At 42.3% G+C, this 144179-nt stretch overlaps 3 protein-coding genes across 10 annotated transcripts; 1 reads left to right on the forward strand and 2 right to left on the reverse strand.

Annotated features, from left to right (window-relative positions):
- Nucleotides 1-638: 638 nt before the first annotated feature.
- LOC118770849 (junctional protein associated with coronary artery disease-like) lies at nucleotides 639-44196 on the reverse strand. 2 transcript variants are annotated; one of them, XM_036518582.1, is made up of 4 exons: nucleotides 44127-44196; nucleotides 13891-14301; nucleotides 2481-6460; nucleotides 639-882 (listed from the first exon to the last, which is right to left on the reverse strand). In XM_036518582.1, exons 2-4 carry the CDS (start codon nucleotides 14211-14213, stop codon nucleotides 848-850), a joined length of 4338 nt encoding a protein of 1445 aa, XP_036374475.1. In that variant the 5' UTR covers nucleotides 14214-14301; nucleotides 44127-44196; the 3' UTR covers nucleotides 639-847. The 2 variants fall into 2 exon arrangements, with proteins under 2 accessions (XP_036374475.1, XP_036374474.1); XM_036518581.1 differs by lacking the exon at nucleotides 44127-44196 and adding an exon at nucleotides 30732-30818.
- A 15013-nt stretch (nucleotides 44197-59209) lies between these two features.
- On the forward strand, nucleotides 59210-86217 carry LOC118770905 (ATP-dependent 6-phosphofructokinase, platelet type-like). 7 transcript variants are annotated; one of them, XM_036518667.1, is made up of 24 exons: nucleotides 59210-59435; nucleotides 64275-64348; nucleotides 64988-65065; nucleotides 65981-66170; nucleotides 66491-66656; nucleotides 66762-66806; nucleotides 67403-67511; nucleotides 68597-68692; nucleotides 70486-70578; nucleotides 70690-70815; nucleotides 71524-71588; nucleotides 72134-72203; nucleotides 72447-72464; nucleotides 73898-74044; nucleotides 76015-76085; nucleotides 76422-76509; nucleotides 77502-77654; nucleotides 80668-80832; nucleotides 82485-82546; nucleotides 83046-83157; nucleotides 83403-83502; nucleotides 84049-84054; nucleotides 85333-85438; nucleotides 85940-86217. In XM_036518667.1, exons 1-24 carry the CDS (start codon nucleotides 59345-59347, stop codon nucleotides 86088-86090), a joined length of 2382 nt encoding a protein of 793 aa, XP_036374560.1. In that variant the 5' UTR covers nucleotides 59210-59344; the 3' UTR covers nucleotides 86091-86217. The 7 variants fall into 7 exon arrangements, with proteins under 7 accessions (XP_036374560.1, XP_036374561.1, XP_036374562.1 ...); XM_036518668.1 differs by lacking the exon at nucleotides 77502-77654 and adding an exon at nucleotides 79189-79341; XM_036518669.1 differs by lacking the exon at nucleotides 84049-84054.
- Nucleotides 86218-86866: 649 nt separating this feature from the next.
- Nucleotides 86867-99755, reverse strand: pitrm1 (pitrilysin metallopeptidase 1). Its single transcript, XM_036519324.1, has 27 exons — nucleotides 99569-99755; nucleotides 99041-99143; nucleotides 98662-98768; nucleotides 98408-98559; nucleotides 97619-97733; nucleotides 97371-97467; nucleotides 96873-97033; nucleotides 96486-96612; nucleotides 96067-96155; nucleotides 94795-94923; nucleotides 94567-94680; nucleotides 94250-94346; nucleotides 93743-93877; nucleotides 93507-93645; nucleotides 93010-93126; nucleotides 92549-92678; nucleotides 91910-92030; nucleotides 91420-91496; nucleotides 90692-90857; nucleotides 89922-90022; nucleotides 89679-89799; nucleotides 89400-89456; nucleotides 89167-89279; nucleotides 88809-88934; nucleotides 88330-88475; nucleotides 88025-88127; nucleotides 86867-87891 (listed from the first exon to the last, which is right to left on the reverse strand). Exons 1-27 carry the CDS (start codon nucleotides 99613-99615, stop codon nucleotides 87798-87800), a joined length of 3084 nt encoding a protein of 1027 aa, XP_036375217.1. The 5' UTR covers nucleotides 99616-99755; the 3' UTR covers nucleotides 86867-87797.
- Between the last annotated feature and the right edge of the window lie 44424 nt (nucleotides 99756-144179).

Below are 144179 nucleotides of genomic sequence, written 5' to 3' on the forward strand. Positions count from 1 at the left end.
ACAGATTTACGGACTGCATACACCAGCTTTTACAGTAAACAAACCAGGTTGCTCTATGCTTATTCCAGCCTGACCATGTACATTCTCAGCACTGGAAAGGCCAATCCCCACACATGGAAAACTTATAGCTTCACTGAAAATGTCGATTGGTTGGCGATGCTTAACAGAATCACTCCTGGAGGTGACGTTCGATCACGTCTCCATCTCACAGCTTAAAAAAAAAAAGTAAAATAAAATAAAACAGTTCTGGAGCCAAGGACTTTGATGTCCAATTCAAAGAACGTCTTCGCCTCTGTCTAGCTGCTGTATGTACATTTGGTGTCGTTTTAACACTGATTGTAACAGAATCGTTTGTATTATTACTTTTTCTGTTGTATCTTGTTTGTTTGGAAAATGCAAGCACTTACATTCATATCTTACCAGCTGTTCCGTTAGCTGCAGGTAATAAGTCTGCCCTTTACACTGAATGGGCGTAATAAGGTTATATGCACATGACAGAATTGCATAATGTCGACCAATGAAAAGCAGCACGGAGAATTGAAAGGACAAGCTGATATGAGTTAGGCCCCAAGCTGAGGGCCCGGTTCAGGTTTTTGGGGGTTGGGGATGGGAGTAGAGAGAGGATGGGGGGTGGGGGGCGGGGGGAGGGTTAGCTGCCCCCTGGGGGGTCACTTCCCTTTGGCAGTGGGACAGCTCTTTCCGCGCAACACCGGATGACCGTGTAAACAATGCTTGTGTCGAAGAGGAAGGCCATTTCTGTGGGGGTCGGGATGAGATGAAGGCATTGCGGAGGGCAGCCAGGTCACAGTGTTGGAGCGGAGTCTCAGATGGAGGCTACAATCAGAGTCTACACTCTTTCCACACGGCTGGGGTCATAGTGATCTGAAAGGGAAAGGAGACATCACCGCATGTCATTACATTACATTCCATTCACTTAGCAAGTGCTCTTATCCAGAGCGACTTCCAGCTCTTCCAGAAAAGAACAGAAATGTACCCATTGAAGTTGAATGAGCAACAAAGTCAGACCAGGCTAACAACACTCCCAGACCAGTGAGCATGGGCACAACACTATTCAAACCCTACCACAAGTTAACTTCTGCAACCTCATAGACAACCTAGTACATACAACTAAGTACACACACTACCATACATCAGTCACAGAATCCACAAAATCAAAAATATCACATGTGAGATAGAAAAATTCTGGAACTTTTGGGCACAGATTGGGGGAGTCTGGGGGTGTCTGGGTCAGTCTCGGTGCAGACAAGGTATTCCATTTTATAACATCTCCGCTTTATAATCTCCTCAATATTCTCGATACATTTCTCTTTTCTGACAAGGTCAGCTCCATCCTCGCGTTTCTCTCCCATACTGCTGAATTTTATGCTTACTGTATTTTGTCTTTTCACCCAGAATCACCCAGCTGAAGGCGTGTACACACACAAGGGCTTGGCTTTGTTCAGCATCAAAAAAATTACAGAAAAGCAGAAAAATTATTTTTTACTGTTGTTATACATTTCCAATCTCTTCAATCCAAAAGTTGTGGGGCAGTGAAGAAATGGCTTGCCAGAATTTTTCATCAAATGTAACACACACACACACACACACACACAACACATATATATTCTGATGGTTGCACAGATGAATCTGAAATGTTTAGCAAGAAAAAAGGGAAACAAAAAAAACTTGTAGCTGAATGTTTTGGGTGCTGAAAATGGAGAGCACATGGAAAGCTGCTCATGCAATGGACATAGGCTCCCTCTTGTGGCCACTGTGTAGTTAAATACTTCTACTCTCTGTTTAACACCTGAGGTTAATTTTCTGTACAGCAGAGGACAACAGGAATTCCACCACTCTCTCCTATTTCTATTTCTAAATTATTCATTTTCCAGTTACAAAAAGTAGCAACCAATCAGTTTTAGTAGCTCATTATAGCCTGCTGAGTCCTCCTCATTGATTTGTTTTGCCCATGTTCAATTTAAATGAGATGTATTAATAGAAATACATAGCCAAAATACAGTTTTAGACAAATTGGTTAGACAAATTGGCAAAATACAGTTTTTTTACAGCTTCCTAGTAGAATATTGCAGTAGTAGGTCTATAATAGAAATGTTATGGTATAAAACTTCATTTGAATCAGTGAGCAAAATATTTATGTACTCTATCTTCAGAGGGAAGATAGAGTACATAAATTCATAATTCTTTTTCCTGTTTTATGCCCAAATGACCTGGTAAGACCTCCAAAGGTGGTAGCCTAAAATAATTTCTGAAAGGTTGGTGCAAGAAAACAGACCACCAACTGAAGAAGCCACAGCAATTATGGTGGCCTTGTCAGTGACATTAGCAATGTAAGAAGGCACACATTTTCATGACAAGGCCATATATTTGTCCTTGATTCTATAATGTAACTGAAGCTGCCCCCCTTCAACACACACAGACAGGCTGAATTCTCCAGGAGAGCGATCTCAACAGCTACCCACCTGAGAGGGACACTGCTTCCTCATCATGGGGCAGCGTCCTGTTGGAGGGGACACAGAAGCCGAGGGGCAGAGTGATCTCCCTCTTGGTGACGGTGCTGTTCCGAAGCTCACGGTGAACTAGGGGGGGCCCCTCCGGCTCGACCGGCAGGCCCTGCACCCCTCCGTCCTCGCCCTCCTCCCCTGAGTCCGAGCTCCTGGTGCTGAGGCGTCTCATGCGGGACACGGAGTCCACCTCCTTCATCCGGACGAGGCGCTCCACCACCGCCCGGCAGGGCGGCGTGGCCAGCTTGTCCTGCAGGGCCTCGATGGCCCGGGATGGGCCCCGCCCCCTCCTGTCCCCGCCGCTCGCTGTCAGGTCCAGAGTCCCGTTGGTGTTGAAGGCCACCGACAGCTTGAGCCTCTCCGCAGGAAACTCTGTGAAACCCAAATGGTTTGCCATGCTGTTCCTCTCCAGCGCCCCACAGAGGCTGCTGTCCCCTCTGGGCTCGGTCACCTTCTCTGTTTCCTGTCGCTCCTGTCCTTCAGAGACTGATGAGTCCACATGCAGTTCTTCACGCTGCCTTGACACATGCAATATCCTTTCATTGGCACTACTTTTCGGAGCTCCTCCAGTCACAAAAGATTCGCTTTCTGACACTTCCTTCTTCCCTGCCACATTTCTACCTACCTTCTGCTCCACCACACCTAAAGATTCTGCAGGCACATCTATTCCTAAAATCCTGGCTGCCCTCTCTTGTAGGGACTCATTCTCCGGTATGCCCTTGGCACATTTCACCTCGTAGAGATTGCTCAGGTCCTCTGCTAGCGAGCTGTTGGCCTTCTCGTTGATCAGCAGGGCTTCCAGATGCTTCTCGGCAGACAAGAGCTGCTTCCTCCAATCAAAATGATCATCCGAGTCGTCGTCTGAGGCCGCCTCCGCTCCGTTTGTGTCTTTGTCCCTCGTTGGGTTGTCCCTGACGATGCAACGGGGAACGCCTCGGCTGTGGAACCTATCGCTTTGGCTTTTCACCATCACAACATTTACGCTCTTCTCTCCTCTGAATCTGGGCACCGAGTTCTCTTTCTTTGCCGGTCTCACGGTCTCACCTTTAGAGGAGCCCTCCTGTTTGGATCCTTCGGTGAACCCGACGATCTTAAACGAAGACTGAGGAGGGGCCGCGCTGGCGCTTCCAAATTTGGCCGTCACCCCTCTGTTGGCCGTTTCCCTTGACTGCTGTAAGGCTTGGTACAAGTCTTCGTAATCAGGGGGGCTGGTCAGAGTGGAGGCGTCCTGCATTGGCTGTCTCAAGGCCCAGGGCACCTCAGCAGGGGTGTGCGTCGGTGGGCCCGCATCTTGGTGTTGAGACTCGTTTGGGACGAAGATGTCTTGGTTTGTTGCCCTGGCGTCACCCGCCGGTTTCTCTGAGATGACAGATGACACAACGCTGTACTCTCTGAAGCCCGGCTCTGAAAGCGCCACCTCTTCCTCCCTCAGCTGCTTGGGGAAACTCGCCGCCTTCCCCGCCGGTCTCGAGAACGCGCTCTTCACCTCCCTGTATGCAGGGTCAGCCGCTGGGGTCCAGCTCTCGAACGCATGCCTGACTTTCATCGTCCTGCAGAGGGGGTTGTCCGACAGGGTCGCGCTCGCCTCCTGGAGGTCAAGGATCTGTGCGTTTTCAATGTTATTGCTGACCGTGCCCAGCTCCAGGATGTCTTTGTAGGCCTCGTCCAGATCCTCGATGCACTGGTCCACGCTGGCCCCTTTGCCAATCTGCTGCTGCAGCTCCTTGTTGAAGGACTCCAGCTCCTCGATCACGTCCCACGGCCGCCGGCTGACGGGCTTCAGCAGGAATTGGCCGAAGGCCTCCTGACCGTAGCTGGTGGGGGGTTTGCTCTTGCCACTCTGGGCCGAAAGGTAGTCCATCTCCTCCTGGTTTCCTGAGGGTTGTGGTGACTGAGCTGTGCTCTTGTGAAGCTGGCTGGAGAAGGTGGCCGTCCTGGAGAAAGCGCTGTTGCTGGACGGGTTCAGGTTCTTCTGCCCCTTCATGGGATACCCGTACCTGTTGCTGCAGTCCGTGCCGACGCCGCTGTCCGTGGTGGTGTCCGAGGCCGAGCGGGCGTGGTCTTGTGCTTGCTGGTCTGTGGGGCCCTGAGGAGCGCCCCCGGAGGCTTCAGGGGAGCTGGTCTGCGTCTCCTGGTCCCTGTACTGATCGCCAGGCCAGGACCCGGAATACAGTTCTTTCTTCGGCCCAAGGGACCGTACGTCCGATGCCTCTTTCCTCGCGAGGGGATTTTTGGGGCCTTTGCTATTTGTCATATCGCCTGTGAGTGCTTGCAGCTCTAGATCTGTGGATGATGTGCTTAGGAGACTTTGGTTTTGCAAGTAACCTGCCTTGTTCTCAGTGGAGCTCTCTGCTGGGTCTTCTGTGGGCGGCTTCTCGTGGTTGACCTGATTCGAGCTCTCTCCATTCGACTGCAAATGGATGGGAACAGACACCAAGCAGAATATAGTCTCATTCAGTTTTTTCTTTATGTTTTTACTTTTCTCTACTTCAGTGCCCGGCTCAATTTTCTTTACTTGAGTTATGGTTTCGGAAAAGCCCTGGTCTGGATTTCGATTCTGCCGAGTTGATCTGACCTGAAAAGCTGTTGGATACTCGCCACTTATTTTATCAGATACTACGGAGTTCTCACTCCCTTTGTGCAAACCACTGTGCCACCTATTGCCACTGTCCTGCTCACTGAGAGACATTTTGCTAGTGTCCGTATTGAGAAATAGCTCCTGTGGGGGGAGAAAGGCACTGTCATGTGTAGATTGTCCTAAAACTTTAGCGCTGGGAACCTCTTTGTTGATGTTCCTGATTTTGTCTGAATCGGTCAGAGAGTTTCCACACGGCCCTCCTGAGATGTGTCTCACGCGCGGGTCATCAAAGGGAAGGTACTGAACAGACCCAAAACGGTCCTCCGAGCGTCCAGGAAACACCTGTTTCCTGCACGGAACGCTTCTGTCCCGCTGGCGTTCCAGCCAAGAGCCCTCCGTCTGTCTGGGATACCACTTCCCAGCCTCCACACTCCACGGCAGCTGCTCAGCCTCCCTCTTGAACTTGTAGCTGGACACTTCGTCGCTGCTCTTTTGGCCTCCTCTGTGGAGCAGGGGTCTCTTGTAGGATGGAGGAGGTATGTAGACCGGAGGCTCCACGCTGGACCCCATGAACTCGTGTGCAAAAAAGTCCGGTCCCGCGCTCATGCTGGGACAGGCTGCTCTGTCTTTAGGATTGGGTACCTGATCTCCTGCCAGCATCTCGAAGCTGCCCCGTGTCTGCTGGTGAGCCTCATAGGAGGGAGGCTTGAGGGGCCTGCTAAACCTGGGCTTTGGTAAAAGTGCAACGTGAAGACCCGGCCTGCCATTCTCCAGCCACGGCTCTCTGCTGCCCGCAATGTTGCTGTGGTGGAATTTACCGTGAGGTAACTGGGAGACGGAGCCATTGACCCGCTGGCCGCTGAGCCCGTCCGAGCGGGAGGCGGGCACGTCGATGTACTGAAGACTCTCCGGAGACAGCACTCTGGGAAGGGACTGGGATTTCCCTTTGGTTTTGGGGTGGACGGCGCCCTCTGTGGCCCTCAGGCGCCCCTGTTCCTGAGTCCACCTCTCACCCTCGCTGTCGGAGAGGTGCCGCCCCAGCCCTACCGCCGGTCTCCACTCCTCCGTGCCCAGACTCTGGCACTTCCTGTCCCCCGCCGCCCGCCACTGCTCCTGCGCCGCGTCCCGCACCCTCAGCCACGCACTCTCGTCCCAGCGCTGCCTCTCGGCCCTGAGCTCCTCCACGGGAGGCCCCTGAGCCCGCCGCGGCCCCTCTCCCTTCCCGAATCCACTTCCTCTCGGCTCCCTGCCCTCCGCGTAATCCAGCAAGAGGCTGAAGTCCTGGCCCCTCCTCCTCCAGTAGGACACATCCTTCTCACCCCTCTGCTGAGAATACAGCTCTCTGGTACCGTTATAGAACCTACAACACAAGGAGACAAAACAGTTACGCTGGACTGTTTCAGTGGGCAGAAACAAACATTTATAAATGTATTTATTTATATTCATATTCAAATTCACTCGCACAACACCCAAAGTGTGCTCAGTTTGGTCTGCTTTATAGAAGATGTAGCCAAATACTTTACACTGAGCAACAATGGAAACATGCTGTACCACTCTGTGTATTTATGAATTTTTTGAAAACATTTCAGTGTATTTCTTCTGAAATTTTATAAATGTATGCATTGCTAAGTACCCATTGTGCCGAAGGAATCTACACTGAAGAGCCCATATCTTTATTGAGCATTATGTGCAGCTAATTTTTAATTGTTTTTCAGTTCCGTACCCACTCCAAGGCAATAAATTACAAACCCCAGCATGCATTTTGCCACCTTTCACTCTCTGGAACAAGCAACTTTGCAGTGCATGTTGGGGACTGGAGGCAGAGAGGAGCAATGATGAAGGGATCATTACCTGTTACAAAATAAAATAATAATATCCCCATGATTATGTAAATGGCTAAACTGGTCCAGGACAATGACCAAAAGATTTTGAGATTTTGTTACCTTGGGGTATGTGCAAGTGTATGGATTTTCACTACTTATGTGTGTTTACTTTGATTCCCTTAGCAACTGGCACTGTGAAGGGCACCATGCCAAACAAGTGGCTACACAGTTGATTTATTATTTGAGGTAAACGTGACACTGCTGCTAGTGGGAACCTTGAATGACGAGCTACAGTGAGTGGCTGCCCTGACGTCACTGTCTTGATGAGTTGGGAAATTGCTTACTTTCCTTTCCCTTTCCTTTTCAACTGGCTTAACACTCAACAGGTCAAAACACTGCGCTGAGCCGCTGAACCACCAATCAGAGATGCAGTGCTTACGCAACAGCCAGCCACTCGAGCAAATCATGGTCTGCCATGAATGGTCAACCAAACACAGATGAACCCTGTCAACGTCCCCGCTGCGGCACAGACAAAATTGGCCACGTTCACCCAGCTGTCCTTTCATTGACCCGGGCCTCCATCCAGTCAAAACACCACCGAAATATTATGTCTGCTCCCCCTGAAAACAGGATCAAAAGCAAAGCCTGAAACGCTTTCCATCTGAAGCGCGTCCCTGCACGACAACGGCGCCCCGCACCTTTTTTTTCCCCAACTTCGGCAGCATAACACCGACTTGCTATGCGGAGTGCGATGGAGATGGTGATAATTGTGACATTTAAAATCTGCTGTGGCTGGGGAACCTCCAGCTGGGTTTGGCCACAGAGAGTGCAGGCAGCACCAGCGTTAGCCAGCCTTGCCTTCCTAGCCACCCCAAAGGGGAGGGGAACCAGCGCACATCTGAGAGAAACGCTTGAGTCAGCGCTCCCACTCTCTCTTGAAGGTACCGTGAAATCGGGGCGGGTGCTGCAGTACGATCTGCATATAAAACTACCCTGACCTTAATTCGTGGGAAATGGGTAATGCGCACTCCCGTCTCCAGTCTGAGAAATCAAGATTTAATTCTCAGTTATGAATTCCGTTCGCCTCGAATGAACTGTATCCCTCGTGCAGTATTTATATAGATTTACTGTCTCGCCTCGGCTCTTTGTAAATGGCAAAGCTGCACTGCACTTCACAACCCCCTCCCCACACAACTCCCTTCCCCAATCAGCAGCTCCTTGCTCAGCACTACAGTGAAATTCACAGGATGCCAAACACTCTCGTTTCCTGTGGTGGAATAACATGCTAGGAACATTTTTGAATAGAAAAATCTTCATGGGAAAAAACAACAAAAAAAAAAACAAGGTGTACTCGATGGCCATTGGTGCGATATATGTTATAATAGCAGTATATTTCCTTGAGCGGGCCTATCAAACAATCCAACATCCATCTGTATCCAATTTGAAAATATAAACTGACAACCAATGCCGTATCCTCAATGGTTTATAGTCCTTCTGGAGCAACATTAAGATTCAAATTCATGGTCATCCATAGTTATTTTTCGCTTTGACTGCAACCTCTTGTATGGCATTATACAGAATAAGCCATAATGGAAGAAGGTATAGTCTAACCATCCTGAATATGAGATAGCAATTGAAAATGAAGGACCATAGAGGGCCGTGTAATCAAAATTATCATTTTAAATGGTGGATGGTACACTGTCTCAAGCTCATTTCGTTGTTTTAAGTATAAAATAAAAGACAATATTCGCTGTGTTCTGTGCAGGCCAAGACAGTCCTGGCACAAGGGTTGTACCAGTTCATTAGTTCATTCTGGGCCAGGACATGTTTGCATGGTAAAATTTTCTTAACCCTCAAATGAATTGTTGCTTGAAGGTTTCTTGCAACTTTCAGGATGTAGCTGCTTGCCTTGTACCTAGCAATACAGTAATGAGTTATATTATAACATAGAAAGGCCTCTCATGCCTTATTGCTTAAGCAAACAATGACTTTTCATAATACAAATGCTCTGGAGAGCCAAATAATGGATAAGAAACTTGCATAACTGTTTAACGAGATAGCTTCACACAGTACACACAGATGCATTTCCCTTACTAGCTAACTCACTATATTTGCGTCTGTGCCCATGATGAACTGAGAAAGATGTTTAGTATGGCATGCAACACAGCCTGTATTCTACATCTACTAATCTTACCAATAATGTCAGTAGTCACGGTCAAGAATGGTAATGCTAAGTGGCAAAAGGCAGACCCACTAGCTGAAGCAATGCTAGTGGATTGTGTGCATTTAGTGCTTGCGTGGTGTGTAGGTAGCGCAGTGATAGGAACATGGAGAGGCCTACCCGCCGTGACCTTGTTGAAAGAACTGAGTCAAAAAAAACCAAAGCCAGCTTCCAAGTGATTGAGCAAGAAAGCTCATCATCACAGTTTTGAGGTTGTGGTAGCTAATGAAGCAGAGGCATCCAATAGCTGTCATGCTGCTAAAAAATACGGTGTCGAGGAAAATAATTTGTGATAATGAGGCAACGTGCGGCCGTTGAGAAACTTCGCGGCCCAACCCTTAAGGAAAACTCTATTTTTGCTCTTGGGCAAACAAGCAAAAAGTTTTTTTTTTTTTTTTCCCCAGGACATACTGCAATGTTATTGGATAACAAAGACACGCTCTGTCAGACTGATCACACTGCTTATGGTCTGTAAAATACATAAAAAAACATTCCCTATAGATTCCTATTTTTCTGAAAAAGTATAGTTCTGTACATTTTTTTAAATTCTCTGAAAAGTACCTGTACTCAGGACTGTCTTATATTCAGGCCATGTGGAATTGTTTCCCTAAGATCAATGACACATCTTTAGCATCCTGGATAAACAACAGCAATCCTAATCTGTTAATGATGAGTACTTGCCCCAATTCACTCCATTTTAACAGATGATTCTGCCATTGCATATCTGTCATGTTGCATTCATTTTAATTCTTAATTTTCCAAACACATTAATATGGCATACAGTACAGTGTCTTTGAGTTGTAGTATGTTTTCACTCTTATTCTTTTTCCAGTGTGGTGTTTTAACATGTGCTGAAATGGTACTGTCATTGTAACAAAAAAGTTTTAAAAAATTCTGATTTTCATAAATTCATAGAAGTTCATAGAGAATGTGATATTGCTACTGCACCATGGTAGATTTCCTACACACACGTTGAAAAACAAATATCACATGCTTAGGGGTGAAAGACTACCATGGTTTTCCCCATATGTTGTCAGAGGTCAGCATGCTATCAGGTCACAGTACATTTGTCGGGGGTGTCTGCTCACTTTGCATTGGATTTCACACCTTAAAAATAAATCAGGATTATATTCACTTCAGGACTGTGCTGTTAAAATAGTGGCAAAGGCTTGTGAAAATATACACAGGATTTACTAACCAGTCACAACGAGTCAAACTCCAAATTAAGTACAATTTATCACAGAGTTCTGGAAGTAGCGTCATGGTGTGCTTTTGCCCAGAATAACATTATTATTCATCTACATACTTGGATGAATTTTGTGAAACTGGGAGAGGGCTTTGTATACGGGATCCCATTAGGGTTACTAATGAAGCCAATTTTAAGCACAGGCCTCATACGTGCAGAAATTTTACAGCCTCTTAAAAGCCCGCTATTATTAATGTGTGCTTTTTAAACTCAGCACACTATATCCTTATATAAACTCTGCACCACAAAAACTTCAGAGTACAGAAGTCAGATGCTGCTGTTGTGAACTTCCTTTTAACCTTGCAAACTATAAAACCGTAACTAAAAAGATATGCGCTAAAGTTCATTACACGTTATAGAAAAGTATGCACATGCATATAATAGTACGGAATGTATCAATAAAATTAATAAAAATAAAGATGTTTTAATATCTTTTTTACTAATTTCCCCCCTTAATCCTTATTACAAAGGTAAGGTAATACACTGTCCATTGTGTTTGGAATGTGTGCCTCCAACTGTGGCAGTAGCTTGTTTCTTTAGGGTGACTGAGGAATTGCCTTCTGTACATAACTCGGAGCATGATCAAATCCCCACATTTCTCTTTCATATGAAAATCTCATATTTAGGTCACCATATGCACAAAACACGTTCTTGCTGTGCATGTTATGGCTGCAGAATTAAAGACAGGTGTATCTTAGTCTAGGGTCAGAAGTGGCCACGTGTGTGAGAGGAGCAGCCTGCTGTTTAAAGCTGTGCCGCACATTTAAACTCCCGAATCTTCACCCTATCAAGTCTTAACACGTTGTCACCAAAATAAATGTGAACAAAGTGAATAAAATGTGAAAAATGAATGATGAAAAAAATTGTAACATAATTATCATGGTCAGGTTGGTGCCCTGGGAGTGCAACATGGTTTTCCCAGTAGAGGTAATGGCTGTTTGGCACCCAGTTATATTTAATCTGGTCTGTCCTCTTACCTCTTGCTAGAGTATAGTCAGGTGACAAACTGGCAGGCAATGACTCTAACATGAAACACGCTCCTAAGAAGCACCCTAAACAAGCATGGATTCAGTGAATTACACTGATTGCTTTATTTGTTAATCTTGACATATATTGTAAGATTTGCATCCATTTACTTGATGTAACATAAATAAGATGAAGAAAAAAAACTCCAGCTAAAAGTAAATTAAATCCATCGATAAACTGCCTACACGCAGCTATAGAGACAATACTATTATTATCAGTTTAAAGACATGAAGAGCGCAAAACTATGCAAAGAAAAGTTAGCTTTGTGTTAGCTTTAGCTTTAGAAGTTAGCTTTGTGTCGTCTCCTTAAATGTCGACAATGTACTGTAGTTACTGTGCTTAACTTCCTCTTACACTTCTAGTGGGCTGCCTACTGGTGGACAAATAAAGTTCATTAATCATTTCTTTGAATGCAACACAGAAGTATTATGGTCATATGTAGGTATTTTTACACATAATGATTTGTTGAGCTGCACTGCATATCACAAACATTGTGCTTTAAAATGGGAATAGAACTCTGTGTGCTTTGATGTGTCTACTGTACCGCTAGCTATATTAATTTAGTAATCATTCATCTTGTCAGTAGCCTACAACTGACTGCATCATGAATGATGCTTTTGTTAACTACATTTGAACACTGAGTTCTATATAATGTGATTGCAACAAACATTTATCTTTATTTGAGATGCATGATATTTGTTGGTTATCATCGTTTCTTTAGTGGTGATGATAAGTTTTTACCGTTTTTTACTTTGTTGTGAACTTAGAACATTTTTACAGTAAATGATGTTTGGAACAAGCAGTTATTCAAGCACAGTGCTGTGTGACTGGTTGTCCCCAACAGTGACTACGATTGTCCAATATACACTTATTAAAAGATCCTATTAAAATTCACAACTGCTGTTGCAGTAAATAGTTATGCCTATGACCTATCGAATTGTCCAAACCAAAGCATAAGGTCATGATGGACAGTGAGATAAATATAGAGTAGGAAGTTATGTCACATTTCTGTCAAGGGTTACTTTTTACTTGCTGGTGTGGATTACAGGGTACAAGGTCAGCTACCTGTGCACATATAGACGTTATACCCTGAGTATTTTATTTCACGTTACATGTACCGTATGTGGGTACACTGTTATAGCTGTGTACAAAGTCAAAACACAGTAGTACAGTGTACTTATGTATAAAATACCTTTGTACACTGAGATTTCATTTAATTCTGTGCTTAGTAAAATTTCTAAAAACTCTAACTGACTACATGGAGCATATTACTTCACTCTAACTGACCACACATTTAACATTTTTAGCGTTGTATTCAAACTCAAATTGTACATTACTCAAGTAAACGTGGCTATATGTATTTTTGGGGTATGCCACCACATAACAATTAATTTATTTGGTCCTCTTTCAACATAAATACTGTCCCAACACTATTCTGAAGAAAAATGACCAAGGTTCTAGGTAGGGGACACAAAGCATACCTTGGATACTTTTATGTAATCTTGTAAATCTTAGTCTTCACAGTGTTAAAATCACAGTGTCCAAACAATTCAGAAACAAAATTACCTGAAACAAAACAACCAACATCGCTACATATTTATTATATTTTTGTAACACAAAAATATACCCAAAACTGAATAAGGACGGATGCTATCGATGCTACCTGCTTTGTGGGAGGGAGGCTGCCTAAGCCTGCTTGCACATGTGTAAATGAAGAACAGTAGGGTAGTGTCACAGAATCCCTGTTTCATACAGGAGAGTGAAAAGGCACTACCAATGCCGGCGGGTCCTCTACAACCCATACATTAATACTGAGTCTTCCAGGACAGCGGTTCAGTTATATAACTCGGGCTATATATAGCCACATCTCTATACTACAGGCCAGGAATGGGAGCACTGCTTTGATTTTAAAAAAAATGTATATTATGAATTCATCATCTAATATTAATGTTACGTAAGGGCATTATTTTAACGCAGATTGTGTATTGATCAGAGTGCTGCATGCTCGCGCAGACAGCCCTGTCCTGGGAGTCTGCACATGGTGCACAGGTCTGTTTACAACGCATGGTCCCATGTGCAGATTAAGCTCTGCCGCACGCATTATCTAAATTCCACATCTCTCTGCTTTATTGGGGGTGTGGGCGGGGATAGACGGGTGGTGGCGGGGGGGTATACAACACAAATATCAATTCGCACTGTTATGCAAACCGCCCCGCGGTGCGGGAAGGCAGGATCCGTCTCCCTGCAATTCTCCACATTGCATCTGGCAGTGGTGCAGCCCCGGCATTCTGCAGCTGTGAAACACCACCCCCCCCCCACCCCCCCCCACCCCCCCCCCCCCCCCCGACCACCCCCTCCCTCCCTCCCTCCCTCCCGCCACCCCACCCCACCCCCCCTGCGCATTGCAGAAGTGCTGGGTCGTGTTTGCATGCAGCACCGAGGGCCCCGGCGAACGGCGGCGGCTGAGGACTCACCCGCTATCCGCGCTAAGGAAATCACCCGAGGGCTGCGTGTCACCTTGGTTACCGCTGCCAGCCCCGGCTCTCCTCTGGTTTCTCTCCCTGCATTCGCCGTCGCCGGGGTAGCCCTTCGTCGCCGGCGCTGCCGCCGCCGGCTGCCTGCTGCAGACGTAGGTCCCCGCGTCAGCCTCGCGCCCGTTCGCTGTTCCGTGACCAGACCTGTCCTCGGCCATTTCACGGTGGCAATCGCCGTAGCGCGCCTGGCAGGACGAGGGGGCGTCGTTGTTTTTGGGCAGTTTGTATCCATGAGAAATCAGGAGATCCTCCACACTGTACATGTTGTGTTTCTTCTCAGCGGGGTGAGGCGTTTTGTTTCCTACGCGCGGCGCTCGGAGCAGGAGCAAAACTGTTCAGCAGAGGCCATCACTGGGAAATAAAGGAAAGGAGACAAGAGAAAGGTGCCATTTAGATGCTTATCCCCCCGATAGCCTTTTCTGGAGAGGGCCGGCCACGTCCGGAAGGAGACGCGAGAACAACAAGTCTCCATTTGCAAGCCCTGCGACGATTTTGCACGGTCTACCCGCCTCCCCTTCTCTCCTCTCGCCCCCAAGACGATACACTTTTGAGTCCGACTGATGTATTTACGATGTTGAATTGTTCGCGAAAAGCTTAGAAGAAAAACAAAACAAAGCACGTAAAAAAAAAAAAAAAATCCCGAAATATTTTTTTTCTCTCAAACTTTTTCTCTCAGATGCCGACTCCCAGCCCCTCCAGCCCAGAGGCAGCTGTGAGTAGCGTTTGGCATCAGCAGTTGGGATTTGGAGGGTAGAAGCTTTCAGATGTTAAAGAGAAAAGTCTGAGCGCTGCCTCGCGTTCATTCCTAATGTTTTTTTTTTTTTTACCCCCCTTTTCTTCCTCCTCCTCTTGTAAATCCTAATCTACAACAAAGGATACAGAACTATAAAAACTGTAGGCTGTTCCATAAAACACTGTACCTGTAACTGTTGCATGAATGACTCCCTCTCTGTGTTGTCATGAACCCCATAAGAAACGTTTATGACACAGTCTGTCTGACAGATATACAAGTACACTGCGGTGCTTGCAATCCAAAACTACGTATAATATATTCCACAGAGTTTCTTTTTTTTAACTTGGAACCAAATCTATTTCATGTCATTTAAACACAAACTATTTACCACTTTTCTGATTATGCATGCCAAGTGTCAAGAGTCCTGGTTGACAAATGCAGTGTTCTAGAAACGGTACACAGGACGTGTTGCTACCTAGAACCAATCTGGAGAGCCTCTTCAAAACATAACACAAGATATGTCATAACAAAGCAGGTTTTGGCATAGAATCATCCCTGTACACTCAAGCCTCTGTTGTATTTAACTGCAGCAGACCCCTTTACTTTGATTGTCAGATTTAGGCACACGCGAGTTCTTAAACAACACAGACCTTTTGTGAAATAAATAAAAATGCCTAAACACGTTACCATTAAAAAGTAAACTTATTAGACATATTAAGGACAGAGCACTTTGAAATTTTAGAGGAAAAAAAAGGAGCAGGATCAAATCAGATTCTTAAAACTAACTTCCTGACTGCTTTCCACCTGACCAGCTGAACTCTGTGATACAGAAGTGATTAGCCAGCTCTTAGGCTGTGGAATGTGGCTCTCTTTGTATGGCAAGGCCTCTAATAAGATTATCTTTCCCCTTAAAACTTTAAACCAGTTAGGTTTGGGGCACTGACTCTTGGCTTTGATTCAGTGCTCCCTTTTTCACGGTGAACTGTTGCTGAATGCTGTTCCCAGTATTTGGCCTCTTTTTGGGAGTCTTTTCCCATTAGTGCAGGTGAAGGTGTTTACAATACTGTTTTTTCACATTGTCGTTGACATTTGGTTGGTTTGGCTGATCCACAAGCCCCCTGAAATACTCAAGAAGCAGCAGTGAATTCCAAGGGAAACAGAGTTGCGCTGTACTATCGAAATGCTGGATTCAGCAGTCATACAGACCTACAAGATCATTTAAAAATATACCACTAACATACACAAGGAACATAAAGTATGAAACTCTATTTCAGGCATCAGCCACATAGGCTCGACAGCAGTTTAAAAGCTGGTTCTTCCTACAGAGCTAACAGCCTCAATGGAGCCCTTACGTAAGACATGGTGAAACAAACACAACACATTTCATCTTTATGTGACGCGTCCAATTCCAGCTGCAGATACGCCACATCCATCCGTTTGCCATTTCGCCTATCCCGTTTCTTGGACGCGGCGTAAAAGCAACGCTCCGGCTTTTGCAGTGGAAAATACTGCGTCGCTGCAACAATGAATGAGACATTTGTCACCGATGACATGACAGTGCCCTGATGAGACCACATGGGGGACAAGATTCTGGGCCTGCGGGTGATACGTTCAAATGCTGTTCAGGACTCCTCCTTACGCGGAGCATGTAACCCCAAGCTCTCCCGTGAGATCTCAGTCACATAAACGGACCTACAAAAATAAATAAGATAAATTACAAGCACGTCAACTGTCATCCTTTATGACTCAAAAAAACAAAAAAGATATCACCATGTGAACACATTAATCCATCTTTTCTGATGGGATAATGTGATAAGCCATGCGTAAGTTCTGTAGCTCAAGGGTCTTGTCCATATGCTGCAGAGTCTTGTTACAGTAGTTTTGGCCATCATCACTGGACAGGGCTTATCTTCACCATCGGCAATACAGATGCAGCGCTCCCACTGCTTGCAACCCCCTGGCTAATAGACCTATATCCTACAAGCCCCACTTAAATACCAATAAACCCCTTACGCAATGGAAAAAAAAACTCTGCCTGTAGCAAATGCAAATAACAATGGCAGACTTTTATACACAGCCACAAATGAGGGCTTGTGCATTGTTTGCGCTATCCTTATAGTAAAATGTTGTAATTGGGAAGAAGCTGACGCACTTACTCAAAAATGGCAGCTTCTGGTGCTTTTAAACGATTCAGTTTCACTTTCTTTTCTGGAATTAATTAAGCTTGTTCATGACTCTGTTGTACAGGTTACACAGAGTCAAATGCAAACAAAAAGGCCACCAACAGCACGGTATACATTGCATATGAAAACACTGTTTTGTGTTACAACACATTTCGTTCCTAATAATTTAGCTTTTTATTATTAGCACTTAAATAAACAGTCATGCACGACCTCATTTTCAGCATGAAATAATGTAGGATCAGCAAAACTGTCATTCTTCAATAATCTGGGATCAAAAAAATCTGGTCAAAAAGGACTAATTTTAAGGTTTTATATATTTTGTGACACATATCCGGTAATCACCTGTGTGACTACACATTTTTAACCATGTGCTGTAAGTCTAAAATTTGATCTTTTTCCTCTGATCAACGCAAGCCACCCTCGCTACAGACACAGTTTCCCGTTAGAGGGAATGGAGAAGTACAAAACCCTGCCCAAAATAAGACACTCTCTTGAAAGATGACTGCTTAGTCATGGAAACTGACTCACTGAAATATGATTCGCTGCATGCTTGTTATGTATGGCACCATGGTCAAAGTTTATCTCATAGATACCGCTCTAGCTTTGATGACAGCCCAACAACCTCGCTTACATGCTGTAGAAGGTTTGGAGGCATTTCTGAAACAGGGCGTCCCATGCGGTATTTGCAGCAGTCCAAAGCTCCCAGCTGATTCCCAGGGTTCAGCTCACACGCTTTGGTTGCAGTTTAGATCCAAAGGTTCTCAATGGGATTTAAGTGGAGGGATTTAAGTTAATTCTCTCCTCCTCGAACCACGCCTTCATGCAGCCAGCACAGTGACAAGCGGCGTTATCGTGTTATTCTGTGCCTCCGAAATTTTATTAGTAACCTCAGGAAATGGATGAGGGACTCCTTCTGTTCCCCACTTGAGGGCAGACTTTTGACTCAGCATTGAACAGCTGTCCTTCCTAGAAGTGCTCCACAGCACTGCAATACTGCAGCTGTGCTACTGAGCATTTCCTGTGTCAATGAGGTCTCCTTGGTTAAAGATTCAGAAATCATTATTTTTTCCCACTGATCACATTATGTTGAATTTGCTTAAAGCCCTTCAACCTGAGGTCTTGAGAAATTGATGTAAATACTCATTTTATGGATAATATTAATTACTATTGATGCAATAACAATCCCATGGATTTGTGTATTATTCTGGAATGAAAGCAGACATTACCCAGGTGTAAGGGTAGCAGATCACTGCATACTTTGTCACATGCTGTGGACTTTCTCTCACTGACAGCTAAGCCATAGAGGGACACTAAACCTAAAATATATCTTATTTAAGCAGCCATTTTTTAATTCTTGCATCAACAGTGTTTAGTCGTTACTGAAAACATTTCTGTGAAAGAATAGAAAAATATGCTGCTTACTTAAATTGTTTAAGTGCATTCATTTCCTTTTTTGATTAACGTTTCAATGCAGTTTTTGCGGGAGAGCATATTTTTAAATACTGTACACATTTGAATCTGAGCAAATGACTGAATGTATTGGCAATGGAATGTATATATTTACTTTGTATTCTGTATCTTTTCACAGACTTCAGGGTCAAGGCGGAGTCATATTAATAAACTATCTAGCATCTGAATTAGACAAGTTAGGTGTTACAAATTACTTTTAAACAACAATTTAAACAATTTTCATGTAACATTGTACTATATTTTGAAAAAGGCTCAACTGAAATTATTATTGTAAGTTTGTGATCAGATGTAATTAAAACTCTGATTAATCCTGATAAAAGAGTCTGATCACTCTTACACATTCCAGACATCTCTTTATATAAACTGCATGTAAAAAAAAAATCACCAGTAAATAAACGTGACGATAAACATATATTATGTTTCACCTAAACATTGTGTTCTATGTCATAACAGCATGGCATTGGAAACCCCAGGAGAATGTTAAAATAAAATCAAAGGAAGCTTTGTTCAAAATGAATCAAAAGTATTCAGAATCCAAAAACAAATTAGTCAGAGACCAACAGTTATCAATTAACAGCAGCCCTGGATGATTCATGCCGAACGCTTCATTCAAAGCTTTCAAACCATAATTCTGAATACAAAAATAGTCAAATGCATATTCTCGGTGCGCTATTTTGGAGCTGCGCGTTATTTTCGGTGTTGAGTTGGGGCTGGGACAGTCCAGGCCGTGTGCTCCCCTTTCTGTGCGTCACACGCCCGGGGCACTGTGGGCACAGCTGAGAGACGGGATTGCCTGGAAGAGCGCCACTTAGTCAAAGACGTCACCCGACATGCTCTCTCTTCCTCAGGACGTGCACTGCAGCCATCCGGGGGACCGGATGACGCGTTTCCAATCAAGGGGCGATCATTCATGTCGTTCCCCTCCGAGATCCACGCCCAGGGCTGGAGGGAGAGCCGAGGCAAACAACCGCTCCATTAAAGGGGCGTATTTCACCCCTGTCAGCCCCGCAAACAGAGTGAGGCAGTAAGTCAAAACCTCCCAGCACGAGAGCGTGACAGGGCCTAACCCCAGCCAACCCACTGTGCCCTGCGCTTGCTTCCCAAACCAGATGAAGCTCCTGCCGTTTGACCCTCCTTCAAAATCATTCACCGGCCAATCCTTCAGTTTTAGGACATCACCTCAGAGTTTTTGCCGACCAGTTATATACCCAAACACAGCAATTCATTTGATTCATTAATATTATTAATACTCAGCAAAGGAAAAAAATTATGTAGCAAATGTAGAGAGGGCTGTAAAGATGAGATATCCATTGACATGCATCTCTTGTTGCTATCTTCTGTAATAGAGGCAGGCAGACTCAAGGTAGTCTCTAAAGGTTTGGGCCCATTTATCCAGCAGCTGTTTAATTGCTTGTTAAGTGTCGCATGGAAGAAGTGCAGTGCCCCAAAAACCTTCATTACTGAGAGCTGATGGAAGAAGAGATACCAGGATGCTGCCCACTTTGTCCACAAAGATACCTCTGCAAAGGGGCCTGAAGTTTGGCCATACTCTGTCCCTCTCTGTGGCCTGAAGAATTATGTAGAGAGAGAAATACAGTACACAGAAATGCAATGAACATGAAGATATCGAAAAGAGTAACAGGCAAAGGGAAGTACAAAGCAAGAGATTCCTTCACAGGAGGGTATTTCTAAACTTCCACTTACCTTTGAAATGCTGTCACTTTCTCATAGTAAAACACAAATGTTGCAATGCAGAAAGGATCCAGTGAAATTATTTGAAATTCAACAAACTGTTAGCATGGTGCTATGGGTAAGGAATTGGGGCAGTGTGCTTTAGAGTGTAGAGCAACAAAGTCGGAATTCACATAGGCAGGTGTGTATGTACATAACATCAACCTGTCTGGTCTAAAACACAGCTGTGGAAATCAAAATAGATTTCATCGCTCTCTCTAAGCTGAGGCTGTGTAGGTTGCAGTTGACTGCCCCGGAAGAGGACCCCAATATTGGACAATATCTTGTTACTTTACATGGAAAAACCATAGGTTGTCGATAAAGGAAGCCCAAGTCTGAGCAGAGATGGGATGTCCATGGTGTTTTGAAACTACGTACAAATATACTGATGGAACAATCAGTGAGGTGTGGGTGTCAATATAACCAGCTGACAGTTAATGCTGTCACCAGACACCACACGATATTAAAAAGTTAAAACTGTCTCTGACCATCTGAGAACTTGTTGCCTATTTTACTTTGATTACCGATTTTGGAATTGCATACCAACGCATTCCTACAGAACCAGTTATGGTCTATTAACTTGTTTTTGCCTCATTTGGAAAGTGAAATGGGTAAAACCCTTTGCCAGAGTAGAAGACACAGACAAAAAGCCAAATCTGTAACTTTTAGCTGCGGTTTAAAAAAAAAAAAAAAAACGAGGGTACAAGAATTCTTCCAAGCTAGTTAGTGTTAGCATAGGTTAAATTACATGTTCAGAAGTTCATAAAAGGCATAGCGGCAAATACTACTTCCCAGATGATTCCAGAGCAGTGCTGTCTCTGTCTCTTCAAACCATCTTGCTCTGTCTGATAATAATTCACACCCGTCACAGACCTGGGCTGCCGTGAGATGACAGTGGCGTGGTTTATAAAGACATGATCAAAGAGTCAGCACACATTAGCATGCTGCTAATCAAGCTTGGACTTGAGTGGCTGGCCACTCAGGCATCTCAGGAGAGAGAGAGGGAGAGGAAAAAACAGAACATGACACATTTAAACAAACACCTCACCTCCGTGACAGATAACAGGGAAAACTTAAGACAGGATTGTCTTGACTAGAACTATTTGCAGTCTTTTAGTTTTAGTTGCTTTGTTTCTCCAACTTTGAAAGCTTGGCATTTGAAGCAGCAAAATAAATGCAGACATTGCACAATTTAAGTTCTTTTAAACACTCCACCACTAGGCCAACGAAGTATTTACAACTAAAGGTAGACGTCACATAAAGTGAAAGAGCACATGGAATCGTACAGGTGGAGAGATGTTCATATATATTCACCTCAGAGAGTAATGTCTACATGTTAGTTTCATTAACTGCCTGTCTGTTTCTTATGTTATTATTCTTGTGTTTGGTGAGCCGAAGACAAATTTCCACCCTGGTAGACAATAAAGATATATTCTATTCTGTTATATTCTATATATTCTGTATAGGACTGCCCTCTGAGCCACCGTCCAATCACAATAGCTAAATGTTCTCATGTTTGATCTTTCCCAGGCCTAACCTAGAGGCGTGTGTGACTGACAGGAAAGTAACCAATCAGACACTTCGCAGTGAATACAAGCACAGTGTGAGGAAGACTAAATCAATTTGCAAGATTCTTCACAGACAGAGGTGTCTTCACATTGGACATCAGCGAGGCAGGCCATGTCTATACTGCAACAGAATGATGATCAGGCTTAAACCAGCCAAAGAAAGAAATAGTGTTCATGTTATCTTCTTTACATTTGTAGCCAAAACTGTACCATTTACGCAAATGGATTAAGAAAAGGAACCTGCAACAGCACATTGATTATTCATCAGCTGTATGGGTGATTTAGCATGCTGAAATTGATGTAATGTTTGTTTGCCTGAGACACTCTGACTACAAGCAATTTCACACCAATCTTACTGCTAAAGCACAATCATTGCAGAGAAATCCCTTGATCTATTAACTAGGAGAAAATGTCCCGGTCATCTGACATGTTTACCGACCCACCAGATTTATCTTTGGGTTTTCATAACGGATGTCCCACTGTGATGTTATGGGAGACTATGAAAAGGACGTTGAGATGCTAATGTGTCACAGAATTAGGACCGTAACTTCCAACTCAAACCAGCATGCCGCTTTCCCCAAGACACAAAACAGAGTCCTGCTCTCTATGCGACACAGCATAAGGGGAGCAAGGCGTCACAATCTCACCATCAGCATTTCACGTGAGAGATGTTTGTCTAAACCTTGATTCAACTGTCAACTATTGTCACTGTCAAGCACCAATAAACCACAAACCTTCAACGTCCCAATAAGTAACATTCCTTAAGACATAAAAATAGGGCTACATGAAATAACACATAAATACATAAATAAGCACGGTGAATAGTGAAACCTAACATGACTCTGCTCTGATTGATTGTGGTTCTTAATTCAACGGCCCTGCAGGGAAGGACCACAATGGTCGGCTTGCAGCTCTGGAGGCTTCTCATTTTGTGTGGACACTATAGCGGCACTTAGACAATGGAACTGCAGCTGCCAAGCTGGAAAGCATCTTACCATCGTCATTTTTCACTAGACATGGAAACACTCATCGTAAAGAGGTCTTCTGTTCAAAATCTTGCCTTTGATATGATATGATTCCACAACATGATTGTCTGTGAATGATATGGTTTTTCTCTGTTCAATGATATTAAAATTACAATATAATGTAAAAAAAAAAAAAACAAGCAAATGCTTAGTAATATTTAAGTACCTTTTTTTCTGCTGTGCATGCTTCTGTGGTCATTTAGTTAAGGGTATGAATAATTATTGAGTACGTTGTACTGTAAAAGTTTCAGAGAACCATTGTTTTCCTATACTGGGTCTCTGATTGCATAAAAAAACACCAATCAGGTTCACGAGTGTACAGACATCAGAGTGTACAGATTGTCCAGGGTAAATATATCTTTCCAGGTATAGCGTTATTTCCTTTTCCTGTAACACAACTAAGAACAAAGATGCATTACGCACATTTCTGGACACAGACTGTACAGAACATTCCCACTATTTACATCTTCTGTGCAGACGCATATCTTTCCAGGATTGGCTGGAAAGCTAGGCTAACTATGTACTATTACAAAAGTACTGGTATGTTCTCAGTGGCTAGACTGTGTATATATGAGAGCAAAAAAATTTCCAAACAAGTGAAAAACCTTGGTTAGCCATTCCATAATTTTATTAAATCAGATGACATTACCAAACTAATATTAATATGGAGAGTCATAGTACCACTAGCCAGTTACACTTAATCACGCAAATAACCAACAACGAAAATGCTAGTAATAACCTAAATTTATAAAAAATATTTAATATATATTTTTTAATTTTATAAAAATGCATTAGCAATGAGTATGTAGCTATCTTAAAAAAATGCATGTTTGCAGCCAAAACAGCTACAGTATATACTATAGCTAATATTTTTCAGAACTCTGCTCACATTTTTAAGGTTGAGGCTGGCAGTATGTGGTATTTATGTGGAATTACATGGTATTGTGCATCAATATGAACACTCAGGTTCCTTTACCTTTGTATAACTGGTCTTGCTGTTTCCTTTGTGTGTGTAAGTATTTATGTGTGTATGAGTGTGAATCACAATAAACCCAATCTTATACACGGCAAATGGGACATATTCTATGTTTGTGGTGACTATAAAAATGTTGTAAGTCTACAATACATATCTTACTTTTGGGTGCTAGGGATGGATGACGGCCAAAGTTATTATTGTGGTGCAAGACCAATTCAAACCCTCTGTGCACTCTATCAGAGTTTTTACAGGAAACAAAACATAGTTTCCTGAACATAACACAGATAAGTGAGTCTTTCTGGCAAAACCTACTTCCTTTTCTCTCTTGCATTTTTTTCAAAGCCAAACATTATGTATATTCTCAACAACAGCGATGAACAAATTGTCATAAACTAGAAAATACTAATTCTGACAAGTCTACAGAGAGCCCACAGCTGTGTAACTTAACTTGATCGCTAACACATTTACCACATGAAAAGCCTGTTGAACATCAACAAAATCTAAAAGGTCTGTATGTTTATGTTTTTGTTGCTTTTTTCATGTCCGGGATTCACACTATTCAGGGCATTGATGGACTATGGCTTTCACTAAAGTACAACAGAATCACTCATGACAAGTGCTGGGATTTTTGCACAGGAATAACATGAGCAGAATGTGAACGATAAGTCATGAAATTCATCGCTACACATTTAATTAAGTTATTGCCCAAACCCACACAAATGTGTACACCTAATGCTATTTGACTGGCATCATTAATGCAAATGTTTTTATATTAGCCAGGTCTTGTACCTAAGTATCTAAGTATTTCATGAGTATCTAAGTCACTACAGAAGACAATGTCCATTTTATGCATTTCAAGTACTTGATGGTTAAAAACAATGAAAGATTGTATTAATATCTTAGGAAATTGACTCAGAGTGAAATGTGAAAGGACAGGTAGAACAGCCAAGACACAAATGAGTGTTCTTCAACTCTAGCTCACAAAAACGGGGGATCTTCCTTTTCAGATTGTTTTTAAACCACATTCCTTGTTTCTTTTTCTGTCTCTCGTTCTTACCTCCCAGCCTCTCTCATCATGAATCTGTGTATTTTTTATTATGAAATGATTAATGGAAGCATTTTAATAAGTGTCATTAATGGCAATCACAGCACCAGATCAATGTGACACAGGGCATGGCTGCATACTTTTAAAGTGTATGTAAAATATTTTTAGATTTTGGATAAAACTAACAGTGAACCCTTAAACATTACTGTTCTCTTTCTAAAGTCCCCACTGGGCATAGAGAGGCATTTTGAGCATCTTCTCTGTCTTCAAATGTGAAATGCATTCAGGGGGTTTGTCTGAGACTTTGATTTCCATAGAGCTGGTCATGAAACCCCAAAAGAATTTCAGATTAGCTCACCCTATTATTTAATAAAAAAGGCGGCTCTTCAATGCACATTCCAGCCATAGAAAGGTGAGAAAATGCACAGGCCTACATTTTAGGCCTACATCAAATTCTGCTTGCCTTATATTTACATTTAAAATGAAATTAACTCGCATATGCAAGAAATTAACCTTGCATATGAAGAGTATTCCAGAAATGTAGACTGCATGTAAGGCAAAAAAGTGTTATTGCCTTGTTTGTCTTTACTAAGACCTACATAGAATATCTTTGAGCACACACACACACAAAACTTTTTGCAAAAAAGTCATTTGTTGTCCTGAGTAAACAACACAATTTCATCAATATCATCACAGATCTGGCTCTAAGGCGAGTGTGTCTCTCCTCTGAATCCTGGCTACAGACACCATATGTCTTCCCAATGACACATAACAACAGAAATGCAGAGGATATGCCAGGTCACTGTGGGCAACATGAAAATCAAACCTGAGGAGACATCGCTACTGTATATGACTGTCAGGACTTGCTTGCTTGGGTGCTGAGGCAGGCCTGATGCTCATGTAATCAGCCACTTCAGCATCCAAAGACCTTGGCCCACCAAGGGCATCACCTGGGCTGTCCTCCTGGTCTCAGAACTGACTAAAAGATGCATGCATCTGAGAGGCTAACATCATAATGCATGTTCACAATCACTTGTTTGGCAGCTTGCATTAATGTATCATGACTTTCCTCCAGAATCTTCAGCAGCTATAGTTTTGACATCAGAAAAGTTGCAATCCAATAAATCACATTAGAAGGCCTTTCTATTGCATTAATTGAACATCCGTCCCTCCATGGCAGATGTGCAGCGTTATGCCATTTCAGACAACACAGGTTCCAGCGAAGCCCCACAGTGGGAGGAATTGTCAGGTTCCAGGTCATTTGCTGTACCTTTGGATGATTTACTGCAAGCGAGTTTTTATTTTTTTGACTTAACCAGCGATTGGTTGTTTTCAGGCACTAGTGCTAGAAACTGTGGCACTGTTGGACATTGAAAGGTAACATATCAAATGTCAGAGTTCCGTCTTCTCTTCATGGCTTATTTCAGCGGCTTTTTCCCACTTTCCTGCAGGTCACAATGCCAGAAATATCTGACCAATTTTTTTCACACGTCGTCCAGCACTCCTGGGTCGAAGCCACTTGAAAGTGTCACATTCGAAATGTAGGCACTGCAATTAAGTCTGGTACATCCTTGCCTGTCTGCAACAATATTGGCTCCCATACAATCCCGCTGCTCAACAGTGAGGCGTCAATTCCTAAAGTGCCTAGTTTTTGGAAACAGGAGTATGTGTGTAATTTTGCCAGTTTGGGAGCCATCAGGTTGAAATGGGAGGCCCCCTTTATCAATATCGGCCTATAAGACACCAGAAATGGTCTAATAGCGGCACCCCTCACAAGAATTAACAACTAAGCGATCTATAGTCTACGTTTTACACAATAAACAAAATATGCATAATTATCCCTCCGCATGTAGGATTATGACCGGTATCCACAAAACTAGAAAGCAATGTTAAAAACAAAATACCTTTTTGGAAAACAGTTAGCCATAATCAATGCTCTGTTACACACACTGAACTAAATTATGTGACACAGATAGCCGATTGTTAAAAATGATTATTAGCACAAGTCACTTTGGTTCATTGGAATTATGAAAATGGATAGAGTATGATTTCATTTTCAGCCCACTGTACATGAGGGATAGAAAGCACTTGCCCGCAACACATGCACTGATGCTCATATACTGATTTTACATTATTTTGGCAAGACTCAAGTCAGTTTAGCCACAATATTAGCTATAGGTAAGGTAGCAACTGTATTATTTGATTATGTATTTGTACACATGCTCCTTGTAGCCTGTTTGTTATCATCAAAACACAAACTACACCAAATGTTTGTTACAGCTAGTTATATCACTTTACCGGCACTAAATGTAGGCGAGGAGACAAATGATGTAACCAAACCACCTTCATTGGTGCATACAATGAGGGCACTACTAGAATACCTGTACGTTTGTATCTTTTTTGGCACTAATTCAGTTGTTAAACACATAAAAGATATTTGTTAATAAGTAAGCATCATTCTAGCACAGGCTGTATAAGATACCAGTTTTTTTAAAAGTCAACATCTAAACACAAAAAACACTGGGTCAGTTGCCCTCCTTTTTAAATTTCCACCAAAATGTATTTAGTTGGAAAGATGCAAGCTCAGATGTACAATTGACTAAGTAAAATATGACGCTGGGTTTTTATTTAGTAAAGGTAATAGACCATCAGTGCCTCATCAACTTGAGGTATTGGTGATGATCATTCACCACCTGATACAGGAATTGTCCCTGTTATTAAACAACAGTCAGTTGTTTAGTATTGTCAGGTATTTGCCAAGTATTTGTTCAGCATTTAATGCAATGCCATGTCAATATCAACAATCAATGATGCAAAGAAACTGGACTCGGTGTATCTCTCACTGACATCATCTTAGCGACTTATAGACATATGAAGGCAAGACTCGACAAAATTCTTTTCAAAAAATGTGTCACCTTATTATCAGAACTACTTTATATTCTGTTCTCTCATGGACATCTACATATTTCAAGAAATCTGCGTATTTCAAGCAAATTTTTTAACTTAAGACAAGACCAAAATAGGCAGTTAAATAGAGTAGTAGCTAAGTATCTTAAATAGAGTAATAACATACCAATCATAGCCATGAATAATGGTCTAACATATTTGTGGTATAAGTGTAACCTTGACACAAATAATATTGTATTTGTTAATAAAAGGCTGATTGCTCTAATCTAATTAGTCATACATCTGACTGTCCAATTCACTCCAGAAACCAACAGGAAAAGGCCCATGCTCTGATGTTAGCTCTGACTCTATCTGGCTACCTAACCTAGCATGATGTGGACAGGCAATAGTCAACAAGACACATACCTAGAAAAATACACTATATGGACAAAAGTATTTGGCCACACCTGTTTTTCAGGGTTTGGGCTAGGCCCCTTATCTCCAGTGAAGGGCAATCTTAATGCTTCAGCATACCAAGACATTTTGGACAATGCTATGCTTCCAACTTTGTGTCAACAATTTGGGGAAGGCCCTTTTCTATTCCAACATGACTGTGCCCCAGTGCGCAAAGCAAGGACTACAAAGACATGGTTTGATGAGTTCGGTGTGGAAGAACTTGTCTGGCCCGCACAGAGCCCTGACCTCAACCCCATCAAGCACCTTTGGGATGAACTGGAACGGAGATTGTGAGCCAGGCCTTCTCGTCCAACATCAGTGCCTGACCTCATAAATGCTCTGCAGAATGAACGGGCACAAATTCCCACAGAAACACTTCAAAATCTTGTGGAAAGCCTTCCAAGAAGAGTGGAAGCTGTTATGGCTGCAAAAGGGGGACCGACTCCATGTTAAAGTATATGTATTTGAATACAATGTCATTACAATGTAATGGTCAGGTGTCTGAATACTTTTGTCCATATAGTGTATCTTTCAGGAGAATGTCTGTTGTGTTTAATTAGTCTCAAGTCATCCACTTACTTAGCTTCAAATGGGAAAAAAATCTTTGCACCTGGAATTTTCCCAAACTGAGCTGTGTCAAGGAGAGCAGTGAAATCCCCAAACTTCATATAACATTCTAAGAGCATACAGGTCTTCATCAAGATAAACATTTTAAACTGTTGTTACTAATATTGTGAGTTTATGTAAAACTGCAAATGTGTAAGATCACTGCACAAAGCAGCCTTACATATTAGAACAGCAATTAAAAAAAGAAACTTTCATACAACACAAACTGTTCTTCTCTGTTGCCAGCTCACTTGATTGAAATGATTATTTCCATCTTGTGAGGCCCTGTATTGTGCCTCAGAAAGAACATACACATTCAATATTGGCCACAGACTGGCACGCTCTAGACCAGTAATGCCCTGCAATTATAACTACAGAAAAGAAATGATCTCATCACTTCATATCCAAAAAAATGATGACTGAAACTTGGTCTTCACTTTTAATGTTGAATTTGTGCCAAACTAAAAGACATTGCCAGTAGGCCAACTATCATCTGTTCTCTGTGTTTAAATAGAACAATAAAAAGTAATAAAATTCAACAACGTTTTACAGTAACTTTTACAATGACATACCCATGTGGCACTGATGCACGACTTCCTGCTTGGAAACAACGCTCTCACCCAGTCGTGGGTGACCTACACGGAGTCTCCTCATCCTGCGCTTCAGTTGGAAATGAACGCCAAAAACAATGAGTGGATGGAACGTAGCGAGAGGGAAACTGACATGCGTGGAAGAAGACGGCAAATGAATCCGCCGCCTCGGTCAGGCAAGGTAACTGAGCAGAACAGAGACAAACAAGCTCTGAGGACTAATGGCAACGCCAGAAACGCTGAAATCAAGTGCCCCCCCTTCTCTGAACAAGGTCACTGCTGGAAGGCTAATGAGAATTTAGGCACACAGGCTCCCTTGGATGCAGCAGCACAGTCTCGGAGACGCACATGCACACGCGCAAGCAGTATTGATTTACTGTAGAGTAATTGGCAACGCTGGAATTGTTGAAAACATCCAAACTCTCCGTCACTGACCTCTCACCTCTCCTTTTTGGGCTGTAGGTGACAGTGTTGAATGAGAAGCCCCTGCTGTCTAGTTCAGTGCTGGGTAGTTTTTCCCCTAGCATAAAAAACCGTCTAAGTTAGCGTCATCTAGGCAATCAAAATAATTATGGGTATTTTCTTTTCGTCTGTTATACCAAGTTTGACCTCAAAATAGTGTCTTTGGCCTGAGCAGTCCTGAACTCTTCCAGGTGAACTTTGCTTCAAGTTTAGGCGAAAACGTTTACTGAAGATTCTGCACATCGCGAACGTCCTCGTGTTAATAATACTTTCCCTTTGGCGTTTTCCTACACAAAACTTCCTTAAAAGCTAACCATTAGTCTTACGTATTGGTATTCGCATTATAAATTACCAGTTGGTTTATGCAAAATACTGCAGTATAAACATCTATAACATTGATACATGCTCAGTTACACACATGTTGTACAGGCAGCTGATCTACCAACTGTGTATGATATAAACGCACTATAAAAGAAACATGTAGCTATATGGCCCTGTGCTATACTGCAGTATAAAATGATGAACTTCATCCATTAAAAACGGACCGTTAAGGATATGTTTTTAAATCATCAGTTCACTCAATAGGAAAACAACATGTTATACGCAGTACTGCGGGGAGAGCACCAATCAGAAAATCTATATGCTTTCACACTGAACTTGAAAATAAATTAGTGAACGGTCATTCTTTGACGAACATAAACATAGACGCTGCCCAGTCATTTTGCCTGTTTTCAATTTACATATTTCCTTGAGACCCGCAGCAGTCAGAAATATTGCTAAGTCAAACACGTAACATTGCTAAAGTCCTATAAAATATAACGATTGCCTTTTTTGCTGGGTTGCAAGTTTAAGCCCCGTTATGATAAGCATTTGCAGATGCGTTTGCCCGTGTGTTTACCCCGGCTCGCTGTCCTGCGTTGCCGAATACGTCGAGCAAAAAAAATAGATTCCCCTTGCAAAACACTGAAGCTAGCCGCTAGCTGTGCATCACCAAAAAATGCTATATCACGTACGATAATTGTAAACATATCTAGAATAAGACCCACGTACCTAGAAGATGCTTAACGCTGCCCTGGCAGTTCCCCTGCGCTCAGCTTCAGCCGCTGAGAGCTCTTGTACTGGGGGTGCTGTTCAGTTTTCCTGTTACGGGAGTCTGAGAGAGGAACTAGATGGAATGGGCTTTCCTCACTACGCTATGCCCTCGTCACTTGTGTGAAGATTTCAGAATGGTTTCTTCCAAAGTGTGGGAGAAGTTTTATAACGGCGTCAGACATGATTTCACATCCTCTTAAGTCACAGACAAATGTGTGTTCAGGTCATGGAATTAAATTTTAATGTTGGTACCTGATGGTGTATTTTCTAGTTGATTGCACACTACAGTAAGCAATAGCATTCGCATACACAGAAACAATTTATGTTTGAAGTGTATTCCCCATTCTCATAAATGCTACACAAGTCTAAAACCAGCTCTGCACTGTATTAAAACAATTATCTTTTCAAAAGTAGACATTTTCCCAAAAAGCAAGATGTTCTTTGAACTGATTTTGAAGCAAAAATCACATCTCACTTTCAGTCATGAAAATTATGAAGCACAATTACATATGACATATGCAACTAGACATATGCAGCTATTGCACATTTAACAATCTACCCTGGCTAAGGAGCCAGTACTGATGTTGCATATGACCAAAATCAAAGGAAAATAAATAAAGGTTTATTATCATGGCTCTGCCCTTAGATTAGGGAGGTTCCAGTGTTATTCATGTCATTTATGCATAATTTTTGTGTTTAATTCTGAGTTTTGATTTAATGCCGTCTTCCTTTTGGAAATTATTAATTCACAGATCGATACAATTCTTGCTTCAACAATATATTAATAGCTATGTCTGGCCTGCATGAAATGACAAAATTGTTCATGCATTTCTTGGAAATCAAGACATTGCTCTAATTGTGTGCATCCACGTTGTATTAAAACCCTCTCCCATAGCTATAAAACTGACACAAGACACAAGAAATAACATATACAGTCGTAGGATAACTTTTTCTTTGGGTTTTGTATGGTCTTTTGCATGGTCTGGATTTTTTTCCCATGTCACTGCACTAGTCCTTCCATCTGGACCTGAATATGACTACCACCTAAACAAGCTGATGTCTAAAACTAAGTGTCCTGGAAGTAGTGTACAGCCTCTGTTAAATGAAAGGAGTACCAGTGCTGAATGGCGATGCAACTGCCGTTCAGAGCTCTCAGAGCAACGCCACCTCTATTGTGACATCAGAAGGAAACACATTCCAAACCATTCCAATGCCAGTATTATAAGTCAACAAATTAAGTAACAAAAATCCTGATTACTGCAATGTGAAGATAATGAATGTTTATTTGAACAGATGGTACCAAAGACCTCAACGTAGCACACCATTTGATGCCCCTGAAAAAGAAAACTAAAAAAAGAAATTATTCTGGATTTATTTGCAAAAAAACTTTTTAGGTACATCAAATTAAAAGGAAAAGTGGGACTTTACACTCATTATAACATATTTTTTGTTACAGTTTCCAGTTTCTTCCTTGTAAAAGACATGGAATAACATAATGGTAGATTACACAGTAAAAGTGATCTGTTCTCTAGTTCAGACTCAATAATGTTGTTTAATCACGTAAGTTAAAATCAATGGAAAGCAGAGATGCCATTCACCCATGGCCAGATTGATGACAAACCACAGCCCTCTGCTCCCAGAGCAGTACAGTCAGAGGCATGTAGTCAATCTAACCGCAATGGGCCTCCTACTGTTTTGGAACTGGCCTGACCAGACTGCTTCAGTGGTGTTTAATTAGTGATCCCACTGTGTTACTGTTTACCTATAGCAGAATGTGCTATTGATCACCATCAGCCTTTGTTTATAGACCCAACATAACAAGTGTTGTCACACTTTAATAAGCAAAAGCTGAAGGTATAACACATTCACTACCATCCCATGGAAGGTCTGAATTTGGAGTGCTTTCTACTGTTTGTAGATAGCTATCGTAACAATAGTAACTCATGCTGAATTACAAAGGAAAAACAGGTTGGTCAAATATGTCTGGCCTATTCAGGGAAATGGTTTAAAAATACATTGTCCTTTGCCCACTGACATTTCCCCACAAAAGGAACGTGCTAAACTTGGGTTCACTATAATAACAAACCTTATATACTATGCTTCTTTTACACACCATAACTGACCATTTAAAATCAACTGTCTGAAATGGGCCTGTAATTCTCTGTGGCTATTCAGGGGATTTAAGACAGTTCTGTGGGCATAGTATATCCATGAGCTATCATATTGTACCACACATTCTCCCAAACAAAAGGACTGTGGGATGGTGACGTCTCATGCCAGCGTTGTATTCTGGTTGTATTGTTTATCATGCCGATGCCCTTGACGTGTGCATGATGTAAGCCAGCACACTGGTACCAGACAGAATCATTTTGAGGAACTCTGTCTCTGTAATTTACTTGAAATATTGAGCAACTAGAGACAGATTTACTCACAAGCACTTATTCTGAAAAAAAGGATACAATAAAAACTCATAGTTTTGATGCGTAGTTGAATATGGTGGAGAAAGTATGTCTGCCAAAACGTGTTCCAATAATAATAATAATAATGATGGACTGGGTGTAGCCAGGGCAACTTTGCAACGCCTTCTTATGTAACCGCAATGCTTTCCTCTTTACGAACATCTTTTTTCCTAAATTGGGCTGGGCGCAGAAAACATTCTTTAAACCGAATACCTGAGGTGTCTGAGGTAGACTCCTTTCTGATGACACATTTTGAAACTGTAATGATGCAGGGCTTTAGCAAGGAGGTAAAATAACAGTCACAGTGCTTGTGTTAGGGGTGTGTGAGTGTTCGTTGGCTTTGCTTCAGAGGGGTGTTCCTTTATTCCGAAGCCTGGCTCCAGGCAGAGACTCGACATTGGTATATGGTGTGCTGTGCAGATGGACACATGCATAAAGTTATGGCTTTTTCAGTGAAGGCTAACACTAAAACCTCTGCTCACCAGCTACAGTAACACAGAGTGGCAGCTCATCAGATCAGCCTAACCTAAGCACCCCCAGTGCTCCCCCCAGATGTGATCAATGACATTATTTGTGATACGAATTGTTGGATAGGTTCTAGCTAAAAAAAAAAGGGTAAATCTTAGAGTTTCATCATTTTGTCGAACACATTGCTAAAATGTAATTAGCAGAACACAACTGGAAACAGAATGAGTGGAGTAGTTGAACACACTGTTGCATATGAGTACATGAACAGCCCCCCTCCCACGCCCACCCCAAACATACACAGCCTCCTCTTTACCCAATTCAGAGAATGCCTGTTGGCTTCACAGCCTTCAGGCTCCCATACTCACACTGAAACATGAACACAGTTCCCCTGTTCCAAAATAAGCTTAACCTGTATATACCAGAGCACAGAGATTTATTGGCATCTATTGGCTTTAATTCTCTCAGTTTACTCCTGATCTCCTTCTGGCTTGTATTTTCTTGCATCACCCTCAGGGATCTACAGCTGAACTACTTCCCATGAAAACATCCTCACCTTCTGCATGGTGAAGTAGTCATGAAGATGTGAGAGACATCTTGATAAGGTATTGGGGACCAAGATATTCCTTCACTCTATATCATTGTTTGTTAGTCATGCAGGTCTGGAGCTAGAACTGGCCAAGGATGGACCAAGAAGTGCCATCGTGGAGTGACGGCTGTATGTTTGTGCCATGTCGCATACTGAGCGGTTGGCAGAGGACTTGAACTTGCCCTTGGCGAAGCACGTCGACTTGTCAGTGTTCTCACCCAGACAGCATGGCTCAGGGGCTCTGTGCGCCAACTATGACGGGCGGCAGTGTAGCATAGTGGTTAAGGAGCAGGACTTGTAACCGAAAGGTTGCCGGTTCGATCCCCACTAGGACACTGCTGCTGTACCCTTGGGCAAGGTACTTAACCCACAACTGCCTCAGTAAATATCCAGCTGTATAAATGGATAACATTGTAAAGAACTGTAACCTATGTAAGTCTGCCAAATGAATAAATGTAAATGTAAATGACATCACTGCGCTCAGAGGGAACCCTGGGAAAAGATAACGCCGTGCTCCCCAAGCTCCGACATGCACCTGCTCACATCACGTGCTGCCCGTGAACACCGAGGTGGAGTCACTGTTTACACTGATGCCAATTTTACATTGTCATCTGTTTTACCTCTAATTACTCTCACTCATTCAATGAAAGGGGTTTTGGAGATACCTGGATGAATCTATGCAGGCACGAACACAGGCGAAGAGAATTCCACATGTCACTTTTCATGAGGTGGTAACTTGTCTAACAGTGTTCTTAGCATGATCTGTCCTGCCTGGCCACAGTTAAAAGCCTACCCATCATGCACAACCCGAGACTGAAGTATTAAGATGTATAAAACAGGCGCACCATGAGGAGCCAGGAAACTTCACCGGGAAAATGCAATAAAAGGACATACTATTATCCACAGAATCAGGAAGGAGGGAGAGAATGAGGAAGCAGGAAGGACCAAGAACATGAGTCCGTTATTGAGCATGAGGTGACTGTTGGGTTGGCTATGATTGACATCATGGCCCTGTGAGACTGAGTGGCAGGAGAAGGAGCTCAAACACTTGCAGGTGTGAGGGAATTATGTACGTCTGGTGACATATCAGCTCATCCTGCTTCTCTGGGCAGCTACAAGGTACTATTAAAAAGCAAAGCTACACATCAGGGCTCTACTATAATAAAATACAGACTTAAAAATAAATACGAAATGGAGATATCATCATACAGTGCATATGCATGCGGTCTATGCTGCATGGCATTTTCTGTAGCAGTTTCATGGTTCCAACTGACCGTTCTCTGGGGCTTACACAAATGCTGTTGTTGTCACAACGGAAGCCAAGTACGTGATGACAATACATTTTTGACTTTAACACATGTTGCTTTATCAGATGGGCATTGTCAAGTAAACAAAAAAAAAAGCACCTAGTTTTTTCCTGCAAAGTCCACACGGCGCAGAGATGCAGCCAAAGCGTAGCGTGAGAAGTGAGAATCCCATTACGGGCAATGTGATGGGGGACAGAGAGTGACCCTGACATTTAAATGATTACTTTTACTCTGCCAAGTTCTACTCTCCTGTTAGGCTGTGTGTCCCTGTGTCCCCAGATGACCTTCCCTGTCATAGAAAACTCCAGTCCTGGAATCATTTAACGTAAATGCGATGGTATCTTAAAACCCTATAGCTGTTTATTTTTTTCAGCAGAGGCCCTCATCCAGGGTAATTTACATAGCTCTGTCGCTCACAGGTTTACATAGCTGGACAGTCAGCTGAAACAATTTTGTTCCTTAAGCACCTTGCTTGAGGGTCCAACATGAGTGTCTTACCCTGGGGTTCAAAACAACAGATTTAAAATGATAAATCTGTGGCCCCACTTGCTAAACTTTAAACCACCTATCTGCCCTTGCTGTGGGTGATGGCTTGTAGCAAGTTTGGGTTGAAGACCTTCCCCCAAATTTCTGGCAATGAAACTCTGCTCATGACTCCTCTATCATGGGTACTGCTTGATCCTAAACTTCAAAATGAGAGTTAACTAATTTTACCATTTTTCTGAATGAATGACAGTACGAAATGGAATCTTAATCTTAGGGAAACTGTGTGTGATCAGATTTAGTGGCTAACCCGAGACAAACTTCATAAAAAACACATCATTGTACACCATCATCATATCAGCTGTTCCACTGAGGTCTCTTATTCTGACAAGGAAGGTAACACATCAGGTAGTTTTAAGGTGAGGTAAGAAAATTGAACACTTTTTTTTTTTTTAATTTCACACGTCGCACCTGCTGGGGGAGTCTCCTACGAGCAGCCATTCCTTTTCCTTTAAGCGATGACAACGACATCTCTGTCCTTGGAGTCAACCAGCTCCAACCTCTCATGCCACGGCCCAATCAGATTACAGCTGCTTCCAGTCTGGCACGCTTCTGTAACATTGTGTACCGGATCGCCTCCTCCTTGCCGCTCACTACAATGATACAAAGTGACGGGACGCTGGGGGCCGAACATGAGGGGCTCGGAAATATCCAGCTCCTGGGGAGAGGCACTGCATCTCAGTGCAAACAGAAAAGAAATGCAAATCCCAAAGGAAAAGCACCGAGCTGCACACACCTAAGTGATACCACAGACAACTTGTGTATCAAATAGTCTTTTTTCTGTATGTTAAGAAATTTACCTGACTGCAACTAAATGATACAAATTGAATCTAAGGATCTAAGTTGCACCTCGGTCAGTTCAATGTAAGTAAAAATATTGTAATATACCTGACCATTTAATTAAAAAAGTCATTTAACTATGTACGTAGGCATTAATACTTGGGGAAATCATTAATTATAAGTATAAGAGGCTAATTCATAAATGCTTTTTATGTCCAGTCACCCCTCTTCCAAGAGACTTCCATAGAAACATCCTGTGTGCTCTCAAATACATTTATGGGTGGGTAGTACATTTTCTTACTCAGATATATACAGATATAACAAGAACAGCAGGAATTCAAGTATTCACTTCCGGTGACACTTTTAATAACCATATTGTACACTCAGATGCCCCACATTGCAGCAGGTGAATGTAACTTACAATTGCAATGTAACTTGTGCAATTATTATTTAAAGAGTTGTAGGCAGACATAAACTTTGATAAAACAATTATCTGACGCAGAAGTCAACCTGCAGATGTAGCCAGTGGATACCTCGTCCAATTACTTATTTTAATCATTGTGACTAAAGAGGTGCTCCAATAACCACCCCATGGGGTTTGGATCTCAGTTCCATATGTTTCACCTATTAACCTTACCTAGACCAGATGTTATTATCTGTGCTATATGGCATACCTCTCTACTATAATAAATGTGTTATTTGACACAAGGGAAATCTATTGGCATGAAGAGTACTTCTTCTATGTAGCCCAAAGCCTGCTGTCCATGGGTGGTCTGCTCCCAAACACTGTGAGGTGGGTCTGGTATGGAGAAAAGATTTAACAAAGGCATGAAATACCTTTCACCATACGCAATATCTACTTTGATTGATATAGTATTAAGTGTTGGAGGGCAGTGGAGAAGTATGACAGCAGGAAAGAATGAAAGAGCTTCGGTTTAAACCTAAATCGCTTCCATCAAACTCCATCTTGTAATGCTATCCTACTCAAACTGGCACACAAGCTATGAGAGAGTGCAGAAAAAAAAAAATACTGAAGCTGATCCAAAATGCCTGAGATCTTTAGAGCAGTCAAGTATGTGTGTGCATTGTGTTTTTCACATTACTGGTTTCAGTGGAATCTATCATTTCCAAACACGGCTGTTGTTTTCGCAGTTTGGCACGGAGTAACGAACTTGTGGTGCGACGTTGTGGTGCAGTGTGGAACTCGGCCGCACCATGGCCGCTCGGGTAAACACAGGGAACAAAAAGGGGACCAAGCTTTTTTTTTGACACGAGGAGTCATTGTGTTCTTTGGCCCGCCCTCTTCTGGCCGTTTTAAACCTAATGGGGGAGTTGCCTATATCGCTGTGGAAATAAACAAGTTGCGTCCGTAGTGGTATTTCTACTACTTTGTATCATTGTGTCATTACTCAGACTGGGGTCTTGAGTCAAATGAACTCGGCGTGTCTTTGGTTCAAGTATTACACAGGCATGCAGTGGCGAGCCCTGTTGTGATTATCTAAAAACATACATCTGAGTACAAATCAACAAATCTGCAGCAAGTAAACCTATTACTGGAGTTTTTGGTTAGCCTGTAATTTTGCTCATACAGAGATCACCCCACAAAAGGAAATTCATTTATGTAGTGCTTCCAAACTCGTGCCACGTTGCAGACAGTGTTTGGTGACATGTTTTACAGAGAACCAGACAGAATAAGATTAAGGCGCTTTGGTGATGTCTATAGACATTATATCTCTTCCTCTTTGGGCAGTCATTGTCGTAATGCATTGCCATTGCATTTTTGCCTGTTTTTCTGATTTACGTATGCTTCTAAGCAGTTGTGTTCACTCCTAGTCCTGAAGATCAACAGTCCTGATGTTTTTTGATATTCCTTAACTAAATGACTGACACCTGTGTCAACATGTGAATCAGGTGAGTTGGAATGAAGATCAGGAACCCATTCAGCTGCAGTGGTGCTTCCTTCAACAGATACATTCACATTCCACATTTCTGCTGGCTGAGGAGACAGACTCTGCTGTAGATTTTGCAGTTGCTTCTTTGTGATCTATCATTTTATTGTACAAACATGCACTTTTTAAATGTTTGAATTCATAATTGTGAAAAGCCATAGCCACTCGTCTAATCAGGCCCACTTTCTTTTCCCACTGTAGGAGACCTGTAGCTCAGCTCTGCCTTGGCATAGGTTACCACTCTTGAATATAGCTACTCATGTTGGCTACAAATAGTGTCTTTGTGCTTGAGGATGTAACAAAATGAGTTAGGTAGTGCAGAAAAATGGCACAGATCTCAGAAAGGCCCATTTCCTGCAATACAGCTGTACCCTGTGACTGAAGCATACCAGAGCCATGGTGGCTCATAGGTCCAGAGCTTATCCTGATTTCTTGATACGCTTGTACCACCCCTGGACAGGACACCAGGCAGTGGCCTTATGGGTAAAGTGTCCACATGGACTGTTGAAGGCTAGGGACTTAAAACCCCTGCTAAGTCACACCAAAGACACTGAAAATGGTTCACACTGCCTGTCTACCTGAACAGAGAGTATTAAAAGACCTGAATTGTGGGCAATGGCCCAATGACAGAGTAGCAGAGACTGAATTGTGACAATTGAAACTGTCACAGGACAGTGAGCAACAACGTTCTCATGTGCCAAAGTATGATCACATACCTGAGGATCTGTAAACATCAGAACTTTACTTCACTAACTTTCTACATATAGTCTGTTAACAATATTTGTTTTCTACGATATTCATTACAGCTGTTTGCCATCTGGTGGCGCACAATATTAATGCTCTAAAAACAAAACAGATAAACAATTTGCAAAGGGGAAAGCAAAAAACTGGAATATAACAGAACAATAAATTAGCAGTCTCAAACATCAGCAGATATTTTCAACTAAACTAAAGTATGTCATGCATGTGCCTCTTGGAAGAATGAGAGGGGACTTCATTTGGCAGAGCTGTTGTTAGCACAGTGAAGGGACGGTGCCTTTTAAAAGAACAAATGAATGTGTTTTGTTTAAAGAGGTAACATCTGTCTCTCGCAATGAATGGGAAAGTCCTATACACACACACAAGCCTCGGTCACAGGACGGGTCTATGAACAAACTGCGACCTTCACACCGGCCTGACCACCAAACACTAGGAATGCCGTCCAAGGAGGAATTCATTCTAGCCCTATCAGAATCCTGCCTACTATTATCTGAAGTTGCATTCCTGCAGATAAGCCACAACAGAAGGAGATACGGGGACCTAACGGCGTGCAGTTGACGTGTCAATGAAGCCGAACACAAACGTCTTGCTTGCCAGCTAGTTTCCAAGTTTGGATGCCACTTGACAGGTATGACCTCCTCCAAGAAAAGACGGCTAAATACAAACCACGACGAACAAGCTCTCTGACTCTGAAAGATGCTGCCCCCACATATGTTATATGTATGTTATGTCAGAAGTTGTACTGCCACGGTATCGTGGAGTTAATAGCGCTGGTTCTTTTGATGCGGAATAAATTAACTTTGTAAGTACTGTCAGCATGTTCAAATATCCACTGTAATAAGATCTCAAATGGGATGTTTCATAATGGAAATCTCCGCCTAGCAAAGAAGGGGTCCGTAATATCCATCTGGAAGGACACGGCAAGTTTTGCTTTTAAGTTGACCTCTGTTACAAGGGACTATAGTCTCTTTCGTGGTCAGGAAATCCAGGAATTTATGATCCTAGATGGAAATCAGTAACCTTTCCAAAAATACTTATGCAATCAGAACCATTCAGGTTCCTGGGTTCTGAAGCCCACTGTCTTTATGATAAAGGTGTCAGTCCTTCCGTGTGAGGTCCTGCTTGTGTTGTTCATGTCTTCCGGTCTGTCAGTGTGGGCGTGTCATTTGTTTGGGTTTTTTTTGGCACGCATGTTCGTTTGTTTTTGTTTTCAGTCCATCGCCCCACCTCCCATCCCGCCTATCTACCCTGCTGCCACACCCATCACCTGAAGCCCATCCTGCACACCTGTTCCCTGTCATCTCATCACCAGTCTGTGTATTTATACCCCTCTATCTGCTCTGTTTCTCTGCCAGTTTGTCACAGTTTGCCAGTCTGTTTCATTCCTGCCTGTTTGTCTTTTGCTCGCTCTGTTTTTTTTTGACTCTATGCCTTTTTCGTTTAATTTTGACCCTTGACTAGTGTTTTGGATTTTCTGCTTGTGGATTCTCTGGTTTTGACTTGGGACTGTTTTGATGCTACGATTTTTGGATTTTCCTCAATAAACGCCTGGTTTGTCATTCCAGTCTGCGCCTGGGTCCTTGTACCTGAAAGCCTGACAAAAGATGGGCAAGCCAGTACCGTCATGCATTTACCATACAGTACATTAATTTTATCAGTTCTGGTTCTAATACAAAGCAATTTATAGTATTGAAATTATATTATATTATATAGTCTATAGTGCCTATACATGACAAAAGTAGTTGCAGCTCTTTCATGACCCTGAAAGACTTGCAGTGATTTAGCAGTGGTTCAGTAAAACCTCTTATTTCCATTCAGTCCTGCATTACAACATGCTATTTATCCAATCAGAACCCAGAATAAGCACATCATCTGGGAGTAGTCTGTAAAATAACAAGACATGGTACACTCATAAATACTGGAGTGATGTTTTCAAAGTGAGATTCGTTTTACTTCTGCCTCATTTCATGTGAGCCAGGTCAGTCAGTGCCACATACAGAGCCGGCTCCCGTCTAACACCACAGATAGCCCCAGAGAGGCCCGGCCTGCTGGCTCTCTCAGCCAGGCTGTTCCCAGCAAAGCCTCCAGGAATTCCAGGAATGGAGAGAGGGGAGCAGTTTGCAAGGTGGTGCACCCAGCTGCAGGCCTTTAGCAGGTATGATATTCAGGTGTCTAGGTTCACCGGAGGCTACCAGAGCCACACCCCTTTCGATGAACTGGCTCATTTCAGTTTATTAATTATCATCATCATCATCAATTTTAGTAGCAGTAGTATTAGTAGTAATAGTGGTAGTATTCAGCTACTGCCAGGAAATTATTTCCATCATGGGGTGCAATCAAAGGAACACATGGAAAACTTAACAGAAGTCACTGGTTACAATGTGGAATACTGGTTAAAATCTGGATTGTAACCCTGAAGACCTAGTGGACCATTTCTTCCCTTGAACAAGGAACCTAACCTGAATTTTTCTGCATATTGTACATGTGACATTTGGCTACTTAAAACGTGAAAGAGTATATTATGTAACGTTCTAGACGAGGACATCTACTTGGCAAATAAATATTGCAATGCAATGTCACGCCACGCTAAAATTATGCAACTCAGTTGATATGAGCGTCTTGACATCTTTTCTCACCTGGAGCTAGCCTAGATGAAATGTCTCTGTGAAAGTGTCACTGATTGTAAAACAAGGGACTCTGAGGTACACACAATCTGAGGGATTATTCAGTAACCTCTAATTATTCTTTTCTCAATTGTTTTTAAATCAGTGACTAATAACCAGCTGTAGTAACATGTTCTTATTTTATATTTATTTATTATATATCCCATATAACATGTAACTACTGGGAATGCTATTTAGTGGAGAGGATGATTGGGTCCATGATTGGGTGAATGGATGTGAAGGTTTGGATTTACTGAGTGGAGAATTTGCGGGTTTGGTTGAATTCCAGTTTAAATCATGCATGCAGCAAGTCATGGGTTGTGGTAGTGGCTCACAGGTAACATTCAAGTCTCAGTCAGTCAAACAGTCACTGAATCACCACAACAACAAAATCCCACCCTCTACCATCCACAAGCTAGTTATCACTGAACTGGACCAGGCGTAGCTTTCCAGCACTGCAGCAGACAAGGCCGTGGGAGCCATCACAAACCAAGACTGATGCTATTATGAACATGTCTGACAAAGAAAGAATCACACAGGGTCTAGTGTTGCTGATGCACAGCAACTGCCTTAGTTTGTCCTCCTGAGCTTTTACAAAACTACAGTGATGCACTGGGGATGCACTTTCCTCAACGTGTGCTGAGGAAAATGATGAAAAAAAAAATAGAAATGTCAAACGCGATCCGTGCGTGCACAGACACATACCGTACATTTCTGTGGCACTTGTCATTTGGCTTGATGGTGACGCTGTAGCATGCGCTCTCATTAAACTTTTTAATTAGTACCTGTGAATTATACATCAGGGAGCTCAGTTCTGGAGCACGGCAAAGGGAAAAAAAGGAACCCTAACTTTAATTTCATTTTAAATGGAAATGGAAAGTCTTCCCTGAGATGGTGTCATTATTTTAAGGAGCGAGAGATTCTCTTTACATTAACGCTGGGAGAAGAAGAGGTCTGATGATGGTGTGCCTCCAGTTTCCAAATATCAAAGTAGTTCTGTAATTACCATCTGATTTCACAGAGACCTACCATTTTCCTCCGCTCACTGCAACAACCTCTCCCTGTCTCTTCAAAAGCTGTAGCTTTCTTATGGAGATTTTTTTATTTATTTATTACTATTCAAAACAGAAAGAGTCAAAATCAAACCAAGGACAACAGCGTCCACACCATTGATTTAAATGGTAACTTGCTGATCTCAGATCTTTACTCAAAGTTGACAAATGACATGCGTGCAGGCTAGCGAGGTAAAAGTGTGTGTGTGAGTGTGTGTGTGTGTGTGTGTGTGTGTGTGTGTGTGTGTGTGTGTGTGTGTGAGTGTGAGCTTGTGTATGTGTATGAGAGAGTGTGCTTGTGTGTGTGTGTGTGTGTGTGTGTGTGTGAGAGTGTGTTTGTGTGTGTGTGTGTGTGTGTGTGTGTGTGTGTGTTTTGGGGGGGGGGCTACACGATACAACTGGAGGACAGAGAGAATCAGTAGTCTAGCTAACCCTGACGTAGCAGCACGGTAGACACACGTGCACATCTTTTCCAGGGCTGCTAACACTGGCTTGTTTACCCTTCCCAGCATCCGGGCCTGTTTTAGGCACTGCAGTGTCAAGCACCTCTTCATTAGAGATGGAACATAAGACAGTGCTGCAAAATTCGCCTGGCCCCGTACCAGTCCCAGCGCCAAGCAGCGGCCTGTTCCTGCACCCGCTCCCTCCATCCTCCACACAGCGAAACACAGCACAGCACTTAGCACCAGGCTGCTCCCATCCTCCCCCCCAACCCCCCCCACCCCCCCCCCCCCCCCCCCCCCCACAACCTCACGCACACTACAGGAAATCTGAAAGGTTTACCCACATCGGCACGGCTCCTTTGAAGTCGCTCGCAGTGCGCGGCGAAGACGGAGCTGCAGAACTGCTCCGATTCGCTAACGAGAGGGAGAGAGGGGTACAGAGAGAGAGAGAGAGAGAGAGGGAGATAGAGAGAGAGAGGGGGAGAGAGGACCTTACCTCAGAGCCAAACCGAGGAGTCACCGTTCACTCCTCTCGAAAGAGAGAGGGAAGCAGTGAGCATGAGGGGAAAAAAAAAGGCACGAGCAGGAGAAGTGTTGTCAGCTTGTTCTGGTGCACATCCTACAAATCCCACATTAGTCTCTCCCTCCTGCTGCTCCCTCTCCCTACCCTGTGTTTGAACTCTGCCGTTTTTTTTAACCGAGGCGCCGCCGAAGAAAGGGGACCGTCTGAATCAGGAGAAATGACAAACTTCATTTCATCCCTTGATTCCCCTCTCGCTCTTTTTCCTCTCTCTGTCTCCGCGCTGTTGTTTTTATCCCCCTCTCCTTTTAAGTGTCCTCAAGCAAGCATGCAAGGTAGCCCTTGAATGAACAGAGGGCTTTTTTTTTTTTTTTTTTGCAGCCTCATCTAATTCTCACGCAGTCGTTAGCCGCTACATCTGAGCAAACATTGGAGGCAAAGGTGGAAAATTCCAGAGTGGTAAGATATGCCCCCCCCCCTTTCCAAATCAAAGCCACGTGTGGAATTCCAAACTGGCCACTGACAAGGAGGTGGAATGGGGCAGCAAAGGCATACCTCAGAGCGATGCACATGTTTCCTCCTGCCTCTCCATCAGCACCAGAAGGAGAAAGGGTATTACGGATCCTAACACTGCCACAAATGCCCCAGATGTCGATTTAATCAAAAGAAAATAAACCCCGGCCACATCCAAATAATAGTATTGCCTTAAGACAATCTGCCCCATTGCCTTGAAATTGGAAGCGGCTGTCTCAAGTTTAAACACCAGAGCTCCTGGACTTTGTCTTACCCCTGTCAGCTCCATCTAAGCAGGCTCAAGGGACACACACGCACTCAATAAAAGTGAACTTGTAAAGGATTACAAGGGTAAAGAAAAAGATAACCAGAAATGTGTATCTGTTCTTTTGTGGTACAATCATTTGCATGACATGTTCAGTTAAGCTGTGTCTTTATTGTGGTAGTCTTTAAGATTAGCTAAGACCTCTCTTGTCTTGGAAGGAGATTCCAGGACCTGTTAACAACCGATGATGGAAGCTACATGTCACTGGAATTTTTGCTTTGGTTTTTGTTCCCGTAGTTCTCCTTTGGCCACACGTGCCTGACTACATGCATTGAATGTTAGGAATGTCAGGTGTTTTAAATGAATAATTGGAGAACAAAACCTGTTACTTGTTCCTACTGAATGAATTTCCTGAAACAGCCTGTGCTTACATGTTATGCTATTGTTTAATGTTCTAGATGGAAATGATGCAAAGGGTGCATCTTTTAAATCTTTCGAAAGCCTTCTTAAAAAAAAAAAAAACATGCAGAACTCCAGAAACACACCATGCTCATAAATGTGCAGCTGTGAAATGATATTGTTGCAATTTCTACTCGCCGGTGTTTAAAAGGTTATAGCAAAACTTGTATAGATCCTACAATTTTTTTCTCATACAGGCCTTCTACAAGACACATGCTGATAGCACACAAGCACAAGGAATCATGAGAGGATATCAAATCACATGATGTTTTAGCAAAAATGAATATATGTGGAATGTAAAAAAATAAGGATATGCGTAGTCTCAATCTCATTAGATGGCTTTTATGTAATTTATTTGATTTAGGCCTTTGATTTACCTGAATAAGACAATGTTGTAAAAATGGTGAAGACTTGTGGACAGTGATTGGGCTGCTCTGTGAGGCATCCATTTCCTGTTAGAGGTTTGGTTCACTGTGAGGGCTTGGGCAGGGTCATTCCCACTTCACCACTCCCGTGCTGGGGTCACAGGTCAGGCTGTGGCTTGGACTGCACTCTCTGATTGGCAGGTCGAGTAACCTCCAGGGAGAAAACCAGGAAATGCATCAGGAGTGTTTGAGGGCCCATAGGGACCAATTGAGCTGAACCCAAACTAAATGACACTTTCTCCCTCCAATGTTCAATAAACAAAAGGAAAAGTCCACAGATGTGGAGCCTGGGAACAGTGAAGAAAAAGAATGGATAGAGTGGATGTTTCTTCTGTGTTGATCTCAGAAAGACCCTAAAACAGCTCCTGAAACAGGCTTCCAGTAGAACTTGATGAAAATTGCTTGGGGTCATCAACTTGGTGATGGTCTAGACGGGAGTGATGAACTACTCTCGGGAACAGGAATGCAGAGGGCTTCCTGCTAGACCATGGATGAAGTTGTCCTTTGAGGAAAACGTTGAATGGGCCTCTTAGCTCACGCTACATTTAATAGGCTGTCAGTCTCAATGGTTTCACGTGTTGCCACTTGCCCTGAAGAGAGCTGACCCCACTTCCCTTCGAGTGCAATCAGTCAACTCCATACGATGAAAGGAACACCCTCAACATTTTTTGGCCATTCAAAAATTCTGCTAGTCTACCTAATGCCGGTGGTGCTCCACCAACAGAGAGAAGTTCTGTGGTTTTGTGCATTCCAAGGACTTAACAAGACTCTGTCAAGTTCCATAAGCCAGTAACTTCATTAAATATAAGGGCAGGGGATTTGGTGGAATTTATTATCCTGCCCCTCAACCGAAGTTGATTTCACAGGATGTCAAAACCACGAGTGGCTTATTTGAATGTTTTCTCCGCTAAAGGAAACATTGTAGAGAAATGTGGATGTTTTTTTTTTTTGCTTGAAATTCCGTTGGACCAGGTCAAAAAAAGTAAACACAGAGAGCTATAGTTTCTTATTCCTCCTGCAAGTCAAGTTCTCCCTTCTTTTCAAGCCAGTACTTTACCAGCATTTGAACACATTGGGCATGTGTCAGATTTGACCCCCATACTGTGTCCACACAGGGACGAAATGGAACCTCGCTGAACAGCCAACAGCGTGAGTCTTTCACCGCCACAGTCAAAGAATTCAGCTACTAGAGCAAAGAGCTACTCCAGCCCTGCCTTCAGTCTCACGCGGGTTCATTCACGATGCAGTCTACCTTAAAGCATCTATCCAGCCACGCAAACCATGTCACATGAACCACAGAGCTCATCACAGAGCAGGGTCGCCTGAAGGGCGTTCGCAAGAACTGAACCGCTCATCATTAGCAGGCTCACAGCTATATTTAGGTGGCTCCGATTTCATTCTACGCCCTTAATTGTTGAACGTTTACTTAGAGATTCCCTTTATAGCCAGCGATCCTAATCAGTTTCATCATCGCACGACTGTTTCAACTGATTCCTGGGCCGACAGGCCTTACAGTGAAAACAGGGAGTAAGTACTAGGCCTCTGTTTAAACCAAATGGCAGTAAAAGAAAAGGGGTTTCAAGATTAATAGGGGGTGCCACAGGAAGAAAAGGAGCCATGGAAGAATGACAGAAAAAACCCCCAAAGAACTGTAATCGCACAAACAGACCCCTGGACTCTGGGTAGAGTGTCCCAGAATAAATAACATTATGCAGGGACTGGCTCGAGCCAGTGTGGCCGAGGATGCTTGATGTGGTTTGTGGACGGGGTCCCAGGTCTGGCGAGGGGGGATGTGGCCGGGCCGGGTGGAGGACGAGCGGGCGCTGTGTGCCAGGTTGGCCCGGGGGAGGGGGGCCGCGCAGACCTGCAGGCGCTCTCTCTCCGGCTGATAGCATTGTCAGGACCCTGTCACTGCCTCTGGATTAAGCCATCTCGGCCCCGCACGTTTTGGGGGGGGGGGTCTGTGCCCCAGTTCCCCGAGGACAGGCTGGAGGGCTGACGACGGCCTTGGCGAGGCGCCAGCCCCCGTCCACGGCACAAAGGATCCATCTCCGCAGCAGGTCAGCGCTTCCCAGCTGGCCCCAGTCTTCCTTCGCAGGCCTCGGTCCAGATTGCTCATCATCCAAGGATCCATCCCGCCTTCCTGACACACACGAAACTGAGACATAACTCAATAAGGGCAACGCTAACTAAGAGGGCCACGCTGAAAAGGGAACCGAACAAGGTCATCCGTTAGAACACAGTAACTACAGTGCACAGAGCTGAAACAGGGCACCGGTCCTGAAATGTATGCATTTAACATCTATATACATACATAGACGTAAAATTTAAATGCAAACCACTTAAAGAGCCATTCATGTTGCTGGATATCAGTGCTGAAAGCCTTGTTGCCTCAGTTGTGTCCCCCTGCAGTTTATCTCTGTTACTGTGAAGCCCTGTGAAGTAGGGGGATTTGCCTGTGAGTGACATGAATCCGGGAGCAATCCAGTATAATTAACTTAGCTTTTTTGCAGTAACAAACTTGACCCACAATTATGCAAGTTTGCTCCCACTGAAGCACTGTTGCCTAGCAGTGAGTAAGCGTGATTTACAGTGAGGAGTGGGTGGAGTTGTTGGAGAAAGTGGTTTGAGAGAAACTATTGCAAAATAGTTACTTTTTCTGTTCTATATATATTCTGTATATACAGTATGTATATGTGTGTGTGTATATTGTGTAACATTCAAAGTGTTTTGGTCTTATGTCTGTGAATTCCTGTTGGTGCATGGTTCCCCTCTTCAGGATTTCACCTGGGACTTATAATGTATAATCTCACAGTATAAAGCAGCGCTATCTTGATATTGGCATAGCATTTAGTACGGATACTCCATACACCCTAAACCTCGTTTCTCACTCCTGTTCGAAGGCTTCTGCTTTAATTCTGTACAACCGTAGTAAGGTTGTACTTACTTTCCAGAAGTGGGATTTTTTTCTGTTGATTCAAATGAGGAATGACAGTTTTTTATATAAGGATACTACTTATGTAAGAATGAAGCTGTAAAAAATTAAACATTGTAAAAATATGAACCAATGTGAAAAATAAGGTTCAAAAAGAGGAATATGTTCCATCACTATAAAACAATATTTAATGTTTTAAAAGAATTTAAAAGCTTGCAGCATAATTTTCCCATAGTGTGTATTGTCTAAATAATGATAAAACATGCTTGGAATAAACAGCAGATGCTACTCTTCAGCCAGTGCCCAGACATCATATCTGCCTCTTATCAGATCTGGTAACAATCGCTGATAAACAAAAAATTACATTTAAAAAACAAAACAAAAGGGGTGGGCCTATAATTTTCCCATCCAAACAGGAAATGTTCTGCATCCAAATGGCCCAAGCTTGACACAGGCATTTTCAGATGTCTGGCTCAGTATCCAGCACCACTGCATGCTAGCTCATGGTTTAAATAAAAGCAAAACAAGACAACTGAAGTTTTCCCTCGCTGATTAGGAGTCTAAGCAACAATTTTTCTGACTGTGTGAGGCCTTGCATTCATTTGGCTAAGCTCTGCTCTCTCCATACCAGGGCAGGTCCAGCCTGTTTTACATATGACCTGCATACAATTACAGCCTCCTCATTATTACATCTGAAGACACATCTCTTCCGCACTCACCTGATCACCTGAATCACTACCACCTAAAGCAATTTCTTATGTCCTAAACTCTGTTTTCCTAAAAAAAATGCACTTGTGTATCTACCAGCTAGCTTGTTCCTCACCTGGCCAACTATTGAAACTTGGTCAAACAGCACTTCTAGTATTGTGACTCCATATATGGCTTTCGTTTGTGTTGTACTTTGCTTCACTTGTAAGTCGCTTTGGATAAAAGTGTCTGCCAAATGAATAAATGTAAATGTAAATGTATTAACACTATGCAGAGTCTGTACAGAACACTCAAAGGCCCAGAACCAAAGTATCTTGAAGTATCCTATCCGTATGGGACAGCCAATAGGAAAAGTAAGTACTACTGGCACAACAGTTTCCTGGAGTCCACTGCTCTGCAAGTCACTGACAATTAGCAAAGAAATAGCAGTGACCACGGTGTATTAAGTGCACGTGAGGTTCCCTTTATGAATCTGTGAGCTCCGCACAGTGTTCCAGGAAAATGTTCAGGAAATGAGCTGGCTTGAGTCTCACAAGGAAACAGACATGACTACCACCCTATTTTTTTCTTCCAAGAACTCATTTTCTGCCACTTCCCTTTGTGTGAGTGTTCTTGCTCATTTAATCTTTCACCATTTTTCTTAATCCATGAACAGCTGCTGTGCCGCTCCAAGCGGTGACGGCTGAGGAAGCAGTCATTCCGACAACCCCTGAAAGTCTCGAACCCTTGACTCCTTCACCGTGCCCAAGGGTTGCAAACACCAGGCCCGTGTTTCCGAGGGAACATCGGAGAAGCTTCAAGAGGCCCCCCGGGTGTTTCTGCTCAGACAGTGGAAGTTTACGTAGCCAATTTGCACAACGCTGCTGAAACAATTGCAGGAACCGCAGGGAGGAAGCACGCACAGATAACTTTCCCAAATGCACGAGCCTCTGTTTATAAACTCTTCAGAGTGCGTAGGCATGAATCCCACTGTCTGACGGGAACAATAAGGGGACATGTCTCCTTAATGTGTAATTCAATTGCACATGTGGATTAAAAATAGAAAACTTTCCGTTCGTAATATTTATCATCCTAACATCCAGGCGGGGGTTAAACATCCCAGCTAAAGCTTTGGAATGACAAAGCCCTGCAAGCCCTGCACTGCTTTCCTTACATGTCCCTCCGCATGTTTTTCAAACCTCCAACTGTCTTTTTCAGTTCTTTCATTCTGGACCAGATCTCCCTGCCAAGAAGAAGTCAGCAGCTTTAACTGTGAGTAAGGCCCCTGCATCTCTTAGGTCCAGTGTTCAGAGGAATGTCACCATCGGCTTTGGAGTTAAATCATCTCCTCCCTCTGTGGCCGACTTGCCCTTCAGGAAATGTTCTGCTACCTAGGGGATGTGTGGTTGTATATATATATATGTGTGTGTGTGTGTGTGTGTGTGTGTGCGTGTGCACGCATGTGTGAGGGAAAAGGGTACTCCCTACTGGACAGTATGCTAACTTATGTTATTGCCCCTCCATAGGAAAAATAAAACATCATACTTGGGATCCATTCCCCCTCCAAGCACTGATCCCAGATCAGTTCTCTCAGCGATTCTCTGTTATAGGATAAGGGCTGGGGAATGCGGGGTAAGTTGATCCTGGAATTGTTCAAAATCGTAGTCACTGACAGCACAAGATGGTGCCATTCTTTTAAGGATTCGTGTAACCCCCCTCATACATCACTTCTGTAAATGTCTCACTGATAATTCTGTGGATCTATCTTCACAGGTAGCTCGGCAGAACTCAAGAGTCTGTGCACAACAGAATCCGGAGCTGCACTTTCAATATTCACTTCGCTTGAAGTATCACCCCTGACAGCCTCAAAATATCTCATCCAGCTCTACCCCATTATCATTTCTGTTTATTATGAAATATTTACACATAAAAAAAACTGATGGACAAGGTAAGACCTGTTCAGGGTGTGTGGATGCACCCTTTTGACTGAATGGTGAAGGTCTTTGGGTTTGTCCATGGGGGCTGTCTACGTGTTATCACCAAAGTCCACGTACTGAATTCCAAAAACACGAGGCCAACTCAACGCCACTCTGAAACGCCACATGACTGAAACACCCCCTGCATACAGCCACAGGCTTCACTGCCTTCACTTACTCTGACTGTTAACAATAATAATGCTCAGAAGCTTCCAATCCATACAATATAAAAACACTATATCCAGGTACACTGAATCACTCTTTCTGAAATCTCTGAATGAAACAGCATCAAAGCCATCCTTTGAGAGGATGAATTTCCCTCTCATCTCCCAACGCCAGCGGTGTAACAGTTAAAAGTCTCCACTTTCCTGAACTCTACCACTAAGCTGAAAAACAGCTGTTCTTTACAAAATCTGCATTCAGAGAAAACGAAGCCCTTCTGTTGCAGCGGGCTAAATCAATTTAACGATCCAAAATCAAAACCAAAGTGCTTCATTAGCAAAAAAATGTATCCATTGCAACCAGCAGTTTAGCTTACATTGCTAACAAGGTAAGCCTTCATAAGGTATAGCATTTCAACTAGTAGCTTGGAAAGGTCCGACATCATTCAGGATTGCTTTCAATGCATGAAAATTATCCTGGAATGAATAATTTATGGACATAAATCACAAACAAGACAGTTCTGTGCATCATAGGCACTAAAACAAGCAAACAAATGTCTTTGAATGACTCATGTTTGTTCATTTCTAAGTCATTTATAATATCTTCCAAGCACTAAGACATGCATTGCTACATCATGTACCTGTTTCATATGAAGTGGCTTGACCATATTGTGATAGCCACCAATTTGGGTTTTTGGTCAAAAAGTCAAAAGAAAAAAACTAAAACAAACAAAAAACACCTATTTTATGACACAGGTCTGACATACTTAAAAAGCCTTTTGGAATGTTTAGTGTACATTTTGTGAGTTAAAAAGTTAAATAGGGTAGACAAATGTTCAATGACAAATTAAATGACTAGTTGTGATGGGGAATACCTCACAACTCTACAGCAGTGAGAGTTATCTACTTGTTGTGGTTTCCTACAGAAATGGCCACAATATCCCTGAGGCCTAAAGTCTTTACAAACTTTTATTTCTGTCTAAACTCTATGCTCATTCAAAGTCACAGAAATCAGATACAACTTTATACAGTCACACCTGGTGCACCATTTTGCACCTTTTCTTGTCCTTCGTCTGAAGTGTCAGGGTATGTGGAAGGCAAGCTGCCACTGGTTCTGTTGGGGGGGGGGGGCGCAAACACTCTCTCTTCCCTCTGAAGAGAAACGCAGTGGCCTTCCCAACAGGGTTGCAATACACTGCCCTCTAGTGGAGCTTGGTGGAAGTACCGCTTCTGCTGTACACGATCTCTCATCACTGCTGCTCCTTGACGTCATATTCAAGGGACTCCTGCACACCCCGTGGTCGCCTCGCTGGCCATCTTTCTCACTTTAATCCACGCTGCCTGAAACATCCTGGGGCGTGTTCCCAAATGGGACCCCGCCTCCTCACCCCCCCCCCATCACATCAGAAAGGTATCCCCTCAGGACAACGTCACACACTCCAGCTGCATCGCATTCACATTCTAACTGATGTTCAGGGGTTTCCATAGGGGTCTGATCATGCAAGGCAACGCCTACGGCTTGTTCTTCCTCCCTGTGGATATACCAGCACAGTTATGTCACTGTCATTTCTCAGGGATTTATGAGAAAAAACGTCTCTGAGGATCCCAGTCCAGATGCAGCCGCTAACGACACTCAGAGAGAGCAGGGAAGAGAGGGGCAGCTGGATCTGTTTGGTGAATGTGCTCTTCACCCTGGCCTGTTACACACTTTAGCATGGACAGCTCAACATCAGCCCAGCGAACACAGAGTGAATTGCTAGCAGGGCAAACACAGCATAGCTGTACTATGGAAATCAGATGCAGGTTCTGGGGCGCTTCTTCACTGGAGCGCAAAGCATTTGCAACTGGATCAGCAGGCGCCTGCTGCAGAGCTTACTCCGCCGCTGCGGTCACGGCCGTGTGATCTCCCCCATGACATCATCAATCGCTGGCTGCCAGCATAACGGGACCATCTGTGACCTGGGTTCACTTGCGGTCCAAGTGCTTAATTTCATCTGAACTATGTTGGTACTGTACCTTCTCTTTGACTAAAAAATGTAAACATGCTCATTAAAAATGAAAGCAAAAACAGCCATGTGGAAAAATAACAAGGACTATAACCAAATGTCTGGGTCTGCCAAGACTGCAATAGATAACATTACGACATGTTAAATTAGTCCACTGTAATTAAAGGAAAATTAAAGACTAAACAGAACATGACTGTTATGTATCTGCACTCATAGTGATACATATACAGTGATGTGTATCATGTACTCACATGCATGACTGAACATTCCAGCCCACGCAATGTAAGCCCCAGAACCAAACTCCCTCCTCCAGCCAATGAAACAAGTCAGCGTTAACAGCCTCCAGACCTTTTCATGTGAGTGAGCAGAGAAAAAAACATATCATTGCCCCTGTCCCAGACAGTGATTAAAACATTATGCCCTGAGCTGGTGTGGACGCAAATAAAATTTATATCTAAAACACTGGGAAAAAATGTTCACTGTTAGCAACTGCACACACATGTGAAACTGTAGCTGCCTTGAATTGCAGGTATGTTGGACTGAGAGAGAGAGAGGGAGAGAGAGAGAGAAATACAGACAAAAAGACAGATGATATTGGGGGGTTGCTCCCTTGAAAAAAGCAGTTGCTTCCCATCGTTCCAGCTTTCCTAAGCTGGGTCTCACAGACCTGTGATAGTGTGTAAAGAATGACCGGGGAAACGAGGAGTCCCTTCACCAGCTTGCGTCACGCTTGTGCCTCAAGGCCGCACTAGTGAAATCCCACTGCCTGGCCGCACAGCATAATGTAACGACAGCTTCCCACAGGGAACACCCACAGTGCCAATAAACACACAACAGGCCTCGCCTTCTACTTGCAGTCAACACCGATACCCATAATGCACTGGGGCGACAGCAAGTAATGAACTCATTGCAGGTTTTCCCCGTCGGAGGAAACGGCTGGATAATGGACACCGCTGACCTAGAGGGAAAGACCACCTCTACCATTGAAGGGCATCTTTCACTTTCACAACTGAAATCTGCAAGGTATCATTTGCCAGAAAGGTTATGTAAACGTGTGTGTAGTTCCTTCACTGATGTTGCGTGCAGTGGGGACATGGAAATAATATTGAATAATATTTAATATTTAATACTTTATGAATTGTGCATGACACTTGTATCTATCACAGTGACAGATGGAGTCCTGATAAATCACACATTGGGAAGGGCTACCATATGTTTTTAGTGACCCAGAGACTTCAACTAATCATGGTGTTTTTGTTCCAGTGGCAAAAGATTCTGATTGGTTCAGATGAGTCAGGGACAGACAGCTTGTTGTAGCTCCACCCACTCAGGGGCTCATGAGGCCTCAGTCTCCCAACACCAGCCAGGACGAGTCAAATCAGGTGAATTGACTTGCTTATGGAACCCTGCTGCTGTGAGGTCACAAAAGCATATTGTCTGCCAGGGAGTGATCAGGCCTTTATTGTGCTGTAAGCACAAATTTTGATGGCACCTCTGCCTCCATGTGGGATTGCTTTTGAAGGTGATTATCTTTGGGACAAGGTGAGAGAAGCGGGCATAAATGCAACAGCAGCAACAGCCGACGCTGAGGAAAATCTCCTGAAAGAGGCGATCCAGAGCGATGCTGCACTTATAGTGCACGTAGAATGAGCCTTGAAGAAATAATACCCAAGGACAATGTTTGACTGTACACATACAAAGCCTTTCACACATCAAACCTGGTATGTGATTGGCTCATCCAGTTGGAACACTTTTCCTGCCATACCTTTTGGAATCTGTTCTGGCTTTTCTTTTCCAGAAGATTCATACCTGTTCCATGCATATGTAATATGAAGTGTGTATATACATAATGTGTGTGTGTTACACCAGTAAAGAAACCTTCAGATTTTTTTCCTGGGAATCTCTGCCAAACCTTGCTTCTGTGTTCTCAATATAGAATCTAGCAGATGCAGGTGCTTTGAGGACACCATTTTAATTATGTTTACCAACTTATTTATTGCAATATAAAGTAATGGAAAGAAAACTGCGCTTTGGAGCTGATTTGTTACTTATGACTTAAGGCGAAGTTAGCACACCCCAGGGGCGGTGCTGGTGAGGCCGTGAACCCGGCACAACAGCATAAGCTGAGGACTATGGTACGTGCCTGCAGCTTTGAGCTCCTCGTCGCCACCTTGTGGACCAGCAGCTCTCAAACACAGAATCAGCTGTAACCTTGGCGAGAAGGTACAGCCAGCTCACTCATGATCAGGAAACATTCAAGGTGAGCCGTCATGGCCAGGTTAAGCGCTGTTTAATTTCAGAACTGCTATACTGAGATGCTGAAAATGTAGCTGTCCATCTGCCCTCTCTACAGCTGTAGATGTCTTTTAAGACTGTAGTCTTCTGGTTAATATGGTGGGGTAAATCTCGTGTTGCCTGCATGTAATTAGAAGTCAGTGTCCTGTCCTTTATCTGTGTTAATTAGCTTAAGATGACTCCTTACTTTTCAGTAAGATAAATAACAGTAATAATAACAGCAGCAATCTGCGAATGCAGACGTTTGCCTCTTTGATTATACCACTCTCCCGCCTCTAGTGGTACAGCATTGTTACTGCGGATACACAGACAGTGAGAGACACAGTGAATTCAATGCAATACCTTTAAGAGTCGTGATTATGATGATGGTAATACTGTTGCTAGTACTCAAGTAGTTCAATAGCGGCACTCTAATGAATGTAAAGACGGCAAATGCAGTTTTACTGATTGACAAAACAGAACTTTTGGTCTCAAGAACAACTAAAGGCCTTTTCAGTCATAATGGTTGCTTATAGCAACGTTTTTTTTTCCTAAACACAAATGAACAAAAACAATGAAATTCCCATTATCATTATTTGGTTGATGGAGTCATCTCTTAGCAGTACCCACAAATGTCCAATAGAGGCCGCTTTAGACTATATAATTCTGCAAAATTAACCCTATGATAGAAGAAATGAAACCATTTGTGAGGTAAGTTTGAGTTAAATAAACACATTTTCAAATGTTCGCAAGAGACTTCTTTATGCTTGCTGATATTAGCCTGGTCAGTTATTCTGAGATATTGATGAAATCATAGGGCTAGGATAAGAAAGAAGTTTGACATTGAAATATTCTTGTGGATAAAGATGTTTATGTCACAATATAAATAACATCTCAAGGTCAAAAGCTGTAAATACAAGTGACCCTTGCATTTTCCGTAATAAGATTTGAATGACCTCTCTACAAAGGATTATTGTAGTTTTAGTAGAGCACCATAGCTTCTGAAAAAAAGGTCCAAGAACATCTGCAAAGCATAATGCTTTCCGTTACTGCTCTGCTATAACATTGTGCCTCCTGTAATTTGCTGAAAAGTGAGAAATTAATTTGAGAACTTACACAGATGACAAAATTCATGAAAGGCTGTTGGTTGAACCAATGCTTAAGACTTGAGATAAAGCCATTACAATCAATGCACAAACCGAATTTGCCAAAGCAATTACAGCAAGCCATCAGTCGATTCAGGCTGCAGATATGAAGTTTAGCATCTGCAGGTGTTGGAATAAACTGCATGTACGTCTAAGATATGTAGGTTTACGACTGAAGAAAAAGCGCTATTTATAAGCCTGCTGTAATAGCCTTGTGAGTTTCTCAGCCATCTATGAAGGTATCTGAAAGAGGTCTCAAGCACAAACAATTTTAAACACTGCAGGATGTGTTTGGCAGCCTGTTATGAATTGCAATGAACCATCTTAGTTATATTTACAGAAAAGTTTGATGCCTCTCTGTAATCTAAAAATGTCATTCAATTCAATAAAATAATCCAACTGACTTTAGCAAAATATAGTGAATGCAGACTTGGACAGCTTTAACTGGGCAGTACTGGTGTAATTGCAACTGACACTGGGTTTTTTTCCACAAGTGCCCTCATTTTTTCAGAAAAAAATATTCAAAATGTAATACTTGCATTTTCCACATGGTGGTACATAACAGTGAACACCCATAATTCTCAAATTAGTTTTAGAAAATTTTAACTGCTTTCATTCCAGACCCAGTACCATTAAAATTCCCATATGTTCATACTTCTCAGTTAGGTCTGAATGAGGAACATGGTATGAATGCCACAATTTTGCACACAAACGTAAGTTCACAACGTGTCTACATGCATGGACAAGAACTGCCAATTCCTCTTTCAATTCCTTTCATTTCATAACCCTCCCTCCTACAGAACATGAACGATACCTATTGGTTGTCTTTCTTGATCCCAGTGATAATATAACACATTTGCTAACGGATATTAGACATAGTGGTTCCTGCTTTGTGCTGTCCACATAGACTGCCTCGTCACATACTGTACTGACTTTACTCACCATTCTCTCTGATGTGTATATGCATACTCTCTCTCTCTCACACACACACACACACACACACACACACACAGCCAGAAAGCCTCTCTCATACACAATGAGCTGATAGCCCCCATGAAAACACACTTGCCTCTCACATTCACGTATGTAACCATGTGAACACATGCCTACCTTTACTTACAAAAGGTTCTCCACACATGCGCAAACTCCAGGCTGCTGTGTGACTGTTTCTCATGTAGTCACGCACACCACCCCCACACACACATTCATATGCAGACAAAAACATAGAATGTCTTCAAACATGTCAGCACACACACACATACACACACAAAGATATCCCACACACCTCACTCTCACACTCCAAACATGCACAAACACACTACTCTTACAGAATCCCACTGACTCTCACAGACCCTTGCAATCAACCATGCTGATACTATGCTGTTAATCTCAAAATTATAAAGGAACCTGTCTTAAAAGCCAGAAGCTTGACTTTAAAAAATTAAAATGCTCTTACATACATCAAATATTTCTCCGACATGACTTATCTGAAAAAGAACTGACGTAGGATAAAATAACGTGACAGGATAAGCCTATTTTGGGAAAACTAAATATTTTAAGAAAATATTGAGATAATAAGAAAATTGTCAGGAATGATAAAATCTAAAATGAAAATAAATTCTCATAATGAAAACAGAGGAGAACAAGCAATCTCAAGTCAAGACAAACACACAGAACACACTCTACTCAAAAAATGGAGAGAAACGCAGGAGAAAAAATGTATTTATCTCAGAAGCTAATTTGTTAATTAGGCTAATGTTAAAGTACTGTAACTGCACTAATCGGGCGGTATCACGACTTCCACGGTGTGCCCAGCGAGAACGTGACTGTGCTCTTTACGTCATTAAGTTGATTATTCTGTAATGAAGAATGGCACTTGCTTCCTGTTGCGTTTTGCCCGCCCTCTTCATCTCCTTAGGGACACTTAACTTATTTTGCGATTGGTCCAAATTGAGGAGAGCAGACGTGATCTGAGAGACTATTGGATGGCGACGCAGTCAATTAATCACATTCGAGACTTAGGTAGTTGTGCCATGAGATATACAACTGCTGCATGCACCGGCGAGGGGTGGAGAACGGCAGGGAGACGGAGGAAGAGGGGACGGCAGTGGCTTGCTCAGATTCCGGCCCTTTTTCAAATCGACATTTGAATCATTTCATTTGAAATTGTCGATCTATAAGTCTCAAAACAGAAACATGGCGCAGCCTGATAATAAGAAATTCTTTGAGAATCTCTCCGGAGCGGGGAAAGCCATCGCCGTTCTGACGAGTGGAGGGGATGCTCAAGGTACAGTAAATGTTTCAAGTGGAGAAGGCTTTATTTCTCTGAAGTAGTTTTAATGCATGGTCTAGGAGAGGCGAGGGGGTGGGTGCAGTTTTAAGCAATTTACTAACATGTTAATTCAGAAAATGGCCACGGCATATATGCAGTAATCGCAGGCGTATCGCTTGCGCTGTATAGATTTTACTGTAATTTAATGTGCCACAGGTTAGCGTAAAAGCAAAGACAGCCCACTTAACAACTAAACTGGCGCCTTAACGTTGTTTCTACAGCTGTTACTGTAAAATATTTCCTGTACATTTAAAATATGAATGTAACTGTTTTAACTTATTAACTTTATTAAAAATTATAATAACTAACATCTAGTCTGTCTATATTTGAAGCCATCACATAGCCTACTAAATGGCCTAACTAAAATGCAACCACATAGACTGCAGACAAAACACTTCTATCCATATAAACTCGAGTAAATGATTAGTGGAAATTATCGCAAACATAGGTAGCGAAGATGCTCATTTTTGAAACAGTAACTGCATTGCGGAGTCTCCCTCGTGTTCTAACGTAGGCAGGCAAGGCTCGGCGCTTCTGAGCATTGCATGGCATCTCCCAGATCATCAAGGTTTGCTTAGAGGTTACCATCGCGATGCGCACAAGGGAACCTGCCAAGTTCTTTTGTTTATCCTGTCACATAAAGTCGGAAATGTTTCGGCTTCATAAGTGCTTTCTCAACACTTTAAAAAGAAACCCTATAACAGGAAGTCAGCGATATATTTCATTGCAGCTGGCACGATCAGAGGAAGCGAATTTTCTGAAAATCATAAACGTACGGTCGGCTCGCTATATTCTTAGTATTCTGTACATGGTACCTTAAAAAGCACGCCGTAAAACACAACAGAATCGAGAATTTTTTAAAAGGATGCGTTTAAGTGAGGATGCCTCGTGCCGCGATGACTTAGACGTGTGTGTGTACGTGAGGAGTTGCAAGTCACTGCAGGGTCTACGGCGATGCGTCACCCACTGTGGAAATCCCGCAACGTTAGAAGTACGAGCGTGACAGGAATGAGAAGGCTGCCTCCAAGCCTGCGCGCTGCGGGGTCTCTCCTCTCCACGGCACGCTCCTTTTTACCCTTCAAAAACGAGACACACCGTTTCGGAACGGCGTCATTCCTCTGACACGATGATGCAGGGTTAAAAGAACGAAGCAGCGGCAGTTTTGAGTATTTATCGTGATTCTTATACAGTGTTAAATCACCGACATCGCTAAATGTTTTTACAGCTTGTTTTAATATATTGCACAGGTCTATGGAACGCGCACTTGTACATGGGCGAAGGGTCGCTCGATACTTGATAAAAAAAGAAAGAAGACAATAACAGTCTTATAATAGGCTTTAACGAATATCAGAGCAGTGTGGCATGTTGGTGTACATCCTTGGTGCGAACGATTTTTTGTCACAACATTAATGCATAATCAATATTAGAACTGGCGGTACTGTCCGTCTTACCAGGCGAAAGGTGTGCTTTCATTTCTGCAGTTGTGCAGTATAGAAATTAGGTGGATGGGTGGAGATACTAATCAGATTAAACCAGCCGATGATCTCGGTCTAATCACTTACTCCTCCCACCAAGAAGGGACAGCACTGTGTCAATTATCCTTGAAGCATGGAGCTTAGTTAGTGTTACAATGATTATACTTTGTAACAATTTTGTGTAAAATTCAACCATTAAGACAATCTCCTTGCATAAGTGTTTTCTTTAAACTCCTACACTCTTTCTCTCAAGGAAAGACTACACCTTAGTTAAATATTTCTTATATTTGTGTAGAAAAGGACAGAATCCGGAGATCCTAGTCTTAGACATTCTCAAGAGCCCCCTTCATCACTTTGATTCTAGTATAGAGCACTTTGTTCATGGTCACCCCTCACACTGTGAGACCGCAACATTCAGTAGCACACAAACGTGAAACGAGGAGGAGCCTTAGGAACTAAATGGAAGGAGCTAAATGAATTATCCAGACTGCAGTTATTTTTGAGACACGGTGGCGGTATGAAATTTGATACTGGCCCAAACCTATGATTATGAAAAAGCTTGCTGTTTCATGCCACTTTCTCTCTGCACTGTTGAGAAGCCATACAGCATACCTGTTGCAGGGCTTGCAGTCATCAGTGCGGAGGGACCATTTCAGAGGAACGATGTGTCCTGTGTGGAAAAAATAATAAATCAGAGGCAGACTGTGTCTGCACAGACTGATAAAAGGGGAGGGTTACTGCACTTAGCATTATGTGCGGATGAATGAGCAGTCAGACCGCTGCTGATTTAGGGGAGTGTGCTACTTTTTTTTTGCAAGAGACTGCGGGGTACTTTAAGCACGCGGAAGACAAGGGCGTTTCAAGGTCATGTGCCTTTCTGGGTAATGTCTGCCACACATGCGGGCCCTGGCGGGCAAGTCTTCATCTCTGAAAACAGGGCAGCGGTCTGACAATCACAGGAGTTGGGCTTATAACCTGAAGTTATTGCAGGTGTCATTCCCGGGAGTGACAGTGCTGTGGTACCGTTGCGCAAGGTGCTCAACCTAAAGCGCAGCAGTGAATATCCAGCTGTATAAACGGAAGTTACGCAGAAATGTAAACTATGAGACTCCTGCAAAATAAGGCCGCGTGTAAAGGAAGTGTGCGGCGGGGGAGATAACGCAGTGTACAAAATGACAATACCGTCTGCGCTGTGTAAATATGAATGAGCACCTGTATCGTGTGGATTGCGACATCCTGATGTTTTACACCAAGCCTTCCCCATTCAGCTGAGACCTGCGATGTTAAATTAAGCAATCCTGTGATGCCTTTTATCAGGCCAAAGCTTTTGTCCGCGTGTCCTCTGTGTTCTGCCTGGGACCGTCGATCCGCTTCCTGGAATTAATGGCCTGATGACTGTATGGGCACCTTTGTGTTCGCCTCGGGTCGTTGGCCCAGTCGTGACAACGCGCCCCTTTTAATTGCGCATGCTTGAATTGCCAACCGTGTCGTGCTTCTGTGCCGTGACAAGAGGCATATGTATGGGAAAGCAAATACGTACACTTAATCTAGCCTGTAATTAATTGGATGGCCTCAGCTTGGTTTTATTCTGTCTAGAAAAAAAAAGGGTTTTTCAAATTCATTGAAGATGAGGGAACCGTGCAGGCGTGTTTTGATAAGACAGACATGCTTCTGTGTTTGGTATAGGTTGAACCAGTCTTCCAATCATTGCTGTCTAGTTCAGAAGTTAGAAGAAAAATGTCAGCAGTGACAGAACATGGCTCAACAGTTATCAAAAGTTTGATCAGCACAGCTTTTCTCTAATATTTCCTGTGACAAATTGTCAAAATATGTCATAGAACCATTTTTGGAACCATGTCCCTGTCGGAGTGGTGAAATTAAGACAGCGCTTTTCATTGGTTGTAGCAAGGTTTAGCTTGTTACTGTGCGGTCTGATAATTGATCTTGTTTGGTATCCTAGCAACGGTATTAAAGCACCAGCTAGCTTTTCACTGTTTGCAAACTTGGACAGCCGTCTGAAACCAGACCTCTTATTATTTACTTCACTGGCGGGCAGTGCCTCTGCAGATGTCCGTTCCTTACGGGTTCGTAACGGGGCGGCGCCGGAGCCCTCCGGGCATGCGCACAATGCCGCCCTGACATTGCAGGTGCCGCGTGACACTTCCCACGTTTCTCTTGAAATGCCAGTCAGCGGCGGCGGGACGTCGCTGTGTGGGAGGAGTCAGCAGGGCATCTGACCAAAGACGGCAGGGAGGCTCATGCGGGCCTTGGGCAGCCTGCCTGCCCGGAACACACACACACACACACACACACACACACACACACACACACACACAGAAGAGAGATGTTATGAAACAGAGCAGTATCGCAGCATAAGGGACGCCTCAGATTAAAGGAGAAAATACATGTGTTCAAGATTCTTTCGCATACATTTTCAGTCTTTTTCCAATGGTACATTAATACAGTCCAGACTCATTTTAGGAATTATTATTGTTTTCCATTTTAGTGATGGGCAGTGTGAAAATTATAGCTAATGATATAATGCACCAATACAACCCTTTCTACTAATACTTGTTTGTATTTGTCAGAGAAACAATAAATTAAATTTTATGAATAACTTATTAAGAAAATCATTATTCAAAGAGAAAGAAGATCATGATTTATATTGTTATTGTGTGCTACATACCGTACACATTCATCAAAACTGTTTTTTTATTCTCTGTGGCAGGGATGTCAAACTCAATTCCAGGATGGATCTCTCTATCCTGGTTTTTGCTGCAGCCACACTTTGCTAAGTCATCAGAGCAGTACCTCTAAGAACTTAGCTTAGTCCTTTTCACAGTTTGACCCTTTTCACATGCCAATAATTACCATGACTGATGGTTTTATTTTTACCGCATATCAAAGAATGAATATTGCAGAATATTTTAGTGCATTCACAAGGGTAACCATATACATTTAATGCTGCAACGAGTTCACTTGAATCTTTAATCACGGGAACTGGTTGGAAGTAGAACGAAAATACATAGCCTGGCAGGAACTGAGTCTGACACCTTGCCCTGTAGCCTCTCTCCGCTTTCCCAACCACAGGACGGCAAAGCGGTGGTCATTCGTTAAATGCTGTTTCCCCCGTTTGCCCGCAGATATGGTGGATTCCTGTGTTGGCACTGTAAACATGAGGGCTTGACTTGTTGCTCTGACAGCAGAGATACTGTGACTCTTCTAGCTTGAATGTGAATACAGGTGAATGTAACAGTAAGATGCTCGCTCACAGAGAGCACTCACGTCTTCGCTGTCTCGTTTTGGTGCGTTCCCGCAGGTATGAACGCCGCCGTTCGCGCCGTTGTCCGGATGGGAATCTACGTGGGAGCCAAAGTCTACTTCATTCACGAGGTGAGTTCACGACTCAGGTGTAAGCATCTGGGAAAACACCAAAACGGTCCCCTTCTACACCCTCTAAACCGTTCACAAAGCCTTTTATTGCACTCTGTGGCAGAGGACACTGCACCAAACAAAACCTCACTGAATCCATGCCAGAGGGGAGAACTGTTCATAGAAATCTCAGCCGGGGCGTTGATAAATATAGTCTTTATCTTTTGAGGTTTGCGGGTTACAGATACTCATATTTTCGAATGCAGACCACAACCTATCCTACCTATAAAAACATAAAGGACATGGTCCCCCTGATAATGCTTCCTGTTATTTCCTGATAATGGCCGGAGCTGATGCAGGCATTGCTGTGTTTTGACATTTTGATAGGTTCTCTTATACTATGCTGTGCAGCTGATTGTGGACTGAAAAAAAGGAAGCTGGTTTGCATTTTCTGTTCCTGTATATGAACCACTGAGAAGGGCTGCTTCTGGGTGGTGTTAACAGATCACAGAGGCCCTCTCTGCAGTGCCTGTCTGATGTCTTTACACCATCTGATGCAATCAGCTCCTCGCAATCCAATGACTGTGCATCAGCGTTTCATGTGTCACTTTCATGCCTGGACGAACAATCAGCATGGATGTGTCTGCTGTTCTCCTGCAGGGCTATCAGGGCATGGTGGATGGCGGGGATAACATAAAGGAGGCCAAATGGGAAAGCGTCTCAAGCATGTTACAAGTGGTAAGGAGAGCACTTAAGGAGGTGTCAGTCTAAGGACTCTAGAGTACCCCTCAATATGCTTGTGATTTGTATGGCCCCTGAAGGGGTGCTGGTAATGTTTGACTATTCACGTGAGAACACACGTGCGGTTCAGTGGTGGATGCTGGCAGTCAGGAGTCATTGTCTTAAAGTACATTGTACAATTTCAAGTATTCTAATTTCAAGTATTCTATGTAATTCTGTCTGCCCAGTGCCGACCAGAAGCAGATGGGCTCCCCCTCTGAGCCGGGTTCTGCTCAAGGTTTTTTCCTGTAAATTAGGGAGTTTTTCCTTGCCACTGTTGCCTTAGGCTTGCTCTCAGGGGGTCTCAGGCCTGGGAAGAATGTAAAGCTGCTTTGTGACAACTTGCGTTGTAAAAAGCGCTATACAAATAAAATTGAATTGAACTGAATTGAATGTAAAGTCTCCATTTGGCTGAGATTTGACTGAACATTGGGACTTTACAATCCCCAGTTAAACCGACACTGGTTAGCAAGCTAGTGGAGCCACTGGATAATATTAAGCCCCTGTTAAAAATGCCTCTCCTGATTAAAATCACCACTTTATTTATCCTGCACGGTGGAGGGAATATTAAGCAGATTACACTGTAATTTCAGGTAACAGATTTTTATAGATGCAGGACAACTGGCAGTCATTCTGTACCAGACTATGCCATGCATTTTGGCTGCCGACCAGCAATGTCTAATTGCAGCCGCAGGCGGTGGGAATCCACAGGTTCTTCACCCCACTGCTACAGAAATTATAGACATGACACAAAAACAACAGGAGGGCTGACAAATTAGGGTAACGAGAAAAGGAAAGCACTACATTAGACTGTGTAAGTCATGCGAGGGATGTGAGCCGCGGAGCCGAGCCTCGTCTGGTCTGTTCCTCCAGGGGGGCACGGTGATCGGCAGCGCCCGGTGCAAGGAGTTCCGCACCCGCGAGGGCCGCCTGAAGGCCGCCCACAACCTGGTGCAGCGGGGCATCACCAACCTGTGCGTGATCGGGGGGGACGGCAGCCTCACGGGGGCCAACCTGTTCAGGGAGGAGTGGAGCGGCCTGTTGGAGGAGCTCGTCCAGCAGGGTAACGGGGGGGTGGGGGGGGGCGAGAGGCGTGCGGGAAGGGGGTAGACCTGGAGGCCGTCAGAGCATCATCAGCTCATCTAGTTATGAGAGACCAGACTTCTGTTAGTGTCATTTCACTGCATTAGTACATGCAATATTAGCACGGGTAGTTGTGTATCTGTCAGAGGCATGTATAAATGTTTGCATTTTTTTAAGCTGAAATCTAATTGATGCACATTAATGCACAGTGATGATACATTAAGGTGCAGAAGCCACAGACTCTGGCTGGACCCATTATGTACTCAGAACCCTGTTTGTTTTGCCACACCGTACACGCAGGGCTCATTAACGAGGAGGCAGCCCAGACGTACTCGGCCCTGCACATCGTGGGAATGGTGGGGTCCATCGACAACGACTTCTGTGGCACCGACATGACGATCGGGACCGACTCCGCCCTGCACAGAATCATCGAGGTCGTGGATGCGATCATGACCACTGCTCAGAGGTACTCCAGTAGCTCTATACCACTGCCAAAAATGCTACAGCTTCATGATGTACAGAAAAATAATGCACCACAAAATACTCATAAACTCTCTCCCATTCTTTTCAGCCATCAGCGGACGTTTGTGCTGGAGGTCATGGGACGGCATTGTGGGTATGCGAGATTATTGGTTGTGTGCAGTTATGCCTGGGTCACTGTACACTCAGATACACAGTGTGGGTGATGGGATCCAGGCCCTGTCTCTTTTGCACATCTTCATTTATGAATAAACATACTAGTGTGCTGTAAGTATGTAATATGTGCATACTGTACATACAACTTATGTTCTTCTGATGCAAATTTTACACTGGCAATAAGATCTTAAAATATAAACAGAATTTAGGTCAAATCAGTCACATATCCTACAATGTATTCCTTTTTAAGATGCTGTGCTAAAATGCCATTGTAAAATAATAGCCTATGGCTTCTTGTTTCACAAAGCTGGGAGAGAATAAAGGCACCATGTCTAGGAATAACCTCTATCAGTGTTTGTGTGTAGGCACTTGGCTCTGGTGAGCACTCTGGTCTGTGAATAACCTCTAACTGCCTGTGTGTGTGTTTTGTGTGTGTGTATACGTGTGTAGGTACTTGGTTTTGGTGAGCGCTCTGGTCTGTAAATAACCTCTACCTCTGTGTGTGTAGGCACTTGGCTCTGGTGAGCGTTCTGGTCTGTGAATAACCTCTAACTGCTTGTGTGTGTGTGTGTGTAGGTACCTGGCTCTGGTGAGCGCTCTGGCTTGTGGGGCGGACTGGGTGCTGATTCCTGAGATGCCTCCTGAGGTGGGATGGGAGGACCAGATGTGCCAGAAGCTGTCTGAGGTACTGCGCCCTGGTGCCGCAAAGCATTTCACACACAGGAAGGAATACCGCTGTGCGTCCTGTTACCCCTACATCCTGTTAACTCTACACTTCAGTGTAATCCAGCAGATCTCCACAGAGACACGCTGAATCACAAAACCTCTGTGCCACACGCTCTGTGAAGATTACTACTTTCTGGATGCAGGATCAATCTTCAGTTTTCCTTAGGGGATGCAATGCAGGAGACAGTGTACTACTGGGTTACTGAGTGCTTAAGTATTCTCATTTTAGTGCTGTTGTGAAATAAATGAATTGCATGATTTAATGGTGTTGGCACCCTGTGTCTAGCCACGGCACATACTGCCTTATTTTTTACCTATTCATGTGCAATACAGTAAATAGCAGGTGGGGCCAAAGCTGTGGAGGTACAGCATGACTCCTTTGGGAGTTTCTCATTAATACTGAGCCCCCCCATTACATATCTGTCCCCCAATAAGCTGTACTAGATCAAACTGTTTGTGTTCGTAATAGCACCGCTGTCAGACAATGTATTTGACATCTCAGGCAATCAATGAAGATATTCATACAGAACAAATTAATTGATTTGTACACTGAGGTTATTTATTGGACAATAGAATTGGCCGTGTTATTCAATATGGATCGTAAAAGGATAGTCAGAGGGGTCCTCCATAAGTAACCCTGGATGCTGTGTGGAGTATTGCAGTGAGTATTGATTGCTGCAGTGTGTCTCATTGCCCAGAGTCGATCACGGGGTTCAAGGTTGAACATTATCATAGTGGCTGAAGGAGCCCTTGACAGAGATGGAAACCCTATTACTTCCAGTTTTGTCAAGGACGTGAGTACCGTAACGTCACCTCCGGTGACGCCCGTAGAGTAGGCCGCGGGTGCGGGGAAGTCACGGGGAAGTCACGCAGCCAGGGAGCAGCTTCTCGAGAACCGGGAATCGGTCAGCCACGAGCGCGTCACCCGTGGATCTGCTCCCTGCTGCATGCCCCTGACCTCTCTCGCAGACACGGCTCCCTGATTCTACAAACCCCGCCGTGTGCAAAACTTCCTTCTCCTGTCATGTCTTTTCACCCCCATAGAACCGAGCAGGGAAGAAAAGGCTGAATATCATTATTGTAGCGGAAGGGGCGATCGATTCTAACAACAAGCCCATTACCACAGACTGTATCAAGGACGTAAGTACACCAGGGCGGGCCGTACAGCTCCTGCACCGACCACGGCCGCTGCGTGTGCGCTGCACCTTTCGCTCTCTTCACCGCTATCTCTGGAATGCTCATCTGCACTCTGAAACAGACTCGCTGCCACCGCTGCCTCCGTCACACATTACTAACAGGCCTGTTCCAGTGACCACATCCTTCCAAGGTCACCCTCCCACCAGAAAATCTACACTGGATGCCTGAGTCACCGGTCTTTCGGCTGATTATTTGAATTGGTTGACACGTGCGGATGGCTCGTGGCCGATGAGACATTTGAGCGATTCCCGTTTTTCCTTTTTCCTCCACATTAAGCTCCATTTGTGTCAGTGCCTCATGTCAACTCAGTTTCACGCATGTCTCCCTCTGGTCCTGCAGGAGTTGTACTAATGTTGTGCAAAGTACTTTGTCCTGTTTGTGCAGTGAGGTGTTTTTCAATAGGTCACCAAAGGAGATCGGTAAGAACTTCTCATTCGTGCCAGTAAAAGGCATCTTCATCTGCCCATTCCACCAAACATTTAACGCTGCAACATGAGTGAAGTTTTGCATGCGCATTGCTTGTCCATTTCCCCTTTCTTTAATCTAAAAGCATGCAGCTTTTAAGCTAAATGCCTGGTCTTGTCTGTCTTGTTTGTGCTTTTAGGTAAGATCATCACTAAGTCCTATTCCCATCTAGCATTATTTGGTAGAATTGTGTAGCATAGATGCTGAAGTCAGACAAATGCAGTGAGCCAGCCCAGGTCTACGCAATCACACCCGCTGAGACTTAAACAGAGGATTTAGTGAAGTTATAAAAACTGCATAGATGCCTTTGTGGCAGTTTCAGCCAATGCACCTCCCATAAAGAAAAAGAAATCCATTTTTAAAACTTAATCACACACTCAGAAGCCAGCCTCAGACTACCAGCCTCTGAACTCCCTTCTCAACAAGCCACACACCCACATTTTAAGTACTGCTGATTAGGCAGGTGTGGCTTGTTAACCAATAGCTGACCACCTTCACACACATTCTTCACACTGGCAAACAATTAACCAGTTTGCACTGATGCTGATGGAAGTGATCAGCTGTTGCAAAGACAATGAACGTTAATGATGACGGCAGTGAACACAGTAGCCTATGAGCATATGCATTGACACAAACATTTAAGCATTGGACACACTCCATTAATACAACTAAAACATGTTACCAAACGCTTCAAGCAGTCAGTTTCAGGGATAGGTCGCAGTTTAACACAGGTGAAGGACCCTCCCTCACAGCCTCCATGTGATGTTGGGATTGGATGGTATCACTTGGAGGCGGAGCTGACAATGCTGACACTGCAAGAACATAAAATCTCACCAAAAACTGATGTGACTGAATCCTGGGTTGGTTCACTGTAAAGATCATCTGATTTCTCTGTGAACTGCCTGAAACATTTACACCAATTTACCACTAAATTTTGTTCTTGATATCTGTTATATTCAAATATTCAATTTATATTTTGAGATTAAAAGTAAACAGTATGATGTACTAAAATAATGTATGACAGCAAGGTCTAAAGAGCGCTAATAATATGATATGTTATATATATATAATATATCTCATACAGGAGATTCAGATTGCTCTTTCACAGTAGATATGTTTTGCTAATTGGCTTGGTTTTAAACAACATTAAGCAGTTATAACTGAGTACTGCAGGCAGTGGGAATTTCCTGCTTCAGGCTATCTGAAGACAGGATATTTACAAAGCACTGTGGGAGTAAGGCATGCTCAACAACCTTGACATTCCCTCACAGCTTGTTGTGCGATCCCTGGGATTTGACACTCGCGTCACCATATTGGGTCATGTCCAAAGAGGCGGAACCCCGTCCGCTTTTGACCGAATTCTGGTAAGCGGTGCCTTTTCGCTACACTATGTCTATATGAGTATATGTCCTTAAAGGCTGTGGTTTTGTGGTACAGGAATGATCTATGACAACCCTCTGACTCCGCTCCACCAGGCCAGTCGAATGGGAGTGGAGGCCGTCCTTGCCCTGCTCGAAGCGTCGGTCGACACCCCGGCCTGCGTTGTGTCCCTGTGCGGAAACCAGGCTGTGCGCTTGCCCCTCATGGAGTGCGTACAGATGGTAGGTTCTGGAAGGCAGCCAGGCTCTCTTTGGCCTCCGAGCTCACTCAGTAAACGATAAAGGAGGTCCTGTTTATTTATTTATTTATTTCGCACACCAGCTCTTGAGAGCTTGTTAGCACACTGCAAACGTGGAATGTGCCCTTTTATTCTTTGATGGAGTCAATCTGGCCTGCGCGATTGGGCGGTAATTATCACAAACTGCGCTGTAAATTACCACAAATAGGTCTGAGGCATGGCGTCAGCACTCACTAAATGCGCCAGTGGGTACCCCGCTTTGCTTTAGAAAAGAGGCTTGACTTTTTATGTCCATCAGTACATTTTTCCTGCTGACTGAATATTATATTATCATTTCAGCAGACACTCTTATCCAGAGTGACTTACATGGGTTACAATTTTTAAATGCTATCCATTTATACAGCTGAATATATACTGAGGGAATTTGGTGTTGCGAGCCCTGCCCAAGGGTACAGCAGCAGTGCCCCAGCAGGGAATCAAACCAGTAACCTTTTGGTTACGAGCCATGCTCTTTACCACTATGTTACACCACCGCCAACAATGTAAAGAATAATCATCGAAACTACTGAATATTTCTATAGATTTTGTCATACTGTCAGAGTGTGTTTACACAGTCACCATACATGCACTGCAGGATTAGGGAATGTTAGTGCTGCAGAGAGAAACCTAACGAACTGATCCTTTCGAACAGACGCAGGAGGTGCAGAAAGCCATGGACGAGAAGAAGTTCGAGGACGCGGTGCGGCTGCGTGGCAGGTAGGGCCTGCCGAAATAAAGCGAGCACGTCCCGGTCACTGTTTCCACCGCTGCAGGACATGGCCGCGTTCCTCACCCGAACAAATCGGAGGGTGAAAGCTGAAAGGAAAAAAAAATTGGACGGCATTGCTGTATGTCAGCGTTTGTTAGAACCACGGCTAATGAGGTCATGGTGGAAACAGCATCCAATTACAATCCGGGAGATTGACAGGATTTACCAGCACAGAACTGTGATGGAGCAAGTGAACATAGCCTTAGAGGAGGAAACCCAAATGATCCTGATGACTTCCAGCTTACATTTGATTTCCTTTCATCCTCTCTGACGTCTTAATGTTGTTACAGTTAGCAGAATAAACCACAGCCAAATGGAGGTGCTGTGTGCTGCATGTTTACAATGAAGTTCTAATGGAAGTTTCCAGACATAAAAGAGCTGTGACTGTCCGTCAGCGATGGACAGGCTTTTAGCATAATGTTACTGAATGAGCAATGAGTATTGAATATTTGAATTATGAAACCTTACATAATTTTTTCCAATAATTCCGCAGGAGTTTTGAGAACAACCTGAACACTTACAAACTGCTGGCTCACCGCAAACCAGACTCGGAGCTCCCAAACGTGAGTCGCTGGCGTCTTTCACAGCCAGTCCCGAAGCGCTGTGACGACACTGCCCTTTCCCACCTGTCCACTCTCTAATGCCTCTTTATATCTTTCCAGCCTTTCTGTAATCTGTACACTTAGGACAAGGTACACTGAGCACGGAGCTTCCGTGACAGATGCATACCTGAATGCATTTGTGGCTGTAATTGTGGTCTTTTTGTGACACTAATAACCGTGTTTTTTGCTCTTCTGGCCTGTCAGGACGGTGCCCCGTATGGAGTATGTACCGAACTGCACTGTACTTTCGTGTCTCTATAGGCCCCCCTCTAGGTTTGAGTTAGCGTCCCCCTCTCCGCATGGCTTAGACAGCACCCCCCGCCCCACGATTAAGCTTACCTGCACACCTGAGTGGGCCTAATCCCCTTTCAGATTCCACAGCAAAGAACAGTGGCTATGAGCTAGATTTGCTTTGTTGATTTAAATTTAAATCCCCCCAAGCACGACTGTTCTGTTAAAGGTCGTCTGAAGTTAATTTGGTCACCGCGCTGTACTGCATGCAGTTACAAATTCCAGTGTTAGTATTTTCATAATTAATTTTTGAACGGAGAATGCAATCATAATCATCTACGCCCATCTATGTAATGTCACTTTCAAGCATGTTATGGCATATTTAACTAGAACATATGCAAGAGAAATCTGGACCATAAGATTTTACATTTTACACTTTTTTGACTTGTTGTGGGACCATTGCTTATTGTCTAGAACACCGCAGTAGTAGTTGGTTCATGCGCTTGCATCGATTAGTTAAGCGATTCCCCACCTTGTTTACTCTAAGAAAAATAACAGTGCCACAAAAATGACTGCTCTCATCGCACATGTCTCCATTGCTCTGCTCAGTAGAAGCTTGGGAGTAGCCTCGCAGTGCTTACCCGGCTGAAGTCTCGCCAGCGCGTGTGTGTTGAGGTTATATGAGAGGACAGCCATCCCCGCGGTGCGTTTGCAACAGCAGCTCTGCCCTGCCTGCTGTGCAAAATGATGCAGGCTGTGTTTACATCTGCTAGTCTGTGGACTATATGTGATGCATATTAAATGTTCCATCTACAACATTCTGTGCTGCTCACCAAACTGCGCACCCAGCGCTCAAGCTTGGCATCAGACGTTCAGCAGTTTCGGTGTCTCAGATATTGCCCTTCACAAAACCTTCCCTTCTGATTAAATTAAAATTGGTGTCAGTTCTAAAAATATGGCATGTTTCTACAAATTGCACGGCCGCTCTAATTGCATTAAGGCCTTAAACATCGGTTACGGGGGGGATCAGATTATCGAAAGCTTCGAGGGACATAAAAGGGCAATGTAGACTGGTGCTGACAGTTCGGGGAAGGAGGGCAGCGAGCACGGTGTCCGTCACTGCCTGGAAAGGGGGGAGGGGCTTAGCCAGCACAGCACTGAGAGTATGAAGTGCCGTCTTGAGCTTGAGGCAGCAGCGCTGATTCGCAGCATGCAGCTGTAAAACAGAGGGGGGATGCATCGATTACCTCAGCATGCCGCTCCTGTCTTCTCAGAAGCACTAGTCCTGCTGCTTGAGTGAGCCCCCCACCCTTGCTCTGTGCTGCCCCCTGGTGGTGAAGCATCGATGCCTTTCAGACGCATTGTGGTGTGTATGGACGGGGGTCGACGGCCGCAGTCTGAACGTGTCATGTGACCCCCCCCAGAGCTCCTTCAACGTGGCGGTGATGAACGTGGGCGCCCCAGCAGCCGGCATGAACGCGGCGGTGCGCTCCGCCGTCAGGGTGGGCATCTCCGAGGGACACAAGATGTTCGCCGTCAACGACGGCTTCGAAGGCTTCTACAAGGGACAGGTACGGCGTCTCCAAGGAAACAGAGATCAAGGACAACAATTCCCTGCATTTACACAGCATACTGTACTATAGGTACTATAGCTATTTATATGCTTAAATGACTATAGTGGTTCAGAATAAAGACTTTTTACATTATATTCAGTTAGCAGATGCACTTATCCAGACTTCCAGCGCAATAGAACATGAGTGTATCCATTCAGGTTGAATGAGCAACAGTGTCAGATCAGGCTAACAGCACTCCCACACCAGTGAGTGTGAGCACAACACTATTCAAGCCCTAGCACAAGTTAACTTGTGCAACTTGACAAGAAAAGGGAAGCCAGAAAAGGTTTTTGACTGGCAAACTGTACACACACATACACACACACACACACACACACACACACAGACACACTCCTCACACAGGACCCTTAGAGAGCGCAGCCGGCACCAGGCCGACACAGAAGGAAGAGGGAGCGGTGAACTTGGTGAGGCATGCATGCATGACGGGGTGACGGCTGTGTCACCTTTACTGCGACGATAAGGCCAGGCAGGCAGATAAGTGATGCAGATTACAGTAAGCCAATTACGCTCGCTGACCGCCTCTCCCGCTACTGCCAAGCGCTGCTGTTCCCAGGCATGGGGAAAAGAGCCAGATGCGTGTGGCACACAACGCAATTGCTAATGATATAAAGACAGAGATAACTGAATGAACCACAAGCGTCTCGCATCAGCTAGCGTTTTTTGGCAGAGGGACTGCACTGAAAACTGTACTACGTGCAAGTAGCAACAAGAAAGCTGTCACGTTGCCAGACTAAGAAACTGGGAAAACAAACGGAGCAAGGGCTTGGTGTGTTTTCAGCAGTCATTTAGGGTGAGGAGATTCAGACATTATTACCGGTACTGAATTGTATGAAAACATGTCCGTGTTACTGGAGCAAAAGTCTTGCCACATCAGCCTCTGACAAAACAAAAAGATCTAAGGAATCCTGGATCTGTCATATAGCTCTTTCTGGAATGCTGTTTTTAAAAGACTACACAAGTGCTGTGCGCTTGTTTCAGAAACAGTGTTCATCTGTTTCTTCTTTTAAACCAAATCATCCCCTCAGGTCAAAAGACTCAAAATACTGGTGCACCTGCGTCAGTCATGTGATCAAACAGTACACTAAAGAATACAGAAAGCCATTGCACCTCCAAAGCACAACGCATTTTAGTAATATTCTTAGCAACCCATGACATTTGCAAGCTAAACTTACCTTGCAGGCTAAATATCAAATTCACTAATAGAGTATCAACAGAATATTTAGAATAGTTAGGGAGCTTGTTAAGCTATCATAAACACACAACAGACAGTGGTTGTCTGCTTCTTTTATGCACTTAAATTACTAAATAATACAACATTGTTAGCTAGCTGTGTAGCACTCTACAAGCAGATGCCTACTGTTAGTGCGGATATTGCTGTGACTTCAAATTATCTACCAGTTTTCTACATGCTAATAGTGCACAATAGTGAACAGTAAAATCTGAAAATATAAATAGAATTTGGGTATTAAAGTTACGTTGCAACTAAATGGCCCGTGGTATCATGTTTCATGTGAGTGGAACAGATTCTGTCACCACTAAAGCAGGAGCTAGGGGGTGCTGGGGGGAGACTGGAGGCAGAGGCACATGTGTGAGAGTGTGTGAAAATGCATGTGCTAAATATAGGGTGGATATACAGTAAGCCTGCTGCATGCACTGGAGTCCCCTTGAAGTTTTTTTTTCTTCTTTGATATCCGAAAGGCTGTTCTGCGTAAAGGCCATTTATAGAGTGAATTTGCAACAGGATTCAAAGATAGCCCTATTGTTAAAGCCAGCTGTTTACCGCGCGTTGTGAGAACTCGTCTGACAGTTCAGAGTGACCACAACGTGATGAAGTACCTTCCCCCTAAGAGTGCGTACCATCATCATTTTAGCAATGTGTTAAATGTGTTTGTCCTTTTAATCCTCAGATTAAAGAGATCAAATGGGGAGATGTTGGAGGTTGGACTGGCCAAGGTGGATCCATATTAGGAACAAAACGGTAATATTTAGACTCTTTCCTGTAAATACAGCCCTCCCCATGAACGTTTCATTACAATGATGTTGTGATCTATTAATAGGAGAGAGCACTTCAAAGGTTCTTAGTCAGAGACAGCAGAATGAAAAGGTTATGTTTTTTGATCAGGAAATTAGAGGAACGAAGCCTTTGTTCTTTGCTGTTTTTTTTTTTACTGCGATACTGCATATTTTAATATTTTTATGTGCCAAATAAAAATCAAATCTCATTATGAGAACGTTAATGTTATCAAGAAACAAATGAAAAGTGGTATAATTTGTTTTTGGTATTTAACTTTCATGATTCCTTGTTTAATTTCAGAACACTTCCTGCAAAATATATGGACAAAATTGCTGAGCAAATGCGAATACATAACATCAACGCATTGCTCGTGATTGGTGGATTTGAGGTATGTAGATGACACCTTATGAATTCCTTATAAAGTGAATACTCTTGATTTATTGATTACACTTTTTATGATTAAGAAAAAAATTCTGTAATGTATGTGCACATTATCATAACATTGAATGACTCCCAGATTTTAACATAATTAAGGTATTTTTGATAATAAATAATATAAACTGTATTACTTTAAATGAATAAAGTAAAATGAGACACTAATAGGAATTAAGTGTTTGTAATATTACAGTGATTGACTGAATTACTGTTATGTTGAATATGACCAACCCTTTTCCATAGACCTGCTCCCTTTCCCACTCATCTCTACTGTTGCTTCACACATAATGTGCATACATGTTTTTTGTTCAGTTTTTATAATCATGAACCTTTTGTTTTCATGCCCTGAAATCAATGCAAATCATCAATATGTGTTTAATTAATCATTATATCATGAACTGGTGGATATATTCCTGGATACATTCCAGGCCATGAAAAAATATCCACACTGTAACAGTATGGATGGTAACTGACATACAGCCATTCCTGTTGCAGTCTAATTCGCAGCCTGATTGCTCATATCATCAATAAATCATTTATCAATTTGCAACCTGGAAACAGGAATCACCCAGTCATGTCATGCGCATACTCAAAGTCATTTTTATGTGACCTTTCAAAAACTCATTGGTTCAGGTTTCATTGTCTGATCTTTGGGCGTTCACGTCTGCAGAAGCACTAACCCTGAAACCTAACCTATTTCAAAAAGATCGAAATGAAAAATGAACCAACCGAGCGCTCACAAGCTGGAAACCTGAAAACTTTCCAGCTGATTTCTCGTTCATCTGTCCTTGTGTAAGAGCTCAGTGGTGTGTGTGGTGTTTCCTCAGTAAACCTGTGTGCCTGTCCGTGTCACGCTGTCCGTTGTGATAGACCTGGCTCTCCCTCTGGCTCCTGTCGTATCTCTGCTATTAGCTTCACCACTAAAGACCTGGCTCTGCCCTGTAGGCCTACCTGGGAATCATGGAATTGTTAGCTGCCCGTGGGACATATGACGAGTTCTGTGTCCCCATGGTTATGGTGCCCGCCACCGTCTCCAACAATATACCGGGCTCTGATCTCAGCATCGGTGCAGACACTGCTCTGAACGCTATAACTGATGTAAGTGCGGCTGGGAGAGGGCGTGTTTTCACAGCCAGCCAGTCAGATTTGGGATCACCGATTACGGCTTGGGCTTTGGGTTACCAGCATCACAACCGGCAATCACAAATCACAGTCAGAAAGCAGCACACTCCACCATGCTAAATTACAGTTACAACAAATAACATTTGGATGTATAAAATGCCTATACAAAAGAAGGGACAAGAGAATCGGACAGAGAACAGAAATGTGGCAATAAATTCATGAGTAAGACACATTCTGGAAATATTATGCCACTTACTGCAGAATACATTATTAGATCAGTTCTAATTTTCAGACCATATGTTATGAAGCCACAGCAAGCACATAGGAGTCCATTAAGCATTAATAATGGCAACACTGAGCTACAATTTAGCCATTATAAAAAACAGAACATTTTCCCTAGAAACCAGAGACATATCATGTTTTTCTTGGACAAAAACCTTTTCACTGCCGCTGCCCGGCTGCTGTTGCTGGTAGCAGCAAAGCCGAGCCCGCTGACGGTCCCGGGTAAGTAGTGACCGAGGCATGCAGTGACGTGGCATGTGGCGTCCCGCGGTGTCGTTCGGCCTGCACCTCTTCTTGCTGTGCTTGTTTGGTAAGCAGAGATGCGTGGTCCAAGTTTCGGGTTCAACGCGACATTTTGTTCTACTCAGCTGCCCTCACTAACCCCAGAGCACGCTGACTAGCCCTGAGAAGTAGCGTTTGCCGCGGTGGAGATACAGCAAAGGCTTCAGTAGTGAATATAGTGGCTCATTAGTTTTTTTGCATGCAGTGCACTTAGGAGTATCTAGCTACATGCATGTTCCTGGCTTTTGAATAGTGCTTTTAGTTTTCTAATACGTTTTTAACCCTCCCATAATTACTGTTTTAATTTTAGTGGCATTTATTAAATTACAGGACTCTCATTAAGTGTGGCAGAGTATTTATGAACCTTTGCATCAAAAACAAACAAGGTGATTGTGGTGCTATGTAATAAAATATAGTTTGTATATAAGTGAAATTTGTAACATATTCCTAAATTGATGAGTCATGCTTAATCAGAATCCTTTGATATTTATTTATTTTTATTTTTTACAGAGCTAACCTCATGCATTAGTTTTGTTGAGTACAGCAAAATGTCGCCTTGAGCGAGGCTTGGCCACCATCGTGCGTTTGACACTATCTTTGTGTGTGGGCACGACTTGTTCTGACAAGCAACGCTGGCAGCACCCTTGTCTCAGGAGAGAGCATGCCACCGTGCGCACGTGTGCCCAAGTGCTCAGCCACCAAGCTGTGCTGTAAACAGCATGTGCTTCAGCCTCTGTCTCCCAGCATTGCTCTCCCCCCCCCTCCCCCCACACGCACATACACACACACCCAACCTTCTCCTCTCAGCCAATGGGAAGCCAAAGCCCCTATCACACGGAAAGAGCCGCCCCACAGGACACACACAGGTGTTAAAGGTGTCTGCTGTGTGCGTGTGAGACCCGAGGGCTCCCCCTGGTGGTCTAATGACTTTATGCTGCCGCTTCAGGCCTTTGAGTGTCTGCTCCAGCTTTACGAGGCTCGGTCCAGCTATGAGGAGTTTTGCATCCCACTGTGTATGCTGCCCGCTACCATAAGTAACAACGTGCCGGGCACTGATCTAAGTATCGGAGCCGACACGTCTCTCAATGCCATTGTGGAGGTAAGGGGGATCTCAAAAGCTTCTCAAGGTGCATCATGTATGACTAGTCGAAGTTTACAATGTTTACCTGTTCAGCAGATGTCTCCTGATATATTTTGGTTTAGTCAGTTGGGCTCCTGAGTGGTGCAGTCAGCTAAAATGCTTGCTCCAAGGACAAGCTGAGCCCTACATCTGGGGTTCAAGCCCAGTCATCAGCCAACAATGACCGGGAGCCCACAGTGGTGGAACAAATTAGCTTTATTCCGCCAGGGAAAGTGGTGGGTAGGTCAGTATGGTGTCCTTATCTCACCACTCCCATGCACCCTGCACCTCATAAAACGCCTATGAGCCACTCAGATGACATCAGTGGAGACACACCTATCCTCCAATCAGTGTTAGCTTTACTGTGGTGCACTCTGGGACTTGTAGTGTGAAAAATAGTTGCTGCGGGCATGTGAATGCATTGGAAGATTGCACTTTCTATCCTGAATGCTAAAGCGTAAGTGCAGAGAATGCCATGGCTAACATGCAACTGCTGATTGTAAAAATGGGGGATAAAGGCATAAAAGAAAGCTTAACACTTATTCACACATATACTTCCTTTAAGAGTTTCTGAGAATGTTTTCTGCTTCTTGTGGCTTTCACTGCCAGGTGTGATAAACAGTGGATTAATCTGATGTTGAATTCATATAAATACAGTATGGAACAGGGAAAATAAAAAGTAAAGCTGCTTAAAAAATGTTTTGAAGAAAACGTGAGTGTTGCTGAACTGTTCTTCTGAACAGATGTGTGACCTTTTGTGGGACAGTCTGAACCCATGGTGAGCAAGAATGCATGTGGGAATATAGAAAGACAGCAGCTTCTTACTGAAGCTAATTTTCCCATGAAAAGATCAGCTGTACAGCAGATCAGTCTAACTGTGCACAACATGTTTTTAGAAAACCATTAGAGAACCCCAGGGTATACTGTAAAGTACATCAAAAAAAAGAGATATTTGATTAAATGACTGACTTGCCTGTACCGGCAACCCTAGCTTTAGGAGTATTAATTTGCAGAATGTCAACGCCTGACACACTGTTACACACACACTGTTTCAGCAAAGCAGAAATAACTACGACCCATGAAGGTTCAGTGCCCACGGTTTGTCCTTTCTCAGACCCTTATGTTTGTGTCTGTTCGGCAGCACGCTCTATTTGTCAGTGTCACTGGTGTGATGGCCTGGCAGTGATTGTGTAGAAACCCCCTTCACTAGAAACGTCCTGTCCAGCACAGTGCTGCTTGATAGTTGCAGGCCGTGCCTCTGTGTTTTGTGTAATAACTGTGTTTGTGTGTGTGTGTGAATGTAAGACGTGCGACCGCATAAAGCAGTCGGCCAGCGGCACCAAGCGGCGCGTCTTCATCATCGAAACCATGGGGGGCTACTGCGGCTACCTGGCCAGCGTCGGGGGGCTGGCCGCCGGGGCCGACGCCGCCTACATCTTCGAGGAGCCGTTCGACATCCGGGACCTGCAGGTGCGGATCACACGCTGCTCTTTTCATCCCGCTCGGCTAAACAGATGTGCAGCGTTTCTCCAGAATTAGCACCCTTCTATGCTAACCCAAGACTGCCTCCAGCTAAATGCACCTGTTGTTGGTAATAAGTGAGGACCATGTCCAACATTCAGTCTAACTGCAATACATATTTTCCTTAACTTTGAATAATGAATTTTACTTTTCTTTCTACACTGAATACATTCTTAGATTTCTCCACCCGCAGAACCCAAAATGTAATGTAAGTCAGGAAGTTATTAACTTTCTTGATAATTAAAAATGGCCAGACAAACAGGCTTGAAGAAGTGTGGATATATTTATGCCAGGTTCGGTAAAACAGAAAGAGAACTGCAGAGGAACCACGGTATGTTTGAGACAGACTGTAGAGATGTTTCTGCTGCAAGTCTGTTCCTGAGTTGGAAAGAACCTTGAGAGTCAAAGCTGTGATGTGATAAGAACTGAGTCCTTTGTGGAGCTGGGCAGAACTAACCGCCCCCCCGAGGGTCTGTGCCGTGCACTTTGTGTACCCTCCCGCTGTCTGGGATGCTCAGACGGCAATGTGTGAAGGTGTCGGGCCGCTTCCCGCTGGTTAATCACACAGACGGCTCTCAGGGTTTTCTATTTTGGGAGGTAGCAGGTGACCCAGTTGGAGATGCATGGGGCAGTTATTAATAGCCAGAAAGACCAGAGCTTGAATGTTAAGCTCTGATCAGCGAGATGCCAGTGTTTTGATTGAAGCTGTCACTACGGCTCTGAAACACCTGATCTAGTATGTGCTGAGTGAGTGACTGCTGTCCAGCCATGGGTCAATCAAAAGATCTACTTTTTTATATGACTACAGTTACTTATGCTCTGTCTCTGTGCATTTATATGCATTTATATGAACATTTAAATTATTTTTAATGTAAATAATGTTTAATGAATATGTTTTTATCTCTGGGAAACTTTTCATGTCATTATTTGTGTTTTTAATTTTGCAATATTCAGTATTTCCATATAGCTCCAAGCAGTAATACCACGGTCCATATAGCAATGGCAGCAATGCAGTTGTTGATTGAACACCGAATGTGAGAATGATTGGCATTAACTCATCTGCATATTTATTTGCAAATGTCAGAATTTCATTGGCTTGTAGCAGCCTTACCTTTTCCAGGTAGCAGATACCTGTTTCCCTTTACAACCCTGCTGAGTTTTCAATGAACTTTTGCGGCCAGTTCGGTCCAAAGGGGTTGAAAAAAATAATAAACATCAGAAGAATTACAACAGGGTTCCTTCAGCCTCATAGCTGTACTGTGTTTTGTTTTTGCAGGGATCTGTAACGCACAATTTGGGGAATTGTTTTTCGGAAGGGTGCCATCTGTTGGTCATTTACAATCATAGCAACACCTTTGTAGTTATAAACATAGGACTGTGTTTTTTGATCCAGTGCCAGTACCAAAATTTGCACTTTTTCCAAATGAGCAAATGCTGTAATATGCAGCACAAGCTGTATAACGTAATGTTTCAGTTAAACTGTTATTGACAGATTATATCCACGAAAGTATAGGTGGTCATTTTAAACATGACACACCACCGAGCCTTGCATGTCATATAATTCATTAGAAGTCTGACACGGTTTCTACTAATCATTTCAGTCTAATGTGGAGCATTTGACAGAGAAGATGAAGACCAGCATTCAGAGAGGTTTAGTTTTAAGGTAAGGCATGTTCTCACTCCACATGCAGACTGCATGCGACTACAACAGAAACCTTTACTACAGTGCGTTGATGGAATGAAAGTTTATTGTATAAACTGTCTAGTTGCAGATTAGCACATGCTAACTTGTGGCAGCGCTTGAATGGTGTTGTGCTCACACTCACTGATCTGGTACTTGCTTATTTAACTTGGATGGGTACAGTTGTGTTCTGCTGTTCTGGATGTTGCGCTGGATAAGAGCATCTGCTAAATGATTGTAATGTAATGTCATGTAAACTCTTCTGACACATACATTATCTGCGTAGCTTAGCCACACCCTGTGAACTGCCTCTGAAAGACATCGGTTTCCATTGGTTTCCATTTCTAATCACAAAGCTGTACTTAGGCCTAACCCAGCAGGATAAGTCAAGTAGATCCAGTGAATCACTTTAACCTGAAATTCACTAATGAAGCCCGATTTTCCCCTTTCCGCTCCACACTGTGCTGTCCTGATGCTGCAGGAATGAGAACTGCAACGAGAACTACACGACCGATTTCATCTACCAGCTGTACTCGGAGGAAGGGAGGGGCGTGTTTGACTGCAGGAAGAATGTTCTGGGCCACATGCAGCAGGTAAGCTCAGCCACAAACCGTCCTGCATGGTGCCTGGCATACTTCTCTGTGGGTCACAAAACGTTACTGACACACTGAGTGTGATGTTACACAATGTAGTGCTCATGCATCCAGGACCCAAGTCTAAATTCTTATTTATTATTAAATAAGAATACTATTCTTACTGTATATCATTCTTATATTATACGATATTATACTATTTCTATTTCTTTCTACTTATTACTATTTCCTCTTTACTCATAAAGGGAGGTGCCCCATCACCCTTTGACCGAAACTTTGGGACAAAGATCTCAGCTAAAGCCATGCAGTGGATCTCTAAGAAGCTCAAGGAATCATACAGACAAGGTACAGTGATGACATAACAACAGTAAATGTGTTGCTCTCATATTGCATGTTGGCTTAAACCTAATCATAAAGCAAGCTTTCCCCGCATTAAAACACTGCCTCTCTTATTAACTGTTGAACTGCAACAAAAGTCGTGAACTTGCCACAAGAATTCCAGCATAAGAAACGCTTGAACTGTTTTTGAAGCAGACGTTGTTTAAAAGTTCTAAGAAGAAAAGAACCCAGTAATGTTGTCAGTTGGATGTAGCAGGCATAGATGAATCAGTGTGGTCAGGCACATAGACCTGGTGCTTGGTACACCCAGCCTAGCACTTCCTCTCCATTTCATTTCAGGCTCCAGTCAGATACACAGTATATTAAATCATAACAGAAAGGTACTGAAGGCAGTCCTGGCTACGAAATAAAGCCTGTACAGCTGCTGTGTTACTGTCTGGCGTCTGCTTTCCATTAACTGATGTTGCTGAAATCACAGCTGCACTGCTTTTGTTCTTAAACCTGACTTCCTCTGTGTTTCTTTGCCTTTTGCTACTGCATGGATGATGTCAGATGAAGGTAAATCCTTTCGCCAATCGATGGCTGACAGATATATTGTAGCAGTAGTTCTGTTTCCCTTTCCCTTAGAGCAAAGATTATTCCCTTAATCTCGTATTCTCCTGTGGGTGGGCAAGTGCCACTGATTAGTGAGAATTCCAACACTCACATTCCGACACTGAATTAATTTAGCCACCTCTGCTGAGAGAAGCGTTGTGTGCTGTGTGCTGTATCTCTGTAATTTACATTTCAGTGAGCTTTTAGCCAAATTAAAGTTGGCTAAAAGCACAGTGTAAATCCTTTGGCAGCCCCTGTCATTCCCAGAATTCAGAGTGTGTGCTGGAGCGTGTGTGCTGCTGATGTGTGCGAGCTGAAATGTGTGTGGTAGTGTGTGTATGTGTGTGGTGCATGTGTGTATGGAAGTGTATGTGTATGTGTGTGGTGTGATTGTTGTGTGTGGAAGTGTGTGTATATGCGTATGGTTTGTGTGTGTAGGAGTGTGTTTGTATGACTGTGTGTGTGGATGTGCGTTTGTGTGCATGGAAGCATGTGTCTATGTATATGTGTACGTGTGTATGGATATGTTAATATACAAGTGTGTGTTTGTGTATGAATGTGTTTGTTTATGTATGTGTGTGTGTATGCCCGTATATATGGATATGTATGGATGTGTGGTTATACATGTGTACCTGAGTGTGGTGCTCTGAGACAGTGTGTTTATGTATATGTGTATGGATGTGTATGGATATGTCAGTGTGTGTGTGTATGCCTGTGTTTATGGAGGTGTATGGCTGTGTATGGATATGTCAGTATGTGCATGTGTGTGTATATGCCTGTGTTTATGGAGGTGTATGGATGTGTGTGTTTGCCTGTGTTTATGGAGGTGTATGGATGTGGGTGGATGTGTGTAGATGTGTATGGATGTGTACGGATGTGTATGTAGGTGTCAGTGTGTGCGTGTGTGTGTATATGCCTGTGTTTATGGAGGTGTATGGATGTGTGTGTGTTTGCCTGTGTTTATGGATGTGTATGAATGTGTATGGATATGTCAGTGTGTGTGTGTTTGCCTGTGTTTATGGAGGTGTATGGATGTGTGTGTGTATGCCTGTGTTTATGGAGGTGTATGGATGTGTATGGATATGTCAGTGTGTGCATGTGTGTGTATATGCCTGTGTTTATGGAGGTGTATGGATGTGTGTGGATGTGTGTGGATGTGTGTAGATGTGTATGGATGTGTCAGGGTGTGTATGTAGGTGTCAGTGTGTGCGTTTTCGCTGACGTTGTGGCGCCGCCCTGCAGGGAGAGTGTTCGCTAACTCGGAGGACTCGGCCTGCCTGCTGGGGATGCGCCGCCGTGCCCTCGTCTTCCAGCCCGTCATGCAGCTGAAGGAGGAGACCGACTTTGTGTACGGCAATCCGCCCGCACCCTTTCACACTCGCATCATCGCACACACTCGATGTCATCAGGGCTTTAAACAAGAAACCAGCGCACACGCTACTGTGCCATTTAACATTACGCAGATGTATCCGCCTGACCTTTACTATTGGTGTAAACGAGCTCATCATTTTGGCAGAATTAAATTTAAAGCATTTTTAACTATTCAGTACCAGTCCAAAGTTTGCAAATACTTTTTTTTTTTACTATTTTCCTATTTTAATATTTTTTGTATTTTTACTTTTTTTGGAAAGAAATTCATACATAGACAAATACAAATTGTGAAGCTGATGCCTAAAGAACAAATTTCAAGCAATTAAGCATAACTCTTTAGATCAAAATGCCTTTGAATGCATGTTTCCCTATTATCTTATTCAAGGCGTCCAAATTTTTGACTGGTACTGTATGTACAAATGGAGATCCCCACAATAAAGACCCCTGTACTTTTCCGTTGTTTTTGGTGCGTCTCCAGTCACAGAATTCCAAAGGAGCAGTGGTGGCTGAAGCTCCGCCCCCTGATGAAGATCCTGGCCAAGTACAAGACCAGCTACGACGTGTCTGACTCCGGCCAGCTGGAACACGTTGTACGTAACAGAACCAAAGAGTTGGACGCTGCCATCTGAGGCCCTGGGGGGCCCCCACTTAACTTATTCTACAAGGGTTGTCTGTGGAGAGTGCTGATAACGCTTAGCTCTTTAAAGAAATGTTACTGTACTTGCACTGCCACCCCCCCCCCCCCAACCTATCCCCTGTGCCCCCCCCCCCCCCCCCCCTCCAAATTCTAATGCAAGTCACTCACCTGGCTACTTAAGCCACACATAGGAACACCAGAAACCAGAAGTGTAGAAGCAGTGGTTTTACCCAGAGTCACTCTAATACAGTACAGTCTTTCCACCGGGCAGTTTCAGGAGAGGAACCCCCCTGTGTCCCTGTCACCTGCTGTCCTCTATGTCGTGTTGTCACCGTGTAATGGCACTTTGTACCGATCCTGATTGTTGTAGTGCTGCTGGTGTGAAGCTAAAGGCATATTTATGAGACCAATGAAATACAGTCCTATTACAAATGTAGTGTTGCTGAGTGTGTCATTAAAAAGGAAACAAATGAAGAAAAAAAGTGTGATGGACTCAATGAGAAATGACTCACTTCAGGTCTACGTATAATTACGTATTTCAACAGGATTTTTTTCTCCCAAGTGGTTTTGTATTCAGATGTATAAGCATCCAACGAAAAAAGCAGACAGAATGTTTCTACAAATAAGGAAGGTACAGTAACCAGATACATTATTAAATTATTAAAGTGCTATTAATTAAATTAAATTAATAATGTTAAATAATACTGTATTAATAATGTAAAAAAATGGTCCACGTCGAAATGGATTTAAACATTCCGCTGAAGTTGAGACTAAGGCAAACAGCATGCTGGGATATTTAAAAATAACTATGGTGTATAAATCAAAGGAGGTCACATTTATGTTGCACATTGTCTTCATCAGACCACATTTAGGGTACCGTGTCCACATCTGGACAGCATATTACAAGGAGCTCTCGAAAAAAGCACACAAAAGGGTACCGAGACTGGCTCCAGGCGTCAGACATTTTGAGCTGCAAGACATTATGACATTGAGACGGAGAGGCAGTAATTCATGGCACAGCTGGACGGGATTCACAGGTCTGAGTCTGGCACCGTGCAACACACGCTGCAGACTAAAGGTGAGACGGCAGTGTAGCACAGTGGTAAGGAGCAGGGCTCATAACCGAAAGGTTGCTGGGTAAATTCCCCGCTTGGCCGCTGCCACCGTACCCTTGGGCAAGGTACATAAACCCAGAATTGCGTCAGTAAATAGCTGAATAAATGGACGACGTGAAAATTGTAAGTCGCTCTGGATATGAGCATCTGCTAAATGACAAATGACAGCTAAAAGTACATGCACGTATTTATGACAAAAGATGAGTCCACAAGACTTTATAAATAACATTTAATGTTGTAGCAAATGTCTAACATTTGATGAACTGCGCCGCTTCATACCTGTAAGTACTCCGAGCTGAGGCTGTTTAACATAGATAGACCTACAGTACAACAGCATGTGCTGCGTTGTGCGTATCTGTTAGGTAAACTATTAAAATTACTTTTTGTTCGGAGGAACATGATTCCTCCTAGTCAGATGCTCAGTTTACAGTTGTACGTCATTTGACCAGTCTACGCATTTTTAAATGACCTACAATACACCCAGTGCTATGCTTTCGATAACGGAATGCTGGAGGTTATGACACCGTAAGGTTTGACTCTGTACTGTAGGACAGGCTGGTTTTTGCTGTTGAAGCCATTTTTGATTATTTCACAATCCAGGAAGGATCCTTCTTGATACTTTCATTTTCCGGACCTAGAATGGCTACGCCACAAGTTCTCTGGCCGATTCCAAGATACCTGTCAACACCAAAGTACGTGTAAAACACCCGTGTTAAGCAGAAGTGAGAGAGAGGGAGCTAAATCTTTAACATGTTTTGACATTTAATGGTCAGCTCTGGGTGTCATGTAATGGTGCTTGTCTTAGTCTTACCTGCTAGCCGCATCGGTCAGGTTTTTGGCTGTGACGGCGAAGAGCTGCTCCCTGTGCCTCTGCTTCATCTCATCCGAAACGCCGTTTAAAAACAGATTCATGCCTGCGGGAAATAACAGGAAATACCCGTAACCCAGAATGCACGTAGGCAGTCTGTGCCGGCACTCACACTATCTGCATCAGCGCTTAAGTGGAGCGCTCGGCTCTTTACCTGGAGTGAACGGGGCCCACGGGAAACGACATAACCCGTCCCCCCCTAACATTTATCAAGCCGGTGGGGACCGTGAGCGGGGAGGACAGCTCACCTTTATCCGAGGGAGCCACCGGGGCGTCGACGGCGGAGAAGACGGAGAGCTTGGCCTCGTCGATGTCCTGCTGCGTGAACTCCCCCGCTTTGGCCCACTCCACTCCACTCCTGAAGGCCGACAGCGTCTGGATGGAGTTCGGGTCTCTACGTGTCATGGGAGTCAGGAGTGTTAGTGCCTATGAAAACTTCGACGACTGAACAACACGAACGCTTCACTGCAAAGGCTACACACAAAGGTGGTGAAAATTTATTATTAAAAACCTTATTTGAAGGACTTCTAAATCGCCCATCTAGTTCACTGGTCTTGCAATATGATATTTTTCTGTGCTGACATGCTTCTTTACCTATTTAACTGGAACAAAGGCATCTTAAAATTGTACAGTAATTCAAAAATCAGTAAAACTGCATTACTTTATTTACAGGCGATGATGTAGTTATAATTCTATAGGTAAACTGCAGCCAAACACCTGTCTGTACCTGTATGAATAGAATGAGAACAGTCCTCCACGCCCCATCCTGGCTCCGCCCCCATAGGCCCCGCCTTTCTCCCGGATCTCTCCGTGCAGGAATTTAGCCGTCATCATCCGCCCGAGTATGCAGAGGCTGTGAACGAGAAGGAGGGGACAGGGCTGAAAACGCAGTTGCGTTCAAACACAAAGGCGATGTCATAAGTTTGGGCAGTGGTGTGGTGTACTGGTAACCCATAATAAATCTAAACCCATAATTGTCTCAGTGAATATCCCGATGTATAAATGGATACACTGTAACCTATGTAAGTCACTCTGGGTAAGAAATCCTCCTAAATGACAATAATGAGTCTCCTCTGGGCGCGTACCTGGCGTAGTCTGGATCAGTGAAAGGGACGGTGCGGACGCACTCACTGACAAAGTTCACAGGAAACGGGAGCTGGAAATAGGTCTTCAGCTGACACGGCTTGAAATTTGGTTCCTACAAGCAAAAAAGAAAGCCATTTGTAAGAGTGGGTATACAGAGGTCTACACAGACACTCGGTATAACCTGGTGTCAGGTGGTAAAAAGCCTGCAGAGGATAGATTTTACAGCACTTACAGAAATGAGTTTTCGAGTTGCATCAGATCCAGGAGCCAGCAATGGGTCAAGAGGCCTCTGTTTAAAACAAGTTTCGAACATTCACTGAAAGCACTCAGTTCTGTTCCTGTATTTCAAAAACTTTACAATGTGGCCATAAAATGTGTACCCCCATGCTAGGGGGAAAACTAGGGGAAAATTATGAGCTTACCATATTCAAATATTACATTTTGATATACAGCTAAAGACACAGCTTATCAATGGTTAAAATGTCATCAGACAATCCTGAGATGGTGTTACCTCGACAATATGCGGCCTGACTGGTTTCCGATCCTTCTTCTTGGTAGTAATGTTGTTCACAAACTTCTCCACCTCTACGGAGGAGTCAGACATCTTCTGAGGCGTGGCATTAATTGCACACCTGATGAGGAAGTAAACAGAAAGCTGACACCACCCCTCGCCTGCTTAATCATGACACTAAACTAAACAGAGTGTGCGACTGAATGTGTGAAAACTACAGCTGGCTCCTGACCGCACTCCTACCTCATGTTCTCAGGGCTGAGGAGATGCCTCTTGATCCGTGGCAGCTTTCGCAGCACTGCTGTGAGGTCTGACATCTCTGCAATCCGCTTCATGAATTTCACCTGGAATCAACACAACCGAATGAGCACGTTCTTACATTTAACAATTTGTGATTTCCAGTTTTCCTGGAAATGCCAGCTGGCTTACAGATTCCAAACGCTTCCTTTGTACAACCATGGATTCAGAATCAAGCAAGCAATATGCTACATTTTGGATATTGCACCCTACACAGATGTTCTGTATCAGTGCTGGGACGGAATCTGCAGTGCATGCTGGGTTTTGAAGTTTACCAAGATGCAGCTCAAAGTTTGAACACACTACATCACTCTTTTGACATGTAAACCACATCCTTTGCTGCACTTGCATCAAACTTTCAATGTATTTTTGTAATACAGGAAGTAACTGTATGGTTCTGCAGTTTTAATGGGCTACTGCAGGCTTTTCCATATCACAGTTTTTTTCAGAAAGGACGCCCTTCTGAATGCTTGCTTGAAACGTTAAAGTGGCAAGTTTGTCCACAGACTCCATGACATATATGCACACTTTGGAAAATAGAACATCACTCCGAAAACATGGAGCACAACAGGACCTTGTGTGATAACTACACTGGATCTATGTACAGTGTAGACTGGTGGTGTACAGTGTCTAATTGACTTGAGAATGCAGAATGATCTCAGCGTCTTCATCTGTAGAGACAGCACAAAGATTTTCATGCATGTGGTTGCTCTCACTTGGTCCATTCCTCCAAAAGTCTCCTGGAGATCTCCACTAGGTGTCAGCGTGCGTCCAGCTCTGGTCATGGCATACATGTGACCAGAGTAAGAAATCCCATTGGACAGTTCCTGGGCTGCCATCATAACCAGCACACGTAGGCGCTCCTCATCGTCAAAATGGGGACTATGGGAAAGGAAGAAGAATAGTTACAGGACCATGGCAATAATCTTGCACTGATTAAACCACTACACAGCTGATCTTTGTTACTATTGGAACAGCTGTGCTCAGTCTAAAAGATAAGAAACTGCCATTCCATTTCGAATAATAGTCCAATCACACATTATTCGTTTAAACTCAAGGTTTCAGCCTCAGAGAACATTGTTTCAATTGGCTCACAAGGACACCAGATGTCAATTTTGCATCATCCATAAACATACTGATATAATTTACAAAAGAAAAACACATCAAAACTATCCAGAAAAAATTATCCAGTAATTATGAGTACACTTTACCATTTGCTCAACTGAACTCACAACAACTTCCACAACCTTAATTTTACATGGAGTATATTCACTATTTATCCATTCACTGTGCAGTAAACTCACAGAAGAGCAATTCAGATTAAGCAACTAAAGGTAAACAGCCTAAAAGTAAATATGAAGTGCACTTCCCTGGATCTGAACCTCAAACTTTTTGGACACACAGTTTGTGCCACATTAGCGACACAAGCAGAAGAGTGGCCTACCTGTTGAATATTTCACCCCACAGGTGAAACATGTCTGGAAGATTCCTCTCCAGACAGGATGATGAAATAAGGACTCCCTGTGAATTCAGGTAAACATCACAAATTGTAGAAATACGCAAACGGCAGACTGTGTCCAACTCTCACTGTCCATTAATAACACAATCTCACTGACATCTGCAGTCAGTAATACTGCTAACACAGCAGAAGTCAGGATTTGTAAAAATAATACTTCAGTAAAATAATCAATCTGTGGAACTCCTGCTGAACAAATCTGTATGCGTGTGTGTACGTGTGTCTGTTCACATGTGTGTATCTGTGTGTCTGTGCATGTGTCTGTGTGTATGTGTCTATGTGTTTATGCATTTGTTTGCGTGTATGTGTGCCAGTGTGTGTGCACCTGTGTGTTCGCATTTGTCTGACTGCGTGTGTGTGTCTGCATTTGTCGGTCTGTGTGTGTGTGTGTGTGTGTGTTTGTGAGCATGTGTTTTACCTGTTCGTACATGTCCAGGTCTGTTGAATCCGGGATGACCTGCGGGGAGATGGACATGCCCCCTGTCTTCAGCTCAATCTGCTGCGACTGCTGTCTGTAATCCATGACTCCACAGCCCAGCCTGGAACACACAGCCATCACTCTCTTACAGAGGTCATTACAGCACCGCTACCAGCAGGCACATTGGCCAAAATACACACTCATGCAACTGAGCAACTACAGTATTGGTTGTGCTTTAATTTTTAAAGGAAATATCTATAGGATGTCTGTATGTCAATAATATTTAATCTGAAACAAACAAATTCAGAGCAGCTTCCTTGTTTCAAATATGCTTGTTGAACCAAATGATACCAACCAGTTTCATAACATTCATCCTGTGACGGACTGGTTAGTATGCGGAACATGTTACATGGTCTAAGTGACTCTTTTTTTTTGAACACGTAAACTGACTTACTGCTTTGAAACGTGAAACACTATAATATCACTGTTAGTGTTATCCAAATCGCCATTTACAGTGAGTGCTTGCTTTGTGTAGCCTACAATCTTCCTTAGTGACTCAGGAAATAAATGCTTGCATATGGAAGGTCCCACTGGAAGCAATTTCGGCACTGTTATTACGTAATCTCCTGTCAAGCTTACTTGGTGATAACATTGCAGAAGAGTGGGACGTAGATTTTGAGGTCTTCTGGAAGGGTATTGAGACTGCACATTGCTCTGAAATACACCATTCCATTGGTGGGCTGCTCGCAGTACTGCACTGGGACTCCCCCTGCAGGACAGAAGAGGAAGAACATAAAATTAAAAAGAAACAGAGGCCCGCCAAAAGAGACAACATATGCCCTAAACCTAACCCTAACCCCCTAGTGATACAGAAATAATCATGACGTTCGTCATTCACACAGGGCAGGCAATTATAAAAGCCCGCATAAGTCCATATTCACTACTGCCAATCTGAAGACTAATATATTCAAAAGCACAGGTGAGTAAAAGTATCTGGGACAACCGTTTTAGAATCACTGAATTAAATACTTTTATAAATATTAACTATACCCATAGATCTTGTAAATCTATCCTCTGGTGTTCAGGGATGAAATACGCACCAGCAGTTCCTATTTGCACAGGTGTGATTGCGATCGTTGGCTCGATGTCTGACACTTTCAGAGCAGGGAGGCATGACACATCTTGCACTGCGCTCTGAGCGGATAACAGCTGCAAACCTGTATCAAACAACACAAAGGAAGGCTGTTCATTCTCCGAAGCCCATACAACCACAGTCGCGTGCATTATATTCAGAACAAATAAATTCTAATGCATTCTGTCTCTCTATTAATGTCAACTTTATAATACTGTATTTGAAAAAGATACAATTTGTCTTTCCATTGTGAATACCATCTCAAGCTAGTTATATTCTGTTCTTTTGTGCTGGAAGTTGTTCTGGATAAAAGCGTCTGCTAAATGAATGTAACATAATGTAATTAATATGGCATGATGAACAGGATTTTCAAATACTTCTAAATGCAGAAACTACAAGTTGCTCTGATCACACCCAGAGCAGCTGCTCCAAGCCCTGAACACTCTTCCTTTACAAACCGCCCACCTTTCTCATAAATCTCTTTCCTGTCATTTTCGGACAGAGCCTGGACCTTCTGCTGGAGCTTATCCTGCTCTGCTTTGGCCTGCTTCTCGAAGTAAGCCTCATCAGGACTCATGGACAGGGTCAGTCTGTGGGTGTTATCCTGCATTGGAACAGATATTGTCTTCTTACTGATGGTTGCCCTCACAGAGAGGGCAACTGCTACGGACCAAAAGAGCTGCTTCTTTGGCCTCGCTTACCTTGAAGTAGTGCTTGACTTTTTCCTGAAGGTAGAGGGGATTGTCCTTGAGGCACTGCCTGAACTTTGTCACGTTGTCACTGATCTTTAAGAGCTCCACCGGGTCTCCGTCATGATTCCAACAGGAAGCAACGTACTGTTATAGGGGAAAAAAGGACAGGAGAGAAAGAGATAGAAGATGAGGAAGGGTATTACTCCAGGACAAAAAGATGAAGGGACACTGCCAAATGTCAGTAGGACAAATCACCACCAGCTTTCCGTTTCTGGTTTGAAGTCTTTTTCTACCACGGAGACAGCCAGAAAATAGATTGTCCAACATTTCTGCATGCAGCAATATCCAAACAAAACACGTAACTGCACAACTTGACCATCATAATTTCATATTGTGACAGCGAGTGTGAACACACAAGCTACATGAACATACATATTACACCTATTGATGTCACACCTAAAAAGAGCCAGAGTCGCTGCAGACAGTGAGAGAATAAGAAGGGGGGGGGGGACTCACAGACGCCAGGGACAGGCCGAAACTGGTGGACTGATGCTTCATCTGGATCTCTATTTTGTGAAGGAGGGCCTCTATCCTCTCCTCCTCAAAGCCGTTGCTGTGGGGCGAGAAAACAGCCACAACATCAAGTTAGGCCGCAGAGAAGTGCGAGCTTTGATATTCACCGTGAAAATGAGCCTTTGGCTGGACTTATATTTTCGCAATGACAGCATGTTATTATTGCAGCAACTGTTTAGCTAGTCATTTGGTGAGTCATGGTCTCATTTGCAAGCCGGCTCCTTCTGTCCTCAGCCTAAAAGGGCCAACATTCTACTCACGCAATAATGTCGTCTATGGTTTGGCTGATGATCTGCTTCACGTGCTCGATGTCACCTTCGGCCATTCCCTGCAGGCCGATGCTGAACGACGCCTCCTTCGTGCTTCCATCATATCTGGAAAGACGTTGTTGGATCAGATCAGATAACCAACTACGATCAAACTGTTCTCACCCATCTGTCATGCAACACATAAATGTTGCAGTGGTGCATTCCCCGTCTCTGACATACCCTACAACCGAGGAGAAGTCTGTTCCGATCTTGGGCTCGATCAAGGCCTTGTAGAAGGGGGAATTGGGTCCGGAGATCATCAGAGAGGACAGCAGGCCCAGAGTAAAAGCCTCAAACGTGTCTGTAATGCTGAACACACACACAGGGCCTCTCTTAACCACACAACTAAATCACAGGGAGCAAACTCGATTTTAGGGAGGTTTTGACTAAGTGCAAGTGTAATCAAATTTACTTAGGATGAGCCACATAAACAAGTAAGATGCTGCAATGTGAAGATCATGGAATATGGATTGCACTGGCTCATACGCATACATTCAGCAACATGCAACTTTCTCAATGATAACAACATGTGGCATGGATTTAAATGAACTAACTACAAATGGCCGTATTCACATAAAGACTGCACTAATACGAGCCCGTGAACATCCATTTGCTACTACCCATCTGTTCTATGGGTAAGCGAGGAAAAAAAAACTGGACTGATTGTATATTCCATGCTTGTTGGCGGCCTTACTCACTGGTTACTCTGACCTCACATGAAACCCTTCAAAACCAGTCAGTGAGGTTTTTCACTGCTGTTCTTATAAAGGTGTACAGTAAAATTATAGTGATATATATATATGTATAGTAAAAATAGCAAAGCACTGTTTCCCCTCTTGGACGTGCACACATTTATAATGACAAACAGTTTCTCCACAGCTAACAGCAGTGTTTGGTGAAAGGTGGTATTGGTGGTGTGTTTGGGCTGATGAAGCAATGCAATTAAGGGTTAATATTTGTCCTTTAAACACATCTGGGATAGTCATCTCATTGCACAGGATAATTGGTTCAACTAATTGCTAAAACGGTAAATTTAACCGTTAATTAAGCTTAATGAAACCGAATATTAATTTATATAATTAATGTGATAGATGTTAGTATTAACAGAAATAAGTTGAAAAAATGAGTTTATTTTTATCTATATACAAGCAATAAGTACCCTATATATTTCTGTCTGGTGATGTGAAAACCACACGAGCATGCAATTACCAGGCCAAACAAGCTTAACTAATTAAGGTCAGATAATAACATATTTTTGGTTGTCACAGAACTTTGATTTATATCCAAATGCTCCCCTTGCACATTGTCACAATGTACCTACAGCTCTCGAATACAAAAACACAAGAGCTCAGCTGGAACACCAGCATGCACACTGTGTAGTCAGAAGAAGGAAACAATGAAACGAATAGGCAAAAATATGTTGAGCGTGTAATAAATGAATGTGAGACTTACTCTCCCAGAAGGTAGCTCATACACAGTGTGTTCTGTTTGGCGGGGTCGGGGGCTAACGCATCAGGGCCGCACGTCACATGATCTTCTCTCTACAGGGACAGATCAAACAACATCAGAGGACCACTGCGGACTGCCACCTATCCCCAGAGCTGGCACTGTATACGTCACCGTCATTTCTTTGGCACCGTTTCAAAGAAATGTCAGTTTGTCCCATTTTCAAGTCCACGTGGGCGCACTGGGTCTGATGAGCACACAAACTATAACCTCTTGGTCATGTTAACGACAGTAAGCTCGCTACACGGTACCAGTGAGTTTGACTTCATTACATCCGAGGTGTTCTGAGGTAAGGAACCTAAAGGTGAAAGCCATACTGAACTATTTCTGCAGGGGACTTTTGAGGTTGGGGAAGTTCCACTCACAGGAGCTCCCCAGTGTGTTTGTGCCGGGACAGCAGTGTTGGGCTCCATGCGCTCAAACTTGCACAGCGCTTCCTCCTGGATCTGCTTCAGGTGCTGCTCCAGAGGAAGATCTCCGTATGTAAAAAAGCTGTTCAACACAACAGATGGGCGCATGAGGACACCTTCAGCCTCGCATGAAACAGTGACACGAAAACCCTGCTGCCAGTTACTGCAAACCAAAGTGAACAAACCACAAATTCCCTTCGCATTTGCAGAGAGATAAAATATCCTCAACAGCGATGCTTTAACAATGTACTGCAGCATTGTGGATAGGCCCCTCACTCAAGAATGATCTACTCATTATCAGTGATTTAAACTGTGTTAGCGGCCTATACAGGGACACTGTACCGTGCATTGCTGGGGTGGTAGTGAGTAGCATGAAAGTGCCTCAGCTGTTCCCAGGTCAGATCAGGAATGGCCAGAGGCTCTCCGCCGGACACCACAGAGTACGTGTGGTCAGGGTACAGCTTATTCTGCAGGTGCTGAGCATATAACCTCTCGCTGTCCGTCTGCAAGAGATCCAAAATGCATGATTCAACAGGCTCTGATTACACCACTCCCCTGGTATACTCTTTCCTGCAACTCCTTGACAGCTCAACTTGATGCCACTGTAACTGTAAGGTTCAAGTTTTAGCCTTTTGCCGACGCTAACACCCAGGCAGGTGTGTCTTTCTCAAGCATACAAAACTGATTAGCAATACATCCAGTTTATAATGTAAGCACATACTTGACTGACTCAACTTCACTTAGGTGAAAAAATATATTCAGATTTCTCAAAGCATGACTCTTTTAAAATATGTTTACTATACATACTGACATTACTAGTGTGTGACACAAGTAACTCACAAACGCTCCCTTCATTTCATTGAAGACGACCCCTTTAAAGACGAGAGGTGTGTTTGGATCTGTAGGGTTTTCATTTTCTAGTCTCCACCCCTCTTGCCTGTGAAAGGAAAAAACGCACAGCCAAACAATGTTTTATAAGCACATAACACATTGCTGCATTACTGATAATCACCCAGCAGTAGCGTGCTGACCGTTTATCAGTTCAACTGACAGTAAGCGCTGTTGTTCATGCCCACTGACCCACTTACCAAAAATCGAGCTCTCGAAGGCATGGGAAGAACACTGCGTCCAGGTAAACTGAGAGGAGGTTCTGGAAATCTTTACCATTTTGGGTAGAAAACGGATACATGGTGTAATCACTGGCTGTGAAGAAAATAAAAGGATATTATCAACACAGTGTCAATGATCACACAGGAGGTAAAATAAAAAAACACTGACCTGTCTTTTTGGGAGCTGATTGCTTCAGGGTATTATTTAATACTGTGTAACAGCCTGTGATGTAAAATTGACCTCAACGGCAACAGAGACTTTGTGTAATCATTGAGCAATCTCCACACCATATACTACGTTAGGTTGTTTTTCTTTTATTATCAATGCTAACATTTAATATGATTAAAGCTATGTACACACCAGCTACAGTGTCTTAAAAAGTGAAATTGCTATTATCATCACTTAGGGGAAAAAACACAGACCTATTACCCTTATTAATACTACGGAGGTAGCTAACTGAAGTTCCAACAACCTATACTTCTATGCACGCTCATATTAACAAGCAATCTACAAGTGAGGCAAAATGGCATATCAACCATCACTGAAATACAGTCACAAGGTTCTTTTCTCCACTGGTAAGATCATGACACAAAAAGCCTTAGCTGACAATGTCTGTAAATGGATTTTTTGTGGGCAGTTTTCAAAAACTAGTTTTAAACCTCATTCAAAATACCATTTTTTCCTATCGGTTTTCAAAAAGCAGCATATCATGATCTGTCCTATCTGTACATGGGGCAACGTTGTACTGTATGTATGTATGTCTGTACCAGTAAAAGCGTTCATGAACGTGGAGAGGGAGCGGTTGAGCATCTTGAAGAAGGGGTCCCTGCACGGATACTTCTGTGAGCCACACAGCACCGTGTGCTCCAAGATGTGAGGCACCCCGGTGCTATCCATCGGGGTCGTCCGAAACTGAACGCTGAAAAAGAACCAACATTTACGCGCACAGTTGTAATCTAAAAAAACGAGTTTACGAGCTTCAGCACACGACAACGCGGTGCGGCAGCGACGCGCTCAGTACCTGAAGAGGTTGTTGGAATCATCCCGCGCCACATGCAGGTACTGGGCTCCAGTATTCTCATGGGTCAATTTTACAGCTGTGAGGAATAGGTCCGGAACGGCAGTAACCTAAAACGTTGAAAGTTGAAATACACGTCACTCGTTCTGTTGTTGAAGGTCCAGGATCAAACTGGTGAACTTTAGGTCTCAAAAAATTCAATATGAAATTACGGTGCCGTGTTTGGAGTGCAATAACTTAGGCTGGTACTTTAAAAGAACGCAGAATAACGGGGACGCTGTACCTGAGAATGAACGCGAGCTGTGCTGGCTAGCGCTACATGAATAAACGGACTGGAGTTGCTTTCTGAATGCTGCGGTTTCGGCCAGGAGATCACACATACCTCGGTAACCGTAAAGCCATGGATTTGCTGTCCGGCTTTATACTGAAGTGCCCTCTCTCTCGCTGAAGTGCTGCTGTATCTCCATGGTTTCTGTCCTTGAAAACTGGGATTTTCAAAAGAAAATATTCATTCATTCATTCATTGCGGGACCATTAAAGCACTCTCCCCTCTCTTGTCTCCCATTTCAGACAGCTACCAATTTCATGCGTCATGCTGACATTAACACAAATGTAAGACCACACAGCTAACGTTTTCTCGTTAATGGATTTCGTTAAAAAGTCTTTTATTCCTGAGTAAAGGCCGACATTAGGTAGGTAAATATAACTAACATCACTTTAATTCACATGTCCAGATTATAAATATGCAACAGATTCTAGAGTAGAGTGCACTTAACTGCAACACAAAGAGACAAGCATAAGCTTACAATAGACATTCTCAGGCTTATTCACAGTAACTAGCTATCCTAGCACGCCAGTCACGTTACCTAGCAAAGACCCTAGCTAGCTACTTAGCTAGGTAGTTACTCACCTTAAATATCTAAGTTTCTTTAAAATGGTCCTGGTCTGCCTGAACATGGTGTAATCGCGTCACTAAAAAGACGTCCTCGCATTAGACATAAAGAAACAGGCATGTCAAGCACGGATATTCATAGCAAAGTTGTTTTCATACAGTAGTATGTGGCCGGCTAGCTACAACCCATGTCCCTCATGTGTCATGTTACCTCACAATGTCTAAAATGACCTTGTTGTAACCTTACTCCGCATTGGCTGATTACGTGAATAACAACAGCGGTGGTTGGATAGAATTCGTGATGACAAAATAAAGTGTCAGTGTTGCAAAATCACGACTTCACGTGAAAAGAAATGACAGAGCTGTAGAGCGGCAACGCTTGTCAACCATTATTATTGTTAAATGTGGCGACCATTGTTACAACTACTACAACTACTAGTGCTTCTAGTACTACAACAGTTATGATGATGATGATGATGCTAATGATGATGACGACGATTAATAATTAATAATATTAAGGATTGTTATTTCCATTGGTTTCAAAACTTTACCAATAATGTTTAAATGCAATGATTTTAAACGCTGACGTGAATGTCTACGCGATTTTCATCCATCAGATGGCGCTAAATATCTATTCAACTCGGGTCCTCCAATTGTGGCAAAAGTAGTAAGCATACAGAATAATAGAGTTTGGTACTTGCTATATGGTATCTACATATTCCAGTTGTATATTATGTAACATGCAATGGATTACACTGTTTATATGGGCACCCGGGTATTGTTTGTTTTGTTGTTCGTTTCATAGTTACAGGGGCATTTTATTGAAAAATGAAGCATTTTAGTTCATTACATGAGCAGCTTCGTTTGCATTGAATAGATTATTTGTATATGCAATAGATTATCTGCATACCTAGGACAAGCTGCCAAAACTGAATGTGCGAGTAGGCTACATGGGATCCAACACATTGTTGTGGGTCATTCACGTTACGGAACCAACCCAGCTAACACACAACGTTGCAGCAACGTCGCTAGTAAGTGCTCATTTGGTCACCGCGACATTACCTTCTGGCGACGTTCTTGTGACGTCACAGCAACGTTTTTAGAAGAATGTTCCCAGCTAACACAGTCACGTTGCCGCAACCTAATTTAATGACCACACATACGTTACTACAATGTCAAGTCGGACGTGGCGGCAACGTGGAAACTGAAAGGTGCCATTTCGTAGCGGCAACGTAAATTTTGCATAGAGACTACCTTTCCTCCTCCACCACGACCGCATCCAGTGGCTGCAACATCCCATCGTACGTTATTCAAGAATCTCAATACTCAACAGTAATTGCAAATGGAACACATAGACAATACTATCAATATGCATATTCCACTTTCATTGCTGTACAGATTATCCTACCACCGTCACGCGGCCTAGCTCTGTGTCCCTGGCAAATGATGGTAAAGTGGTGAATGGGAATGATGGTTAAAAACAAAACAAATAACAATAATTTTATGGGTCATGGCCACCCTGAAGGCTATGGTTTGAAACAAAAGCATGACTTGAACTCTTGCATCACCAGGTGCCATACCTCCAGGTACCAATGGTCTGGTGGAGGAGAACCCATTGGGGGCCCATGAAAATAGCTGGCAGTCAGATGAGTGCAAATAAAAGACATTCCAAAAAATACTCAAAGCTTTTCAATATCATTGTCAACTCATTTTTTAATGCATAATTAAGTTGTCCTTTTCATGGCGGAATAAAAAAATATATTTTTGTAAAAACAGAACATATGCTGCCATACTAATGCTTTGTATACCCTATTCAGCTGACAGGACAGAAAAAATTCCTACTTGGGCAAAAACCATTCAAGGTAACACTTGTTATTTTAAAATATTAAAGCTAATCTAGAAGAACCACAGTGTATGCCAATTACGCCGACTCTTATAAACTCTAAAAAAAATCTTCTTACATGTCCTTAATTACAGACACGTTACAAGTTCTTCTGAGGAAGATGGAGACTTTAGAGGAGAACTAGAGAGAGGCTCTCCTTCTGCTCAGAAGAACTGTGATGGACCTACAGGTGGCCCAATGACAGGCCGCACTCCAAGAACTTGAGGAGCGCCTTAAGGTGCTGGAGTTCCGGACAAGAGTGGTAGGTGTTTGGAAGTAAACTTAAGCCATAAACTATAGCTTACACATAGCGTGCAACATCATTTTGATACTACAGTTAAGTAATTTATTGTAACGTTGTGCTTACCTTGTTCACTAAAGATGTCCACCTTTCACTTTCCATGTTGCCGCAACGTCCGACTTGACGTTGTAGCAACGTATGTTTGGTCATTAAATTACGTTGCGGCAACGTAAAGGCAACGTGGCTGTGTTAGAATGACACAAAGTGTGTGTGTGAGTCACTCCCACATCTATCAAGCTGAGACCTTGATCAGACTGCACTGCCTTCAGAGTCTGGTGACGCTCTTTGTGTGCATCTAATCTTTGAACAGCAACGAAACGTACTGTGCTCCAGACGCTAAACACCTAATTCAAGGTTCTCAACAGAGGAGGATGAAATGGAATTTAAATTAATTTTCACATTTTCACATTAACACAGAACAATGGATAAATTGTAGTTAGTTTACACCAGGACAGAATACGGTATAGGGAATTCAAAATAAAAAAAAGGGCACAAGTTTACTTGATTAAATTTGGAAATGGTTTGCCAGCACACATTGCTTTGCTAAACAGCTCGGTGTTGTAATTAGCTACATGTGTTCACTTCAGACAGCTTGGCTTCCTGAAGGCTCGAACAGCCTAATTCAAAATGTTTTCCCTTTAAATAAAGCCTGGCACACGCAACCATCATTAGTTTGAGTCTGTTGTTTATGCAAAGAATGAAACAAATATTTTGTTAAGGTATTTAGACAAATACACTATGCCATTGTAGCATTTAGCTCAGGCCTAGTGTGAACAAGATCATTCTCTCTTTTTCTTTAATTATAGCACACATAAAAACAGTTTGATTAGAAGATTATGGGTATTTTTCTCTCTTGGTCTCACAAACAACATGGTTAATAACCCAAAGCCCTTCAATGTGGACAGTAAATAGTCTACTCTTTATAGTATGTCTTTAAGTAGATAATGCATACTTATTTATGCCATCCATATCCAAGATGTTGTGAAACCATATGGCTATTTAAGGTGTTCTATTGCAATGATGTAATTATCGATTGAAAGGTACCCCACGATAGAATAGATAAACCTTTATACCTAATCTGCATGGAATTTCAGTTTGATTAAAGAATGGATGTATTCACGTAACGTATTCATGTAACGTATTCACATGCAGTTTTGGATCAATTGCTTTGATGGTTTGCCAAGGTTAAAATAATTGATTTCATACAATTCAAATGCAGGATTCACCGAATGAAGGTAGTCAGTTTCAGAACTTTTCCTTTGGCCGCCAGAGTATGTGATCAGAGAATGTGCAGCTGTGTGCTGTAATGCAAAGAAATAGGTTTCTGCCTGAAAAGTTGTGCCATTCTGTGATTCGATCCAATTCAACCCGAAGAAGCAGAATCTCATGGCAAATCTAATTTGCCTGGTGTTAAATCACATCCAATAGAAATTACTGCAGACCCCCCCCCATAGCAACATAGGTGGGAATGGGATTAAAAGTGTTAGAAATTGAAATTGCAATGCAGATTACCTGAGACAAAAATGCTTGGTCTGTATAACCTTACAAGTGTGTGTGTGTATGTGTGTGCACATACGCGTGTGTAGGTAGGGGGTGGAGGGGCTTCTTGACCCCGCAATGAACAGCAGAAATAAGAGTAAAAGTGAAGAGTGTAAACAGCCATGAAGCGGTTACTTTAAGTTAAGGGAACTGCAGCAGCTCGACATGCACTTGTTCCTTTTTAATTGCAATGGAGTTCATCTTATGACCGTATATCAGTTCCTGCATATCTGAGGACCTCAGGGAACTAAAGGGGAAAATCAAATAATTTGGGCTGATAAGAACCCAGAAAGAGCCTCTGTGGGGTCACATGCACAGAAGTAATCAGTAAAAATGTAGTCATTCCTTTCTCTTTCATTTTTAAATCAAACACAAACCTGATCTCATTGGACTTCTTCACAGTAGCAAGTCCTACTCCCTTACTAACTTCATTTTAATGTGATACCAGATTCAGCTCAAACCAGGTGCCAATTATGTATGTAATGTTGTTCTGGCTGTTGCAATTAAAGGGTTACACTCACTTTGATCTTTTGGGCTCTACTTATGCATCTGAAATCCAACCATATCATAACGAATTTGAACTAAAGAGAATAAAAATAACAAGGTAGATATAAAGAGCATGGGATTCTTTGATCAAAAGAACTCCCTGAGTAGATGCACAAGTATTGGGAATAATACATAACAGTTGCTTCAAACAAAGTGTAATAAAACCACTTTTTTTTCCAAGATGCATCGTGTGCAGCATACTGTACATGAAACATGAATATTTATGTTTGGATACATCCACACACATATTAAAACAGAGGGGAAAAACATTTTGGCATTCTAAGAATAGTCCCAAATTCCCAGGTTCAGTTCAAATATAGAGGAATAATGAAGTAACTTTCCAGCTGAAATACTTTATATTGAATATTTCGTTAACCACAGTCAACTTCTGGTAATTGCAAATACCCAGGCCCATCATGGAGCTGTGCATTCATGAGTCTGAATACTAGAGGGAAGTAAAGTCACAGAGATTAAAACGAGACCAGCTGCTTACTGTGCAATAAAACAGAGTATGCAATTATCCAATATGCAATTACAGGGAGATGACCACACACAGAAGCGCAGCACACTACACATCAATGCCTCAGCTAATGAACCAAAGCATGTCCATTATATTCTAGACCATATTGTCACAATTAGGCTATTAATGTTTCGCGGAACCCAGGTTGGTGCACCTTTCATTTCGAAAGCAGGCGGTTTAACCACAGGATAAAACGGGTTGTGAGAGCAAAGGCTTTTTGACAAGGGTGTTTGGAGTGACATATTGGAGTTAATATCATCGTGACATTTATCAGGACAGATTTCCTCTCCTGGCCGCTCCCAGCTCACCCGTGCTCGGATTCCTTTGATGAAGTGCGTCGGCATTGCCAATTTATTTCGGGGAGTATTCAAACTAATGCGCTCACGCTAAGGAGAGATTTCCCTCAGTGTGAGGAGCGAATCCAACAGGAGTGTTAATGGAGGTGGCATTAAAGGGAACAGAACTGTCGATAAGGTGTGAACTAACTCACGGTACCTATCATGAATATTAATCGCTGGTTCATCGGCATGCCATTTAGGCCCTGGTTGGAGATCAGGCTGAGCCCTGGCCCTAGCACACATCACGGCCATGCGTCAAGCATGAATCATGCTATGCTTCATGTTCACAGTCAATTCCTATGCACAAGAGAATCAGCATTCCCCTCTGCTAAAACAGCACCATTAATTTTTAAATTCAATCGGCTCTTATTCAAAACGGACGGTAAACTCGATTAAAATTGCACCGGTGCATTTTGTCCTCGTCCCCGTGCCTGCGTATACTTTGACACCGAGAGAGTGATGAAAACAAACATGCGGAGAGAGTAAACTATGAAATTAAAGTCGTCCTGATCGGCTCTGCAGTCGGGGCAACGGACCACGGGGACGCGCGCACACGCGCGAAGAATAACGGTCCCCCGGTAAGAAAAAAACGAATGACCGCTTGCGATCGCCGTTCACACTAATCAAAAAGCACTCAATGTGATGGAGACCCTCAGGCTGGCTGCGAGAGGTCGACCACATCCTTCTTCTGCAATTATCGAGCCGCTGGAAACAATGTGTCTAAGAGGCAGGAGCAGACAATGTGACCGATGAAGAGACGGTACCTATTAACGGTGAAGAATACCCATTTTCCCCTGATGCCCATTGATGCGTTTTGAAAAGGCTCTTCTAGAAAACTACCAAATTTTGGGTCCCCACAGTCACTAAACATCATGGAGGCTTGATGGCTGGCTCCTAAATTTGCAGTTTTTAAATAAGTAGTGTGGTGTTACAGATTTTCATCCATATGGTGTGAGGTTAAAATCTTAGCTGCGCCATTTGTTCCGTATCCCTAAGCAAGGTGCGTGAATATAATTGCTTCTGAAAACACCCTGTTGTATGAGGGAATAATATCTAAAATGTGACGCTGATGTGTGATTCTGATGTGCGATTCTAATGTGCGTCTGAAAAATGTCGTGCCACATTATGTAAATGGATCTGTAGATATGCGCGACCCAGGGGAAGTCCTAGGACACAGTGGCATTACAGCAATGCAACATGGGATATATATGCAGCAGGAAACCACATGTTGCGTGGCCAGGTTAGCCTTTGCAATGGGCACAAGTCCAGCAGCCAGTGAGGTCTGACAGAGGGCGTCTTTATCCCCACTCTTAGGGAGTGAGGCTGTGACCAAATATTTTACACTTCCCAAGTGGTAAAAGCCAACAGGGGAGCGCAGTGATTAAAAGCGCTGAAAGAGTTACAGAGAAACCTGAGGACTGGAGATGTTCATAAGTGCATAGCATTCACAGTATATATGTAATTATTGCACCTGGTTTAGTTTCTGCATAAAATCTCAGAATATCATGTTCCATCTGGGGTAGTCATCTTCAACCTGAAGCTTTCTTACAATTTCAGATTTATGTTTGTCTGTTAAAATGATTACAAGGAGTGATGGTGTCTCAGAATTTTTTATTACACGGACACATATGAATATATATTGGGCATGCAAAGAAAATGCTCCCAAATTTCATTTTCATCTCAAATATTCATGCATATTTTATGCAGAGGGCCTGAATTTCACAGCGTAATGCAATCCCAGCCTGCATGGAGTCAACATGGGGCTCTGATTATTGTCACGAGCAATAATTCTCCGCAGCACTCAGAAACTGAATAGCAAGTGTGTCATAAAAGGCTTACAGGGTGAAACAAGAGTTTGCATTCCCCAGATGTGGGCTTTGTTCTCTGGTGCCTCCAAGACAGGAATGAATAACTCTCTGACAGCCTTTGACGAGTGCTGTGAGCTCCTCGGGGGAATATTCACCTCGAGCTGTGTAAATCCATCACAGCACAAGATGACCTGTTGACAGTGTTGTTAAGTGAGATTATGCTTTTTTTTCCCCCCAGTTGCTGTGTTTGAGGGCAACCAATCACGATTGTCGACTAAATTAATACATTCATCCACGTGTTTCCTTATCAACTCATTTATTAGCCCAGGGTATGTATTAAAAATATCACAAACAATACATGGATCTCTATTTTCCAGCAGAGCGAAATTTTAATTACAGTCTGTCATTCTCTCCTGTGTGACACAGAGGGGTCTAATTAGTTTGAAATAACAAAAAATGTTTTTAACTTGAAGGCAGTGATGCAAAACAGGCTCTCCAGGAGACGTATAAAATGTGATATTAAAGCACACCTAAAAATGACAGCTGGGGGCTGTAAATAGACCTTTGAGGAAAGAAAGTCCATATCAACTCATGGCAGGGGTCTCCCTTTTGGAATATAAAGGCTGGAGAAAGAAAGGTAACATACTACTAAGCCTGCATTTGTTTCTTAATGGAATTGGAATGGAAGAAAGTTTTGTGTGGGCGGAGTGGAAATGGTGCTGTGTGGCCATAATCCACAAGCAAAGAGAAGCCATGGGACCAAATCCCAGTTGAAACCATTGGATTTCCTTAAATATTTCACCAATGTTTGTGAAGCTCATCTGAATAATTTTGTTGGTTATTTCTCCTGCAGTCCCTGGTGTTTGTGACTCCTCTGGTGTGGAGTGATTCATGTGGAGTCTTGTTTGGCCCCTTGCCTGGTACAGTTTGTTTTATCGCCTTACATCTCAGTTCATTGTGACGTGAATCTCTTACTCGAACCACTGTCCTTTTCACATTGATTCTGAATGGCTCACATTCTGTCCATTCCTAAAGGGATGGCACATTTACAAGTGTGAGGTAATTTACAGATGTGGACTTGGAGCTGGCTGCCTTGTTATTTGGAAAATCACATTGCTCCCTGATAAAATTACCAATAATTAACTGGCGCCCATCGAAGACCCCGTGTTGCACAAATGTCTCAGTTAGTGTGAGGGTGTACTTGGAATGTTAATGTCTTTGCACAATCGACCATTCAGCGGGCATGTATCTTGGTTTTCTGGGTCAATTTCAAGTCAAGTACAAAACAACCTAATCAAAAATCTAATTCAGAAGGTGGGTTTTTGGGGTCCTGGGGGGAGGGGGGGGGGGGCGGTGAGGGGGAAGTTGGGTTTCAGTGAGCACAGCATGGGAGAGATGGTCTTTTCCCAGCATCAACATAAGTAATTTGCATCCAGATCTGTGAACTGGCAAATGCAACTACCCACCATAAAGGCCATATTTGCGAGACCTAGCCGTACAGGGCTAAACCATTCCATGGTTTACATGCTCCAGAATGTAATAGCTATTGGCGCTGAGAATGGTCTCTCCTCTGAGTTCACAGCGCAATATCATTACTGAGCAACCAGGGCCAGACAGTTTTCCTGAACTCCCTGTGGTGGATCACATGATCCAGTTGGGACAGCAGTACGCTGAGAGTTGCTGACCATGAGCAGTTATTTCCAGGATGCACAGTCACCTTCTGGAAAAGGAACGGATCTTACAACTGGAACAGAGACAGTTCTCCCTGTTCCTGCTTTAAAAACAGAGATCTTCATCTACCCACACTGCACTGTAGCTGTAATGGAGCGTTGCCAAGCATCTGGTGAAATGTGGTGAAAACTAAGGGGAGCTAGTGTGAAACCCAGATCGTACCTCCCGGCACACCTGGTGTCTCTCATGGATCATCAGATAAAATGTTTGACTCTAACCCCAGGGAGGCTGAAGTCTTCTTACAGTGTACAAAATCATGTACTAAAACCAAAAAGTATTTGTGGCGGCAGTGCAGCATAGTGGTAAGGAGCAGGACTTGTAACCAAAAGGTTGCCGGAGATCCCGCTGTTGTGCCCTTGGGCAAGGTACTTAACCCAGAATTGCCTCAGTAAATATCCAGCTGTATAAATAGGTAACATGAAAAATTGTAACCCATTTTGGTTGCCTACTGAGTGGCAATAATCCATTGTAATGTATTATACACAACCTCAACAGATCTTCACTCTTCAACATCAGAAGCCTTTGGAATACTCTGTGCCTTCAACAAACAAAGGGTTCTACATTTCCAGCTCTGTCCTTAGAAGCCGAAAAAAGTGATTGGCCAGCTCAACAGAAAATATATGTATCAACAGATTGAAACCAATAGAAATCACCACCCTTTGTCACTGTCCATGGGTACAAGGCAGGCATGTCTGCCTTCACCACCTCTGTTCTCGGCTGGACCTGATTCCCTCACCATTAGCGTAAGGTATTGTCTTTCTGTTCCCACCAGAAATCTAGTAAAAATAGATCATTATTTCTTTATGTGCATTACTTTATGTATGTTCCTTTGAAATCTCAGGCTGTATCATTTTGATTGAATCTTATTAAAACTTTACATCAGAGCAAAGTACCAAATACTGAAAGTCTGCAAAAGTGTGAGAGTGAGTTAATGCCACATAACTTGACGTCTAAAGTTTTTACACAACCTGCCAAGTAGAATTAAAACGGATAAATTACAACATCTCTGTACAATTGCTGTCGCACCCAAGGCACCCCAAATGTATCAGAATTTAATATTTCAAAAATTGTGAGGAAATTGAGACAGTATGTTGAAAAATGGTAATATAACCATTCTCCATGATAGAACAGTAAAAACAATAAAAAAGGTCTCCCTGCCAAGATTTCTGTGCTTCTCCAGTATCCACCAATTTTCCTGACCAAATCCTTTTTCTAAACTTTGGATTCTATAATAACCCCACTCATATGTGGTTTAAGGCACACTGTGTATCCAGTATTTATCCATGCATAAAACAAAAGAGGTTGGTGGTTTTGGTTTGGTTTACCACTCATTATCACTAGGCAGCTAATGCTTGAGGTATGGTGTACTAGCAATATGGATATATGTACATGTTACATTTAGCCATTTAGTGCACGCTGTTATCCAATGGAGCTTACAGATTAGAGTTAATAATATGTTAGATAAACTTTTATATAGATATGAAAGTTGTCCATAGAATAATTCAAACATTGTGACCGGATAAAGCAGAACCGACATTCCGTTAGTCTTCTACTGCAACATTCTGCTTCTAACATTCTGCTACAGTCAACATTCCGTTAGTCTCACGGTGAAGGGGCTGGCACAAAAAAAAAGGCCAAATGTAAAAGTAGTAACCCAGCGATCACAAAGCGCACCAGTTATCAGGAACCTGTGGCGACGAGGATGCTGGAGCTGAACGAAAGCAGAGTCTTCGTTCAGGGAGCAAATACGCAGCCTGAAGAAACTGTGTGCCTGAAGATGACTCAGCTGTTGTGACCATAGGTATCTTCCTGGACGAAAATCAAGAAGAACTGTGAACAGCACTTGTGTCCCCAAAGCGGGAGACCGATTAGGTGACCAGAGGCTGCATAGCATAGACATCTGGCAAGGGTGTAGGGAAGGCCAGCACCAGAGGTCTGGATATCAGATCCGCGACTGGCAGCCAACAGGGGGAGACAAGCAGAGGAGGAAATATTATTGCAAAGCCTCAGTGTTCAGAATAAACTAAAGAGGGCTGATGGGATGTCAAGGGAGACAAGCAGGCAGAGAGTTACAGCTAGGCAGGGAGGGAGCACACGAGGGCCTGAACGCGTGATTGGGCTGAGGAGAAGCCGAGGAATGGATGTCTTCTATCAGTGCTAATGTGAAGGAACAAGGGATGGGACCCATCCTGGCAACCCACTGAAAGACATGTTAATCTCAGCCCCTTACCTCCAGCATTCCTCTCTTCACCATAACAGACAATAATGTAATGCTACAGTACATAATTTTGAGAACTGGGAATCAGATAAAAATGTGTGCAGCTTGCCAGACGTTTACATCCTGCCTTCATTATGCTTGGACCGTTCCCGCCTCCAGGCATCCTCTGACAGCAGAATGATCGGCTTAAATGGTCCGCTTACATGTTTTATTTGCTCTTTATTAATAAGCAATTATGTTGGTCAAAACGCAGCCTATTTTGATACATCTCCAGAAGACCCATAACATAAACAGCACAGTGCCCGACTCTTGCCATGCCCCGCTGGCTCCGCAGAACCGGTTCCGCGATTCGTGGAATTGCTATTTGGGCAAATGAATGAGACCACGCGTTCTTTGAAAAATTCATGGGGAGAGGAGCTCGGTTCGCAGATTGCAGATGAGATTTGGGAAGACGGCCAGAGGATAATGCTCGCTCTGTAAATGCCAGACACCAATTCATCCAATTTAAGGTAATGCACCGCCTCCATTATTCAAAAATGGAGCTGGACGGACAGTACCCTTCAATCTCTCCCTTTTGTGACAAAATGAAATCAGCCCATGGTCGTATTTATTCTTTGGACGTGTCCAAAACTATACAGATTCCTGTCAGATATACTGTATTGTCCCTGACCCGGAGACTGCAGTACAAGGATCCACACACGCTCTATTCAGCAGTGCGTGGGAACAGCTGACTCTATGTTGCAAAACGGTGAACGGTGAATGCCAAAAGAGTGAATCTGAAAGTGCTACACAATATACCGCACTATCACATTACATGTGGAAAGAATTTTCTTCTATATGTCAAGGGAAATCACTGATTTTACAACTATATGACAACCATTTCCATGCCAACATAACAGAACAATGTGGGAATTTTAGATATAACACAGCACTAACACTCATCTGCTCTGCTCCTTTTTTTTACCTTTATTGTTGTTGTATATTGCTGTTTATTGTTAGTTAAATACAAAAATATAAAATATATATCTATAAATATATGTAGAGTTCTGGTCTTATACTATACACTCTGTTTAATCTGTTCTCTATAAAAGACATCTCCATTAAAACTCTTTCTCCATCTCCAGGTAAGAGAAACAGATTTCTCATGACCTAGAAAAGCTTCTCTGTGTTAGAGGTTGACCTTGTACCTTTGTCTCGGCTTATTCACCTCCACAGACCTGGCGCTGAGTCTAACAGGCTGAAGACATTAGTTTCCAGAGTAAACTGCACCAGTGGAGAAAATCTTATTCCATACTGATTTAGTTCACAAAACAAATCCTATTTGCAACATTTACTAAAAAAAAAAAAGGTCTGAAAGGACAGTGATTATCACACATTCAAAAATAATCGCAAAAATGAACGCATCAAGAACTCATTTACTTGGCGTCATATCTACTTTTCAATATAACCTTTTGATGATGCACTTTTCAGCATTTCCACATTTATTTGTAAACCCCTTGAGGTCAATTACAAGCACGAATGCACAGTGTGTCAATGACAGGTTAGAATACCAATTTGGGGAATATTTAGCATTTTTTTCTCACTTAAAGTCTGTCATTTAACACAACTCTTTTCCTGTGTGTTTCCATAGAAACAGCCCTGATTCTGCACATGAGATGAAGCAGGCAGGGATGAGGTCTGGATGGAGGATGTGGAGAAGGAAGTGTGTGTGTGTGTGCGTGTGTGCGTGTGTGTGTGCGCGCGCGTGTGTGTGTTACTCTGTGTGTGTAGGTGTGTGTGTGTCTGTGTGTACATTGTATGTGTGTGTTTGTATATAAATTGTGTCTGCATGTGTATGCTTGTGTATGAAGTGTGTGTGTGTGTGTGTGTGTGTGTGTGTGTACACAATTATGTGTACTGTGTGTATATGTGTCTGTGTATAGTGTGAATGTGTTTACAATGTGTGTGTGCATGTGTGTGTGTGTGTGTGTGTGTGTGTGTGTGTGTGTGATTGCATGCACAGTGTGTATATATGTGTGGACATGTGTGTACAGTATGTGTATATGTTGGAGTAGCTGCTGTTCAGTCTGATAGGGAACAGCTTCATGCTGCAGTCTGTCTTTCCTCCTCCATGTCCTTGAGCCTTGCTTCAAAAGGTGTGGACTGTTCTCTGGGCTATTTATAATCATCAACTCAAACACTCTCTGTGTGGAATTATGAGAATTACAAACATTTGCAGCAGTCACAGAAAAATCTTGACTGATATCCAATTGTGTTCATAGGCATTTTGCAGAGATTCTCATACTAAAGAGGTGTCATCTTCAATATTTTCAGGCCTGTCTAAGATAATATCTTGTTTAAAAATAATAACATTAAATATTTGGAAATTAGCACTTTCAAATATCTTAGCTTTATATAACCGATGTTATCTTTCGTGTGTAATACATTTTTTCCAAACTGCTTTCAAATTTTGTAAATGTCCTTGCCTGACAGACACAGAGCTGCTCTCGACTTGGTAGGCAGTAGAATTGTTGATGGGAAGCTAAACGGAGGAAGAATATGCACTTTTGCATAAAATTGCCCTTAGTGTCTGAATTAGCGTGCATGCTTGCGGTTGGTTCAGGTTTAACAAGTACGTTGTTTACGGGCCCGTGGCCAAATATTGCGAACGCAACTCATTACAGTGGAGTGGAAGATTTCCCGTGAGGTCTATTGCTGCATAGTTCACATTATTTATATTAAGGCTAATGGTGGTTTCAAGGAGACCCACACAAAAAAAAGGCTAAGGTAGAATAGCTGTGGACTTTGAATGGCTTTCAAGCATTTCCACTATGCACTGCCACTGAATAATCAGCCAGAGCATTTCTAAAACCATCTATTTTTTTCGAGCTAGTGGCTTCAATGGTCTACTATACTGAATGGATGCTTGCTGAATTCACTGACTGGAAGGATCACTTGAAGCTTACTATGCCAAGCGTATGTGCTGACACACACTCCGCTCGCGTGTGTTGAGACCCCTGATAGCCATGTTTGCTGAGCGAGCAGGCAGCGTGAGGAGGTTTGCTGGCTGGCGGTATTTCTGCATCTGCTGAGTTCGCCAAAATGGCTTACAGCTAGAGGAGGCCTCTGTTCAGCCATCAGTTCCACCATGAAAATGAACCATAAATCTTAACTGAACTCAGAAACAAGTGTAACTATTAAATGAAGGACCCTCACGATAAATAAATAAATATTAGATGATTCATTGTTTTCTTATTTGAAAATGAAATTTTTTTAGTTTGGTATATATTACAAATACATTATTGAATGTCACTTTCAAAAATATAATTATATGCATGTATAACTACATTTGTAACATTTTTTTTAAATAGATTCCAGATAATATGCGTATGGTTATTCATATGAAAATGAAGTTTCATTTTGTACTGAACTTGTGTCAACCCCTAGAGTCATATAACATCCCTTGGTCTTTTAGCCTTTAGACTTTAGTCTTTTATAGTCAACTAATCTTATCTCTGATTGGTGGTTGTAACAAGTTATAATTAGAGATGTGGGTCAACCCTTGCATAAAATCCACATTTTCTAATGTGTTTACAACAAGTGCGTGGGACACTTATCTGACCATTACATCGAAAGCAAGTGATGAAACATTGAATCATTGAGTGAAAACTTTTCATCATACAGCTGTGGACAAATATGAAACACTTATGCTAGGCTGTAATCTCCATTGAACAGAAAAGTTGTCAATATATGTAATTATTCAATAAGTTAGTAAGATCCCTCTTTTAAGAAGAGTATGTACCGATCCTGTATGCAGGAATTCCAAGCTGAATGTCAAAGCTATTTGCTTCAGAGCTAAGCAGCTAAATTAGTTAAATTCAAATGCTTATACAGTCCAAAGGGCAAGTATTTAATTAAATTGAAGAGGTGGGAACAAAAATCTGTTCACACGTACACTGACCGCCCATGCAAACAAGTCATATATATGTAATATATCCTATATTCAAATTTGAACAGGTCCCAAAATTTATTGTGTGTGCCTGTGTGTGTGTGTTTGCATGAGTATAAGGAAGAATGTGTGTTTTTATTTGAGTGAGTATGCATGTATAAAATAACTGTTTACACTGCACCTTTCATTTGAGTTTTTCACATGAAAATCAAGACAGCTTCCAATAGCAAACATCTCTGTTGCTGTGGAAACCACGGTAGTTCAAAAGTGCACAGAGGTCTTTGGTATTATGTGGAAAATTAGGTCATTTCACCACACTGAGAATCAATGCTAATAAAATAATCAAATTCAATAAGTAATATAAACCCTATTCAGACATCACAGTTATATTTTGTCGTGCAAAAGAGAAGCCCATTCGAAGTATCAGATCAATTTGAGTCTTTTTTTCCCCCACAGGGAGAATATCAGCAAAAGAGGTTTGCCAAAGCCTGAAGCATTTCATTTGGTATTTTTTTTTGTTTTGTTTTTGGTCTTTGGCTGCCTTACAACATTGGAATGATATACAGTATTTCTCAGTTTATGAAAATTCGACAAATTTAAATAACAGCATGGGCAAAAACACCTAATTAAAAAGTCCCCACACACATCTACAAAATAGATCACAGATTAAATGTGTTAATTGCTGAACTTGTACCAAAATGTGTTGAATTTTGAGCAATGCAAACATGTAGTTAAGCTGCCGCACAATTTCATGAAGCCCGATATCTACAGTATGAAAAATGTCAGTAGCAAAGATCAAGTGCTGCTGTAAAAATGTGCGAAAAGATAAGAGCAAAGGAACGACTGGAGAAAAATATCACTCTCTGGATGTTTTATCTCTACACTCTCTAGCAGTGACAGCCACCAAGCCTAGCTGAGTTTTCTGTGGCATATGCTCCCAATGACAATGGTCCAGAGTTCTTCAAAGGACACGCTGTTTGCCTGTTTACACTGTCCATCCTGGGCCAGGTGGTAATGATGAAAAAAACTGGGCTGGAACTGCTGTTCACGGAGTTGATTGGCTCTACGAATCAGCGGATCCATTTCTTTTTCTAATGACTGTGCACTTTGTGCAGAAACATATGGAGGGCCTTAGAGCTAATCCAGTTCAGTTGTTCTGCCATCTTTAATTACCTTAGAATGAGATGAACTGGTGAAAATCTGTCTTCATATTGGATTAAAATCCAGGAATACACATTGTGCGGAGTGCAAAACATATAATAATTTTAGTAAATTAACAATGGCCTATATTAACTGTGGACATTCTGCATTATTCAGTGAACAGTCACGCAATATCCCAGATCTTTGCTTTTAATTTCTGATGAATTATACAGTACACTGTATAGCATCAGCATTGCATATGAGTGCTGTAGGATCTTAAACCATTGCAGGCAATCCATTACACTCAATCCATTAAACCATTGCAGAGCATCAGGAAAATACATTTACATCTCATTAGCATCTACTACAACAGTGTCCCCATCTCTATGCCAGGACATCGGTCACCAACTGGCGTAGGGTGGGACAGTGTCCCACGCTGGCTTCCAGAAGGAGCCTGATTCTCCAACGAAACCTCCCATCCAAGTACTAACCAAATCCAGGCTTCAGCCATTTGGTGGGGATGGCCACCTGGCGATTGTGGGCTACTACAGGAATGCCTGCTGCTCCTCCAAGCAAGGGCTACGAGAAGCCAATACATTCAATCAGCTAGATATATACGGCAATCAATCACACACACCCCGGAATTCAGGTCCGGGAGTCTCGGGCAACACGCAGCCTTTGTTGCTGCAAGAATCCCATGGAAACTCCTCTGGGCTGCTAAGTTCCTGAGCCCAAATATGAGAAACGGTACAGAACGGTCTACAGGTCACAGCAGCCAGGATTGATGGTTCAGTGAGTGCATCAAACGGCGGTCCCGTGTGCTTCCATGTCGTCTGAGCGGTTTGAGAAGTCATAAATCAGCAGATTCCAGCGGCGCAACTGAACAGTTAACCTTTGTCTGAGAGGCTGTTAGGTTGTCTCTTCCGGTCATATTATTTGCAGTCAATCCGTCTAGAATGCCAGCTGATGCTTTTTAAGGAAAGCAGAAATAATCCCTCACACTGTTGCATATTTGGTGATGATCATTCCTGGAAACTATTTTACATTTGACTGAAGACAATTATATCTATGTTTTAAAAAAAATACTAAACACAGCCAACAAATTTATACAGTCTTTATAAGTACCTCTGTATTGAATTTCTGCGTTGAAACATCATTAACAATAAATGTACTAAATATATCATGTACCACTCAAGCCTACAAGATTGTATTGATTGTCTTGTTAGAAATGATCACTAATTGTTAATAGGACACATTTTGGCAAAGATTGTAGTAGCACATTGTGGATTGGTGCATATGCATGCTACACAGCAGGGGAGGGCTGCTCAGTAAATGGGAAAAAAAAAGGGAAAATCAGTATAGGTGAGGCTTGACATCAAGAAATTGTGTCCTAAGTGAAGAGTCAAGAGTTTCCTAATTGACATAATCTAGCTGATAGTTTTGGGCAATATCCACACTGGAAAGAATATATCTGTCTTTGGCAGTTTTAATCAAGCATATATTAGGTGCAGAAGGTCACTAACCGTCACATTGATAATACACAGTACATACAAATAGATTGCCTTTGCTGTTCATAAATAAAGATGAGGTGGTGGTAGATGACTTCAGCTTGGATGATCAACAACATGTATTTTACTTGGAATTTAATTATTTTCAGATAGTATACACCCACTCTCAGGGGATGATATGTCTTAGGGCAAAAATAAGGGCTAATTTTCATCTTACCTTTCTCTTAATTTGTTTTAAGGTGGGTGTGACATGTCAGGCATAATTGACTTAGCACCCTTTTTGTTTTAATAGCCATGACATGACATTGTGTAAATTATGTTATTCAGAAGATCATTATCATCTTTGTGAATCAATTAAACTGTAAAGCATGGTTAATTATGTTCATGAGGAGTGTCAGGGACCCTGAAAAATCTAATAAATGCTCATATCAGGAAATCAAACAGTAAATGTGTGCAGGTAAGGTTATTTACTTATTTATTTAAAAATCTATTTTAGGTTCCATACAAATCAAATCAATCTGAATCCAAAACGAACCAAAGTAGTTGGTAGAAAGGCAGAGATTAGCATTCCTCTTTCCATCAATATTGATAAAAGTGTTGTGCCATTGTAGTTTTAATGCATCTGAGGTCCGAAGTTTTAATTGCAGGGAGTACAGCTTTGATATCCATTAAGCCATAATGATGCTGTGATAATTGCGGGTACGCATGCTAACTGCAGTGAGCTCAAACTCTAATGGATATGCATTGTTTATTGGTTCAGCGCTGGAGCTGTTTGACAAGTGGCCATTTGGGCCTTCAGTAAATGGTTCAACTGTATCGACAGGCTTTAAGAGATATTTCGTGTTTGTGACAATCACTTGCACTTGTAAGAAGATTAGTTACAATACAGTTATACTCCTATATTATGAGAGAAAAATTGTATGTATAAAATATGTTAAGTAAAACTCTTGGTCATATCTGGTCTTGCGCGCACAGAAAGTGAAAAATTACTTGCTTCATAATGACTGTAGATTTTCAAGATGATCATTTTTTTCCATAATAGAAACAATGACAAACAAACTATGAAACCAGGTGACAGCTAGAAGTGGTGCTGGTGAGCCAGAAGGGGGCGCTCTTCCCTCTATGCCCATAGTATCTCCAATCTGTGGATGGTCAGTAAAGATCCCATGGCAGTCATTAGAAGAGCTGGGCTGTTAACCCTGTCGTCCTTGTCATATTCTCAAACAGCCTTTCTAAATTTGGCCACCTTATCACTCCTTTTTGGTTTATTTTGTTAGCCCGTTTTGACTGGCTAATCCTTTCCATTCCTCATCTTCCTTGCCTCTCCAGATCCACACTACAAAAGAGAATTCATTTATCACATGACCCTGCTGTTTCCATAAATATGATTTCTTAGTTAGTTATGTGAGTTATGTGTAGTAACTCTTCTGAAGAAGACATGCGCGGTCGCTGTTGTGTTTATATCACTTCGAAGATGAATGCCTACATTTCTTAACTCATTTTCAGAAAGTTGTGAAATAACTTTCGTGTCCATTGATTACAATTAATTACATGTCCTATTCGTTAACTGTTATATGGGGCCTACAACAATTAAACAGCTAACGAAAGATTAATCAGAGGAGATTAATCCTGCCCTAACTTTGATGGAGCTGATGCTGAAAAAATAATAAACTATTTTTATCTTTGTATAAGCACAAACACATTCCTTCCACATGGAACTCATATCAGACAACTGTTGTGCAATGTCAAGTCCAGATGAATGTTCAATTCAAGGTTTGGTCGGATTAATTGATCCCAGCTGGAGCTACAGTCAACATAGACTGACCTGGAATGAAAAACACTGCCGTGTATATTGAGCTGTGACATGAGCTAATGTTTTGGTTTCCATTGTTTATTCAGCTACAGGACATATAATATAGTTAATGTTTAAGTATATGCAAGACAGAAAGAAGCTTTTTGAACCTTTGTGCATACCAGCCTACACACTATCTAAGCGGATAATTTGTCCAGCCTTGATCTCACTGTGAGTCAAGCACTACAGAATTTGCATTGGCCCCTGCAAGGTCATGACAGCATAGCTGGCTTGTAGTGGGATGGGATGCTTGGTTGTCTCTGCCGTTTCTCCTGAACTTCACCATGAGCCTCCTGCCAAACGCAAAAAAAAAAAAAAAAAAAATGAAATAAATAAATTTTAAAAATGGACAAAATTTGAAAAGCTACATTAACCAAACGTTTTGACACCTCTCATTGTAATTTCTATGGGTACATAATGAACTGCCCCCCCCCAACCCCCCCACCCCCTTCCTCATCTCTTTGTCCAGTCTCTAATTGAAGGTTATTGTGAAAGAATGCCACATCTCACACTGCGCGCTCTCTGAATGACGCATTTCTGCACTTGCACATTCATTCAGGTCTTTGACACTCTCTAATGCACCCACTGCACTTAGACAGACAGGCTTATATATATATTTTTTCCATTCAGAAAAATGGACATGACAATTTCCTTGGAAAATGTGACTCGTACAAACCCGGATTCATACCCTTGCTCTGAGGAATAATAATCCAGTGAACACTTAGGTTTTAAATGGTGAGACTCTTTTTCGTATTCTTGAAAGGCATATATCAGTAAAGCATGATATCCAGCGTAATATACCAGCCTACATTACATCACTTTTTCATTTAACCTCTTGGTCCCTCATTATGCCCTCATTAATGTCTGGAGAATAGCAGCAGGGTTAATCTGTATTTAATAGTACATCAGTGGACAAGATGGTAACTTCACACTGAATTCATGAAGATGTGCTTTTTCACCCTTATGTTTTGCATTTTAAGTGCATTGGATGCAATTGTAATCTGTTCCATGTTGTTGATGTTGGGTATGTCAGAAGAATTCCAATAAATAAATTAGACATTTTTGTAACTGTCCAAGGTCATTACGCTGCTGAGTTTATGGTCAACACATGCATTCCTCTTTTGCAAATTTAATCCAGAAAAGACACTATTTGACTACCTCGTTATTGTTTTTCATTTTAAAGCTGTCCTTGTCTGTTGGGGAAGGGAGACAATGCAATACTTTCTGGAGAGTGGTTTTGCAGTAGCAGTGAGGAGTAATACAGTGTAATGCAATGGTTAAGGAAATGGGTTTGAAACTTGAAGCCTTCCAAGGTAAGGCACTGTCCCTGTGTGCTTTAAAAATACCCAGCCATATAAATGGATAATGTTTGCAAAAAAATATAAGCTATATAATTTACCTGGGACAAGTTCTGCCTGCTAAAAGTGTTTTAAATTGGTTTGAATCATTGAGTCACTGATAACACTTGATGGCCTCACTTTGTTGGGTGTTCAGAAAGCCTCTCACCTTTTGTGGTTAGGGTTTTATGATTACCTGTTTGTGAATTTCAGCAGATATTAAATCTATTCATTGTGTTTTGTTCACTCAGTTTGAGGGTATTTTTCATAATGGGATACATCACATACACTCAAAGTCTCTGATGGATGTAAATCTTACTCTCTACCTCTACATCTCTACCAAACAGAAAATATAGACAAACAGAAGTATTTTACAGTACCTGTATTTGAAAACAGAAGCATGCCCAGTGTAAATCTGCAATAGAAAATTTGCTATAGAATATAAAATTTGCTATAGAATATAAAATTTGCAAACGTTAGCACAGTTGCAAACGTTAGCACAGCGCCTCTGCAAAAAGCACTGCTCTGAGAATAAACAATTTAACCATTTCAAATCAATAACATATTGTCATATTGATGGAAAGAAAAATGGGCTAATGTCTAATATATCTAATTAAATTAGATTGTAAATAATATTTGCAAAGTAGCAGTCTTGTATTCTTCACTTTTCATATCAGTCATTCTCATTGATTGAGATGTGCACTGATCTCACTTTGTGAATTGATCGGTTAGCTTAGTCAGACAAAAGCAAAACAAATTGTATTTTTGTAGGTTAACATCAAGGAATTGCTTTCTAAATACAAATCAAATGAAGGGTATTGACGTGCAGGTTATGAATACGATGTGTTAGGCTATCAGTCTGACTCCACTGAAAATACCATCAGACTGATGAATAGCCATGGATACACAGACTAACAGATGAGAGACTAACAGATGTTAAAGGAACTTGCTGACAGGTTGCCTGTATCCACAAATATCTGAACTGAAGACAGGAATAACATCAGTTTAGCTTGGCCACAGGTGCACATAGTGAGCACAGGGTCAAGGAAATGGCTGTTGAAAGATAAAGTAAGGCGAGAGTCAGGACAGCTACAGAGTCTATGAGAACAGACTGTAAGAGAAGACTGACCTTTGACCTAACGGCTGTCAAAGTGAAGGCAGCTTTCCTGACGACATATTTACACTTGCATAAAAATGTTCCAACATTTCACACCTTTTGTTCTCTTTCAAATTCATTTTGAACTCTTCTCTCCAGCCACGGTACAGCTGTGAGCGATGACATCACCCGCAGATCCCCTTACATCATCCCCGAAATCCCTTGGCAGCCAGTGGCTGATTAAGTTACTATGGTAACCACTTGCAGCCACTTGTGCTTTGTTCCGCCCAGCTGGGACCAGGCTGAGCAGACCTTCAGGCGGAACAGGAGGAAGAGACGGATTAGGTTAAGAGACAGAGTATGCACTGAGAAGAATCACTTATTAATTTAACCCTCTGCTTTCCTGTGCCGTGCTGAGGAGGTATTGACAAGTTTGCCTTCAGGCCCAAATAGCTAGCTAACACTAAAAGCAACAGTGTCAAGAAAGAAAAACAGGCACAATTTGGAAATCAAGAGTTAAATATAAAATAATGACACTGCTACTCTTCAGGTAGCTACAACTATAAAAAATCCATTTTGTATAGAAGTAAACAAGGACTTTTACAGCGAATTATGTTTCTCCATCTGTAATATGCCAGCCGCAAATCTCTACAAACATCTGGAAACATACTGGTTTGCTACACAGTTGTGACATGTTTAGCTGTGTGTGCCACTGAAAATCACAGGAAAAGGTTTCAATGTGGACTAGAGGCTTGATTCACCAGAGGAGAATTCAATATGCAATAGATATAGACATTTTGAAAACACTACATTTACAGAATCATAATGTGAAAAGACAAGGTAAAAGGAAAAAGACGCATTTATTTAATGTAAAACAAACACTGAAGAAAAATATCTGTTACACACAACCTTCTTAACTGTCGTCAATCTCTTTTGTAGTTTCCGACTTACAAAAGTGAAGGTCAACAGGTACGGGGAATTGGCACATGAATGGCAATGCATTGTTTCAAGGCCGAAAGGTCACTACAAATTGTGTGACCTCTCATACAATCCAAATTCCCAGAGGGTTCCTCCTTTGCACAACCCACTCCATTGAATGCCGGTTGCTATGGAAACCGTTTGCTTGCTCATAAGACTGCTTTTAATAAACTGCTGCCATTATGGAAATAATATGGAACGACAGAGGCACTGTGTCAGGCAAAATTTATTACAGCGAGAGCAGTGGTCTTTAAACAATCTTTCCCATGGTCCCATGCATTACCAACCCCCATCCCTCAGGGGGAAACAAAGCTAATAATTGCCTTCAGTTTATCGTTGACTGCATTGTACATCCTGCATTTCATCTATTCATTGCTCCCCGAACAGAACCGGCACAAAGAGGTCATTCTCAAAAATGCAGTGATCTCATCTGTGAAATATCCCATTGGGCCGGGTGCTCCAAGCCGCTCATTGGCTTTCTGCTCTGCATATCAGGAAAGAAGTATCTGCTCCACCGAGTATGACTGTTTATTTCTTAGTGCCGCCATTCACCACTGTGGGCGACGACATGTGACCAAGGATGTGGGAGGCCGGCTTTCTTATGTTGCATTTTACTTTTAACAACAATGGAGTGATGAGAAAGATAAGAGGACAGAGAGAGAGAGAGAGAGAGAGAGAGAGACTATATTCATCAGTGGGGTATTTCAGCAGTAAAACAAATTCCATGGACAGTAAATATTGACTCAGCAGCAGGGTGACCATTGGTTTCTACTGCAGCACCAACAAAGCCATTATGGAACAGTGGCCTTGAATGGCGGCTGTGTGCAGATTGATCTGATTTGCTGATAAGTGGGAACTTGTTTACAGCAAGCTCTTTTTTGTTTTGGGGCTCGGGTCCCCAAACCTTGCCGGTAAAGCTCACTCTCTTATTCATGAACGCAGTCTCCAGCGAGACAGGCATATAAATAAATTATCTTGTTTTTGTCTACGAGCAAAAGACAGCTCCAAAGCATGCATCCTGAATGATAGTCCTTGTCTGACAAACATTCTTTTTAGAGGACTCGCATATTTTTTGCCTTTTGTATAAGATACAGCACAAGGTCGGAACACAAACAGCGCTCCAAAGAGCTGGTAGAATTAAATTGCAGTCAGTGATACAACATCATCTCTAATATCTCCTGCATATTAATATTGTGGTACGCCACAATGCCAGAAGAAAATGTAACACTAGTACAGAAATAGTGTCTGATTTCAAACAAAGACATAACTCTGTATTCAAAGAAAAAATACTGCAAAACAGGACTGTCCTTATGCTAACACTGGCTTTGACACCATTGGCTCCTGAACCCACTATCTCTACACTGATGTAGTGTATAGCACAAGCTGAGTGTTACAGGTTTTTTTTTCAGGCAGGGAAATCATCATGGAGGGACTGAAATGGATAAACATATTGCATAGACTCTGAACAAAACTTGTCTCACTTTGAAAAACCCCTACACATCACTGCTTCATAATAAGCATGCAGGAACATTCAATGCAACAAATGTGTGACAGTAACCATTTCCCTTACTAACGGAAACGTCAGCAATATCCTCCCGCTTTACATTAGAAAGGCATACAAATGTCAGGTCCCTGTCACTGTGTATTATGCTTTGAAGACACAAGGTCTGGTGCAACAGGTATGTTGAATGCCCATCAGTGCAAAATACTAAGTTCACCATTAAGGCTCCCTTAATGGTGGTTCTAGCATATCTTGTGTGTACTGCAATTCCAGCACAATTCTCTATGTGTCCATGTCTCTATGTGTCATGTTTCACCAGCACTCTAATCTTTCCTGGGTGGTTGTGAGCGGTTAATGTCCATGTATTCATCAATCTACCAACAGCCGCTTTCAAAAGAACTGTCAATCTCACACGGTATAAACCAGCATGTCATGGTATCTTTGACATGGGTCCCACAGTTCTGTCTTGTCTGCATCATGGTACATTTCTGTATTTGAAATATTTACACATGTTTACCACTCTAATACAAATTTTCCCTCTGGTGCAGAGAAGAAAAAAAAAAAAAAAAAAGAACAAACCCTGTAAGCTCATTCAGTTTCCACCATGACGAATCTGCACACAGTCACAAATGACCCCTCTTTTGCTCCCGATGACCCACGCACGCCCCATGTTGAGTCGCGGACTGCGGAGAAGTCCATTTAGTTCAATTAGAGAGATATGCCGCGGCCCTTTCATTGTTCTGTGAAAGCCGCTGGAGCCACTCCAAGGGAAACACACGGAGCGCAAACAAAACCACACGAGAGTCCGCAGGGGGAGTCCCGGAGGAAGGCCTCCAATGAAAACTCCGCGGCGCAAAAACCGCCGGTGTCACACGGCACCGCTGTCAGCGCTCTCTCACGCCGAAGCTAAATGTCAGTGCAAAGCTGGCAGATACTTCTCCCATGGAAAAAAAAAAAAATGTTTTGGAGAATGGAGATTGTAGTGAACTTGGCTTCCGTTGCCTTGCACAAGTTAATTTGTGGTAGGGCTTGAATGGTGTTATGCTTGCACTCGCTGGTCTGTGAGTGTTGTTAGCCTGGTCTGACACTGTTACCCATTTAACTCTCTGGATAAGAACATCTGCTAAATGCATGCAATATAACGCATGGCTACGACTGGTAAGATAGACAAACAAAAGGGTAAAATGATTCAAACAAGAACCAAAATATAGAAACCTCCGAGGAGCAAACACACAAACCCACCCCAGTTCAGTCCTTGCTTCCCTTTCTTTTGGCCTCCTCACATCCCACCTTTGAACACCTGGTGGGTGTGTCTTTCTCAATTAACCAAATTACCAATTATCCAGTGCCCTACCAGCCACACACACACACATTCTCATGCTCCTGACTGTTAAGAGGTGAACCTGATGACAAAAAGCTTCTTACTGAGCTTCTTAGGTTTGTAAATGTAAATGTACAGGGCCCTTACACAACAAATTCATACACTGATGAATAAAAACAGGAAGTAAAAAAAGTGCCCGTAGACAAGTCTGCATCTTCACAGTTATATTTTTGTAATCTGATGAAAGGCAAGATGGAAATATTGTTTCTGTCTGTAGCGCGTGCTCAGACACAGCACAAACTGTAGCCCCTGGGAGAAAAGTGCTCCGATTCATTTCACAAGCCTTTCACACACTCCTTCCATTAACATGCTGTGTAAATAAGTATAATTTGTTTTAGTCTTAGTGGTGGTATTACAGGTACAAGCTATGAATATGATTGAAGGCTCTTTTTACATTACTCTACAGCAGAAGAAATACATGGGGCCATAAATGACTATGCTAAAAGAATCCAACAGAATCCTTCATGGTGTGTACTCTATGAATCTTACCAGACAGTTAAAATGTCATAAAAACATATTCAGAAATGACAAGTACCACTGCAGCACAGAGCAAGATTACCTCCAACCTCTAGCTTTACACCATGGCATTCTGAATGAATGTTTTCATCAAAATATGATTGATTAAAATCAGGTTTCAGATTCCACAGATGCATGTATTGTGTTTGTATCTGTTAACATAAAGATTGACTCTAAGAAGACTGTGAACCCATCTCAGTTAGAGGTGATGCAGTTAACTATGGCAACATATACTGAACAGGAGACTACTCTCACATTACAGTTATATAACTGATATGACAGGCTGAGAGCTCAGGGGTTTAAAATAGTGTTGCTGTTTCATGGGGTAGGCCCGATGTATCTCACAACTAACAGTGTCAGTCAAGGCTTGGTGAGGAATTCCTCGTTACAGACATTACTCTGCTGGGGTTGGCTTTCCTCAGACACAGAGCAGTGTGCGTGGGACTGTCCAACACATACCTCATTTTACAGCTAAATGCACTGCAGATGCATTTCTGGGAAAATTAACCGGAAAAGAGTGGGTCTGTTTAGACCAAGCCAATAGGGAAAAAAAAAATCAAAGTTTCTAGTCCCTGTTTAGTATGCAAATTTCATTTGAATCAGATGTAAGGGAGTGAGGTCATAAAGGGACCCAATGTTATTCGGAATGAGAAGGAGAAATTCCAGTGAGCTATCCCAGTGACTTGCAGGGCCTTTCCAGACTTCTTGCCACACCGGTGGTCTTTCATGACCTTTCATGTCATGTGTAATACTGAATGTCTATGGCATTTAGCTCATCAGATGTGTCAGCTTTACCATTTAAAAGAAAGAAAGAAATGACAACAGGATGTAACCCTGACTTGTTCATTTCAAGAAGTAACTTGTTATCTAATTGGTTAGCTCATCAAGCAAGCTTAATGATTGTAGCGAACTGCATTTCGTCAGCTGCTTCTCAGGATTCACCTAAAAAAGTGGCAAACACCATTAAACTTCTACTGTAAGCATGCCACAACTTTGCATTTTATGACACATATAGGATATGTTTCCATGCAGTCCCAGTCTAAATCAGTGTGCTCTTAGGAAATAAAGATGTATAAATGGACACATAAAATGGTGGTTTGCTGAGAATGTCTGCACCAGCTCTATTTGTTTATTGTTAATGGCAGGAGAACAATGGTGCCACTCCTGTTGTTCACGGCTTTCTCCAGCTCGTTAGTGACATTCAGGAGCATGCTTATTTTCTCCATCTCCAGGTACAAATCACCTCGTTCCTGCACTTATACGCTGTTCTCTTTTTTTTTTTGTCTCACGCTCTGATGTGCTCCCCCAGGTGATGGCTGCTGCCACCTGGACGCATTCCTTCCTGAGGGCTGGCCTGCTGGATAGAGTCTTTCCTGGGGGCATTTTTGACAGGGAGATCTTAACCAGGGACAGTCTCCCTATATCCTCCTGCTTGTGAGGCACGTCCCGTCCGCGCTGCCCCGAATGTCGTCCCCTTCCGCCCCCCCCAGCGGTGCCAGGCAAAGCCGCGGGTCCTCAGACCGCTGTGGCCTTTTCCCTCCTTTGGGGCTGCATTACTACTCTTTGATCCCCTTGTGATCCTCTTCTTTTCTTCTTCTTCTTCTTCTTCTCTGGAAATTCCGGCAGCTTTGTGTCTCTCCAGAATTGCCACTTGTTTCTAACCTCCTTGTCCTCTCTTGGCGGCCCTGAGATTTAAAGCGTTCATATTTTTTTTTCCAGCGATTTCACCCCTGCGCTTTTTTATCTATATTTGTTTACATTTGCCGAATAACAACTCTTTGTTTGCCTCGGGTTCTCCAAGGAGTATTTTGATCTCAGTTCTGTTGAATACTTGATGTGTTTTTTTTTTTGTCTTTTTTCTCATTTTTTTGCAGCTCGCGCTCTGAACTAATCTTGAGTTTGTTTCTCTTCTGTTGTCTGCTGAAGCGAGGTACAGTTCATAGGAGCCTTCTTGGAGGAGAAGCTATTAACTGGGTAATCATTGTCTGGACGTGAGGTTTGTCGGGAAAAAAACATTTATTACTTTTCAATCCAATTTATTTCAACTGTCGTATACCAAACCTCTCACATCCATTTGAAGCAATAGAATGCTTCTTCTTTTAAAATCATAAAAATAGCCTAGATTATTTTATTTGATTGAGATGCCATGCTTTTCAGGGCTGTGGAGTTGAACAGCAATTAATATTACGAATGGAAATGCAACAAATTTCTTCACAGTAACTAACATTTCAAATGGTGAGCAAAATAATGTTAACATCATACCATATATAATTTGCTAGATTTGAAATTAAATGTCAATTCCCTCGAATTGTTCCATGAATTATTATACACAATACAGGAAGCTTTTAAATTTTGATACTAATTTGTATTGATGTCATTTAAAACACTGTAGAAGTAAAAGAGCTCGACAGGTGATGTAAAAAAATATGATCCGAGTTGCTCAAAGATGTATGCAATCATTGTCAAGGTAGCTGGTGCACTTTTCAACTTCACATTAACCACACAGAGGGGTTCCTCATATAAATGTAAAATATATGTATGCAGGCTTGATCAGATGAGGACACTTGCTGAAGTTGTTATTCCTGGAGATTAAACATCTCATAATGACGCCTTAGATACGCTTCATTGCCGACTGCAAGCTGCTGCACAGATGTAATGTCCTGGTGCTCACAGATTATTAAAGCGTCATCTATTAAATACCAAAGAAGAAGCAGGAGTGCTCAGCTTGCGAAACAGAAGGAGGGATTTGCAGCTGAAGAACTGAGAGGTGTTAATGACGTTTGTTTAAGCTTTGCCTCAGAGATGTGTAATCACACAGCATACGAATGTACCTCTTTACATTAGGACTGATGAGAATTGTTGCTACTCTCTAACTTTCAAACCCCAGGTCTGGTGATTCCAAAGCCATAAAACAAATACTCCATGCCATAGGCAGAAATGTGCTCCTCTGATTGTGCTATTCCTCTCAAACTCCAGTTCAAAGTTATCTGATTTTTAACTGTCTTTTTGCAAAAGGATTAATATTTCAGATGCATACCTCATGCAGTTACACTGAATATGATAATTTTGTCATTACTAATGTAGATCTTAATTTGAATACTGGAAGAGCATCACCTGGCTATGTCAAACAGTTTATTTTTAGGGCTGAACCCTAACTGTTCAAGTTCAAGGATTTTCCGGCGCATGCATATTCACCATGTGCATCTGTTTTAAACACCATGGTAACAAATGTTAAAATTAGAAAGCAACACATAGGTACCAAGTAATATAATTCAAGTTCCTTTATTAAGCCATGGGGGACCCACTTAACTGCTCAGTGTTTGATATTACGTCTGATTATCAGTGTCTGATTGTCATTACCTAAATATTCTACCACACAAAAAGACCCTTATCATGGTTGTCATAGATTTGGCTGTGTCAAGTTCTGTCAAAATAGAGTCTGCAATCATACAGTTCAAAACATTCTGAATTTTTGAATGCTTTGATCTTCACGATTATAATTTTCTCATTTTAAAATTCACAGTTGAGCCTTAGGTGCCTGCCGAAACTGTTTCTTCATCAGTGGACTGTAAAAAAGGAAGGACCTTACTTAATATAATTTTGTTGAATAAATACATGCAGGTGTTTCCATTTGTTGCTATTTGACATTATTGCATATTCAATAATGTCAGCGGCTGTCAATCCCATAATGTTTTGTATGCAGTTCGAAAAAGACAACCTCGCTAACATTTGTTATTCATTCACTTGTTTATTTGTTAATAAGCGAAGCCGCTTTGTGGTTACATTGAATCAGACTCGAACCTCTGATCAGAAATATAAAGTTTGTTTATGCACATTGTTTCGTCTGACCATGTCCTTTGTTACTTTGATGTGTGCTTTCCCGGCTCTGTCTGAACAGGGGTCAAAACACTTCTGCGAATGATGAATGGGAACGCCATGTGAATAAATTAAAAAATATAACAACAGGGGTGGGTTTGAAATTCCATCTGAATTAATTGTTTTGGACAAGAGCCAATGCTTGCTTTTAGCCGGTTAAAATAGAGATAACACGGTTATTGTTTTTTTAGAATTAGCTAGGGAGCTGAGAATTTAGGGTGTGTAGTTAAAAGGTGACACAAACAAAGCAAATTATGATAGCTCTGTATGAATTTTATATGAGAATTCTGGAATGTGACAGAAAGGTTGTTATTCCAAGGTGGAGTCCGCCGCATATAAAATACATAAATTCTGTATGACTTTTAAATTGTCCTCAAGCAGAGACTAGTTCATCTTGGGTCAGGAGCTGTAGAATGTTAAATCATCTTTTCTCCACCTACATACATATGTAGTCCTGCCAATCCATAGCAAACTAAATCCAGTCTTGTTCATACAAAATATTTTCAGAACACTTCTGTTGTTATAACAGGCAAAAAAAAAAAAACAAAAAAAAAAACATATTGCGTTCAATATTGGGCAGCAACAGGTGAGATACTGTCAATAACTCCTCAATGAAAAGATCCAGAGATTGGTAAACACAGTCAATTTATTTTCATTTATTGTGGAATACCTTATTAAAATGAAAACTGATCACAGAAAATGCAGAACTGATCCTTACGAATTACAGAATTGAAATTACTGTACAGATTGGCTGATGAAGTGAATTTGATGTAAAAAGCAGGGATTGTGTATCATTATAGTACCATATATCTATGCATGACTAAAAAACTTTGGGGCTCTGAGTTATGCAATATGCACATTTTGTTACCACCTACTATACTGAAGACAGTACATATGCATGTTATATATGCACTCAACAGAGTGAGAGGGCCCTAGAAACAAATGTTCAAGAAAAAATGTTCCTATTGTCCTCAGTATTAGAGGTTTGTGTACACATTTATCCATCTATTTTTCCTGAGATTTTTAATAATAAATTAAAGCACATAACAATAGTAACAAATCACTGTAATGAAATTCTTAGGTATTTTTTCCCGAAGATTAAGCTTGTTATTCTCTAATCACGCACACTGAATCCCACAACTGTAAAATCTGCATTAGTTAAGGATGTGACTGCCTACGGCTTCGGAGCATGCACAGGGAATAAATCTCGAAGGCAAGCAAAGCTCCAAAGTACCAGGTCTTTTGGTCTTTGTTATTCACGCATGTCATCATGACTGATTGACTAGACTCTCTTTCACAATCTAATACTATAATTGGCGTGACAACAAAGGCTATGGGCAGGTCTGAGAACATGCTGTCTGACATACACCACTAATTTGCCCCCTGCTCTCCAGCACACCGAAAATAAAGACCGTTCTCATGAAAGGCTTTGTCTCCCCTGACCTCATCGGGTATGAGCCAACAATTTAAATTCCTCTTTTTTTTTTTTTGTTGTTGCGGTTCAACATGGAAAATATTTCTGTTTGTTGTACTACTTCCCTCTTTGCCAGACCTCCCTTCTTGAAGTTCAAGAAGCAAAATCGTACACAAATATATCTGGGAAAATAGTAAATAAATAAAACTGGGATGAAAAACAAGTATCAATATACAGGCTGTTATGTCATAAATTTTGAATGACAGCTCTGTCTGTGGACAGTACTGAGGGTGTTTATGAATTCTGTGCTCCTTTTCGGTTTGTCTAAAGACTTTCCTTCCCAACTTCAGGGTGCTTTCCAGCATCCATAAATGCCGGGATTCAGGTACATGCTTGCAGAAACACCACCATATTTAGTTGATCATTATGCTTCCACTAATGCTGGCATTTCTATAAGTATCTACAAATTGCCCTTATATAATTGTACTTATGTACTTTCACACCCCCAAATTAGCAATAAAGCCTTATGATTCTCTCTCCTGCCATGTTGTGCTACTGCTCATTTTACCAGTTTGTCCCATTTTTTTCCCCCACACGCTCTTCCTCCTTTGCCCTTAAAAAGAAGATTACTGTTTTTTACTAACAGTGATGGGCCTACAGTCCACCGTGCACTTCTCGATGTGGACAGACTTCCTGCTGAAAATCACAGCCCCGCTTAGCCGTGGCTCTGGACCATCCAAGCAAAGCACTCCAGGATTCATCACTCTGTCTTTCGGTTTTGATGTCAAACATGCAATATAACAAAGTGCAACGCAAACTAAAACTAGATTTTTTCAAACTGGGGAACCATTGTCCGAATCTTTTTTTTTGGAATCTGGACTTGATGAAACATTTGTTTGCACAATAGAATGTTTAACGTGAAGGATACAAAGCTGAACTTCTGGTACTGTAGAGAACCTTGGCTATGCCTTACTCCACATTCTGTTTCTTATTTGTGTTTTTTCTCATTTTTTCGGAATATATGCAGATGTTGCGTTAGGTCCACACCACAATGAAAGATTTATTAGCTTTTCCAGGTTGGGAGCTGTGAAGAATGTCTAGATAATTAATGTACCCAGACTGTTTCCAATAATTACTGCAAGTAAACAAATCACCTAGTAATACATATTGTCATATTCTTAATTGCCGATAATGCATTACCCCATTGTCATTGCAAACGGCACTTTCATTAGGCTCATGAACATAAATTTGTGTCTGTAATGTTTTTCCTTTAATGTAAGCATGTTTCAAATTTAATTATTTGAAAAGCATACAGCACTGCTTTCCATTATTGGCTGTGGTGGCATATTGCATGAATTTATGCACAAAGCACAGTAAGAAAGACAAAACATTAACAGACAGAACCAACAGTTTTTGCACATTACTCTCTTACTTCTAACACTCTAACACTAAAAAGCACGGTACAAAGGTAACAGGGTGCAGCAGGGAGCATGCAGATCGGCTCCAATAAAAGCGGATGTAACTAGAAGAAACTGTAAGAAGGTCGCCAGGACGTCGAGTTGACAGGCTGACAACGTCACAAAATTACGTTGCCGTTACGAAATGGCACCTTTCACTTTCCACGTTGCCGCGACGTCCGACTTGACGCTGTAGCAATGTATGTGTGCGTGGCCATTAAATTACGTTGCAGCAACGTAAGGGCAACGTGACTGTGTTAGCTGGGTGAACTGCGGGTGATGCTCAGGCCGTCTTTGTGAGCTTTGGCCCGGAGGTCTTGTCTATTAGAGGCTTGATAAAGTGATGTGTACCGTAAGGCAGGCAGCACAGCCCTCATGATGAAAGCCTGTCCCTGGAGATTGGCTTCAGGGGGAAAAAAGCAGGGGATGATAGGTCACGTAAATCTGAGAAGGTCTGGGATCGATAAAAATAAGCTGTATGGATTTCTGCGCCCCCCCTCCCTGCGCCGTCATTTTCAAAATTACACAGTTATTGCGAAGCGACGTCTGTCAGCCTGGTCTAGAGACTTTTCGAAAATGCCAGAGATACTGCACAGGAGCTGGGGTGTTTATGGAAATAGCTTGCTTGCACTGGGTTTTATTGCAGCTGAATATTTAGAGATGTATCTAGCGATGTGTTAAATGATTTCTCTTTCATCATTGGCAGTAACTCATTGGTTCAGTTCCCATCGCCAACTGAAAGAAATATTTGTCTCTTTGCTGCTGCATGATATTACACATATTAAAATGGTAACTGACGCATACTTATTTTGTCAATAAATAACTGTAGAAAAAATATATAGATAAATGTTGCTGCTCACATTCATTTGTTCCCTGACTATTCCTTACAAAAAATCTGTACTTCCGACAACTCCTAATGATATTACAAATGATTCAAACTTCAGAAAAAAATCTATTCAAGTAATGGAGACAGAATTAATCCTGGCTGCTCACGATATCTATTTTCTGTAAATCGTCACAGACATCAATTGGGAGCCCAATATTTAATTACGGTGATATTGTAGACTGTAATCTGATTTTGGTTAATGGCATTAAGATGATGTATTTCTGCGGGGCGTATGTCTCTTGTTCACCAGATGCTTTTATCATTCATCCCGCTGAAAGCTGCGGAAAGGGATATTGTTGCTCCATAGGACCGCGCTGGCTCCTCTCCCCAGCGTGACTATCAAAACAGTTTCGTAGCTGCGGAGACACAAGGACAGACAGAAATGTGCGAGGGAAGATCTTCAGAGTATCGCTTTCTTAAAGAGCAACAGGGCCTGTGTGAGATGGCATTACCGCAGAGCTTGGTGAGATCTCAGAGATCGGTAACTTCAAACATATATTTCGCCGTCTGAAATGCCACTCTGACAGTCTTAAAACCCCTCGGTTAGTCTTTGAAGTGTAAAGTAGCTCTGCGCGCGTTCGGCTTTCTGCTCGACGCACGGTTAGCGCTAAGGACTGCTCCTGCCGCGCTGAACGGTTGTGACCCTAAGTGAATCGAGCTGAACCGGAGCAGTTGAACGCATCACAAAGACCCTGAACAAGACTGAAGAGGTGAAATGGAATGATTCACCGCAGCAGTGCTTCCTTGGTAAAGAGGGTGTAGGCGCAACTTTGAAGTTGGTGGCAACCCCTTGCAGGAATATACATCATTCGGCAGGCCACACGACGAACGCGATGATTCCTGCAGGAAATACGTTTCCTAGATAAGTGTCTTGAAATTTAAGTTATGCAGTGATGAATTTCTACGTTGGCCTGCTATTTCAAGTCATTCGAAGGGGATGTGTACCACAGATTCACGTGTGGTAGTATCTCACATGCAGGCCTGTGTTATGGGCCCCAGCTGACAGATAAGAATAAAAGTAAAATATCAGATTTAGGACTCTACGTCTTGTCAATGCAATGCAATATAGGAACAAAAAACACAGCACACTTCTGAAACAAAACTGAAAGAATTAGATTTCATCGCTGTGTAATTTGACTTTACACAGCTCTTAGTTACTGCAGTGTATTGATTTGCTGTGACATAACATTTAAAGGGATTGCATGTGCAAGATCTTACCTGTCAACCTCCGTTGTCTCAGAACTCTGAGGCCTCCCTCACTGTCTACACTTGACCTTTCCTCTTCCTCTTGAGCTGACTAATTATCACAGTACCAAAATATCAGAACTCACCCTGAAGAGTCAGAAATAATACATTTCTAATCATTTCAAAGTAAAAGTGAACTGAAAAACCAATATTTAACAGTGTAATATAAAATATTTATAAGCCTGAGGGTGGCATACGCATGTCATTCCTTGAAGGGAATGACACAGGGTGTGAAAATTAAGTTCAATTATATAATAACTATTCTGAAGTATACTTTTATTTTACATTTCAGTTGTACACTGGAAAAATGACACACACACACACACATGTAAGATAAACGGCCATACTGGATAACTGAAAAAGGCGAAACAAATCAGGGTTCAACAGTGGCTCAGGGGTTATGCATGCTAGGACATTTTGTACTGCCAACTACCACTTATATACATGGTCATGTGTGTTTCATACAGTTTTGACAGCACAGAGGCAGCAGTGGCAGGAAGAGCAATGTTCGTTGTCATGAGGTGATATTTTCTGAGTACGTTTGCAGGGGTGGCAATAGCCATAAAGTAGGTTCCCAGTTACATACCCCTGTCAGAGCAGATGACAACTCATGGCATGAGTTGTATGAAAATGGAATTTTCTGTCTTTTCCAGGGTCTGTCTGTGATCATCTGTGTACTTTTTTGCTCCCAGTACAAACTGTTTTTTTTTTCAGGCCAAACATTCTGTTTCAGCCCGTTGTCATTGTTCATATGTGTTTGCATTGCAAATAATTAAGCTTCCAGTTTACTTCTTTCCCAGACTCATTTCAGTCAGAAATACCCGGAAAATTCTAATGTAAATGAAACCACACCTCAGAATACTGTGAGTGTTCCACTGTTGCTCCCACAGAATGCAAAACGGCATGAAACAGGTATGTAAAACTACAGTGCGATGCTGACGGCATTCTTCTGCATCGGCCCACATTTCTACAACAGGGAAACCCTGTTCGTCCCAGCATTGACGCTTTGCACCATATCGTATTGTGTCTTACACTATGCAAAATCCTCAGATTTCTTTAAGGTCATGTTATTTTTCCAGGAGGTGTTTGCACAATGAATACTCTATATTTATTTATTTTGAGAAAAGCTTCCCTACCCCCCCCCCCCCCCCCCCCCCCCGCCCTCCCAGGTTTGTGCTCTTCAACCACCACGCATATTTCTTATACTAAAAAACAATAATCCATATCAATAGTCACTGCTTTTCCTCTATAGCCTTAAGCAATACTGACGCTTCTCAAAATGATGGTGGTTTATAACTGACATCACCTGCAATTGGCAGGGCGTAAATACAAGCCGTGCACAATGACATGGAAAAAAAAAAAACATTTGTTAAAGTTTTAGCAGTGGCTGTCAGTTTATTTGGACACTGACATTAAGTTCAGATGGTTGTTGTTGGGCCATATTAATATTTGACCTTGAAACAGGGGCAACGTTTGGGAACATTATCAGAACTTTAATGCAGCTCCACCACTCATGGCTCCATATTTATGATCTCATATTTTCCAGTTGTTTTCAGTTGAGATATTATTTTAGTAATAATTTAGTTAGAGCGAACAAAATCATAACATACCACTGGAAACAGGATGCCATTTTTCACCCTCTGACCAAAAACATCCCAAAACTGGACCTGACTGTTCTGTGCGAAACCCAGTTTTCTCATTGAAATTTAAACATTTAAGGCAGATGTTCGAATTCTTAAAACATCAGCTTACATCGCTGGGTGATGAGCTCCATTCACTTCCAGTGACACAGAGGGACTTGAGGTCAAGATTATATTTTCACGATCTCTACGAGAACACAGTTTTCATGGCTAATTGACATTGCAATTCTAGCGTGCAGCCTTACACTGCAGACAGTGAGGAGTCAAGTTGGGTAGTATCTGTTTAATCTTGCATATGCAGTATATTTGGTCCTTTTGCATTCTCTGCCGCCTCTTTGTGCTTAAATGGGTGCTCGGTCTCAGTTTACAGCACAGCTCAAGTTCAGTTTGTATTTTAACCTCAGATACGACAATTAGTGACCTTCTGATTGAGGGTTTTAAGCCTTCAAGGCACACAAGCAGTAAATACCTTCTGTGCATGGCATTGATTTTCACTGCGGTTCATCTTGCATAAAAACAAAAATATCCTTGAAAGAAAGTATACAGCCCAAGTGAACAGAAAAAAAAAACAGTTTTATCTTGTGCCTGGAGCACTTCAAACCTTCGCATAATTTCTTGTTTAGTCTATTTCTGTCTGTTGTCTCTAAGATGAATGTGGTGGACTGTGCTGAGAAGTATTCCTCCTCAGAATGCTTTAAAACGTTAAGCTCTTTATTAAGTGACAAAGATCAGTCATGACTGATGTTATAATTACAGCTGAATGTTTACACCACATGACACTGAATTTTAAGTACCAGCAAGGGGCCCCACAAATAATTAAATGATCCTATTAATAAATAACAGACATGACTTTCTGTCTGCATTGATATTGTTCTGTTCATATCTGTTAGATAATAAAACAAACAGAAAACCTCTTACATCAATTTGTCTGAATGCTGTTAAAACAGTAACAATGTTTCAGAAAATTGATATATAGATTTTAGGCACAGGACAAACTATGTCAGAAATGTTGAACTATACCACATACACAGTAAGGTGAGAAAACAGAGCAAGTCCATTTTAAACTGGATCTATATGAGAATATCCCTCCTGTGTAAAACAGGTTATTACATAAATGAAAACTGGGGAACACAATTAGGAGTAAATTGCTTTTTGTTTTTGTCAACGTACTGGGCTATTCCTTAGTGGCTTGAGGCCGATATAAAAACCAAGAAAATGAAAACCTATTTTCATCCATATTCACTTCCCTCCCCCATGCACACATGCGTGCACTCTCTTGCATACACACACACACACACACACACACACACACACACACACGCACACACACATACATGCATGCACAAACACACATTCACACACACACACACACACACACACACACACACACACACACACACACACACACATACATGCATGCACAAACACACACACACACACACACACACTATGTAAACACATTACGCCTGTGATTGATTTTAGAAGTGCTCTATTGTTCTAGCGTGGTCACACCTGCAATCCCCTTCCTTCCTACGTCTCAGTTCCCACAAGCCCTTAACAAGGGGGAGCAACAATGACATAATTACCTTACAGGTTCCCAGGACAAACTGAATGGGGCTAAACACGGCAGCTTGTTGAAAGAGTGAGAGTGGCTTGGCATATGTGAACCTTGTCAACACGGAGTGCCTCAAGTGTACCCTCAGCTGTAAGAGTGGGTGATGTAAGAGTGCGGAGACAGTGCAGCATAGTAGTAAGTAGTAGGCTTGTACCCAAAAGGTTGCTGGGGCACTGCTGCTGTGTCCCTGGGCAAGGTATATAACCCGTAATTGCCTCCATAAATATCCAGCTGTTTAAATGGATGACACGTAAAAACTGTAACCTATGTAAGTCGCTCTGGATAAGAACATCTGCTAAGTGACAACACCATAATGTAAAGAGTGTATCCCCTGTGACTGCAACTTGCCATCTCACCTTTTCTCTTCGGCTCATCACTTATGAACCAAGGCCTTTTCTGACCACTTTCCACTGACACTGATCATTTTTTTGCTGACTGTACCTCTTTCAACAATGCTTCTCCATTCTGAGCTCTCCGACCACACTGAGGAGAGTCCTGTGTGAGCTTGCATAATGTCTCATTATATGAGCAAACCCATGCAGCTTTCTGCCGGTGTCATTTTATTTCCTTTCTGCTGTACCACACGGTTTGTTTTACAATGCTCTAGTGCAAAAATAAAATTCTAAAAGGCCTTCAAATAACAGCAACCTTATTTCTAAACCCTGATACCCAAGAAAAACACAGCTTCATACATGATATTTCCCAATAAAGGTGATGACCCAGGAGTTGTCCAAATAAACAATTATCTGACTGAAGGCCAGTATTGATTTCGGTAATGCCTTATGGGTAGGAACTGATAGATGTTTTAAGCTCAACTACCCCCAGGGAGAAGACTGAAGACTTGTACCTCTGGTTGAAAACCGCTAATTAATCCCATGTTCCTGTATGGAAAAGTATATCTTCATGTATAGTCCTGAAGGACAGGCGTATGGTATATTGGAAAAGAGCAGAGTAGGTTCAATTCCCCGGTTGGGCAAAGTACTTAACCAGAATTACTTCAGTAAATATCCGGCTGTACGAATGTAAAAATGTAAACTATGCAAGCCACTCTGGGCAGGGCCGTCTGCTAAGCAAATATCATATAATGAGCCATGCTGCCCAACCCCGCTGAAGTAAATAGCGGGGCCCCTACAGCTGGGTCTCTGGTCCTGATGCTAACTGGCTCACTCCACTGGAGCATGCCATCTCATTGTGTGCACTCTATGGACCATAGCACTTAAAAACAGCCCCCCCCCCCCCCCCCCCCCCCCCCGCCCCACCCCCTTCAAATAAAGCTCTCACATGCCTGTTCTCCAACTTATTGCAAAGGACCATGTAAGAGGGCTGAGGACAGAAGTACACTTAATTCAAGATGATGTGGTGAATGATGTCAGAGGAGTCCCTCACTAGATTTGTTTGAAGTATACTTTTAAAAACAGCCTCTTGTGCCATGAATATACCCTCTGCAAAAAAAAAAAAACAAAATGGAGAAATATGAAGGACCACTCCACCATTCATCAGAATTAATCATAAGCACATACATTTTGTAAAAAGTCAACATCCCTTGGCAGCAGAAAATGAAATAAAACACAAAACAGAAATTACATTATTGAAGAATGAATATTTTCCCCCATCATAAAATCTCCCCATTTGACCTTTGCATAAATGCATCAGTGTAATTTTATACATTCTGAAATCTCTCATATTGTGAAAGTGCATTGCATTTAAATTGAATAGCGGCCTTACTCTCGGCAGAAGTTATGTTAACACTGGCTCTGGGAGCAGAGGAACTCTGCCAGCTTTTCTGTGCCCCGCGGCTCTTTCCTTTTTGCTTTGAATGCGTGTCGTATCTGCCCGAACACATTACAGCACAAGTCTGCCTATTTTCACAGTCCCACAGATCCACCTTCACTGTGGAACCCAAGGGTAAAACACACCCACATGTTCCAGCACTCTTTTATGCATTTTAATACTAATGATTATCCATTGTCCTTTGGGTTTTATGATGACATTTTGATTGCATTTTTTGACATATTCCATTGTCTTAATATCTCATTCGAGAAAATAACTGGAATGCATTTTGTGAGATGCCAAAGTGTGACCTTAACCCCGGAGAGAACATTGTACAGCACGTTGTTGCGTTATTGTCCACGGGACTGTTGTCCCATCGTTTTTAATCTTGGTTCATGCTGGCTGTGTTCTGCGAGACTGCATTTCCCAGTGAGATGAAAGAATAGCATTTAATGCACAAATGGATTAATCATACAAACTTAACCTTATTCAAAATTCAAATTCTGCATGGTTGGTTTGATGCTGGTCTCCATTATGTGTCATGTAGGGCTTGACAGTCACAAATAATGCAGGTTATGTTACAACAGAAAATACATTTATAGTCTTAAAAGAATGTCAATGTTCTATTACATATAGCAACACATGGGTAGTATGAAAAGGGAAGGTCGAGTCAATTGTCAGACCCCTCAGAAAATGAGTTTCCATGAAGCAGCAGAACAATAGGCTAGAATCAATAAACCAAGAATAAACAAACAGCCTCAAAGGGCTTGTTTTAACAGGAACGTTACTTCGTTAGCCATCAAAATAACCTGTTGCAGAACTTTTTTCCCCTGTTATTTATGTTTTGGAAAGTACAATTACTGTTAATGGGTAGGAATCAATCCGTCCACATGGCTCAGACATGAAAGTATGTTTTTTGAGCTGCACAATACCGGAGAGGCATTTGTTAAACATTCTCAGAATCACAGGAATCAGACTTTTGATACCACTTGCATTGATTTTCATCAGTTGTGTGAATCTTAAACTCAGTTAAATTGACCACTTGCCCTACAACTATGCTTCTTACAATAACTTGTTGCTCTCAAGATACCTAATTTAAAAAAAAGTTAAAAAGTTCAATTGAATGCCAGCTCTGCACTTTATGAGTTATGAATAAATAGATATCCCACTCTGGATATGAAGAAACACACCGTGGCTCACCTTGAACATAACATAGTTCTAACTTCTGTAGTTCCAAGCCCTAGGATGGGCTGTGTATGTGAAAAGCGTTGTTAGTCAGCCCTGGTAACATCTTAAAGCGGCAGTATATATAATAAACTACATAAATATACATAATTTGTTTATTTAAGTGAAATTGATGACTAAGAATGTCATATTATGGTCATTCACACATTGTTTATATTATCACTGTAAAAACATATTATGTAGCTGATATTCCAAAAGGCCAGTTATTTAAATTGCTCTTATGGCTATAGTTAACACTGATTTCCAAAGCCTATAAACAATTTACATTCAAAATTAACTGTTTTTTTTTTTTTTTTACTGAAATTCCATCACACCCTCCTCTATTTCAAAGAACTGTTTTACATGTTTATATGTGCTGTACTATAATTTTCTCATTTGAAAAGATTTCAAAGGTATGATCTATCAAAAAGCACTTGTCCCCTACAATGTGTCTCCTGACAATGTTGATGTCCAAACATTTGATCTCTAATCAGTATAATTGCTGCCATTAACTATTTTCCTATCACCGAGCACATTATGTCTTTAAAGAATCTCTGGCCCGATCTCTGGCCATTGAGAAAGGGTGGGGAAGGAAGAGAAAGCTGTTCCATCTCTGGCCCGATCTCTGGCCAATGAGAAAGGGTGAGGACGGAAGAGAAAGCTGTTCCATCACCTTGACTAAGTGATTGAATAACATGTTGTGATACTTTCTCAAAGAGAGTTTTATCACCTGAAAAATTCCAATATCACCTCAGGGTACAGGGCTCCCGACATTAACAGGGACAGATGCTTGGCGCTAATGGTTTGAGAGTCAGGCTCAAGAACCTTATAATGACCAGTGCCTTGTGCTGTCAGTCATTGGCTTGTCTCAACCAATAAAATGGCCTTGCTGTCCACAACAAGCACTACGATTGGTCAATGTCAGTGAGTCAGCCATGGCACGATAGCTCTACCCACTTTGAAGTCAGTGATGCCTCTGTCTCACATCACTGCCTGGCACAAAGTCTTTCCTGGCACAGCACTCAATTTGTCTTCCTGTCAAGCAAGACGATGCTTCTGTCTTTTTTTTTTTTTTATAGTTACCTGACACCAGCATTAGTCAGCTCACAGATGGAACGATTACACTATCTCTTTGACAACCAAAACATTTTGATTTGTGGTTCTGTAATGGTCTTCGTCAGGTTTCTACTGGCGCTTGTTTATTTAACTCTCCTTTGATAATCGTTTTACAGAGATTAGACAGATGTTTGTGTGAAATATTTATGACCTGTATAACAATCTGGATTCTCTTGTGGAAAAAAAATCTGGGCAAAGTTATTTTTTTAATATGTGAATGAATTATAAATATGTATTTTTACATCTGATCAGCAAAACAGCAGCACAATGCAAATATGAATAGAAAACAAATAGAATAAGCATCTACACAAAGGCCATGCTTTGAGTTCTACTTACCGCACAAATGATCTTAATATGTTATTAAAGTAATGTAACTAGGTATCTTTAATTAATTCTGATATATTAAATGTCCCTCTTAAAATGGCTTTATGATTTTTTTTCTCTCCTTTAATCATGTGTCAAATTGGAAATTAGTTATTACTCAAAGTATTTGTAATGTCTCCTATACAGCTTATTTTTCTGATTTGCCACAAATGAATGAAATGTAATATATATTCAATATGAGCTGCACATTACTATACATTAACCTGTTTCTTATTCAATGTATAATTCTGTCAGAGGAAGACACTAATCCTTGAGGCTGCATTATAGCAGTAATCTGCAACGATTCTTGTTACAAGCCCTGCTTTAGTCATATCAAATAATGAAACTTTTTTTTTTTTAGACAAAGCATTACGGACACAGTGGAAAGTGTCGAGCTGCATTTACACTGGATGAGAAAAGAACAGAAGGATGATGGGAAATTCTGACGATGCCCTTGATTGGTATTCAGGCAGGGTTGCCTCTCTCGCTGCCAGTCAGGGGTTCACTGAAGCATGACAAGCATTCTTCTGTCTCATGCTCCTCTGTAGGCTGGAACTCAACATTTCTATACAATATGCTAAATAGCTTCGCATGTCTATCTGAGATGCTTAATTTGCTGTTTTAAGGCAAACAAACAAAAGCTCCTTTTCTGACTAAGTGCTGAGCAGTCCTATTGTGCTGATTTGGGCACAAAATATCATTATTGTTCTGTGAATCCAGAGAATTGAATTAATATGTATGTCTGACTGCAAAATAATTCACAAGAAGACACTAGTGGGAAGGTGTTTGCATAATTTTCTTTATTTAATTTACATTGCAGGCAGTTAAAAATCCTTCTTTGCTCTCTTGAGGAAAATAAAAAAAAAATGCTGAATTAGACTGAGAGTCTTATGATATTGATTGTCTTGACGGTATAATCACATTCTCTTTTGCTTTCCATATGTCTTGCTCAGTTGTATCTGTATACCATGTGCAAAACATGATTTTGTCATTGAGACAAATCTAATATTTCTTTCCAATTATGACTTTTAGACCAGTGGGACATCATCAGTTATATATCATTTAGTCATGAGCCAAAGCCGGTACTCTACCTGAAAATATTCAAAAGTTAAAGCCAATACTCAATGGAGCCAATAACAATGGAGAGTTGGAGCCAATTCTCTACAATGGAGAGAATACGCCTGAACTTAATAAAAACCGAAAGCCAGTACTCTACCTGAGCAGAGACACAAGGCGAAGCCCTTGGTAGTGGCCTGAGAAGAGCACTGCTTTTCTGGAGAAGGTCTCAACTAATCAGTGACTTCATTTCTCAGAACCACATGCCCTCACCTCACAAGTGACAGAAACACATTCTTCAAAAAAAAAAACACATACTATCTCTCTTATGTCTCAGGAGAGAACACACATGCATACATGCATGCAAAACAGTATTCAGTATGCAGTATTCTGATGAAATCTTGCACAAATAAAGTTGTGCAAACCCTTGAAAATAGACCGGATATACTGGAGACGTAAAAAGAATACTGGCTAATAAAATACAAAGTGACTCACTACGTGACATGGGAAAAGCAATAGTACAGGCCCAACTTTAAGGCAGCCTGGTCCCACTGCAGAAACACAGGACCTGAACGCTCCCAGGTTGCTGGCAAATCACTAACATCATTAGAGGGTTTCGTGAATGATGCATTTAATAACACTACAGCACTGTACAGACAAACAGCTGAATCCCTACACAAGAGGTCGTTTGAGTGGAATTGTTTTTTTTTTTTGTATGTGGGTGGCCAAATATGCGGACGCATGGGTGGGAACGCATCATATTTAAGCACAACCCCTAATTACAAAATGCCTAATTTCTCGCCATACATATTTCTCACCCAAGCATGCACTTTGCATTCGCGGCAAG

This window comes from Megalops cyprinoides, chromosome 24 (assembly GCF_013368585.1).
Source record: "Megalops cyprinoides isolate fMegCyp1 chromosome 24, fMegCyp1.pri, whole genome shotgun sequence".
NCBI classification, from domain to species: Eukaryota; Metazoa; Chordata; class Actinopteri; order Elopiformes; family Megalopidae; genus Megalops; species Megalops cyprinoides.

Excerpts from the sequence above, each read along its gene's own strand:
- pitrm1 (XM_036519324.1), bottom strand. The coding sequence starts at position 99,615 with ATGTTCAGGCAGACCAGGACCATTTTAAAGAAACTTAGATATTTAAG. Across the intron at positions 98,769-99,040 it reads ATGGCTTTACGGTTACCGAG|GTTACTGCCGTTCCGGACCT; the intron begins GTATGTGTGATC and ends TCAACGTTTTAG. Across the intron at positions 96,156-96,485 it reads AAACACACTGGGGAGCTCCT|AGAGAAGATCATGTGACGTG; the intron begins GTGAGTGGAACT and ends CTGTCCCTGTAG.
- LOC118770849 (XM_036518582.1), bottom strand. The coding sequence starts at position 14,213 with ATGTACAGTGTGGAGGATCTCCTGATTTCTCATGGATACAAACTGCCC. Across the intron at positions 6,461-13,890 it reads TTCCTTAGCGCGGATAGCGG|GTTCTATAACGGTACCAGAG; the intron begins GTGAGTCCTCAG and ends CTTGTGTTGTAG. Across the intron at positions 883-2,480 it reads GGAAGCAGTGTCCCTCTCAG|ATCACTATGACCCCAGCCGT; the intron begins GTGGGTAGCTGT and ends TTTCCCTTTCAG.
- LOC118770905 (XM_036518667.1), top strand. The coding sequence starts at position 59,345 with ATGGCGCAGCCTGATAATAAGAAATTCTTTGAGAATCTCTCCGGAGCG. Across the intron at positions 65,066-65,980 it reads TCTCAAGCATGTTACAAGTG|GGGGGCACGGTGATCGGCAG; the intron begins GTAAGGAGAGCA and ends CTGTTCCTCCAG. Across the intron at positions 68,693-70,485 it reads CCACAGACTGTATCAAGGAC|CTTGTTGTGCGATCCCTGGG; the intron begins GTAAGTACACCA and ends ATTCCCTCACAG.